At 46.1% G+C, this 123,505-nt stretch overlaps 1 protein-coding gene and 2 pseudogenes across 15 annotated transcripts; all 3 read right to left on the reverse strand.

The window, feature by feature from the left end:
• Nucleotides 1–2,823: 2,823 nt before the first annotated feature.
• On the reverse strand, nucleotides 2,824–107,388 carry EVA1C (eva-1 homolog C). Of its 15 annotated transcripts, XM_065541419.2 has the most exons (9): nucleotides 106,695–106,832; nucleotides 90,786–90,906; nucleotides 64,389–64,585; nucleotides 60,191–60,314; nucleotides 49,828–49,980; nucleotides 22,801–22,944; nucleotides 16,194–16,274; nucleotides 13,590–13,679; nucleotides 2,824–3,397 (listed from the first exon to the last, which is right to left on the reverse strand). In XM_065541419.2, the coding sequence occupies exons 3-9, from the start codon at nucleotides 64,458–64,460 to the stop codon at nucleotides 3,021–3,023; spliced, it is 1,041 nt and encodes a 346-aa protein (XP_065397491.1). In that variant the 5' UTR covers nucleotides 64,461–64,585; nucleotides 90,786–90,906; nucleotides 106,695–106,832; the 3' UTR covers nucleotides 2,824–3,020. The 15 variants fall into 15 exon arrangements, with proteins under 15 accessions (XP_065397491.1, XP_015302406.3, XP_005548881.3 ...); XM_015446920.3 differs by lacking the exon at nucleotides 90,786–90,906 and having other exon boundaries at nucleotides 60,191–60,311; nucleotides 106,695–107,388; XM_005548824.4 differs by lacking the exon at nucleotides 90,786–90,906 and having other exon boundaries at nucleotides 22,837–22,944; nucleotides 106,695–107,388.
• On the reverse strand, nucleotides 16,284–21,398 carry LOC102133253 (exosome complex component RRP40 pseudogene; annotated as a pseudogene).
• LOC102146389 (protein GVQW1-like) lies at nucleotides 60,364–64,377 on the reverse strand (annotated as a pseudogene).
• Nucleotides 107,389–123,505: the final 16,117 nt, after the last annotated feature.

Below are 123,505 nucleotides of genomic sequence, written 5' to 3' on the forward strand. Positions count from 1 at the left end.
AATCCTCGATTGCTGAAAATGTCAAATCCTAGAAAATGTAGCATTCCCATGCCTGATGTTAACTTCATTCTCCAACAGTTGTTGGCTGAAGATTCATTTGATGGATTCGGTTTTTCTGAAATAGATGATTCTGATGTCAGTTCTGTTTAGAAATAACTCCAAGAACATTTTTTATATTTTATGTTCACATTGAAAATCAGTCAGATTTGCTTCAGCCTCAAAGTGTGTTTATGTAAAATTAAATGAGTGCTGACAGTGAGTCGCACTTTTTTTTCTAAACAGGAAAAGGAAAAGGGTTAAAACACATCATTCCCAACCCCTTCAACTTCTCCCCATGGGAGAAATTCTGGTGCCTGGAAGTCCGGAGGAATTTCAGTCTCCACCCAAACCACCCCCAGCCCATCTGTGTGACACCTCTCTTGGCCAATCCCTGCTCTCCCACCTGCAGGGGGTCTGTGTAAGGGAAGCTTGCTTTGAAATTGACAGGTGCAGAGGGTGGAAGAGGGAGTGTCATTCTGACCCATCTTGATTTTCCCCTTCCTTCCACTGAGTGGACACACAGGATTTCCCACCAGCTCTGTCTGTAGTTGCTGCTTTGTGCTGGTGAAAAGCACCGCACATGAAATGTTCACAGCAGCGCTATTCACAGTGGCCAAAGGAAACAGCCAAATGTCACCAGCTGATGGGGGGGATAAACAAACCGTGGGCTAGCCATACAATGGAATATCATTCAGCCATGAAAAGGAATGAACACATGCTACGCTTGCTACAACATGGATGGACCTTGAGGACTTTATGTTAAGTGAAATGAGGCAGTCACAAGAGACTACATATTGTGTGACCCCATCTACATGAACTATCCAGAACAGGCTAATCCATATAGTGACAGAAAGCAGCTTGGTGTTTTCCAGGGGCTGGAGGGAGGGAGGAATGGGGAGTGGCTGCTTAACAGGTAGAGAGTTTTCTTTTGGGGTGACGAAACATTTTGGAACTAGATAGAGGTGGAATTTGCACAACATTGCGAATGGACTAAATGCCATTGAGAGAGTTAGTTTTACATTATGTGGGTTTCAACTCACTAAAAACGAATGCCACAGACCCTCTCCCCATTCTGGGCAGCTGAGCCTCCTCACTCCACACCCACCCTCCTCTGCATCCTGCAGATAGGCCCTTCACCCTGATGGTCTGCAGAACTGAGAGAGACATGCCTTCTCTATATCTGTCACTGTAGGAGTTCCTGCGGGAACAGATATGTTTCCTGAGCACTCAGGATGAGTCAGTCTCAGCACTTCCCAGCTGTGTGACGTGGGCCGGACGATACTTACCCTGGCAGCCTTCAGCTTCCTCATGTACGTATGTTTACAGGGTTAGTGATGATGAAGTAAGATAACGCAGAGAGAGCTCTTTGGTAGTAGGCATATGAAAATTGCAATCATTTTTATATTCTAAGCCCCGGGGATTACTAGGACAAAAAAGAAAAAAAAAAGTTTTCTTATTTGATGCCACAGCTATAAGCCTCCTGTCTACCAGGGGGAGCCGTCTGCAGGAACCAATCATTAGTTCTCCCACTGGGGTCTGTTTTCTGAACTCTTTCTTCTGCTCCTCCACACAGCCGTCCCCCAGTGGGGTTTTTGGAGAGATTTGGGAGCCCGCTCCACTTGATCCTGGCCCACAGCACTGTTAGGTACCCTGCTTGATGGCTTGATGCTGTTTTAAACTCTAAACCAGGAGTCAGCAACCTTTTTTCTATAGAAGGCAAGAAAGTAAATATTTTACGCTTTGCAAACCATACTTTACTTACAAAAACAGGTTGCAGGCCAGATCCATCCTGCTGTCTGTTTTTGTACAGCCTTTGAGTTAAGAATGGCTTTTTACATTTTTATTTATTTACTTTTATTGAAAAAATTTTTAATTCAATAGAGATAGAATCTTGCTATGTTGCCCAGGCTAGTCTTGAACTCCTGGCCTCAGGCTTTTATATTTTTTAATGGTTGGTTTGACAAAAAAAAAAAAGAAGAAGAAGAAGAAGAAGAATGTGGAACATGTGAAAATAAAATGAAATTTAAATTTCAGTGTCCAAAAAGAATGTTTTATTGGAATACAGCCAAGTTCATTCATTATGTATTATCTGTGGCTGCTTTTGAGCTGCAATGGAGAGCTGAGTAATTGTGGCAGAGAGGATTTCACCCACAATGCCTAAAATATTTATCATCTTGCTTTTTTTTTTTTGACAGAGTCTCTCACTCTGTCATCCAGGCTGGTGTGCAGTGGCATGATCTCAGCTCACTGCAACCTCTGCCTCCTGGGTTCAGATGATTCTCCTGCCTCAGTCTCCCAAGTATCTTTGATTACAGGCATGTGACATCACACCCTGCTAATTTTTAATTTTTTTGGTAGAGACAGGGTTTCACAATGTTGGCCAGGCGGGTCTCGAACTCCTGACCTCAAGTGATCCACCTGCCTTGGCCTCCCAAAGTGCTGGGATTACAGGTGTACTGTGCCTGGCCTATCATCATGCCTTTTAAGAAAAAATTTGCTAACCCTTGGTCTAAACAAGTCAGTGGTTAACATCATTCATGAGCTTCATGTTTGCTAAGTATCTGTATAGCTATTTTATGGGTATATATAGGAATCTTTTGTTTGCTCATCTGTAAAATGGGGGTAATAGTACCATCTCATGACATTGTGAGGACTGAATGACTCAGAACATGAAAAGCAGCTAGAATAGTGCCTGGCATTATAAGCGCTCAAAAAATGTAAATTCTAATTATGAATAGACTTATTAATGTATAGACACAAATTCAAATAAATACAGAAAACAAAGACTCTTCCCTCCTCATTTATTTTGGAATGTGCTGGAAACAGCTTGAAACATCCCTTTAATAGCTTCCTGGCCTCACGAGTGTTGGATGACATGACAAATTCTCCTTCATAGAAGGTACGGGTGAACCAGAACTGGAGGGGCATTTGGGATCCTTCCTTCTTCAGAAAGTGCGACCGCATTAAGATGCATGTGGTTTTCAGTAGAACTGGCCCATGTTTCTCGGGAGTGAGGTGTCCAAACCACTGTTCATCCATATTTCCTGAATGATTTGCTCCCTGCGTTCAATCCTTTCTGCGAGCTCTGCAGCTTCTATGGAACTGTAGACAGGATATGAAGTCCTACAGAACCCCGACAGTTCCCCTGGGAAATCAGACTCGGAGGAGTCCTCCTCCTCTTCTTCATCCTCGCTGTCCTCCGAGGCCTTGTCACTTCCTGGCACCAGCTGCTCCCTCCCCAGCTGCAACTTGCGGAAGTCCTTGGCACAGGACTCTCTGATGACCAGGGCGCACAATGTGAGGGCCAGGCCGATGCCGACACTGGACACGAACAGCAGGGCAGCTCTCTCCGGGTGGGCTGCAGGAAGAAGAGAACATGTCAGGAGCTGGGAGGAGCTGGCAGACTCCACCAATGCCAAGTCCCACAGAAACAGATGTCTGCCCAAGCAGGGGGCTAATGAAGAATGCCAGTCCAGCATCTTTGAGACTGTCTACACAAAAATCATCATATATCCCCACTGACATTTTTTTTAAAAAAGCTTTTGAGTCTATGGAGTCAATATATGTATGTGTAGGAGAAAAACACACAGCAGGGGGGCTCAGGAGCCAGACTCCTCTGAGTTCAAACTCAGGTCTGCCACTCACTAGCTGTGTGATTTTGGGCAAGTTTCATAACCTTTCTGTGCCTTAGTTTCCTCATCTGTAAAATGGGGCCTATAGTATCTTCTATCACAGAGTCGTTACAGTGAAATGAGTTAATTCCTATAAAGCTCTTAGAATATTTACTGACACATAGTAAATGCTGAATAAAGTGTTGCTATTAGTAGTAATAGTAGAAGTAGCTCATGAAGAATTAATTTATGTATGAAGTATATCTGTGAACCTAAGTAATAATATAATAGATGTTAGCAAAACTTAATTCTATTCTTTTTCAGATTAAAAAGTAAATATAAATATACAGTCATCCGTTGGTATCTGTGGGGGACTGGTCCCAGAACCCCACCCCCACACTCCCAGGCTACCAAAATTCACAGACGCTAGAGTCACTTATATGAAATGGCACAGAATTTGCATAAAACCTAAGCACATTCTCCCCTATTCTTTAAATCACTTCTGGATTACTTGTAATAGCTAATGCCATGGAAATGCTAGGTAAGTAGTTGTTATCATGTGTTGTTTTGGGAATAATGACAGGAAAAAAAGTCTGTACATTTTTGGTATAGATGTAACTATCTATTTTAAAAAGATATTTTCAATCTGAGGTTGGTTGAACCCACAGGTGTGGAACCCGTGGATACAGAAGGCCAACTGTAATATAAAATACAAAAACATGCTGGGTGTCGTGGCTCACATCGGTAATCCCAACACTTTGGGAGGCCAAGGTGGGTGGATCGCTTGAGCTCAAGTGTTCAAGACCAGCTTGGGCAACATGGTGAAACCCCATGTCTATTTAAAAAAATACCAAAATATAGCTCAGCATGGTGATGTGTGCTTGTAGTCCCAGTTACTAGGGAAGCTGAGGTGGGAGGATCGCTTGAGCCTGGGAGGTCAAGATTGCATCACTGTACTCCAGCCCAGGTCATAGTGTGAGACCCTGCCTCAAAAAAAAAAAAAAAAAGAAAGAAAGAAAAAAATTAAAATAAAATAATATAAATATGTATATCATTTATAAATATTAATAATATAGTATCATAATACTATATTATTGTAAGGAATATACAGATAGAAGCCTGTATATTGTAAGTAACATGCAGATAGAAGCCTCATCTCTCCTGACTTCATTTTCATCTTCCTCCCCTTTGAATTCCCCTCCTTTCCTCCCCGTCCTGCAGCCCTCCTCTCCCCCGAAATCTTTGAGCCACTGTCCTCTCCAAACCCTCTCCTTCTGTGGTGCTGTCAGGGCTTTCAAGGTGGGCCACAACTCAACTTCTCTGTCTTGGAAAACATAAACTTTGAGCCCCACTGGCAGTGATGCTGTCGACCTCAAGGAGTGCTGAGTGTGAGGAAACGGAATCCCATCCATTTATAGTCTTTTCCAGCCACCCATGGTCGGGCCAGGGACAGATCTGGACAGAAACAATTCCATCCAGCTCAAGCCTCTGAGGTACAATGGTCATCCATGGCCCCCTCCCCTCCTCTCCCAGTGGTGGTGGTGTGGGAGGGGCCGGGTACCCAGGGCAGACAGAGTAGGATGCAAGAACTGGCTCTGCCACAGCAGAGCAATCAATTCCAGCAGTTGATTCTACCAGTGACTTGAGCAGCAAGTGAAGGAAGTCCAATGGGGACATATCAGGTTCCAAGAAGGGAGCAGGTTGCCACAGCGGGTAACTATGGACTTGCTACTGTACCTCTTTTTTCATATTTTGAGGATGCCGTGTGGACTGAATTAAATTACCCATAATCCTTAGAACATGAGACATTCTCTTCATTGGTCAATACATAGCCCTACTTTATGTCTATATAATGAATTACTTTTTAATACTGTAATTAGCACCAGTGCTATGAATAAGCACCTGTATAGCAATGAGGCCTTGACCACACCTGTGTCTAACCTGTGCTTCCCCATCCCCCAGCCTCCCCCTTAAGGTGACTACCACCTGAATTCCATGCTCCTTACTCCCCTGTTTCCTTTTTTATATAGTTTTATTTTCCCTCTCTATGTATTCCTAAAATTTTATTTAAAGGGTATAATATTATAGGTAGTGTTGGAAACTTGGTGTGTTTTTAACTTAATATCATATCGCTGTATAATATTTCATTGTCTTGACTATAATGTAGTTTATTCATCCACTCTCCTGCTGGTGGGTTAGGAACTGTTTATTCACCTGCTCTCTTGCTGTTGCCAGGTTTCTGCTTTTGTGGATGATCATGAGCATTCTTGTAAATGTCCCTGGTCAACACCTGTAAGCGTTTCTCTTGGGTACTACCCTAGGAGGTAACTGATGGGCTTAGGGCATGTGAGTTTCAATTTTCAGAACTACTGCCAACATGGTGTTCAAAGTGGCTGCAGTGTGTAAGAAATCCTATCAGTCCTCATCTTCTCCAGCACTTGGCTCACATAGACTTTTACATTTTTTTCCAATCACGTGGGTATAGAATTGTAACTTATGATGGTCCCCAGATCTGTACCTATCTTCACATGCTTATTTATTTCCTCTTCTCCAAATGCTGGCTCATGTCACATACCCATTTTTTCTGAGTTGCCTGTGCTTTTCCTCTTACATATAGAAGATGTGTATATTTTCTTTTTTCTTTCTTTCTTTTATTTTTGAGATGGAGTTTTGCTCTGTCGCCCAGGCTAGAGTGTGAGTGGCATGATCTTGGATCACTGCAACCTCCGGCCCCCGCCCCAGGTTCAAGTGATTCTCCTGCCTCAGCTTCCCAAGTGGCTGAGATTGCAGGTGTGTGCCACCACACCAGCTAATTTTTGTATTTTTAGTAGAGACAGGGTTTGCTATGTTGGCCAGGCTGGTCTTGAACTCCTGACCTCAGGTGATCTGCTCAGCTTCCCAAAGTGCTGGGATTATAGGCGTGAGCCACCGTGCCCAGCCCAAGGATGTGTATATTTTCTATAGACTCTTGATGATAATCCTTTGACAGCAAATACATTGTGAATATATATATATATATATATATATATATATAGAGAGAGAGAGAGAGAGAGAGAGAGAGAAAGAAAGAAAGAGAGTCTCCCTTTGTCACCCAGGCTGGAGTGCAGTGGCACAATCATAGCCTGCTGCAGCCTTGAATTCCTGGACTCAAACAATCCTCTCACCTCAGCCTCCTTAGAAGCTTAGGCGAGAGAAGAGACCATCTGTAAGTACAGATGTACTACCATGCCAAGCTAACTTTTTATTATATTTTTTTGTAAAGGTGAGATCTGACTTTGTTGCCCAGGCTGGTCTTAAACTCCTGGCTGAAAGTGATCCTCCTGCCTTGGCCTCCCCAAGTGCTGGGATTACAGGTGTGAGCCATGGCATCTGGTGTGACTATCTCCTGGTAAGTGCCTTGTACTTTCACTTTCATTAAGATGTCTTTCGACCTTGTGACATTATCTGAAAAACAGGGATGAAACACTGTTCTGCTCCATCTTCCCTGCAGGCACTTGGTCCCCATCCTCCTCTCTTGCCCCCCTTTCCTAGTGAATGGCCAGATAGGAACTATTGCAGGTTTTATGGGGCATATGGTCTCTGTTGCAAATATAACAACTCTGCTGTTGTAGTGCAGAAACAACCACCAACCATATATAAACCATCTTTCCTGCATGGACTCTGTAATCTTTAAGAAACACACGTTGGGTCACATCACTGCCTGACTTAAAACTTATAGATGGCCTCTTCCCTCTCCTAAGCTATTAGGTTGGTGCAAAAGTAATTGCTGTTTCCACCATTAAAGGTAATGGCGGAAATTGGCTGGGCGTGGTGGCTCATGCCTGTAATTCCAGCACTTTGGGAGGCCGAGGTGGGCGGATCACTTGAGGTCAGGAGTTTGAGACCAGCCTGGCCAACATGGTGAAACTCCATCTCTGCTAAAAATACAAAAATTAAAATTAGCCAGGGGAGGTGGTGGTGTGCGCCTGTAGTCCCGCCTACTTGGGAGGCTGAGGCAGGAGAATGGCTTGAACCTGGGAGGTGGAGGTTGCAGTAGGCCAAGATCACACCACTGAACTCCAGCCTGGGTGACCGAGAGAGACTCTGTTAAAAAAAAAAAAAAAAAAGGAATGGCAGACATCACAATTACTTTTGCACCAACCTAATAAAAGTCAAGTCCTGACCACAGCCTAGGAAGCCGGCTATGACCTGGCCCTTGTCACTCTCCCCAAGTTCAACTCCCGAGACCTTCCGTTTCCTCTCTGCTCCCCACTCCGGCCTCCCATTCCTCACTTGTGTCACATCAGATGCCTGCGCACCCTGGTGTTTCTGCATGTGCTCTTCTGTTAGCCTGGAAAGTTCTTTCTTCCATCTTCATCCAGCACTACAAGATACCTCCCCCTGCCTTATCCTAGCCAGGTGCCCTGTCTTTTAGTCTTGAGTATCTTGAATGTCTTCTTCACAGCCCAACTTACAATCGTCACTCACTCAATGAGTGGGTGCCATCCTTTCTCCCCACCTAGAATGCAAGCTCCCTGAGGGCAGAGGCTGGAACCGTCTCGTTCTTTGCCAAATCCCCAGTGCCATCTCTGGCACAGAGTGGGCATTATGAAAATATTTGCTGAGTGCATAAAAGGAGGGAATCCTGGATTTAAGCACTTGGCTTGGCGCTCTGGGGATGGGGCTCCATAAAATCACTTCCCTTTTTCCCCGTCTCCTCTTCTCCCGGGAGGTAGGCGTCTGGGTTCTCCTGCCAGGATAACTTCTCTCTCATAAGACTCCAGCTGCCTCTTGGCCCAGGCATGCCTCCTGCTAAGTGAGCACTCTTTAGGGCACGTCCACATCTACTCTGCTGAGATCCAGCCACCAAAGGTGGACAACATGGGCAATGCTTGGCAAGTCCATGGGAACGAGGCTTCCTAGTCATCTGAATCAACTAGTTTGAAGTCACAAACTCTCCAGACATTGGTCAGCTGGAATCTTACTGATGAGCTGGTCCAACCCATCTTGTTGTAGCCAAGTCACTTGTGCAAACTTGGCTGGGACCCCAGGTTCAGGCCAGGGCTCTCTCTATGGCCCCAGGCTTTACACTAAGGGCATGTCAACTGTTCTCTAGAATCGCTTGGACTACTTTATACTTTTGTGGCTCCTTTCCCTATTCTGTATTCTGGAAAAACAAAGTTCTCCTTGTGATTGAACAGAATCTTCACACTGTGTTATTGCTGGCATTGTTCTAAATTTAGCCTTGGTTCATCCCTGGCTGGAGTGAATGACTTTAATTTGATCAGCTGCTGTACGCCCTTGGGAGCCTCCAAAGGAGGACCTATGGCCTTTAAGGCTCCTTTCCACCGTTAGATCCTGACTTGGGGCCAACACAAGCTCCAGCTTGTTCATGTCCAGATAAGACACCCAGAGGCCATGGCTAGGGTTCCCCCTGTCGGGGCCCTATTGCCGTTGAAGGATCAAGGCAGCAGTCAGGGCCTGAGGGCTGTCCAGAAGAAAGCACAAAGTGTACCAGGTGCTGGTCTGACAGCACTTAGGGGTGTGACAGAAACCTTCTGTCATAAAATCAGATGTTGGAGACCGTGGGAACACATCCGAATCCACATCTCCGTGACAAGGTGGTGCTGATTTCCAGTGGTCCTCCCTGGTTGGGGAATCACATAGCTCTGACTCTGGAGTGTGGTGTTGTGTTTCTCTTTCAGTATGAGCTTGTCTGAGGCCCTAGAGTTCCTCCTTATGAAACAATGATGCCTCCCAACACAGGACATCCCAGGCTGCAAGCCTGTCCCTTCTGCCCACCTTCTGCACTCCTGTGCCCCAAAAGCCCACAGCAGGGCCTGCCAGAGGCTGACAACACATCTGTCACTGTCCCAAGGGGGTAGGGACAGCAATGGAAATATTAGGCCACAAAAGGCATGCCTGCAGGCACATAGGATGTAAACACCCAAAGCCAGATGTCAATGAAACAGTAATTGGGTGGAATGGGAGAGGCCATATTCTCATGCAAGACTGTCTAAATAAATAAGTCCCCTTGGGCACAATCTGCCAGGGGACAATGGCTCACGCTGAGCCAGTTAGTAAACTGCCTCGCTAAGAACTTCCAATGCACACTTACACACACAGATACACACAAATATGCATGCACACACCTGCATGCACACCCACACCCACACACATGCAGGCACACATACAGATACACACATGTGCCCACACACATACAGATACACACACATACAGATACAGCAAACACACATGCATGCACACACACGCATGCACACACACATGCACATGCAGACAGACACACATGCATACACAGATACACATGCACACACACAGATACACATGCACACACATGCAAACACATGTGCACATGCAGATACACATATGCACACATATGCACACACAAACACACACGTGCACATGCACACACATGCACACACACAGACACATATACAGATGCACACATACCCACACACAGACACATGCATACACACATGCACACAGATACAGACATACACATGCACACACACATGCACACACACGTGGACACACATGCACACCCATGCGTGCACACACACACAGGCACCTATGCACACACATGCACATGCACACATGCACACATACACATCATTCCTCTTTCCATTTCTCTAATTTCCCATCTTTTTCTATGAGCTTCCTCAGACTCATGATCTTGATTCTAGAATGAATTCAGGGAGTAAGTCTGCATTATTGAAATGACAGTAAAATCAAACATTCCTACAAAGCTTTTTCAATGTTGAGAAAACCATCTTACAGATCATTCAAATGGCCCCAGGAGACACTGTTCACAAGGGACTCTTAGACATCCTCCTGTCCCTTCCACCAACCTCTGTGCTTCAATATCAGGGGACAAACCTCTTGATTTTGGTTTCTCATCTCCTTGTCCCCATGAACACTGGACTACACTACTGTGTCAAAGCCACTTGCAGCCTGACCTGGGAAATGTACTTTTGGATTCACTCCATTTGCCACCTATTTGGGTGGTTTGGGCTGGAAACTGCCCTACTTACACTCTTGGCTCCCCACTGCTCCTGCTTTGGGGGTGCCTAGAGACCTCAGCTCAGCCCGTGGGTCACATCCCCCCAGTGGGGCCAGGGATGTGACTGAGAGTTGTCTGGGCACCTCTCTCCAGCAGCAGTGAGGATGGAGCTCTGTGCCGTGTGACACTGGCTGGTGGCCACTGCCTGTTTAGGTCGAAATGGCCCAGCCTGATGTCCACACGCACTTCAGTGGCACACTAGCCTGCAGACCCCCGAGCACGTGCTGCATGTTTCCCACCTCTAGAGTGGCCATCCGGACAGTGACACAGACACATCAAGAAAACCCACAGGCAAGTCCAGAGGTGCCCGTTCCACTAGGACCTTGTGAGCCTCCATGATTTGAGTCACGAGCTTCTTGTGGTGATTTCATTTAGCTAACATCCAACCCAGTGCATTTAGAGACTCTTTCTCTTGGACATTATATGGAGGCGTGGTCATGGCTTGCTGAGATCCATGTCCCAAAACATCCCTCAATAAAACCAAATAACAGCTCATCAAATCCTTACATTTTTAAAAATTTGACATCTTATAAATAGCATACATTGGATGACAATAAGGCACAGGAAAAGGCTCATAAGCCCAGATCAGCAGTCATCATTCGACTGTTCTGACTGTGCACCTGTTCTGTACCAGCACCACATCCTAGATGCAGGGACACGACACGAAGTAAGATGACAAAGCACCTGCCCCTGTGGAGCTGAGCCTCTAGCAGGAGAGATAGTCACTAAAAAAATAACTCTATCCTGTGGTTTCTGGGAATGACAATCACATAAACGGATAGAAAGGGATGGAGGCAAGCTAATTTAGACAACTCAGGATCAGAGTGGGAAGGTGACTGTATCCCTCAAAATTCAGAGTAGCTGGAGTGCAAGTCTTGTATTAGCTCAGCCTGAATCCCGGCCCTGCCGCTGTCCATAGCGTCCTCAGGCAAATGGCTCAATTCCTCTGACCACCGGCTTCAAGTGCAGAACAGAGGACCAGAGTCCCATCTTTCAGTGTTGTTGCTATGGACTGAATTGTGTTCCCCCCAATTCACTCATTAGGAGTTAATTAAGGTTAAAGGAGGTCATAAGGGTGGAGTCCTAATCTGATAGGATTGGTGGTTTTATACAAAGAAGAGATGTCTCTGTCTCCCTCTCTCCTACTCTCTGCCATGTGAGGACATAGCAAGAAGGCTGCTGTCCACAAGCCAGGAAGAGAGCCCTCACCAGAAAGTGATTGGTGGATATTTTGATCATGAACTGGCCTCCAGAATGGTGAGAAAATCAATATCTGTTATTTAGGCCATCCAGTCTTGGGTACTTTGTTATGGCAGCTGGGCTGGCTAAGGCAGTTGTTGAGAGGAACCGACAAGGTAGTTGGGGTAAAGCACACAGCACGGCCGCAGGTCACTGAGCACAACGTCAGTCTTGTTCCCCTTCAATCATTATTCTCTGACTAGAGGATTTTCATGATGGCTTTTCTTTAAGAAGCTCCCCGGGGACTTTGTAAATATGGGGATATTTCTGACAATAAAAATCCTTACAGTTCTTAACATTGACAATGATCAGGAACAGCAAGACATGAAAATGAGAAGGTGGCTAGAAAAGAGAGGACCTGCAGAAGAAACCAACAACCACTCAACACATGCACAGCAGGAATCCTGATGCAGGAGGACAATAGAACAGCAGGGGACCCCAAGACTGAACTCTGCATCTCATGTATTGAGATCATTCCCTGATATGGTTTGGCTGTGTCCCCACCCAAATCTCATCTTGAATTGCAGCTCCCATAATCCCCACGTGTCATGGGAGGGACATGGTGGGAGGTAATTGAATCCTGGGGGTAGCTCTTTCCCCTGCTGTTCTCCTGATAGTGAATAAGTCTCATGAGATCTGATGGTTTTATAAAGGGGAATTCCCCTGCACAAGCTCTCTTGCCTGCCGCCATGTAAGACGTGACTTTGCTCCTCATTCGCCTTCCACCAAGATTGTGGGGCCTCCCTAGCCATGTGGAATTGTGAGTCCATTACACCTTTTTCCTTTATAAATTACCCAACCTCAGGTATGTCTCTATTAGTAGCATGAGAACAGACAAATACATTCCCTAAGGCTCTATTTTCCTCTGAGACAGGCTTACCCCAAATAGCCCCATCTTTGCAGGCCTCGAATAGAATACTGTTATGTGTTACATTAACATGTATTTTACTGAAGGTCTCTGGTTTTTGTCTCTCTGAACTTAGGCAGGCATTGCTGAAACTTGCAGATGACATTCCAAAATACGTTCTATCTTAAGATAAGCAGAGAAGGTGGTGAGGAAAAATTGTACACACCTTCCCCTCAGTGAAGATGTCCCCACAGTGTGGTAGGCCTTGGTATAAGCCTTTTGGCTCTGTTAATTCATGAGGGCTGAGTCTGACTGATCCTCATGGAGAGGATTAACAAGGGAATCCTTGGCAACCATTAGGAGTAACACTCATGACCCAGAAAGTGGCTCTGTCTTCATGGGGCATGATCTGTCTTGTTTACTAAGTGACCTTCTGGCTCATTTTTCTTCCAGCCAGGGTTGGAATTCAATAATCCTAGTTCCTTCCCAAATTTTAGAGCTGGGAAATGCATTCCTTGGGTTTCTACTTTTCAAAGGCAAAAAACATCTGTGGAGCTCAACTCCTAAATAGTATGACTTTGCCTGTTTCTGTGGTTCTCTTGCTGGCTACCTGGTTGTGACTGTGCCTGAACTCAGGCCTCTCTGTTTCTGAATCTTAGAAGCGGTGGTTGGCATGTCAAACTTGAAGTCATCGTCCTTTAGTTATCTGAGTGTTATAATTGAACGGCACATTTATTAAGAAGACTTTAGTAAATCCATCAGCATTCTAGGAAGCTTTGATTCATTGACCTACCTCTAATGTAAGCAAAGGCTGCCAGAGAGTTGCTAACAAGAATTCCATCTTTCCTCAGAACCTTTGATTCGCTTGGGTCGAAGTTTATACCTGTTTTGTGAAAAATGCAAAACCAATTAATCACAGCTGTTCATAGTTCACCTATTCTAAGAGACCCCTGCTGCTCCTACCCCAGGGACTGCCGAAATAATTAAAAGTCATGGAAATCAAATAAATAGGCCTCTGGCTAAATTATGGAAGATTAACCCAGGAAGAGCATGTATTAAATAGTAAGCAGTCCCCGAAAATATTAAAGTACAAAAAGGATTAGAAATTGTTTTAAGTGTTGGTTGCAACTTCAAGTGCTGGTTTTCCACTCCACTGTGGAAGGGAACAAATGGACTTTCCCATCCTAAAGACAGTGACATTCATCGCACCCCTCAGAGGCTTAATAACATCTCACTTTATTTTATTTATTTATTTATTTATTTTTGAGATGGAGTTTCACTCTTTTTGCCCAGGCTGGAGTGCAATGGCACTATCTCATCTCACTGCAACCTCTACCTCCTAGGTTCAAGTGATTCTCCTGCCTCAGCCGCCTGAGTAGCTGGGATTACAGGCACGTGCCACCACACCCAGCAAATTTTTGTATTTTTATTAGAGATGGGGCTTCACCATGTTGGCCAGGTTGCTCTCAAACTCTGACCTCAGGTGATCTGCCCACCTCGGCCTCCCAAAGTGCTGGGATAACAGGCATGAGCCACCACACCTGGCCAATAATATCTCACTGTAAGCATGGAGTTGCTGTCCGCTGTGTGGCCAAAGATAAAACAAGCCTCCATTACCGGGGGGAGGTTGTAATGGGCTACTCTTTTTTGGAAACAACAGCAAAATGTGGGGCAAATCTGCTTTTAGATCCTGGTTACACTGCTGTTTGGAGCTTAGCAAGCCTGTGATGGGGTAGCCTGGTGGCTTGGGGGACTCCTAGCCGTGTCAGACAGGACAGATGGCTTTGAGAAGAGATGGCACAGCACTGGCTTTCAGGCCCCCACTGCAGGAGGACCAGGCGGTTTATGGATTGGGTGGGAACCCTGTCAGAAAAATAAGTGGAGGCTGGGTGCGGTAGCTTACGCCTGTCATCCCAGCGCCTTGGGAGGATGAAGTGGGTGGATCGCTTGAGCCCAAGAGTTCGAGACCAGCCAGGGCAACATGGCAAAGCCCTGTCTTTACAAAAATAATAATAATAGTTAATTAATGAGTTAATCTTTTTAAAAAAGAAAGAGAAGTGGAGCTAAGGAACACAGAGCCTGCCAGAAAGTCAAGGTGACCAGCTAGGAGGACACAGAAGAGCATTACCAATAGTTCTCTCTGAGCTTTTGGACTGGGGTGCTTTGGTGTGTTTTTCATATCAAGCATACTTTACTTTTATACTTAGGGTGGAAAGACCTAATACATATAATAAAGGTAACACAAGACAAAACTCTCACCAAAGCCTAACATCTTAGATGCTCTGCTGGGTCTCTGCAGTTTCTATTAGGGACCCCATGGGTTTGGATTCCATTCTAGATTTGATAAGAAAATCCAAATGCTCAACCCCCTCAACCCCCCACCCCTCCACCCCGTTTATAAAAGCCAAGTGAAAGCTAAGGAGGGGCCGGGTGCAATGGTTCACACCTGTAATCCCAGCACTTTGGGAGGCCAAGGCGAGGGGAACACCTGAGGTCAGGAGTTTGAGACCAGCCTGAGTAACATGGTAAAACCCTGTCTCTACTAAAAACACAAAAATTAGCCAGGTATGGTGGTGGACACCTGTAATCCCAGCTACTTGGGAGGCTGAGGCAGGAGGGGAAGGGAAGGGGAGGGGGGGGAGGGGAAGGGGAGGGGAGGGGGGGAGGGGAAGGGAAGGGAAGGGAAGGGAAGGGAAGAAGAAAGGGAGAGAGGGAAAGAGAGAGGGAGGGAGGGAGGAAGGAAGGGAGGAAGGAAACTAAGGAGGAAGGTGGCATGTACAGAGGTACAGAGGCCCTCAGGTCCTAGCTGGCCCTGGGCAACAAGAGTGAAACTCTGAAGAAAAAGAAGGGAAGGAAGGAAGGAAGGAAGGAGGGAGGGAGGGAGGGAGGGAGGGAGGAAGGAAGGAAGGAAGGAAGGAAGGAAGGAAGGAAGGAAGGAAGGAAGGAAGGAAGGAAGGAAGGAAGGAAACTAAGGAAACTAAGGAAACTAAGGAGAAAGGTGGCGTGTACAGAGGCACAGAGGTCCTCAGATCCCAGATGGCCCTGGCTCCTACGCAGGTTCCAATGGACTCAGCTTTGCAAAAAGCTCATTGTGTAACCCAGGACACCCAAATTTATTTCTGAGCAGATGTCTTTTCAAAGTGATTTTCCTTTTAGCAAGTGAGAGGAGAATGAAGGGGAGGTTTATCCTACTTCTGATTTTTAAAAAGTCAAAACGAAATAAAATGGTGTTCACCATTTGCGACTATTGGCCAAGGCACTATCATCACCAGGACCAGAACCTGAAACACACCTCCTGACACCTTCCATTCTAACCAAGGTGTGCCCAGCTGTGGTCACCCAGGGGCTGTTTACCTTTACTTAAAGAGAAATGCTGGTAGTAAGCCATAAAAATTACCATATTCACCATCTTTCTGCTTCAAAGAAGGTTTTAGATTAGCAATGGCTGGATCAATCGCTGTGAGTATGTTCTTGGGAACTAAAAGCCGAAAAGAAATATTTTAAATACGTGCTGTATTTTTAAAATGTGGACTCTTAATATATTTTTTAATGCAATGTAGATAAGATTTTAAAATCACTTTCCAAATCACAGCAAGAATCACTCACTCTTCCTGCTAGATACACAGACATACACACAGCCCAACGGTATCCACGTGATCATCAAACGCCCCAGAAAGGTGGTTTCAGGTCCATTTTGCAATATTAAAAAAAATGGAAAATAAAAACAAGATATGATATATCCATCCAGCAGAATACACCTCCATAATAAAAAGGAATGAAGACCCGGCATGGTGGCAAGCACTTTGGGAGGTTGAGGTGGACAGATTACTTGAGGTCAGGGGTTCGAAATACAAAATTAGCAGGGCGTGGTGGCACACGCCTGTAATCCCAGCTACTTGGGAGGCTGAGGCAGGGAGAATTGCTGGAACCCGGGAGGCAGAGGTTGCAGTGAGCGAAGATCACACCACTGCATTCCAGCCTGGGTGACAGAGTGAGACTTCATCTCCGAAAAAAAAAGTGAAGTACTGATACGATACATGCTACAACATGGATGAACCTCTGAAACATGACATTCAGTTAAACAAGCCAGCCGTGCACACACACACACAACCATCCATTGCATAATTCCATTTGTATGAAATATTCAGAAAAGGCAAATCTAGAGACAGAAAGTAGATGTGTGGTTACCTGGGACGGGGGGATGGGGGGTGGGAATGGGGCAGTGATGGCAAATGGGCACAATGGAGCTTCGGGGGATTGTGAAAATGTTTTAAAACTGGAGGGTAGTGATGGTTGCACAACTCTCAATTTACTAAAAATCATTGAATTGTATTCACGTGTAATAGAATTTTAAGGAAGATAAACAACACCTCAATAGAGTGGTTAACTCTGGGCCGGGCACAGTGGCTTATGCCTGTAATCCTAGCACTCTGGGAGGCTGAGGCAGGTGGATCACTTGAGTCAGGAGTTCAAGACCAGCCTGGCCAACATGGTGAAATCCTGTCTCTACTAAAAAATACAAAAATTAGTCGGACATGCTCACTTGAACCCAGGAGGCGGAGGTTGCAGTGAGCTGAGATTGTGCCACTGCACTCCAGTCTGGGTGACAGAGCGAGACTCTGTCAAAAAAAAAAAAAAAAAAAAAAAAAAAAAGGTGGTTAACTCTGAAGATGAGCTTTCCTGGACTTAGTAAAGCAAAATGACTGTGACCAACTCAAAATCCACCATCAAACTCTCCCAGCACCTACTCTTCTGCTTTCTACCCCAAGCTCTTTGCCTCTGTGTTTCCATCACAAATCTGGAAAGAATTCGAAGACTCTGTGCTAAAGTGATTTGCTAAATATTATCAGAAAGGACTACAGAAAGATGCAGAGAGGATGGCAGCATGACCGACTCCTTTGAAGGTGGTTTAAAACTCTGCTGAACCGACCCTAAGAATAAGCCCTGGGATATCAGAATCCCCATGCAAAGCATTCGGCAGATGACAGCACCCGCTGAAACAGACGGCAGAGCAAGAATTCTGCAGGCCAAGCACACTGCCGCAGGCTGGGAGAAGAGAGTGGAAACCGAATATTCTTGCTGCAGAAAATTGCTTATTTTTGTTTGTTCCTCAGCCCAGCTGAGATCTCGGAGAAGTAGCAACAGGAAATGGAAAGAAAGCCAAAACAAACTGCGAATTCAACTGTACTGCTTTTTTAAAAAGAATAAGTGAGACATCAGCAGCAAGAAAACCTCGTTTCCTTTCTCGGAGGGCTTAACTAAATTCTGCTGGGGATGTCCCAGGATCAACAACCACAGGACATTCCTAGATTGTGAGTTTTCCACGTACAGGAGGCCCTGGCGCCTTCGTGCCCATCAGCAGCAAGCGACACTTTCCAGGGAGGCCCGGTGGAGTTGCTGGAGGTGGCTCATGATTTCCATGGCCTCGAGAAATGTCCCTTGGCTGTCCTCGGGGCACACCACTGATCCTGGGACCATGGCAGCTCAGGAGAGCTGAGCTGAGCTGCAAAATGCTTTCTGCTTTAATGAACTCGCATTCATTTCTGGGCCCTGAGAAGGATGCAGCAATAGCCTAGGAAGTGTCACCTCTCCCTGCCAGGAGTGGCACTTCTTTCTTGTGTCTGCTTCTTGGTTTGTTCTCAAACTATGGCTTCAGGAGGACCTTGGCTCTTGGCAAATGCCGGAGGCTTTACAGTTTGAGAAAGCATCAGAGTTTCGTAGAGGAGCTCAGAGAGGAAGGGCATTCTAGGATGCACTTTGCAGAATAACCAGGCGGCGAAAAGATTAAATTGGCTGTGTATGACACAGGCCACTGCAGGGAATGTGCTCCTCTACTAGGTGAAAATGGCTCCGATATCTGGAGAATCTTTTAGGACCTTTAAAATCACCGTTGTCAACACACTTGTCAGATTTTTGCATCTCCTTGTTTCAAACTGGTTCAGAATGAGGTTGGGGACTGGGGTGTGATTGATCACCGTCCCGCTCCACTTCAGATACGTTGGTGAAAACACTAGGAACTACTCTTCATGGAGCTCCTACGGTGTGCAGGACACTGTTCTCAGCAGTTTAAACCAGGGCCATCTTCCTCCTCATCAATGCCTTTCCTCTCCCACTCAGCAACCTCAGTGTCTTGGCCCCTAGTGTGCAGCTAGCGCGCATCCCCTAGTGTTCACCCTACAGGATGGTTCTCTTTGGAAGACTTAACCCACCACCCCAAGCTAAATTAGGCCCCCTCCGCTGTTACAGTCTTCTGCCCTTTTCTAAAATAGCATTTGTCACAATAATCATGATGATGTGTCTGGCTATTCGGTTAATGCTTGCCTTTCTCCCTCAACCGTTCACCCCATGAAAACAGGACTGTGTCTCTCTTTTTTTTTGAGACGGAGTTTCACCGTTGTCACCCAAGTTGGAGTACAGTGGTGAGATCTCAGCTCACTGCCAACTCCGCCTCCCAGGTTCAAGTGATTCTCCTTGCCACAGCATCCCAAGTAGCTGGGATTACAGGCATGCGCCACCATGCCCAGATAATTTTGTATTTTTAGTAGAGATGGGGTTTCTCCATGTTTTCCAGACTGGTCTCGAACTCCTGACCTCAGATGATGTGCCTGCCTTGGCCTCCCAAAGTGCTGGGATTACAGGCGTAAGCCACCATGCCCGGCCGTGTCTGTTTATTACAAAATCCCTGGCACCCAGCACAGCTCCTGACACAAAGAACAATGTGCTGAATGAGTGACAGAAGGAAGAAAAGCTTGAACTGGGACATGTGACCCCCAGGCCCTGAAAGCTCATCTTCATCTCAGCATTAGTGATAGGGTTTGGCTCCATGTCCCACGTGTTGTGGGAAGGACCTGGTGGGAGGACCCTGTGGGAGATGATTGAATCTTGGGGTGGGGGTCTTTCCTGGGCTGTTCTCTTGATAGTGAAAGGGTCTCAAGAGATCTGATGGTTTAAAACATGGGAGTTTCTCTGCACAAGCTCTCTCTCTGCCTGCCACCATCCATGTAAGATGGGACTTGTTCTTCCTTGCCTTCTGCCATGATTGTGAGGCCTCCTAGCCATGTGGAACTGTAAGTCCAATTAAACCCCTTTTTTGTAAATTGCCTAGTCTCGGGTATGTCTTTATCAGCAGTGTGAAAACGGACTAATACAATTAGCTAAGAAGAGCCTCAGCTGTAGGAACTGTTCTTGCCTCATCCTTGAAAGCACACTAGAAACTGCACCTTTAAAAAAAATGTGGGCTGGGCGCGGTGGCTCACGCCTGTAATCCCAGCACTTTGGGAGGCCGAGGCGGGCGGATAACAGGGTCAGGAGATTGAGACCACAGTGAAACCCCGTCTCTACTAAAAATACAAAAAATTAGCCGGGCGTGGTGGCGGGCGCCTGTAGTCCCAGCTACTCAGGAGGCTGAGGCAGGAGAATGGCGGGAACCCAGGAGGCGGAGCTTGCAGTGAGCAGAGATCGCGCCACTGCACTCCAGCCTGGGCGACAGAGCGAGACTCCGTCTCAAAAAAAAAAAAAAAAAAAGTTTTAGCGAATGTTATTGTACAGAATAAAAAAATACATCATGATTCTGTAATGATTTTCTCTCCCACAAGAGCATGGGTGAAAACCAGTAACTTACTTATAAAAATATTTTAATTAGACTCTAATAAGATAATATGTACCTTCATACCTTGTCTTCTGAGTATCTAAATGCGGAGAGGTTCACCCGAAAAAAGTTTTCCCCAGGAAACCCATGGTTTCTTGGCTCAACGGACCCATTAAAAAAGTCCACCTAGATCAACTTTCTGCCAATCTGGAGAAGATTTGTTTTCTTTGATCTCATGTCATGTATTCACAAGCTTCTAAAATATTTGCCAAAAATTAAAGTCTGCTGGATGATTTTTCCCCTAACCCATATTCTTCCATCCATTCCAAATACTATTTTCAGTGGATAGAGTTTTCCCACTTCCTGTTTGACTTCAGGATCTGAAGCTAACAGCTTTCTAATGAATCCCAGCCACCTTAAAAAGCAGACCCTCCTGTCCAACAAGTCATTCCATTGCCTTATCCATAGCTGTCAATACAAACCATCTCTGGTTCCATGTCTTTATTAGCAGCCACAAATTGGCCATACATGAGATCTCCAACCTGCACATTTGGTCTGTTTCTTTTAGTTGCACCTTCAAATGCCAAGTAAGACAAAGAAACTGGCTCATTCCCTCCAACATCAACTCTGAATACATCTCCAGATTTAGCTGTCACTATGCCAATCACCTGGTCTCCTTTCACTAGAATATACTCCGTTCCCAGGGCTACAGCGGCCCCAGCCCAGCGGTGTCTCAGCTTTCCCGGTCCCCAGCCAAAACTACACCTTATTTGGAGGCTAAAGTTCTGCTTCTTATTCAACACTCAGATGAACAGGTCTGAAGTTACTGGAACCTCAGAGTGACCCATGTCCAGTCTACCATCCTCCACTCTACCAGACGAGCTATCCAAGGATGTACTTAGAGTGACCAATGTCCAGTTTACCATCCTCCACTCTACCAGATGAGCTATCCAAGGATGTACTCAGAGTGACCTTTTTGGCCTCTGGGGGAACCTCAGCCAAAATGGGCCCCATGCTACTTAGAGCTGCTTAGACATGACAGTAGGAATAAAGACAGAGCAGGTAAAGCCATCCCTCCTGTGATATAAGAGTAGGTGCCATTATTTTCATAATACATTTATGTAGTCACTTCATCATATCTATTGTAGCATTGATATTGCAGAGAACAACATTTTTAGTTCAGGATATAAAAGTCTGAAGATGCAATGGAACATTATTATGCCACAAAAAGGAATAAAGTACTGAGACATGCTACAACATGTACAAACCTTGAAAACAGATGCTAAGTAAAGAAGCCAGACAAAAAGCACCACATATTGTATGATTCCATTTCTAGGAAATGTCTAGAAGAGGCAAATCCATAAAGACAGAAAGTAGATGGTGGGTTGCCTGGGGCTGGGGCAGGTATAATGGGTGGATTTGGGGGCCTGACTGCTAAGGGATACAGGGTGTCTTTTGGAGGGAGGAGAATGTTCTTAAATTGATTGTGGTGACGGTAGCACAATTCTGTGCATATACTAAAAACCACTGATTTGTATGCTTTAACAGGTTAATTGTATGGTCTGTGGATTATATCTCAAAAAAGCTGTTCCAAACGTAAAATGGCTAGGAATGTTTGGCAGGGGAAAAAGAGATTTCCAAGAGAATAGGTATCGGATTCTTCAGTTATAATGCTCTTTGCTTTCCATTTGCTTTTATGCTCATTTCAGAAAAAAAAAAAAAACAAAAACAAAAACAAAAAAACAGTCAACATATTAGGATTACAAACTGGAAATCCCAGTATCCTCAGAAAATAATAAACTGCTGATTTGCTTTTAACTGGCTTTATGAAATTAGAATCTAAACAAAGAAGGCATTTCATTTTATCATTTAAAGACATTAGGAAAACAAAGTAATGCTGTCGTGTAACAATTTTTATTGTTTTAGGGTAAGCATTTGATCTGTTGACTCAACACTGTGGGCATGTAGATAAAATAGCTGTTGGCAGTACAGCGAGTTAGTCATTTAGGGCCTAAAAGCAGAACTGGAAGGTTAAATAGGAGACACACAATGCGACTGTGAACTCACATGACATCCCAATAAATTTACCCAGATGAAAATCACTGTTCTCAGTGACATCAGTTTACCCCTATTTGGTTGTTCTTTCTCCACCCTCCCATTGGCTGCCAATCTGATTGCTAAAGGCGCTTTTACACAAATTTTGACCAAAGAAAATTCTATTGCTTATCTGACATGAATATCATAAACAAGAATAAGAAAGAAAAAAGGGCTCCTGGATATCTGGGATGAGCAAACAGCTTCAGGAGGAGCATGTTTGGCTTGTTCTGGGCACACTCCTGCCGTTCACATGATCACCACCCTCCCCCAAAAGAGGCAGGGTCTTCAGGCAGCTGGTCGGGGAGGGGGCTGTTCTTACCACATGCGTAGGTCACAGTGAGGTATTTTTTCACACCTGGCAAACAGGGGCTTCCAAAATGGTGATTGTTGACGACGATTTTGCATCTCTGCTTCCCATAGCACCTTCGGGACAGGACTTGCGAAGCTGAGTAAGACAAGCAATCTGAAAGGCAGGAGACACCCAGAACTTCACGTTGCATCCCAGACAGGGCCACCACATGGCCTACAGCATTCCGTGTAAATAGATATGCTGAGCTGGATTCAAATCAATTGGAGAGTTTCTCTGTTTATTTTCTGTCTCATGAAAGCACCCAAGATGGGCAGAGCCAGCATCATGATCCTGTCCTAGAAGTCCCAGAGCTGGGTTTAATGCTCTGCTGGCACCATCTTGAAATTCTTTTTCTTTCTTTCTTTTTTTTTTGAGACTGACTCTCATTCTGTCCCCCAGGCTGGAGTGCAGTGGCTTGATCTCAGTCACCGCAACCTCTGCCTCATGGGTTCAAGCAGTTCTGCTTCAGCCTCCCGAGTAGCTGGGACTACAGGCACACACCACTACGCCCAGCTAATTTTTGTATTTTTAGTAGAGACGGAGTTTCACCATGTTGGCCAGGCTGGTCTTGAACTCCTGACCTCAAGCATTCCGCCTGCCTTGGCCTACCAAAGTGTTGGGATTACACGCGTAAGCCACCATGCCTGGTAGAAATTCTGATATATTTTTGGACAAGGGGCTTTGCATTTTCATTTTGCACTGGTTAAAATATGAAGAGCATTGAATGAAGATTCTTCGTTCTTTTATGACCTTTACCATGCTTTGAAATATTTTATTTGTTTGTTTATTTTGAGAATCAATCTCCTGTACATGAACATAAGCTCCAGGAGAGACTATTTCTGTTTTGTTCATCATCTAATTCCCACACCTCGCCCACTGTAGAGCCAAGTAAATATCTGATGAATGAATGAATGAAATAAACGAATTGACATGAAGATTTGTTTTTCGGCACCCTGGCACAACATCATTAAAATCAGCAAATATCAATTGAACATCTATGGCAGATGAGGCACTGTGCTAAGTATCATCAGAAAAATCAGTAAAAAGAGGACCAGGCACAGTGGCTCACGCCTGTAATCCCAGCACTTTGGGAGGCGGAGGCAGGCAGATGGCCTGAGGTCAGGAATTCGAGACCAGCCTGGCCAACATGGCGAAACTCCATCGCTACTAAAAATACAAAAATTAGCCGGGCATGGTGGCGTGTGCCTGTAGTTCCAGCTACACGGGAGGCTGAGGCATGAGAATTGCTTCAACCTGGGAGGCAGAAGTTGCAGTGAGCCGAGATCGTGCCACTGCACTCTAGCCTGGGCAACAGAGCAAGCCTCCGTCTCTAAAAAATAAATAAATAAAAGCCTACGTTGCTTTCACAGGATTTGCAATAGAACTAGAGACTCAAAATGCACATGTGAGAGCTGGTGTCTGGTAGTGGAAACAGTGAATCAATGTCAGCAAGACATGGTGCAGACAAGAGGTGCTAGGTCAGAGGCGGAGAGATCGCTGTGGGTGATGAAAGAAAGAGCAGGAATTGGGTAGAGGCAGGCAAGAGAGAAAGCAAGAACACTAAGGCAGTGGGCTAGGAGCCCCTGCAGGGGCTGGCCACAGGCTGGAAGGGCGGGAGTAGGCGGGGGTGACCATGGCGAATGAGTGGGAAACGTAAACTGGAACAAGACGCTTTCAAAGGCTTAGCTAAAGAATTTGGACTTTACTCTGCAAGCAACAGGGAGCTCAAAGAAATGGCCTGACACTATTGTCTTTAGGGGACAGTGTAGAGGATTCCCTGGGAGAGAAACGGGAACCAAGGGCAAGGAGAGCAGTTTGGAAGCAATTTTAAGAATGTACATTGGGGGGAGTTACAGCCTTAAAAAGCAAGGAATGGAAGAGGAGAAAATTTTAGAGACTTTGCAAAGTTCCATTCACTTACAATATAACGGGTAACATGATGTGAGCCACTGTTCTCAGCACTTGTATAGTGAGAGACTATTTTTGTTTTGTTCATCATTTCATTCCCACACCTGGCCCACTCACTGTAGGAGCCCAGTAACTACAGATATTTATTTATCGGGCTCCTACAGTGGGCCAGGTGTGGGAACTACCCTATGAGATAGGCTGTTTGTAACACACACACACTTGTGCACACACACACTTACACACACATCGATTTTGCGGCTGAGAAAGCAGACACAGCGGGGTTCAGTAACCTCACACAGCTAGAGAAAACCGGGGCCTGCAGGTTGATCTCTGAGCCCCACTACCCCGGTCTCCATGAAAGGGTGGGTGAGGGACTCAGGGTTTCAGATCTCAAGCTGCAGGGCTGGGGAAACAGTGGTGCTATTGAGAGATGAGGGAAGTTGTTAGGAGTAGGCAGTTTGAAGGACAAGATCATAAATTCATAAAAAAAAAAAAAAAAGAAGAAGAAAAAGAAAAACTGTCCTGCATTTGAAGTGGGCCGAGATTTTGAAGAAAAGGCTCAAATCTGGAGATGCCTGTGGGGGGTTCATGCCCAGAGAGGCCAAGGGCCGGTGCTGTGAAGAAGGGCGGGTCAGGGAGAGTATGAAGGCATAGGGGCAGGGACCCCAGCCACACAAAGTCCTGTGCATGTCTGCTCACATCTTACAGATGACAAACTCCTCTACCCTCTAACAACAAAAACTGCTCTCCCCAGTTCCCAGGACCTCTCTCCAGCCTTACGCTTCTCCTTCAGTCAGGCTTCTAGAAAGGATCTCTATGCCTTCCCTGCATCTCCCCTCCCGCCCTGTCCCCTCCCTCCTCAATGTGTCTCTGTCCCATGCACACCCTGAAACTGATCCCTTTGAGGAGATCACAGCGATCTGTCACCACCCCATCCCAGAGATGAGGGCTGATCCTAATCCTTCCCCGTCTCTGGAACTTCTGGTGCCTAAATGCCCCTGTTGGGGGATTTCTCACTGACTTTGGCTCCCGGGTGCTCATCACCCTGGTGGTCTCCGATTCCTCTATCGCGGCGCCCTCTGCAGGCCTGCCCACCCAGAGTAAGCTCATTCCTGTGCCTGGCGGAAATTTCCATACGTTTTTGAACAAGGGGCTTTGCATTTTCATTTTGTACAGGGCCCTGCAAAATGCACTGGGTCTGGACTCTCTTCTCCTTTCTCCTTTCTACACACTCTATTCAGTCCCAAGTCCATCCCTGCCACTAGCAAACCACAGAGAGCCGAGGCCAGGATCGCTGCCTTCAGCGCTGGCCACTCCGGTCACTCCGCCATGTGCAATGATCGCCTTTACTCTTTCCAGCCACCTCTGGCTCCACACATCCAGTCTGCACCCATTGTTTCCTCCTACTCTCCCGCCACAGCCTCAGTTCCAGCCCTGTCAGTTTTGCTGCAATTTTAGCAACTGGACTCCCTCCCTCCATTTTCTTCCCTTCATATGGTTCTCTCTTTGCCCTCCACTGTGCCCTTTTTTTTTTTGAGACAGAGTCTCGCTCTGTCACTCAGTCTGCAATGCAGTGGTGCAATCCTGGCTCACTGCAACCTCTGCCTCCCAGGTTCAAGCAATTCTCCTGCCCCAGTCGACCAAGTAGTTACAGGTGCCCGCCACCATGCCCAGCTAATATTTGTAGTTTTAGTAGAGACGGGGTTTCACCATGTTGGCCAGGCTGGTCTTGAACTCCTGACCCCTGGTGATCCACCTGCCTCAGCCTCCCAAAATGCTGGGATTACAGGCATGAGCCACCACACCCAGGCCACTGTGCTCCTTCTAATCTCATCCCTCCCTGCCTGCTTAAGATCCCCCATCACCCATCTGACCAAGTCCGACTCCTCAGAACTGTGCACAAGGCCCCACGTGACTTGCCTTTTCTACCTTCCTAGCCCCTTCACAGTCGCTATTCTCCCACCCCAGCCTGTGTCGCAGCCTGCAGGTCTCACAGAAGCGCCAGAAAGCCAGGCTGCGACTCTTGACATCTCTTTATCTTTGCACATGCTACTCTGCCTGCTAGGAAATACTTCCTTCTCCCCTGTCTTCTCAGTTGTGCCATCTCCCCCGGGCGGCAGTCACTTGTTTCCTTCTCTCTGCCTCTCCTGTGCTGTGTATTGCTCTCACCGCATGGCTCTACTTACTTGCTCATTTGTCTCTCTCCAGACTAGACAGGGAGCTCTGGCCCCCAGCACTTACACTGGTCCTGATGCTCAGTAAATGCTCAAAAATTACAGGATGAATGAACAAAGGGAAGGTTATAACCTCCATCCCTTCTGAAGCTCCTCCTTGACTCTTGGAGCCTTCTCCTGGTGTCTTCACCACCAGGCATTGGAGCTGGCTGCTCAGGGGAAGAAAGTCTTGAAGTGGATTATCCAGGAGGAAAGGAGAAGGATTCATGAGCAGTGGGTGCATGAGTGCATGAGAGCCCACAGCTGTGAGATACAAGGAGACTAAAATGGAACCAGAAGCAAGAGAAAAAAACACCATGGTTTCACATCCATGTTCATAGCGGCATATTCACAATAGCCAAGAGGTGGAAGAGACTCAAGTGTCCTTTGATGGATGAATGGATAAATAAAATATGGTATATACATAGGATGGAGTATCATTCAGCCTTAAAAAGGACTCACTGGACTCCTTCCTTCCATTTTCTCCCCTTCAAATGGTTCTCTCCCCTTTGCCCTCCACTGTGGTCTTTCTTTTCTTTCTTTCTTTCTTTTTATTATTATTATACTTTAAGTTCTAGGGTACATGTGCATAACATGCAGGTTTGTTACATATGTATACATGTGCCATGTTGGTGTGCTGTACCCATTAACTCGTCATTTACATTAGGTATATCTCCTAATGCTGTCCCTCTCCCCTCCCCCCTCCCCACAATAGGCCCAGTAATGGGATGGCTGGGTCAAATGGTATTTCTAATTCTAGATCCTTGAGGAATCGCCACACAGTTTTCCACAATGGTTGAACTAGTTTACAGTCCCACCAATAGTGAAAAAGTGTTCCTATTTCTCCACATCCTCTCCAGCACCTGTTGTTTCCTGATTTTTTAATGATTGCCATTTTAACTGGTGTGAGATGGTATCTCATTATGGTTTTGATTTGCATTTCTCTGATGGCGAGTGATGATGAGCATTTTTTCATGTGTCTGTTGGCTGTATGAATGTCTTCTTTTGAGAAGTATCTGTTCATATCCTTTGCCCACTTTTTGATGGCACTGTGGTCTTTCTAATCTCATCACTCCCTGCCTGCTTAAGATCCCCCACCACCCATCTGACCAAGTCCAACTCCTCATAACTGACACATGCTCCAATGTGGATGAACCTTGAAGACATTATGCTAAGTGAAATAAGCCAGTCACAAAAAGACAAATACTGTGTGATTCCACTTATACGAGGGACCTAGAGTAGTGAAATCCATAGAGACAGAAAGTGGAATGGTGGGTGCCAGGAGCTAAGGGAGGGAGCAATGGGGAGTTGTTTTATGGGTTTTGAGTTGCGATTTTCAAGATGAAAAAATTCTGGAGATTGATTGCACAACAATACAAATATACTTAACACAACCAAACTATACACTTAGAAATGGTCAAGATGGAAGGCCAGGCGTGGTGGCTCATGTCTGTAATCCCAGCACTTTGGAAAGCCAAGGCAGGTGAATCGCCTGAGATTAGGAGTTCAAGACCAGCCTGGCTAATGTGGTGAAACCCCATCTCTACTAAAAAAATACAAAAATTAGCCAGGCGTGGTGGCACATGCCTGTAATCCCACCTACTCAGGAGGCTGAGGTAGAAGAATCGCTTGAACCCAGGAGGCAGAGGTTGCAGTGAGCGGAGATCGAGCCACTGCACTCCAGGCTGGGCGACAAGAGAGAAACGCTGTCTCAAAAAATAGTAATAATAATAAATAAAATAAATGGTTAAGATGGTAAATTGTATGTTATGTGTTTTTTGCCATAATTTGTAAAATGCTAAGGCTTAATTGTAAACATAAAATTCATCAATTTTCTCTCAACAAATTAGGTATAGAAGGAATGTAGCTCAACATAATAAAGGCCATATATGATAATCGTCCAGCTAATATCATACTCTACAGTGAAAAGCTGAAAGCTTTTTCTCTAAGATCAAGGGTGCCCATTCTCACCACTTCTCTTCAACATAGTATTGGAAGTCCTAGCCAGAGAGGATTTAGGCAAGAAAAAGAAATAAAAGGCATCGATATCAGAAAGAATGAAGTTAAACTGTCACTGTTTATAGATAACATGCTTTTATACATGGAAAATCTTAAAGACTCCACCAAAAGCTATTAGAACTAACAAGTTCAGCAAAGTTGCAGGATACAAAATCAATATACAAAAATCAGTAGTTTCTATATACTAACAACAAACTATTTGAAAAAGAAAGCAAGAAAACAATCCCATTTACAATAGCATAAAAAATTACAAGGCATAGGTTTAACCAAAGAGGTGAAAGATCTGCACACAGAAATCTGTACACACATTGATGAAATAAATTGAGCAAGACACAAATAAATGAAAAGATACCCCATGCTTATGGACTGGAAGAATTTATATTGTTATAGTGTTCATACTGCCCGAAGTGACCTACAGGCTCAATGCAATCCCTATAAAATTCCAATGACATTTTCCACAGAAATAGAAAACCAATCGTGAAATTCATATGGAACTGCAAAAGACCATGAATAGCCAAAGCAATCTTGAGCAAAAATAACAAAACTGGAAGCATCACACTACTTACTCACAAAATCTACTACAAAGCTGTAGTAATCAAAACAGTATGATACTGGCACAAAGACAGACACATAGACTAATGGAACAGAATAGAAAGCCTAGAAATAAACCCAACGATATACCATCAACTAACTTTTCAACAAGGGGGCCAAGAAGACACTAAGGGGAAAGGATAGTCTTTTCAATAAATGGTGTTGGGGTTTTGGAAAAATGAAATATCCACATGAAAAAGAATGAAATTGATCCCTATCTTCCACCATACACAAAAATCAACACGAAATGGATTAAAGACCAAATATAAGACCGGAAACCATAAAACTCCTAGAAGAAACCCCATGGGGAAAACTCCTTGACCTTGGTCTTGGCAATGATTTATTAGCTAGGACACCAAAAGCAAAAATAAACACGTGGGACCACATCAAGCTGAAAAGCTTCTGCACAATAAAGGAAACAACACAATGAAAAGGCAGCCTACATATTGTGAGAAAATATTCTCAAACCTTATATCTGATAAGGGGTTCATAGTCAAATATATAAGGAACTAATACAACTCAACTGCAAAAAGCAAATAACTCAGTTAAAAAGTGAGCAAAGGACCTGAATAGACATTTCTCCAAGAAAGACATAAAAATGGCCAACAGGCCTGGCGTGGTGGCTTACGCCTATAATCCCGGCACTTTGGGAGGCCGAGGCAGGCGGATCACCTGAGGTCAGGAATTCAAGACCAGCCTGGCCAACATGGTGAAACCCCGTCTCTAATAAAAACACAAATATTAGCCAGGTGTGGTGGCTTGTGCCTGTAATCCCAGCTACTAGGGAGGCTGAGGCAGGAGAATTGCTTGAACTAGGGAGGCAGAGGTTGCAGTGAGCTGAGATTGCACCACTGCACTCCAGCCTGGGCAACAGAGCGAGACTCTGTCTCAAGATAAAAAAAAAAAAAAATGGCCAACAGGTATATGGAAATGTGCCCAACATCACTAATTGTCAGGGAAATACAAATCAAAGCCACAACAAGATATCATCTCACACCTGTTAGGGTGGATTCTAATACAAAGACAAGAAATAACAAGTGTTTGAAGAGGGTGTGGAGAAAAGGAAACCCAGCTACACTATTGGTGGGAATGTACATTGGTGCAGGCATTACGGAAAAGAGCATGGAAGTCCCTAAAGAAATTAAAAATAGAGCTACTGTATGACCCAGCAATCCCTCTTCTGGGTATAGACCTAAAGGAAATAATTCTCCAGCTCCTGAAAATACCAACTGTGTGTCCTACGATTTATCTAAATTCTGATGCTAACTACCTGGAGTTAGTACAGATACCACAGGCTAAGGGCCCAGTCCCACAAGACTACCCCCCAGCCCATCATCAGATGCCAATTGCAAGCCTGGGCCTCTGACTGACCAGCTATAAATCAGTGGTTTCTGCAATGTTCTTCTTGGGTTCCAGAATTTGCAAGACTGGCTCACAGAACTCAGGAAAACAGTTTACTTACAAGATTGTTAGTTATTATCAAAGGACACAACTCGGGAGCAGCCGAATGTTAGAGATGCACACGGCAAGGTTTGGGGATGGGGCACGGAGCTCCCATGCCCTTGCTGGGGGTTCTACCCTCTTTTTTTTTTTTTTTTTTTTTTGAGATGGAGTCTCTGTCCCCCAGGCTAGAGTGCAATGGTGCGATTTTGGCTGATTGCAACCTCTGCCTCCTGGGTTTGAGCAATTCTCCTGCCTCAGCCTCCTGAGTAGCTGGGATTACAGGCGTCCACCACCATGCCCAGCTAATTTTTTATATTTTTAGTAGATATGGGGTTTCACCATGTTGGCTGGGCTGGTCTCAAACTACTGACTTCAGGTGATCCACACCCCGTTGGCCTCCCAGAGTGCTGGGATGACAGGCATGAGTCACTCTGCCTGGCCTAAAGGTTCTACCCACTGAGCATCTCCATGGAGTTCTTGAGCTGAAAGGTCTCTGAGCCCCATTGTTGAGGGCTTTTATGGAGGTCTCATGATATAGGCATGGTTGATTAAGTCATTGGCCATTGGTGATGGACCCAACAACCTCCAGCCTCTCTCTCCTGCTTGGGGAGATAGGGGATGGGTGTGAGGTTTAAGTTCCAGCCCTCTAATCACATAATCCATTCCCTTAACAACCAGTACCCCATCATTAGGGGCTTTCCAAAAGTCATTCATCAACATAAACTCAGGTGTGGTTAAAAGGAGCTAATTTTAATGACTAACAAAAGATGTTCGTTTCATCTTCATCATTCTGGAGCTATTTCAGGAGCTCAGGACAAAATCTAAATATTGTAACAAAAGATGTTCTGATTGCACTTGTAACTGAGGAAATTACAAAGGTTTTAGGATCTCTGGCTAGGAGATGAATGAAGACCAAAATATATATTTCTTACTATATTACAATACCTCAACACCATTTTTATTAGCAAAAAAAAACAAAAACTAAATAATACTAAACAGTTATTTAAAAGTATATGTGTAACATATTTGTATAAATACAAATCTCTACATAGTATTTACCACTGAAAGGGACAGGACTGGGACAGGGGAGAAAAACATAAGTAGATTCAAGTTATTTGTAGGATTCTAGTTCTGTGGAGTGTAATGCACTGTATTATTTTCCTTTTATAGCTTACATAAGTGTTACACATATTATTTTGAGTATGTCAAATATATTAAATAATTTAAAGGTAAAAATGGGCTATTAAGGCCTTTTTTCCAAGAAAGTGTTTCTTCCAGAAATTTTAGGATTAAATGAGACCAGAGATGTTGGCAGCAAGGAGTCAGGTAATAGTAATATTAGAGGAAATTTTAAAATATAGAGTTGTGGGTGTTTAGAGTCAGAAATATCTCACAGGAGTATAGAGGAAGCAGTAATACCTGGTAAAAACTTGAACACAGGGAGAGGGAGAAGTTAGTCAAGAACAACAGTAAGGGCCGGGTACAGTGGTTCATGCCTGTAATCCCAGCACTTTGGGAGGCTGAGGCGGGCGGATCACCTGAGGTCAGGAGTTCAAGAGCAGCCTGGCCAACATGCTGAAACCCTCGTCTGTACTAAAAATACAAAAATTAGCCGGGCGTGGTGGCACACACCTGTAGTCCCAGCTACTTGGGTGGCTGAGGCAGGAGAATCGCTTGAACCCAGGAAGCAGTCAGCCAAGATCATGCCACTGCACTCCAGCCTGGGCAAAAAGAGTGAAACTCCTTCTCAAAAAAAAAAAAAAAAAAAAAAGAAGAAGAAGAAGAAAAACAACAACAGTAAGATCAACAGCTCTGCATCCACTCTTTCTTCCTTTGTCTGCTCATGACGATTGGTTCAAACAATGCTGCCAGAGCCAACTTCTAAAAGTACGTCTCTGATGATGTCCTTTGACTGTTTATGCTGAAACCTTACAAGGTGGAGAAGGCCTGGATCCCTGGGTCGTTGGAAGCGAGCTGCCTAGGAGAACCACCTAAGCCTCGCTGGACTGTGAACTGACCAAGAAATAAACCTTTACTGGGTTAAGCAACTGAGTGACTGTAACAGTTACATTAATTGCCCTGACAAATGCAGAAGGCTTGGCAAGGCTATGTAACTTCACTTAGGTCTCAATGTTTGGTGGTAGTGTGTGCCCTAGAACCTCAATCCGGTTGACATTAAAGACTGTACCCTTAAATATAACATCTCCACTTAGACAAGAATGGGAAAAGGTATTGCGAGAATCAGGGGCTCAAACAATTTGGCAAGAGAGAGAAGACAAGTCTGTACTATGGTGAACAAGAAATTAAGGAATCTGGATTCTGAATCTACTTGAGGAGCCGGCCCATGAGGAGCCAGGACAGGGGGATTAGAGAGAGAAAGTTCTTAAGGAGAGAAGAGACCTATGGGCTCCATGAAAGAAGAAAAACAAAATGCAAAAAATAAAAAGGGAGTGGCTAGGCACAGTGGCTCACGCCTGTAATCCAAGCACTTTGGAAGGCCAAGGCAGGTGGATCACCTGAGGTTAGGAGTTCGAGACCAGCCTGGCCAACATGGCGAAACCTCATCTACAAAACTACAAAAAAATTAGCCAGGCATGGTGGTGCACACCTGCAATCCCAGTCACTCTGGAGAGTCACTTGAACCCGGAAGGCGGAGGCTGCAGTGAGGGGAGATCGCGCCACTGTACTCCAGCCTGTGGGACAGAGTGAGATTGTCTCAAAAAAAAAGGGAGTGATCAACATCAGGTGAGTTTCAGGTATGCAAGACCATTGCAGCATCTGAAAGACATGGCCCACTTGGAGGAAAACAAGAGGGTGGACAGTCAGGGGAGGAGAACGTCAACTACAGAGGAGGAAGCATGTGTCTAATGTGTTTGACGCTTCTAGAATAGGCCAAGGGAGAGTGTGGGTTGGGCTCTGGAAGGATTTGTAGGGGAGAACACATTACCGATGCTTGTGAAGTAAAAAAATAGCCAAACAAGGAAAGTTTCTATGGTCTGGCACAGGCCAGCCCCTCCCTGTGGGTGAGTGGGGATGTAATAGCTCTGGAAATGGCAGAGGCCGGAACTTCCTCCAGCAGCATGGCTGCTCGGCGGACAGATGGAAGCACACACAGTGGGTGGAGGTCAGTCGGGGGAGCTCACTGGGTCTTAGGGAGGCCAAAGGTGCCTGTCCAGAAGACACATTAGGGTAGAAATCACAGACTAACACATGTGCTGAGAAAAAGGGGCCAGAGAAAGAAGCAAGAGTCTCTAAGTAGGGGAGGAATTCACAGCCCAGGAAACTTAAAAGGTTGACAGAGGCCAGGGTGACACATGTGAGTTGCATGAGTTAGCACAGTGTCCACCCCAATAATTATTTTTTTTTTTTGAGATGGAGTCTGTCTTTATCACCCAGGCTGGAGTGCAGTGGCGTGATCTCAACTCACTGCAACCTCCACCTCCTGGGTTCAAGCAATTCTCCTGCCTCAGCCTCCCAAGTAGCTGGGATTACAGGCATGTGCCACTGCACCGAGTTAATTTTTGTAATTTTAGTAGAGATGGGGTTTCACTATCTTGGCCAGGCTGGTCTCAAGCCCGTGACCCTAAGGTGATCCACCCACCTTGGCCTCCCAAAGTGCTGGGATTACAGGTGTCAGCCACTGCACCTGGTCCACCCCAATAAATATTAAATGGTAGTTCCTTCTGCAAGAGCATCAACATCGAACTATGTTCCAGGAAGCCCCGGGCTTTGGAGGAGGTACCCTGGGGACTGGGCAGGTAGAGGAATGTAAGAAGTTCACGTCTCAGGGAAACTCTTCTACTCACTGGAGAACTGTGAAGGGGTCCAATTGAAAGGAATGACCTATGGCTAACCACTAAAAAATTGGAAAGTCAATGCCCTTGAGAGAAGGACAATTTAAATATATTTTTATACACACACACACACACACACACACACATATAAACAAACAGTGAGGAACATTATCATAAAAGCACTTGATCTGAATATATTCATGAAGGACATCTACGGCCATACCACCCTGAATGCACCTGATCTCATCTTACATCCATGAAGGTTCGGACCTATTTTGCTAAGGTACCATTCCACAAGCCTGATAAAAAGGACTAGGTACTGGGCACACAGTAGGCACTCAGCAATGAAGTGCTTAATGTATGAATTCATGGTCTGAAATGGACAGCCTGGCACATGACCTAATGCAAACATCCCGTATCTCTGGCTTTAGAATGGTGTTATTTTGTAGGGGTGCCTGATCTGTGAGATAGAACCTATGCTGAGAAAGGCTGCTCCAGGGGTGTTAGGAAGCAGTGAAGCTGTCATCCTTCTGTCCGGTTCCTGGATCAGCTCTTCCCAGTCACTCACTAGGGACTTGGAATCAATCCATCTTCCCCCTGCCTGCCTGGGAGTACAGTACTCCAGTCTAAAGGAGTGGCTTGCTGGAGCTACTCTGGCGGGTCCTCATGAATGAAGAGTAAACACAGCAAGTCAAGAAGTCTTTTGAGCTTTAAGAGAATGGTTTAAGTGCCTGTCTCTACCAAGTGCCAGAAACATCAAGTCTGTCTTTGTGAAGGGCAAGTTTAGCTTGACCAGTCTAGCAGGAATAGTCACGGCTGCACATCCAGGCGCCAGGCAGGCCACCCACGGCTCAAATCCAGGCTCAATAAATAGACCATTTGCAAAGGTGGGAATGGGATGAGGACGTGGCACACCCAAAGGATGGTGCAGAACCCAGGGCTAGGAATGGCAGGGAGGGCCAGGCATGGTGGCTCATCCCTGTAATCCCAACACTTTGGGAGGCTGAGGCGAGAGGATTGCTTGAACTCAGGAGTTCGAGATCAGCCTGGGCAACAAAACTGGACCTCGCGTCTACTAAAAACAAAATAAAAAGTAGCTGGGCATGATGGTGTGCACCTGTAGTCCCAGCTACTTGGGTGACTGAGACAGAAGGATCGCTTGAGTTGGAAGATCAAGGCTGCAGTGAGGTATGATCATGCCACTGCACTCCAGCCTGGGCAACAACAAGACTCTGTCTCAAAAAAAAAAAAAGGAGTAACATCAGGTCGTGACCACCTCCAAACCTGAAGGGGCCAGGGCAGTGGTTCCAGAACACAGAGGGGGAAGTTCCGTGGACAGGGCCGCTGAATGGAGCAGGGCCCTTCAGAGGAGAGTGGCAACGCTTCTGCTGTGCTGTGTTCATTGTTTGCGCCTGCATCTCCCATTGGGCTGATAGCCGCTGGGGTTCGAGACCAGCCTGGCCAACATGGTGAAACCCTGTCTCACAGAGCCCAGGGTGACCCATGTGGGTCACATGGGTTAACACAGTGTAGGACTCAATAAATAGTAAATGGTAGTTCCTTCTGCAAGAGCACCAGCATCAAATTATGTTCCAGGGAGCCCTGCGTTTCAGAGAAGGTACCCCAGGGACTGGGCAGGTAGGGGAAGGCGGGAAGCTCATGTCTCAGGGAAGCTCTTCTACTCACTGGAGAACCGTGAAGGGGTTCAGTTCTTCTGTGAAGAGGGTGAGCTCACTACTGTTTGCCCAGCACTTGGTATCTGATAAACTCACTGAGACTCAGTGTCCCTCCTGTGTAGCATGACGAATATCTTTTTTCACCGTATTTCGATGAGGTTTGTACGAGGCAACGGCAGACGGTAAGCCCACAAAAACATTAGCTGTTCTCCTCAGCTGTCTCTAAGCTTGCACGAAAACATCTGTGTTTAAGGTCCCGGAAGATCATCTGTGGCAGCTGTGGGCAGCAGAACAGAGCAGTGGCAAAGAGTGTGACCTTGCTAAGCCTCAGTTTCCTCACTCGGACAAAGAAAGTCCCGGGAGCTGACTACTGGGGTGGTATGATTGTTAAAGGCAGCGCCCTGGGCAGCGGGGACAATTCCAGCGTCCTCGCATGTGAATAAGCCTCATCATCATCGGGGCACCTAATGTCAGGTAGGAAATGGTACTTTAGGAAAAGGCCTTTGGGACTTAGTCAATTTAGAGTCTAAATTACATGCCGTCTTTGCTCCCTTCAAGTGAAAACAAGCATATATGGTACGGCGTGATATGAACTAAATATTCAGACCCCAAATCTGCATATCGGAAATAAAAAAAGATTGGAAGGAGAATCACCAAGATGATATTTTTGGCTGGTTGGAAGAAGGTGTTTTATTCTCCCTTATCGATTTTAAGGTAGGTTTCAAGCTTCTGTGACTTAACAATGCTTTGAAATGAAAGTATCGAATGATCTTTCTTTAAAAGGAAAATGAAATTTATGTCTAAATGAAGACAGTTTTTGAACAGTGAGAGTCTTAGAGGCAATTTTTTCAGAATATTTTAATAAACTCTTCTTTTTATATAACTTAATTTGCCCCAGAAGTCATGAAAAGTTTAGGAGTAAAGACATATCCTTTAACTTTTCTTCTAGTTTTTTTTTTTTTTTTTTTTTTTCTCGTGGCTGCACAGGGTTGACTGAGGATATTTTTGTTGTCTTTAAGAGCCTTGTTTTATTTGGGGTTTTGAGCTGAGCACATTTACCAGTCGGAAAAAAAAAAGGTTCTGTTTCTTCTCAACTAAACCACAATCCTTATATGTAAGTGGCCTAAAACTAGCCCCTTCTCCACTGAATTCCTCTCCCTAAGTAGAAAAAACCTAAGTCTCAAAAGAACATAGAATGGAATATATGATTTCTGTATAAGCGACCTGTGTCGGGAACAAATGGTCTGAATTGAGAAATTTATCTTAGAAGTCTGATGTTTCCAAAATAAGTAGTATTTTTTTTTTCCTGTTACAAAGTAAATATATGTTCACATTTTAGAGTACAGAGAGGCCCAAACTGAGGAAAAAAGCCCTAGTACATCCCACCATCAAGAAATAAAGCTATTAACCTTTAAAGAATATCTTCCTAGTCACTTTCCTTGTGTAAATGTTCTTCCCTCTCAATGGAATCATATAGAATTTTATTTTATATTTATTTATTTATTTATTTATTTATTTATTTTGAGGCAGCACTTGCTCTGTTGCCCAGGCCGGAGTGCAGTGGCACGATCTCAGCTCACTGCAACCTCTGCCTCCTGGGTTCAAGTGATTCTCCTGCCTCAGCCTCCTGAGTAGCTGGGATTACAGGCATCCACCACCATGACCACCTAATTTTTGTAGTTTTAGTAGAGACGGGGTTTCACCACGTTAGCCAGGCTGGTCTCGAACTCCTGACCTCGGGTGATCCACACATCTCGGCCTCCCAAAGTGCTGGGATTACAGGTGTGAGCCACCGTGTCCGGCAAAAAAAGTATTTTTGAGACAAGGTCTTGCTCTATTGCCCAGGCTAGAGTGCAGTGGCACAGACATGGCTCACTGCAGCCTTGACTCCCTGGCCTTGAGCAATCCTCCCACTTTAGCCTCCCAAGTAGCTGTGACTATGCTACCCACGGCTCTGTCACCCAGCCTGGACATGCCACCACATGCTGCTAATTTTTGTATTTTTTGTAGAGGTGGGGTTTTGCCATGTTGCTCAGGCTGGAATCACATATATACTACTTTGTATGCTATACTTTCCCATTTACTAATATATTTGTGAACATTTTAAATAAGCGATATTTTAAAGAGCTGTATTGTCTTTCATTTTATGAATGTACCAACTCAGTATCTTTTTACTTTTTTCTTTTTCTTTTTCTTTTTTTTTTAAGAGACAGGGCCTTGTTCTGTCAACCAGGCTGAAATGTAGTGGCACGGTTATTGCTCACCACAGCCTCCAACTCCTGGGCTCAACTCCTGTGTAGGAATCCAACCCTATTTACAATACGCTATTGTTGGACATTCAGATGATTTCTATTTTTTAATATTATAAGCAATGCTATGTAGAACAATCTTAGAGCTGAACATTTGCAAACGAGTATATTTCCATAGGAATTATTGGAAGTAGGTTGCTTTGTCAAAGGGTATTCCAAACATTAAGCTTTTAATACATACCGCCAAACTTATCCAGAAAAAGTGTACCAAGGCACACAGCTGCAAATATTCTGAGAGCACCCTGGGAAACTTATATTTTCTTAGTTTTAAGGATATATGCCTGACCATATTCTTTAAGGCTAACAGAAGGAAAAAAAAAAAGAGTATCTGGGACTACGGTATGTGCCACCCTGCCTGGCTAAATTTTTATTTTTATTTTTGTAGAGATAAGGGTCTCATTATGTTGCCCAGACTGGTCTTGAACTCCTGGCCTCAAGTGATCCTCCCACCTTGGCCTCCCAAAGTGCTGGGATCACAGGAAGGAACCACTGCACTGGGTTGCTTTTGTACTTTTAAGTTACTCTGGGAATGCAAGAATTTATCTTAGAGAGAGTGAAAGAACCCACAGGAAGAGGCCCAGGATAACTCAGCTCTGATTCAGGTCTGACTGTATCTTTGTTGACACTGAGCTCTGAACGGTTCGCAGGAATTTGTTGTTGTTAGTGGTTATTTCCCTCTGAGGCTGATTTTATTTGCACCTTCTGCTTCTTTTTTTTAGGGGCGGGGTGGGGCGGGGACAGAGTCTTGCTCTGTTGCCTAGGCTGGAGTACAGTGTTACAATCTCAGCTCACTGCAATCTCCGCCTCCCAGCTTCAAACGATTCTTCTGCCTCAGCCTCCTGAGTAGCTGGGACTACAGGCATGCGCCACCATGCACAGCTAATTTTTTTGTATTTTTAGTAGAGATGGGATTTCCCCATGTTGATCAAGCTGGTCTCGAACTCCTGACCTCAAGCAATTCACCCGCCTCAGCCTCCCAAAGTGCTGGGATTACAGGCGTGAGCCACAGCTCCCAGACTGCACCTCCTGTTTCTGGCAAACTGCCCTCCACCCCTAATACATGTGATAACAAGATATTCAACCATTTAAATTTTTACTTTTTGGCTATTACTTAACAGTGAAACTGAAGTTAATTGCTCCTTCCAGCCTGTGTTTATTTATATAATAAGGCTGGCTGCTTAAGTGCCGCTGTCTTGGCAGTGGGAACCTCTGGCACCTCGATCTTTGGCTGAAAAGTCCAGGCCTGCCCACACTTGGCCTCGGGGTGGCCTTAGCCCAGCCTTTGAGGCCTGTTGTGTGGTTTTTCTCATCCTCTTTTTAAGGAAATGGTAGAATCCCTGGAGCTCACCCGGAAAATGTAAACCACAGTGGGAAATTACGCACCACAGTGGACGCCCAGACAGAGGCATGTTCTGAAGCCTGGCCCAGCCTTCGGGAAAGGCTCACTCCTGTCTCAGGTAAAAATGCTGTTTTGTTGGTGTTCATTGGTCACCAGCGATGGCCACTTTAATGTCCTCCTTCAGTTTTTCTTCTACCGGATGAGGCATAAATTCTGACGGAGACCACTTGCTGTAAGACCTTCCAGAAATGACTTTGGGTCAGTCTCCTTCAAGATAAGACATCAGGCCAGGTGCGGTGGCTCATGCCTGTAATCCCTGCACTTTGGGAGGCTGAGGCAGGTGGATCACCTGAGGTCAGCAGTTCGAGACCAGCCTGGCCAACATGGTGAAACCCCGTCTCTACTAAAAATACAAAAATATTAGCTGTACTTGGTGGTGAGTGCCTGTAATCCCAACTACTTGGGAGACTGAGGCAGGAGAATTGCTTGAACCTGGGAGGGGGAGGTTGCAGTGAGCTGAGATCATGCCACTATACTCCAGTGTGGGCGACAGAGTGAGACTTGGTCTCAAAATAAATAAATAAGTAAATAACTTAATTATCTCTTTAAAGACCTTATCCCCAGATAAGGCCACCTTCTGAGGTACCGGAGGTTAGGACTTCAGTATACGAATTCAGTTAGGACATAAGTTAGCTCATAAGAGCCTTCAAGAGGGTCTCCTCTGAGGCTCACCTCTTGGAATTTATGTGCTTGTGCAGCCTCCTCCCACCATGAACCAGAGCTTGTGTGGGGGACCGATAGCCTATGGCGGAGGTGAGAGCGTACGGGGGAGGTGGGGGCGTACGGGGGAGGTGGGGGCGTACGGGGGAGGTGGGGGCGTACGGGGGAGGTGGGGGCGTACGGCGGAGGTGGGAGCGTACGGCGGAGGTGGGAGCATACAGGGGAGGTGAGGTGGGAGCGTACGGGGGAGGTGGGGGCATACGGCGGAGGTGGGAGCGTACGAGGGAGGTGGGAGCGTATGGCGGAGGTGAGAGCCTATGGCTCCACCAGTTCTTCTGCATCACTTTCTCTGGGGGAAGCCAGCTACCATGTTGTAAGGACACATAAGAAACCCATGTGGGGATAAACTGATGTCTCACACCAACAATCAGCACCAAACCACCCACCCATGAGTCAGTCCCCTTACAAGTCCAGCCCTCAGGGGACTGCAGCCCCAGCCACCATCAGGGCTACAACTTCCTGAAACCCCATGAGACCCTGAGCAAGAACTGCCAGACTACACTATCCCTGAATTCCTGCCCCACAGTAATGAATATTTTGTTTTAAGCCATCAAACTTGGAGGTATTTTACTAGAAAATGAATTCACATTTTGATACCTGAAGTGGGTTGCCAGGGTAACGAAATCCTCAAACTATGGTGGTGGCTTTGGGATCAGGCAGTGGGCATGAGTTGGGGAGACCTTGAGGGGTATGTTAGAGAAAATGTAAGGGCCTTGAAGAGAAGCCTGGTATCTGTCATCTTGATGTGCTGAAGCCAAATGCGTCTTCAGGGCAGAGCTTCCCAGCTTACCTGTGAATGCACAGACTCCTGGGATGTGTCCCCTCAGGCCGCGCCTGTCCTCAGGCCACTGATGCTGCCGTTCAGTGGCATCTCTCTTTACCCCTTTCCATATGGATGTAACTGTGTGCTTGCTGATGGGGTGGTTGGGAAGCTCTGTTCAATAGCAGGGTGGAGTGTATGGCCAACACTGACCTCCTCAGTGCCTGCCCTGATGCATTTCAGTTGGGACTGGCTTAGGGCTTCATATACAGAACACTGCAGCACTGCTCTCCCTCCTCTGCACCCAGAGCTCAGAGGCTTTCTTGAGGCAGGTGGGGGGACCCTCAAGTCCTTGGGAATGCTTGGGAATGTGTGTCCCACTGCAGTGCAGGGTATGGGAGTACCGACAGTCAGGCCTCAGGTGGCCCTGGGGGTGCCTATGGGGCAGGTTGGAGTCACACCGATAACTTGGGAGGATCACACACATGCTCCTACTTCTCAGCCCCCTTCCTCTTGAACTTCTTCTTTTTCCTCTTTTTCTTATTTTGAGATGGAGTTTCACTCTTGTTGTCCAGGCTGGAGGGCAATGGCGCAATCTCGGCTCACTGCAACCTCTGCCTCTCGGGTTCAAGTGATTCTCCTGCCTCAGCCTCCAGAGTGGCTGGGATTACAGGCATGCGCCATCACATCCGGTTAATTTTGTATTTTTAGTAGAGACATGGTTTCGCCATGTTAGCCAGGCTGGTCTCAAACTCCTGACCTCAGGTGATCCACCCGCCTCGGCCTCCCAAACTGCTGGAATTCCAGGCATGAGACACCACGCCTGGCCCCTCTTGAACTTATCCTACATATGACATACAAAGAATCAAAAAGGCAACCAGCCCTACGTAACAGACCCAAACTGCCAAAAAAAAAACAAAAAAAAAAACAAAAAAAAAACCCAAACAAAACAAAAAAACAACAAACAAATAAACAAAACCAGAGGACGGGGACAGTTACAGCAGAAAAAGCATATCAAGGGTTACTATCCCTACTCTGCCAAGAACTCATAAAATAAATCAATAAAATAAATCAAAGATCTCAACAGGAAAAAAAAAAAAGTCAAAAGCTAGAGAGACAAGGTGTGCAAGTGCAAATACAATAACCACAAAAATATGAGGAAATGGCCAAGGTCAGTCATAGTCAAAGAAAGGCAAAATAAAAACCACATCGAAGGACCATTTTATACCTCTTAAACTGGAAGCATGCAGAAAAATCATATACAAAGCTGCCAACATTGCAGGGAAACCACAGTTATACATTCCTGTTGAGATAGATAGATTAGATAGATAGATAGATAGATAGATAGATAGATAGATAGATAGATAGATAGAGAAAGATAGATTTAGATAGATAGATAGATTTAGATAGATAGAGAAAGATAGATTTAGATAGATAGATTTAGATAGATAGATAGATAGATAGATAGATAGATAGATAGATAGATAGATAGATAGATAGATAGATACATAGATACATAGATAGATGGATAGATAGAATAAGTTTTTGGAAAGAACTCTGAGAAGAACTGTAAACATACTGATGCTGTCTTTTGGTATAAAACTTCTGGGAATTTATCCCTAGGAAGTAAGCCAGAAGAAAGGGAAAACTACAAGCACACGCTCATTATACATTATTTACAATCCTTGAAAGTCAGAAAAAATGAAAAATATCCAGCCACCAGGGAACGGTTACATAAATTATTTGATGTGTCTCTTTAACAAGATATTAGGAAGTGCTCAGCATTATTGGGGTCTTTTTGGCCACACAGAAAAACACACATGATATAAGGTAAAGGAAAATAAGGCGGTCTGCAAATGAATCTGCTTAGAACTGCCATTACGTAAAACAGTTCTCAGCTCATACTCGACTTGGAGAGAAATCCAAAAATAATAATAAGAAGAACCTTTTTATCTGATTAGTAACATTTGTGACTGAATCTTTTTCTCATTTCTGTTAAATATTATTATGGTGTTTGTGCAAAACAATAAAAACGATGATGATGATGATGATATTTTAGAAAGAACTGGAAATGCTTTTTTACAGCATCTCAGCACTAAAAGCCACACTGAGCTGCTATAAAATCCAAAGTGGTCCCTGACCATGGAGAGACACTGTGGACACTGGGTTTCACCACCTGTGTTCCAAGGGGGTGTCCAGTCTAAAGCAAATGGGGTTTTGCCAGACTTCAACTTATAGGCAGGAGGAAAAATACACAAACCATCCTCTCAAATCAGATGTTCCAGGACTCACCACAAGCTCCCTTACAGAGGTCCGCAGTGAAACCAACCCCTCGCCCTCACATAATCATCCCACCAAACTCCTGCCAGCTTCTAGGGTTGAGGATAAAGACCCTTTTCCCCTTGAAAGCAGCGAGGCTGAGCTGCAGTCGTAAATGGGAGCACAGAGCAGAGATCACACACATGCCGGCAGCCTGTGGCCCAGGTGCGCCCTAGAGGCATGTTTTGTTTGGCTCTCACAGTGTTTTAAAAGTTGGAACATTTCACTTAGAAAAAAGAAAATCCAGATTTCCAGCATCCCATGAGATGGGAAGCTGTGACACCAGGCCTACGTTCCCAGTCTGTAACCAGACGATTATCCATCCTTGGGAGCCGAGTGTGAGGGGCTCTGATTCATTCCTACGCCTCAGGATTCACGCGAGCACCCACTCTATGCCTGGCACTGCTCGAGTTGCTGGCAATTCCACAGACCAGTTCCTGCAGAGCTGCTCAGCTCCTGGAGAGATGAACTACACACACATACCACGGTCTATCTCCATGCTATGGAGAAAGTCCAACGAAAGGGTCGCCGGAGAGGGACTGCAGGGACGAGGTGCCATGCTGGCCAGTGCCTGGAGAAACCTCTCTGAGATGACATCTGGGTTGATTCCTGAATCCTGAGGCAGAGCCAGCCACACAAGATATGGGGTGAGCACAGTCCAGGTCAAAGGGACAGCTTGTGCAAAGGCCCAGGGGTATGAATAAAGGTAGAGTGCTCCAGAGGTAGTGAGGGAAGAGGCGCGTGCAGCAGGACCACAGCTGAAGACTGATGTATTCCAATTACAATGGGCAGAGTGGAGGGCTTTAAGCGGAGGTGTGATGTCTTCTGGTTTAATTTAAATAAAATCCTGGCCGGGCTCAGTGGCTCACGCCTGTAATCCCAGCACTTTAGGAGGCTGAGGCAGGAGGATACTTGAGGCCACGAGTTGAAGACCAGCCTGGGCAAAATAGCAAGACTTCATCTCCACCATGCCAGGCATGGTGGCATGCTCCTGTAATCCCAGCTACTCAGGAGGTTGAGGGGAGAGAATTGCTTGAGCCCGTGAGTTGGAGGCTGCAGTGAGCTATGAGGAAGGCTTCACTGCATTCACCGCCACAGCCAAAATGCCAGAGCCCTTCTCGCCCTGTGCTCTGCAGGACAAAAAGCCTCAAAGACAGAAATCAAAGGGTCCTGAGGATGCCCTGTTCATCGGCCCTCAGCCTCACATGGAAGGCTCGGCTCTGAGCTCATCGTTCAGGTCAGTGCTAAGGGCATTTTCTCCTGGACTCAGGTAGACCATACATGAAGGCTTTAAACTGCCCTTGGTGCATCACTGCATTCCAGCCTGGGTGACAGAGCAAGACCCTGTCTCCAACAATATTTTTTGAAATAAATAAATACAATCCCTCTGGCTGCTAAGTGAAGAGGGGAGGCAGCCTCGATGTCCAGGGGAGGGATGCCCAGAGGGCGCTGGGAGCAAAGTGGACAGATTAGAGACACGCCACCATGGGACTGCCCTGGGACTGTCTGCAGATTCTCTGCGGACAGCAAATGCTCTGCCCATGGGACTGGTGAAGGGAGCGGACAGGTAGCAGGTAGGAGACGGGCGGTCAAAAGAGTATGCTTTTTCAGGTGGATGATATTAAAGCATGTTTAGACACGAGGGGTAAACTGATGATTCTCTGGGGAGAACAGGCCGAGTGCGGTTTAAAGCCTTCATGTACGGCTACAGTGGCCCGGCAATGGTCCCTTTCCCTAAGGCAGTAGCAGGGAGAAGGGAGGAGAAGGTGAAGACATTTAAGAGAGAGAAGAGCACAGCATCCGACTGAATACACACGGGTGTTGTTAGAACACACGCAGGTGTTATTGGCTCCTGGGCCAAGAAGCAAATGATTTCATAGCATTCAATTAGATGGAGAAAATGCACCAGCTCAGAGAGTCAAAGGTTTGTATTTCCGCATGCATGCGTGGTTCTGCCCTTAGCACTGACCTGAACGGTGAAGTCAGAGCTGAGCCTTCCATGTGAGGCTGAGGACCTGATGAACTGGAAACCCTCAGGACCCTTTGATTTTTGTCTTTGAGCTTCTCTGTGCTACAGAGCACAGGGCAGGAGGGGCTCTGGCATTTGGGCTCTGGCCACAAATGTAGAGAAGAGTCTGGTCCTCACCCTTGCAAGCACACCGAGGCCAATGGACGGAAGTGCTTGATGGTGAGGGAGAAGGGCGAGCAGGCTTTTATTCTGTGAGCTGAAGCTTTTTACCTTGAACAGCCAAGCAAGGGGCACAGAGCAGAGTCACAGACTTTTCTTCACAGTCCTTTCTACATCAGGAAGGGTTTCTGAGGGCGTTAACACTGCTGGCTGACCTCAGAATTCCTCCACTCTCCATGGAAACCTGTCTTTTAGGCCATGGGATCTCCTAACACTTTCTTTAATTACTTTTCCTTTTTTTTTTTTCTTTCTTTTAAGAGACAGGGTCTTTTTCTGTGGCCCAGGCTGGAGTGTGGAGGTGCGATCACAGCTCACTACAACCTCAAACTCTAGGCCTCAAGTGATCTTCCCATCTCAACCTCCAGAGTAGCTGGGATTACAGAGGCATAAAACACTATGTCTGGTATACTCTTCCCTTTTAAATCCAACTCTTGGCCAGGCACAGTGGCTCACACCTGTAATCCCAGCACTTTGGGAGGCCAAGACAGGTGGATCACTTGAGGTCAAGAGTTCAAGACCAGCCTGGTCAACATGGTAAAACCCCATCTCTACTAAAAATACAAAAATTAGCTGAGTGTAGTGGCAAGCGCCTGTAGTCCCAGCTACTTGGGAGGTTGAGGCAGGAGAATCACTTGAACCTGGGAGGTGGAGGTTACAGTAAATGGAGATCGTGCCATTGCACTCCAGCGTGGGCGACAGAGCAAGACTCTGTCTCAAAAATAAACAAATAAATTTATTAATTAAATCCAACTCTCATCCACCATTCCTAGGAATGAAAGGCAGTGACCAACTGAACACAAACCATTCAGCGTACAGATTTACCTGCTTGGTCAACTGAATTCTGCTCAAAAGAACAGCTGACACGGATGTTAACTTACTGCTGTTTCTTAAAACACATGCGGCTAAGTTAGACTAGTAAGCCTGGGAAATGAGACACTTCTCTGCAATATTAAGAAATGGAGGCCGGGCACGGTGGCTCCTGCCTGTAATCCCAGCACTTTGGGAGGCCGAGGCAGGCGGATCATGAGGTCAGGGGATTGAGACCATCCTGGCTAACACGGTGAAACCCATCTTTACTGAAAATACAAAAAAATGGCCATGCTTGGTGGTGGGCACCTGTAGTCCCAGCTACTCAGGAGGCTGAGGCAGGAGAATGGCGTGAACCCAGGAGGCGGAGCTTGCAGTGAACCAAGATTATGCCACTGCACTCCAGCCTGGGGGACAGAGCGAGACTCCATTTAAAAAAAAAAAGAAAAGAAAAAGAAATGGAGACCGGGTGCAGTGCCTCACTCCTGTAATCCCAGCACTTTGGGAGGCTGAGGTGGATGGATCACCTGAGGTCAGAAGTTCGAGACCAGCCTGACCAACATGGTGAAACCCTGTCTCTAATAAACTATAGAAATTAGCCGGGCATGGTGGCAGGCACCTGTAATCCCAGTTACTCGGGAGGCTGAGGCAGGAGAATTGCTTGAACCTGGAAGTGGAGGTTGCAGTGAGCCGAGATCACGCCACTGTGCTCCAGCCTGGGTGACAGAGGGAGACTCCATCTCAAAAAAAAAAAAAAAAAAAAAAAATGGAGTGGGCATAGGGGACACAGAGCCCGTAAAGAAGACGTAGATCCACAACGCCTTGCACAATCCCTGTTCTGGAAAGAGATTCTTGAATATTATAACCGTTAAGAATTAAAGGAAAAAAAAAAGTGATTACGCCTCTTTTTGCAGGAAGGAGTTAAAACACCAAGGGTCCCTCATCCAGCCAAGGAACTATATAATACAGGGAGCCCCTGCAGGGTGTTAGGAAGGGTAGTGACAGATTTGCCTTTAAGAAAGATACCTGGGCCCGGCGCAGTGGCTCATGCCTGTAATCCTAGCACTTTGAGAGGCCAAGGCAAGCGGATCACCTGAGGTCAGGAGTTTAAGACCAGCCTGGCCAACACGGTGCAACCCTGTCTCTACTAAAATACAAAAATTAGCCAGGTATGGTGGCGGGCGCCTGTAATCCCAGCTATTCCTGAGGCTGAGGCAGGAGAATCACTTGCACCCAAGAGACAGAGGTTGCAGTGAGCCGAGATTGCACCATTGCACTCCAGCCTGGGCAACAGAGGGAGACTCCATTTCAAAGAAAAAAGGAAGGGAGGGAGGAAGGGAGGAAGGAAAGAAGGAAGGAAGGAAGGAAGGAAGGAAGGAAGGAAGGAAGGAAGGAAGGAAGGAAGGAAGGAAGGACCGACCTGAGGCCACTGTGGGGAGAAAGGCAAGCCTGGGAGTAGGGAGATGGCTACAGTGGCTCGGCAATGGTCCCTTTCCCTAAGGCAGTGTAGCAGGGAGAAAGAAGGAGGCGGTGAAGACATTTAACAGAGAGAACTGAACACATGCAGGTGTTATCAGACAGGGAAGATGGGGTTCAAGAGCTCACAAGTCAACTTACTGGACCAGGACAGTGGGTAGTGTCATTAATGGACAATGGGGACCCACCCTCACACGTGCCTCTCTGCCCCGTTTGACTGCTGAGCCTGTCAGGACAGGAACACTCAAGCCCAGATTGAGTTAAGGGCACTGCCCACTGGCATGGCTTCCTTCCTTGGGGAGCCAGGGCCTTAATCCGCTCAGACTGCACCCTAAGTATAACCCTACTGTGATGGTTAATACTGAGTGTCAACTTGATTGGATTGGAGGATACAAAGTATTTCCTGGGTGTGTCTGTGAGGGTGTTGCCAAAAGAGATTAATGTTTGAGTCAGTGGGCTGGGAAAGGCAGACCCACCCTTAATCTGGTGGGCACCATCGAATCAGAGGCCAGCAAATAGAAAGCAGGCAGAAAAACGTGAAAAGGAGAGACTGCCTCAGCCTCCAGGTCTACATCTTTCTCCCGTGCTGGATGCTTCCTGCCCTCGAACATCGGACTCCAAGTTCTTCAGTTTTGAGGCTCAAACTGGCTCTCCCTGCTCCTCAGCCTGCAGTCAGCCTATTGTGGGACCTGTGACCGTGTAAATTAATAGTAATAAACTCCCCTTTATTTACATATATATAAAGGGGAGTGGGGTACTATTCTTTATATGTATGTAAAGGGGAGGTGGGTACTATTCTTAGTGTTTATGTCTTCAGTTCTTTTTTTTTTTTTTTTTTTTTTTTTTTGAGACAGAGTCTTGCTCTTGTTGCCCAGGTTAGAGTGTAATGGCACGATCTTGGCTCACTGCAACCTCCACCTCCCGGGTTCAAGCAATTCTCCTGCCTCAGCCTCCTGAGTAGCTGGGATTACAGGTGTACCCCACCATGCCTGGCTAATTTTTGTAGTTTTAGTAGAGACGGGATTTCACCATATTGGCCAGGCTGGTCTCGAACTCCTGACCTTGTGATCTGCCCGCCTCAGCCTCCCAAAGTGCTGGGATTATAGGCGTGAGCCACCGCGCCCGGCCAGTTCTTGTTCTTTTACTTATTTATTTTTGGCAGATTACTGTTTACAAGCATATATATATATATATACACACACACACACACACACACACTTATATATGGGAGTTTATTAAGTATCAATTACATGATCACAAGATTGTGATCGTGTTAAGTATTAACTTCCACGATCATATAGGATATATATATATATATCCTATTAGTTCTGTCCCTCGAGAGATCCCTGACTAATACACATACAAAAGCACATACCGAAAGGGGGGAGCCGCTCTGCCTCGGAGGAGCAGATGTCCTTTTCCTGGGTCCTCCTGCCGTAGGTCGCAGAGTAGATGTTGAGGAACTTGGATTCATGGCAGTGCAGTTTCAGCTCCTGGTCTTCACACACGGTTTTGTTTTTTAATTCATCTGAAGCAGAAACAAAAATTGAAGGCACCATCAGCTTCCCCCAGAAGGAATCGGTGAGCTCTGTCCAAGTCCCCCTGCTCATTTCCCTGGGGCTGCACCCTGAGAAGGGGGCGGTAGGGATGGCCCTCTGGGCTCATGCTGTCTCTGACCCTAGAAAACAAAGCCCTCTGCAGGAAGCGGGTGGGAAGTAACCTGTTGACAAGCGCAAAGACCCTGGGAATTATACTAAGGGGCAAATGGAGGAGAGGTGCCAGAGTTAAGGAGGCAGACGCATGGAGTTAGGTCCCAGGCAGGGCCTGGCTAGAAAGGAAGTTTCTCTCGCTCACCACTTAAGGTCACACGTTCCTTCACTGAAGGGAGCCTTTTCTCAAATGTTGGCTTGGGATCCACATAGTTAAAGACAGACCAGAAGTTACTTGAAAGAAGCATTAAGCTTCTCTCTCTGGAGACAGCCCAGTTAAACCTCACCTCCAGCCCCTCCACTGGCATCCCCATGTGTGTACGAATTATTTATTAGTTTAGTTTAGTTTAGTTTTTTAGAGACAGGGTTTCACTCTGTTACCCAGGCTAGAGTGCAGTGGTGCAATCATAGCTCACTGCAGCCTTGAACTCTTGGGCTCAAACCTAGGCTCAAAGGATCCTCTCCCCTCAGCTTCTCAAGTACCTGGGAATATGAGTGCACACCATGCCCGGCTTACATTTATTTGTTTAAAAGACAAGAAAAGAGACCGGGCACAGTGGCTCACACCCGTAATCCCAGCATCTTGGGAGGGAGGCTGAGGCAGGAGGATCACTTAAGCCCGGAAGTCGGAGGCCAGCCTGGGAAACATAGCAAGGCCTCGTTTCTAATTAAAAAAAAGCAAGAAAGATGATATGATACCAAATCAAATCATTTCCTTTACTAGGAAAGGGGCAAAAACAAGGCATGATGTCAGTTAAGAATCCCTCTTTAGAGAAGCGTGGAAACTCTGCCCCAAATCTGGTAAATCCAGGAACAACTGACTATCAAGCTGATGGCGCATTCTAGGTTAGGATGATCTGGACCAGGTTGTACGTTGTTCTCAAAGAATTCAGGGAAAAGTTTGTTTGTTTAATCTGCTTATCATAGTAAAATCTTTCTTTGCAATGTCATACAAAGTTGGCATTATGAATGCACTGTTGAAGAAAACGTATTTTTTTTTTTAAAGAATGTACTCCAAAACCATTTAATTAGTGAAAATGTTTAATAATGATTTGATTTTTTTAAAGCAGTAAGAGCTAACACTCCAGACACAAAAGACCGCATACGGTGTGATTCCTTTTATATGAAGAATTGAGAAGAGGCAAACCTTTAGGGGCAGAATGTAGATAAGTGGGCACCTGAGGCTGAAAGTGAGGTCACAGAGTGACAGAAAATAGACACAGGGAAGCCTTCTGAGATGGTGGGAATGTCCCATGCTGGACTGTGCTCACGGTTGCACAACTCAGTAAATTCACTGAAAATCACTGGATTGTACACTTGAAAAATGTGAATTTTATGCTATGTAAATGATATCTCAGCACCTTGAGAGGCTGAGGTGGGTGGATCACCTGAGGTCAGGAGTTCGAGACCAGCCTGGCCAACATAGCGAAACCCCGTCTCTACTAAAACTACGAATATTAGCCAGGCGTGATGTTGGGTGCCTGTAATCCCAGCTACTCAGGAGGCTGAGGCAGGAGAATCACGAACCCAGGAGGGGAAGGTTGCAGTGAGCTGAGATTGTGCCACTGCACTGCAGCCTGAGGAACAGAGCAAGCCTTCATCTCAAAAATAATAATAATTAATAATAATAGCTAATACTTGCTGAAGACTTCCTCCCAACTAGGCCCTGTTCTAACAGCTTTAAATGTATTAATAAATTGATATTCAAAGCAGTCCTTCTGTGAACAACCTCTTCAAATCCTTTGCATAGTGTGTGATGGATTTTTAAAATTTGCAGGAGTGATTCATGTATTCCGGATGCTAACTTTTGTCTCTTAGGTGTTAGAAAATCTCTCCTAGATTGTCACTTATCTTAAACTTCGCAAAATCAAAGCAAAGCAAAATATAAAGGGGACCACGGTCATTTATTTGCATATGTGGTTCTTATCCTTGCCAACATTCTGTAAAGAAAATTCTTTAAAAAATGCTAGCTCTACTCTATCACCCTTGTTCTGGAGTTTTCTACTTTGAAATGGCAACCACACAGCAGACAGGCGCATTTTTTAGCCAAACAAGCATTGGCGTTAACTGCAAACAAGAGTTAAATGGCAAGAACTGCTAGGGCTGTAATGGGCTGGCCCGGAGTGGGCGGGAAGACTGTCCAGAGGGAACCTCTTCCACCCCAGCTTCTCACTCCTCGCACATGCTCATGTTCTCCTTCCACTTTTCTTTCCTGGATTGGAAGTGCAGGCGGATTCCAGCTCCCACAGGCACCTCAAGCCCAAGTTTTCCAAATTGTGATTTGAGGTTCATTCATGAGTCTTGAAATCATTAGTGCGTTGTAACCAGCAATTTTTTAAAATAAAGAATACAGTAGTTTAGAAAACAACAAAGGGCATCACATGAAGAAAGTATAAACACTGTTTTGTAATTTAAACATTTGTTTTTCAGTTGTGTGTATATGAGTATGTGTTCCACTGGGCCAAAATGTGAAAATCTTTTCCTACCATGAGCTGCAATCACAATTTGAAAACGCCCACCTTAATCCCTACAGAAAGGCATGAGCTGTACACATTAGGGCCACAGCAGCTGGCTGGATCTTCGTATCCTGGCATCAATGATGCCAAGCTCCAAACTTAAAAAAGTGAAAGACAATAATTTTTAAATATAAATGCCACCTTTTTTCTTTCCTTCTTTCTTTCTTTCTTTCTTTCTTTCTTTCTTTCTTTCTTTCTTTCTTTCTTTCTTTCTTTCTCTCTCTCTCTTTATCTCTCTCCCTCCCTCCCTCCCTCCCTCTCTCTCTCCCTCCCTCCCTCCCTCCCTCTCTCTCTCCCTCTCCTCTCTCTCTCTCTCTCTCCCCTCTCTCTCTCTCTCTCTCTCCCCCCTCCTCCTTCTTTCTTTCTTTTTCTGACAGGGTCTCACTCTGTCACCCAGGCTGGAGTGCAGGGGACGCAATCTCATCTCACCGCAACTTCCACCTCCCAGGTTCAAGCCATTCTCCTGCCTCAGCCTCCCGAGGAGCTGGGATTACAGGCATGTGCCACCAGGCCTGGCTAATTTTTGTATTTTTAGTAGAGACAGAGTTTCACCATGTTGGCTAGGCTGGTCTTGAACTCCTGACCTCAAATGATCCACCCACCTAGACCTCCCAAAATGCTGGGATTACAGGCGTGAGCCACCGTGCCTGGACTAAACAGCATCTTTCTGTACCTTGTAAATTTCCATGACTTTCTACCAAAAGCAGAGAAGCAACAGCAAGGCCAAATTTTGGACCACAGGAAGGCAAACTTTACAAAATCTCAAGAGGACCACCAGCTCTGCTGCTGGCAAACTTTGTTGCTATCCTTTCATCCATGAGGATGCGAACATTCAAGATGAATGAAAGGCTCAGAGCAGAAGCCAGCCTACAGATGCTCACAAAATCCCCATCCTGCCCTGGTAGTTTAATAAGCAGGAAGAACCTCCACGGGAAGAAAAATGAAAATGGTGACTAAGCAAATGTCTCGAAGGCCCTTTACCCACTCACTGGAATCTTAATTCAACAGCTTAAACTTAGAGCCAAGGCAAGTTTTGTTTTCATTCTCTAAAGAAAAGACTGCTAAGTCTGACCCCAACGTCAGAAGGTTTGATTCTTTTTGGTGAGTCATATCCGCACTGGCATTTGTATGCAGTTTATGAGTAGATGCTAAATCCCACCAACAACAACATTTTGCCTGACTTCAAAGACCCAGAGTGAACGATGGCCTTTGATGCAGAAAAGAGGGCTTGGATAGAAACACCAAAAGAGCCAAAGCCCCCTTCCAACCATAAGAACTCAGAAAAATGTTAAGAATGCCTTCCGGTGGCAGAGCTGGCACAGAAAGAGGATGGGAGAAGGCAGGACAAAAACAAGCCTTATCTCCACAAATTGGAAACTTTTTAAATGGAAATCTTTTTTCTTTTTCTTTTTCTTTTTTGTTAAATCAAAATTTTTAAAAGTTAGAAGAGGTTTTTTTGTTTTGTTTTGTTTAAGGCATGTCATGAAACGCATTTATTAGCCAAATCTCTTTGATTTATTAAAGCCCATTCATTAAAGGTAGCCTCGATGCCAACAAAACCCTCCCAGAGTAACGCAACACCCACATGCAAGGCCTCCAGCGATTTCGTCCCCAGATTATGGGCAAATCATCTCCTGGAACGGAGGGGCCTGTGCGTGTCATATTACATCCTTGGGGTGACTGCTGTGTTACATTGAGTCACTTGGTTCCTTGGGAATGTGCTAATTCACTGTCACATAAGAGTGACATTTCTGGATTATAAAAAATTAAGAAACTACTAATATCATTGCTACTTTTCTTAGAAGACTAGAATTTGTTTTAGAGCTGGGTTAGAGTTCTCAACTGGTCTCAGATTAGAGAAGGTGTGGGCAGCCTTCCAGAAGTGGGTTGCCAACTCTCCTGGGAGTTTAGATGGGGAGGATGGCAGGGGCCTGGGAAGGTAGAACCACGACTCTGCTTAAATGACAACAGCGACGAAATTCCCCTTCCTCATTTTATTAAATGGGTGCAAAAGTGACTGTGATTTTTGCCCTTAAAAGCAATAGGCAAAAACCGTGATTATTTTTGCACCAACCTACTAATGAGCGGGCTATGTGGGTCATTCTGCTTCTCTTCGATACAACAGTCACAAAAGCACATCACTGCCGAGACCAGCTCAGTTGGAAAGACCCTAACCCAGTGGTGCTGGAGGAATTAGAGACACACACACAGAAATATAGAGGTGTGGAGTGGGAAATCAGGGGTCTCACAGCCTCCAGAGCTGAGAGCCTGGAACAGAGATTTACCCACATATTTACTGACAGCAAGCCAGTGACAAGCACTGTTTCTATAGATTATAGATTAACTAAAAGTATTCCTTATGAGAAATAAAGGGATGGGCCGAAATAGAGGGATGGGCTCTGGCTAGATATCTGCCGCAGGAGCAAGTCCTTAAGGCACAGATCGCTCATGCTATTGTTTGTGGTTAAGAACTCCTTTAAGCGGTTTTTCGCCCTGGGTGGGCCAGGTGTTCCTTGCCCTCATTCCGGTAAACCCACAACCTTCCATCATGGGTGTCATGGCCATCACAAACAAGTCACATGTTTGTGATGCAGAGATTTTGTGCTGCAGAGATTTTGTTTATGGCCTGTTTGGGGGCCAGTTCATGGCCAGATTTTGGGGGACCTGTTCCCAACACATCACCAGCCACCTTTCAAAGGTGGGCAGAGGAAGGATCTGCCGTGGTGAGAGTATTTTATTACTGACATTGTATACAATTGCCAGTGCATAGTGATGTTGAAATGTAGACAGACAGTCACTTTTATTTATTGTTATTCTTTCTTTAGTAAATAGATCTCACCCTGTCATCTAGATTGGAGTGCAGTGGTGAGATCATAGTTCATTGTAACCTCAGATTCCTGGGCTCAAGCAATCCTTTCGCTGCAGCCTCCCAAAGAGCTAGGACTGCAGGTGTCTGCCACTATGCCCTGCTAATTTTCTTTTCTTTTCTTTTTTTTTTTTTTAAGAGAGATAGGGGTCTCACTATGTTACCCAGGCTAGTCTCTGACTACTGGCCTCAAACAATTCTCCTGCCTTGGCTTCCCAAAATGCCGGAATGACAGGCATGACTAAATCATTTAGTCATTCATGTCTTTAGCAGAGTGACTTGAATCAGCTTTATTGAAATAATAGCTACCAACTGCTGAGCTCAACTCCATGGTCCTGTGCTAAGCATGTTACATACAACACTGTGTTTTCACAGTCTTATAACAGCCCTCTGCAGAAGAGACATAATCCCATGTTACAACCGAGTCCTAGAAAGTGTCCCTACACTGCCCAACACACAGCAGATACACAGCAGAAAGGAATATGAACCCAGAACTACCTAAATCCAAGCCTCGCTGAAACCTACATTTCCTGAAAGGCTGCAATTTGGGAGGTGAGGTTTTGAGGAAGGAAGCATAATGCACATTAAGGAAAAGAAGTTTCCAGTGAGGCTTGCTGGTAAAATAGCTTTCCGTAAAGACAAACAAATAAACCCAATCAGTGGCATTTGCCAGTTTCCCTGGTGTAAATATTCCCACCGTGGCAGATTCCACAGAACACAGGCAGAGCTGGTAACACATGCATAACTGGCTTGCATGATAAGCACTGGCTCCACACACCACAGGGTACAGCCGTGCAGCCTTTGGACATTCACAGTGTCCTGCCCCGACTAGAACTGGGAAGTGAGAAGAGCCTCAGGAGGTGTGAGAGATGCAGAAAAAGAGGCAGGAAGGTGTGCAGACAATCTCACTTCCACCTCCTAAATGGCAGTGCTCAGGTTGCCGGTGTCCAGGTTACACAGGGGTTCTGCCTCTCATCTGCTCTCTATGGGGCAGCCAGTGGGGCCTTATGACTTCATCTTAGCACCCTCCCTGCTTAAATGCTGCCCTACAGATAGAGCCCCAACTCCTTCCTTGGCTCTGAGGGCTCAGGATCCCTACTCCAGCTCCCCAGCTGGTGCTCTCTCCTGCTATCTTGCTTCTGTGCTCCTACCCCGTGACTGGCTGCGCCAATGCACCTGCAACCCCCAGCCACAGGCTTCTGTATGGCGCACTCTTTCTGTGCCCTGCATCCCTGCAGTTCTCAGCTCCGTCACCACTTGGTCCAAAAAGACTCCACTGAACCCCCAGTTGAGGTCAATTCCTCCTATGAGGCTGGGCACGGTGGTTCACGCCTGTGATCCCAGCACTTTGGGAGGCCAAGGGGGACAGATCACTTGAGGTCAGGAGTTCAAGACCAGCCTGGCCAACATGGAGAAACCAGGTCTCTACTAAAAATACAAAAATTAGCCAGGTGTGGTGGTGCATGCCTGTAATCCCAGTTACTCAGGAGGCTGAGGCAGGAGAATTGCTTGAACCCGTGAGGCAGAGGTTGCAGTGAGCCAAGATCAAGCCACTATACTCCAGCCTGGGTGATGGAGTGAGACCCTATCTCAAGAAAAAAAAAAAAAAATTCTTCGGCAAGCTGCTTGCATAGTACCAAGTGCCTCTCCATGAAGCCCTGACCCTACCTGGAATCTTGCACATATTTGTGTGAAACTCACAGTGAATATCAGGCCTCACAGGACTGGACAATCTGGTTACCAAGGATGTGCTCACCTGTGTCTCCCCAGTGCTGAGCACAGGACCTGGCCCCTGCTGGGTGAACATTTGCTCTGTGAATACATATTAAGCACCTACTGCTCTGGGGTGACAATGCTGAACCACACAGAGTTCCTGCTTTCATGATGCTCACAATCTGATGCAGTGTGTGTGCAAATCATACACAGGCCACAAATAAGGTAAATCCAAATGATGATGCTGCTGTGAAGAAAATAACATAGGATGCTGTGATAGTAGAGGGGTTTTTTTTTTTTGGTTGTTGTTGCTGTTTTTTGGACAGAGAAGGTCTCTCTTGAAAGGTGCTGTTTGGGGTGGAGATTACATAAGGAGAAGGAACCAGCTGTGTGAAGATCTTAGGAATGGTTGCTGGGTGAAGGAAGGTTGCGAAATACCCTGGAGGGGGTGTGGACACCATCCACGATAGAACCGCCATTCAGGGAATGTCTGCAGGATGTGGGTTCTCTTCATCCTCCACTCCTGTGCACGGTGGGGGCTTCATAAGTGTTTGCTGAAATGATATGAGTAAACCAGAGGAAGCCTCACACCACAGTCGCGGGGCTGGGGCTCTGCACTGACTTAACTGAGGCTCGGGCAATTTTACAAAGGTCATTTGACGTCTCTTAGAGGCTGGCTTTTCTCAACTTATGAAACATTTCAAACATATAGAAAATGTGAAAGAATATCACAACCAACAGCCATATTCCCACCACCTCAGTTCTCCAACTGTTAACATCTTGAACAAGAGCTTTTTTTTTTTTTTTTCCTGAGACAGAGTCTCGCTCTGTCGCCCAGGCGGGAGTACAATGGTGCCATCTCAGCTCACTGCAACCTCTGCCTCCCGGGTTCAAGCGATTCTCCTGCCTCAGCCTCTCGAGTAGCTGGGATTACAGGCGTCCGCCACTATGCCCAGCTAATTTCATAGTTTTAGTAGAGACGGGGTTTCTCCATGTTGGTCAGGCTGGTCTCAAGCACCCGACCTCAGGTGATCTGCCTGCCTTGGCCTCCCAAAGTGCTGGGATTACAGGCGTGAGCCACCGCCCCCAGCCAAGAGCCACTTTTTAAAGGGCAATCTTTTACACCATGGAAGGAGGGAAGTGGAGAACAGAAAAAAAAAGAAGGCGAAGCTAATGGCAGTCAAGGGGTGTCTTCAAGGCCATGACACAGTCATCTGTGAGGTTCAGCGGTGGGAGGGAAGTGAGGAAGAACACTGAGATCTTGGTGTGATTTCCTGAGTCTGTTGACTGAGGCAGGAGGTGATCCCAATGTCTGGTGCTGGAGGGAGGGTAGAGAGGGGTCACGAAGGGAGTTCCGGCGGTTCTGAATGGCTGGGCCTGCTTGTAGGTATTTGCGATTGTCTGTACATGTGAGCGTGTGTGAGCATGTATGATAGTGTGAGTGAGTGTGACAGCTTGTGTGCGTTTGAGTGTGTATAATGGGGTATAAGGTTGTGCTAGTGTGTGCCTGTGGGTGATGATGTCTATTATGAGAGGCGTGTGTGACGAGTACCTATTATATGCTGTGAGAGCATGAGTGCCTTTGCATGTGCTGTGTTAGAAAAGCACAGGGCAGTTTCGACGTATGTGGGCCCTGGCAGGGAAGGAGTTTGACAGAAGCCTGCATATCTGCTGAAGGGTTCGGGGGGTTTGTTCCCAGTTGTGTACCTGAGACTACAGTACGAGTGTGGCCTGACCTCTCCCCACATAAGTCTGGCACCTAGGCCACCAGGATATCGGGGAACTCTGGGCTCCAGGATGGGAGCTAACAGACAACAAAATGCAAAAAGTGAAAACAGTTGTGTTGGGTGGCAGGGAGGAGGCTTAAAAATGCTTAACTTGACCAGACGCGGTGGCTCATGCCTGTAATCCCAGCACTTTGGGAGGCCAAGACGGGTGGATCACCTGAGGTCAGGAGTTCAAGACCAGCCTGACCAGCATGGCGAAACCCTCTCTCTACTAAAAATACAAAATCAGCCAGGCACGGTGGCACATGCCTGTAGTCCCGGCTACTCGGGAAGCTGAGGCAGGAGAATTGCTTGAACCTGGGAGGCGAAGGTTGTGGTGAGCCGAGATTGCCCACTGCACTCCAGCCTGGGCAACAAGAGTGAAACTCTGTCTCAAAAAAAAAAAAAAAAAAAAAAAAAGCTTAACTTCTCATTGTTTGGTTAAACATACTGCTATCGTTTCTTTGCAACAAGGTGTGCAGGAACCTCTAATGCCACAGTGACCTATGATTTATCTCAGGCAGGTTCTTGGCGCCTGGAAGTGTGACCCACCCATGGAAGAGGGATTATTTTTGGCCATCACAAAGCTGATGCGTGTTAGAAATGGCAAAAGTCAATGGAGAAAAGAACAAGAACCAGAATAAAAGAGAGTGCTCCAGCCATGCCCCTTGTCACTCTCCTGGGGAACAAGGAGCCCCTGCCGTGGGTGAGGGCGGGAGGAGCCAGATCAAAGCTCTGAAGCAGTGGGTGCAGGTGGCAAGTGGGCCACTGAGCCTCAAGGAAAAACAGGTAGCCCCTCAATCTCAGCACAAGACACCTCTGAAAAGCAGAACCAGCTCCTCACTTTGAGGAACAGCAACAGCAGTCTCTCACCACCCCTGGGAGCTGTAGCATCAGTACAACTGAGTTTTACAGATTGGATTCTTAAAATTCAGGCATTTGTAAGAAAATGAAGGCATGTGCAGACTCACGCACACAAAATCCCTCTCTTTCGCTCTCTCTCTCTGTCTTTCTCTCTCTCTAAAAAACTGGGTAGGATGGAGCCCAATGTTTCTATTAATGAGTTTCAAAGTTGGACAAATGCCAACGGGCAGAGAATTTTGACCAGGAGTGTGAAGGAAGCGAGAACCACACCCCAAACACACTGTCCCCCTCCGAAGTTACTTACTAGGTTGGCATTTAAAGGAGACCAGGAGGTATTTACTGCTTCCTGGACAAAGGTCAGGTCCAAAAACACGGCTATTGACCAGGAGGTGGCAGGCCCGCTGGTTCTGGCATTCGTCCAGCACCTTCTAGAAGGAGAGGGTAGAAAAGGGACAGGCTTGAAAACTGCTCACAGTGACTGCCAGACCCGAACCTGGGCTGCTCTGGGCTCTGCAAAGGGAAGGACGCCTCCCCACCTGGCCAAGCTGTGTCTAAGGCCGAAGAGCATACACGTGGGTGAGTGGATTGGCTCCCTGTCTCCCTGCTCTTTCTCCTGAAAAGAAACCTGATCCAATAGTGCCAGGCTCCTGGGAAAACTAACCTCTGATTCACCACCACGGGTGCGGCTGCTGATACTTTCAGCAAAGGCACTGACTACTGAGGCTCTAGGAGGTGCAAGCGAGGTCAGAGTACTTTCCAGTATTGGGGTGCAGGGGACTTCAAGGTCCCCTTCGAGTGGGGTCCCCTAGCTTTAAGCTGAAAGAGCTGTGACCATCAGCAATCACAGTCCTGGCCCTTCATCCTTAAACGGCCCTACACAGGCCACAGGAGAGCTGTGCACTGGGGAGCCCTTGAGGACCCAAACCCTTTCCAGCTTACGAACTGTCCCCAGGCCAAAAAATAAAAATTACAAAGCTGATTCCCACCCTCATCAAACTCAAGAGGATGGGACCCACGTCTCCCTCGGGGAGCAGTTTTCTTAGTGGAGTACTCAGACTTTCTGTTGAGCATTGGGAGTAAAGGCTTTCCTTCAAATCTCAGTCTCTCTCTGTCTCCTGATTTTTTCCAGGCAGCGCCTTCGTGTTTAAGACATCTGTTCTGTGGAAGCTCACAGGACGCCCTCCTCCAGGTCCTGATAAGGCTCAGCATTTTGCTGCTGTTCTCTAGGTCCTCATTCCCAAATGGAACAAGTCCTGCCTGTGATAAACACAGAGGTCCTGAACTTGGGTCTGGTTAAAACAAAAACAAAAAGGACACCAAGCACAGTTAAAAAAAAAAAAAAAATTCCCAAGAATCTGCTTATTACTTTAGGTCTGAATTTAGTGCAAACACATGAGCCTCTCTGAGTCACCATGTTCTCATGGTAGCTTATGGAGTATCTCTGCGAAGCATGCTGGCCCTGCCAGCTATACCCCGTTCTCTCAGGGGCCCAGCAGATGTGTCTCAATCAGAAAAAAACACCCCAGAAACCCCTCAGACCCCAGAGGGTGCAGCTTTCAGATGACTGCATGTGGCATGGCCAAACGTCATTGTGAAACGACTCAGCCCACAGACGTCACTGGAGGGCTCCGCGGTTACAACCGCAGAGCAGACCCCAGGGCAGGGCTATTTCCAAACTATGTCATGAGCTGGAAAATGCAGAAAGGGGGACTTCCCGTTGACAGTCAAAGGATGGATCAGCTGTGGTCTCCCGTGTGGACGTCTCCCCACATTAAGCAACCTCCCTCTGAGGAAGCACCTTGCCTGGGCTCCGAGTGCAGCTTAAAAGACACAAAAGAAGGCTGGGTGCAGTGGTTCATGCCTGTAATCCCAGCATTTTGGGAGGCCGAGGCAGGCAGATCACCTGAGGTCAGGAGTTCAAGACCAGCCTGACTAACATAGTGAAACCCTTTCTCTACAAAAAAATTAAAAAATTAGCTGGGCGTGGTGGTGGGCGCCTGTGATCGTAGCTACTCAGGAGGCTGAGGCAGGAGAATTGCTTGAACCTGGGAGGTGGAGGTTGCGGTGAGCCAAGATTGCCCCATTGCATTCCAGCCTGGGCAATAAGAGCGAAATTCTGTCTCAAATAAACAAAAAAGACACAAAAGTAGAGGACTTCTTGACCTCTGGTTGAAAGAGTAGTGCATGGGGATGTTTCTGGCAAACAAACCCTCCCAACAACATCAGAACTGTGTTCACAGATGCTAACCTGTCGGCCTGGTTATAGAACATCCTCTTCCCTCAGGGGTATCTGGCAGAGGCAGGTACCCGTGGAATGGTGGGGGTGGTGCCCATGCTCTAGTGTGTGCCAGGAGTTCATACTTTTACAGAGTAGCCGCTTTAGAAAAAATGTTGGTACTGGCCAATTTCATGCACCCAGGAGGGCAGCAGGTAGCCTGGGATCCAAGGATGGATGGCCAGGACAGGTGACTGAGAAATGGGGGTGAGTCAAGAGAGGTGTAGCTCCTGGGGTGACGCCCAACGGAGAGAATTAGGGGTAGGGTGGGTGCTATGGCTGGAATGTTTATCCCCCCCAAAACTCACATCGAAATGTAATTGCCACTGTAACAGTATTAACAGGTGGAGTCTTTAAGGGGTGATTAGACCATCAGGCCTCCATCCTCATGAATGGATTAATACTGTTTTTTTTTTGTTGTTGTTTTTTCAGGAGTAGGTTGTTAGAGTGGCACTAGGCACTAGGCTTGTTATAAATGGCAAGTTTGGCCCCCCTCCTCTTGCCCCTTCCATTCTTCTGCCACATGAGTACCAGCGTTCCCCAACCCCCTAGAGGATGTAGTGTTCAAGGAGCCATCCTGGAATTAGAGACACCAAACCTGTGGCGCCTTGCTCTTCGACTTCCTGACCTTCAGAACAGTGAGAAATCAATGTCAGTTCCTTACAAATTACCCAGGCTCAGGTACGCTGTTATAGCAGCACAAAAAGGACTAAGACAGTGGAGCACACAGGGAAAGCAACTTTTTGTCTCCTGAAGAAACATTGTTTCTCCTCAAGGTATAGAAACCATGTCATGGGCAGTCATTCAAACACATTCATTTTGGCTACTCAACTGGTGTGTTTCACCAATCACCTGAATACCCAGATACTACTATGCTTGGAGTGGAAGCAAGGGATGGTGTGAGAAATAGAAAACTTCTTATATCATCACATTAGTTTTGCATCTCCTATTTGGGCCTTAAGGAGAACTACACAGCATTAAAACTACTCCTATTTCTCCTTAGTTCTCCTAGCAAATTTATCTTTATCCATATTTCCTATGGTTGACAAAATCAAACAGACTTCCAACTTGCCAGCTGCTTTAAACTCCCTGCTTTAAATGTATTCATATGGAACTTGGAGGCATTAAAAAAAATCCAAGGCCGAGTAATCCTGGTCAACTAGTTGTATATGTTAGGGGCCAGAGATGGTAAAGTAGAAGCTGCTTAGATGATTGAAAGCCATGCACAGTCTAAAACCATCACTGAAATATTAGTTTGACCTTCTCCTATACCAAATATTTCCCTAAATATGCCAACCACAAAAAGAATGACTTAAGCCACATCTCTCCCAATTCCTGGTACTATCTGGTAGAAGGAAGGAGTCAGTAAAGGCTGCCTAAAATAGCTCCAAGCAAGAATGACATGATTATCTATAACTGGAGAAGCAAACCATTAAAAAACACAAGGCGGTTACTGATGTTTCCTTCCTTGAGTACATTTTCTTTTTTCTTTTCTTTTTTATTTTTTTTGAGATGGAGTCCCACTCTGTTGCCCAGGCTAGAGTGCAGTGGCACGATCTCAGCTCACTGTAACCTCCGCCTCCTGGGTTCAAGCGATTCTTCTGCCTCAGCCTCCCAAGTAGCTGGGACTACAGGTGCGTGCCATCATGCTCAGCTGATTTTTGTTTATTATTAGTAGAGATGGGGTTTCGCCATATTGGCCAGGCTGGTCTTGAACTCCTGGTGATCCGCCCACCTCACCTCCCAAGGTGCTGGGATTACAGGCATGAGCCACCGCGCCCGGCCCTTTGAGTACATTTTCTAAGAAGTTGGTCATGACTTCAGATGTCTGCCTCAAAGAGATACTTGTGGTTTCTATTAAAGAACCCACCTTCCCTTTCTACAGGAGTATTTATGGGAGATGTAGGCCTGGAGGTTGGAATCCATCCTGGTTGTACTTTGCTATACTGAAGTAAGGAGTAAACCTACAAATAAATTCATACTGAAGTGCACAAAGGGGGCTCTACAATAGGTAGGAATTCTATTTAGTTTTGTTGGGTAACAAATCCTTTGAGAAGCAAATAATGGCTCACCTACAAAACTGGTGATCTGTATAAATTGGGATTTTTCATGGATCAGTTTTGCTTGGATTGAACTATATAATCACAAATATATTTACACCCAGAGAGAGAGAGAAAGAGTGTGTGTTGAAACTGTATCATCTTAACATGTCTACAAAAGGCAATACCTGGAAGGTGGTGGGTGCCACACAGGTTAAGCTGTCTTCCCTCTGGGAGGCGGGCTTCTGGGAACTACACATTTGGTAATCTTGCCCATAAAATGCCGATTGGACACTTATCGTAGAATGCCGAGGGCACTGTAGATTCAAATAGTCCCCATCACAGGCATAGGTGGTGTGGTTTTGCAGGAGTTTGGTTAGGTAACCTGGAAAATATTCAGTCGGGTTACAAGAGGCCCAGGAACCCACCACTCCTCCATGGGTTTGGGGACAGGAGGAGGTTGGTTCCCCTGGGGAAGGGCTGTTCAGTCAACAACATGTGGGGTGGGGCCTCCCTAGCAGCTCTGGTGCAAAAGTCACCAAACCAGGCCCAGAGGTGGGGCACAGGAGCAAATGTCAGCTTTCATGTTGATACAGAAGTGGGGCAGGGGAGTGCTGGGTAGAGAAGGATGGGGTCCCTGGTGAGGGCTCCACCCTTGGGTTTGTGCCCATGGACCTTAGTGAGAACAGGCATTCCTGTTTCCATGTCCAAATGTTGCATTTTCCAAGACTACTCTGGCCTGCCATGACCCCCATCCTGTGCCCATAAAAAACCCAAGACCCTAGTGGGCACAGACACAAGTGGCTGGACGTCAAGAGGAGCAGAAGAGCACACCGACAGATACCAGCAGATGCCGGCAGGCTTTTGACAGTGGGGCAACATGGAATTCAGTCAGGGGCAGTTGGAGGGAGAGTCTAGCTGCTGGAGTGGCCCAACTCTAGGCGAAGACCACCTTCCCACTCCATCCCCCTTCTGGCTCCCCATCCATCTGAGAGCCACCTCCTCCACTCAATAAAACCTCGCACTCATTCTCTAAGTCCACGTGTGATCTGATTTTTCAAGTACACTAAGGCAAGAATCCAGGATACAGAAAGCCCTCTGTCTTTGTAATAAGGCAGAGGGTCTAATTGAGCTGATTAACACAAGCTGCCTGCAGATCGCATAACTGAAGGAGACTGCTGTAACACATGCCTACTGGGGCTTCGGGAGCTGTAAAGACTCAATGCTACATGCTGCTGTGGGGTCGGAGCCCAAAAATGCTCCCCACGACCTATCCGTCTGCATGTTCCATCTAGGGGTTTGAGCAGCAGGGTACTGAAGAAGCAAGCCATGTCCCTGTCACATGCCCTGCAAGGGGGATAAGGGAACTCCTCCTGTTTCAATGTCTGGGTCAGAAACCTTGGTCTGGGATGGCCTACTGAATGGTTTGGAGGGCTCTTTCCCCTTCAGGAAGCACTAAGGTATTGACCAGGAGCCAAAGAGTCCTGAAGCACCTTTATAAACCAGGAAGAAAATCGGGGTGAGTGTACCCTGGACGTGTGGATACCCGTCCTGAGGAAGGCTTACATTTGCTTATCTCCCACTAGTGAGGCCATGCCTTATTGGGATGAGAGGATGCAGTTTCATTTCAAGAAATCACTCTTAGCTCTGTCTTGGTGCTAGAGAGGAATGACAGGCAGGGTACCCTGTGCAGCAAAGGGGCCTGCTCCAAGGGCACGGTGTGGGGAAGTGATGGTGGGGCTCTGCTGTGGGTTGAATAGTGTCACCTCAAATTCACATTCGTCAGGAACCTCAGAATGTGACATTTGGAAATGGGGTTGCAGATGTAATGAATTAAGTTGGCGATATACTGGAGTAAGGTGGGCCCTTAACACCATATGACTGGTGTCCTTATAAGAAGAAAAGAAGAGACACAGAGGAAAGACAGCCACGTGCAGCTGGAATGATGCATCTGAAGTCAAGGAATGCCGAGCGCTGCCGGCCACCACCCAAAGCTGGAAAAGGCCAGGAAGGAGCCTTCCCTAGAACCTTCAAAGGCAGCACAGCCCTGCCAACACCTGGATTCAGACTCTGGCCTCCAGAACTGTGAGAGGACGAATTTCTGTTGTTTTCAGCCACTCAAGCTTAGGAAATGGGTTGCAGCAGACACTGGAAATAAGACAGGCAGCCAGGCAGCCTCCTTGGAATTCCCAGGCAGCCTGCAGGAACCACACTGGGCCCTGGGCTCTGAGAAGCTCTAAGGCCCAGCAGGCGCAGGGGCCTAAACTATTTCTCGGCAAGGAGGAAGGAAGGTTCATCCAGAATGTAGATCCCCTTCCTCCTTCTTACACCTCACGAGGTCACGGCGAGGCGGCTGGGAGGAGAGCCAGGGACTTTTCACTGAGGTGTGTGGGAGAGAGCTTGGCAGCCCTTGGCCTCTGAAGGGAGGAGGTGGCGTGGAGGAGGGCAGCTTCGGAACTTCCCAATTCCTGCTCGATGACCTGTGTGTAAAGTATTCCTGTTTAGGTTTCAAAATCCTCTCAGAAATATAATTCTCGGAAAATCCAGGCGCCCAATCCAGCTCCCTGGGCTTCCCTGAAATCTGAAGTCAAAGGGGCTGAGCCAGCCTGCCCTGGGGTCCTCACACCCACCAGTCCAGAGTGCTCTCTAGAGGAAGGCTACAGACACTTTCTGGCACGCTCATCCAGACGTTAGCTGTCTTGTTGAAACTCCTTTTTTCACCCTTGAAAACCACTGGAAGAGTGGCCAAGAAACCAGCCATCCTGAGTAAGTTCACTTACAGGAGCAAAATCTAACATGAGTGGCAAAACGGACACTGGCACCAGGAGTGTGGGTCAGAGTCATGCCCCTTGGAACCACATCATCACTTGCACAGTGTACCCCCCAGGCACCAAGAGACCAGGCCGAGACCCCTCAGTGGCCCTGGGCCTCTGGTCAGTGTCTTCTTGCCTGGCACACAGGCAGGCTCTCATAAAACAATGAGTACTGAAAGTTCCAGCCTTCTTGGTGGGTTCTCAACACCCTGTCATGAGCCACACCCTGCCCCAGGGAACTTAGGGTCACCCTGATGCTACCCCTAGGCCAGTGCCCCTTCTGAAGTGCCCCAGGCTGGCACCCCCATACTTAGATCTCTTCAGCCTCCTCATGAAAACCTTCTTGTCCATCACCCCAGCATCCCTCAGACTATGCTAAATAAGCAGCTGACCACATGTCAAATCAATTTTCAGAGTGTGCCTTTGGTTTAATATTCACGGCTTATCCAAAAGACCGTGTCACTATCGCTAGATGAAAAAAAATGACAAAGCTCCGGAGAAGCAGAGCCACAAGATGGACGATACCTGGGTCCCAGGTTCATGAAAAGAGGAGCTGCCTGCTCCACAGACTATCACATGAGTGGGAATGAAACTTTTGCTGCGTTTAGACCATTACCTTTCTTCACTCTGTCACATCGTCTATCCCCGCTAAATAGAACTTGACCTCTGCCAGACCATTTACATCAAGACCTGTATGTGCAGTGCAGTGGCCTGAGCCTTCAATCCATGCCCCACCTATCCAACCGGCCTTATCATATTCTTATTCTGAGAGTGGTATTCTGGGGGCAGAAGCTCAGTGCATAGAACTGACTAATGCAAGATCCTTCAGGCGCTTTGCACTTTGAAGTCTATCAGTCCTAGCACAATCCAAGTACAAAGAAGACACTTCAGCAGTGCGGCCTGCCCTACACTCAGTTCAATTCCTTCTTCAAAAACCTAGACCTGGCCAGGCGCGGTGGCTCACACCTGTAATCCCAACACTTTGGGAGGCCGAGGCAGGCAGATCACCTGAGGTCAGGAGTTCGATACCAGCCAGGTCAACATGGTGAAATTCCGTCCCTACAAAAAAGGCAAAAAATTAGCCGGGTGTGGTGGCACACCCCTGTAATCCCAGCTACTCTGGAGGCTGAGGTAGAGGAATTGCTTGAACCCTGGAGGTGGAGGCTGCAGTGAGCCGAGATCGTGCCACTGCACTCCAGCCACGGAGACAGAGCAAAACCCCATCTCAAAAAATAAATAAATAAATAAAAATTAAAAAAAGAAACCTAGGCCCACATTCAGACAATGGAATGTTACTTAGCACTAAAATGAAATGAGCTATCAAACCACAAAAAGACATGGAGAAACCTTAAATGCATATTTCTAAGTGAAAGAAACCAATCCGAAAAGGCTGTGTACTGTATGATTCCAACTATATGACATTCTGGGAAAAGCAAAACTATGGAGACAGCGAAAATATCCATGGTTGCCAGAGGTCAGGAAAAAGGAGGAATGAATTGGTGGAACACAGAGGATTTTTAGGGCAGTGAAACTACTCTGTGCGATACTACAATGGTGGACCCATGTCATTGTCCATAAGTCCAGACCCATGCAACGTACACCAAGAGTGAGCGCTAATGTAAACTATGGACTCTGGGTGATAGTGTGTGTCAGTGTAGGTTTATTGATTATGACAAATGTCCCACTCAGGTTTGATACTGCTAGTGGGGGAAGCTGTGCATGTGTGTGTGTGGTGAGGGGGAGTAGAGGTTGATGAAAACTCTGCACTTTCTGCTCCATTTTTTTTTCTTTTCTTTTCTTTTCTTTTTTTTTCTGTTGTTGTTGTCTTACTCTGTCACCCAAGCAATCCCAGCCTCCCAAAGTGCTGGGATTACAGGTGTGAGCCACCACGCCCAGCCTCTGCTCCATTTTTCTATGAACCTAGAACTTCTCTAAAAAATTAAGTTTATTTAGGGTGAGGCACAGTGGCTCATGCCTGTAATCCCAGCACTTTGGGAGGCCCAGGCGGCGGATCACAAGGTCAGGAGATCGAGACCATCCTGGCTAACACAGTGAAACCCTGTCTCTACTAAAAATACAAAAAAAATTGGCCAGGCATGGTGGCGGGCGCCTGTAGTCCCAGCTACTCGGGAGGCTGAGGCAGGAGAATGGCGTGAACCCAGGAAGCGGAGCTTGCAGTGAGCTGAGATCGCGCCACTGCACTCCAGCCTGGGCAACAACAACAAAACTCCGTCACAAAAAAAAAATAAATAAATAAAAGGAAAAAGAAAAGTGAGTGGAAGTTAAGAAAGTCAAAGATGGCTCATGTGGTAGGCAGAATAACGGTCCCCAAAGATGTCCACAGGGATTAATCCCCAGGGCCCGTGATTACGTTACCAGACATTCATGATAAAAGGGACTTGGCAGATGTGATTAAGTTCAGGATTTTGAGTTGGGGAGATTATCCTAGATTATCTGGAAGGGGTTTATATAATCACAAGAGTTCTTAAAAGGAGGAAGGTGGCTGGGTGCAGTGGCTCACACCTGTAATCCCAGCACTTTGGGAGGCCGACGTGGGTGGATCATCTGAGGTCAGGAGTTCGAGACCAGCCTGGCCAACATGGTGAAACCTCGTCTCTACTAAAAATATGAAAATAAACTGGGTGTGGTGGTGCATGCCTGTGATCCCTCCCTACTTGGGAGGCTGAGGCAGGAGAATCTCTTGAACTCGGGAGGTGGAGGTTGCAGTGAGCTGAGATAGCGCCATTGCACTCCAGCCTAGGCAACAAGAGAGAAACTCCATCTCAAAGAAAAAAAGGAGGAAGGCAAGAGAGTTAGAGTCAGAGAAAGGAGTTGTGACAATGGAAGCAGTAGTTGGAATGATGCAGCCATGAGCCCAAGAATGTAGGCAGTCTTTAGAACCGGGAAAAGGCAAGGAAATAGATTTTGCCCTGAAACCTCCAAAAGGAATGCAGCCATGCAGAAATCTTCATTGCAAACATCTGACTGCCAGAACGGTAAGAGAATAAATGTGTGCTGTTTTAAGTCACTGAGTTTGTGGCAACTTGTTACAGAAGCAATAGGAATACTAATGCAGTTTGTATAGATGACTGTTGCAACAGTGTGGTGAAGATGAGAGAAATAGAGCTGTAACTGTAAGAACTGATGTTCAGGGAGAGATTTTTAAATAATTGTGATTGAGTTACAGTTGAAAGAGGCTTGTGCATATATGTATGTGTATAGATAAATACATATGCAGATGACCCTTAGACCATATGTATTAGATTTCTTTCTCTACCCCCGCTGCCCCGAGACGGAGTCTCCCTTTGTCGCCCAGGCTGGAGTGCAGTGGCGCGATCTCGGTTCACTGCAACCTCCACCTCCTGGATTCAAGCAATTTTCCTGCCTCAGCCTCCAGAGTAGCTGGGATTACAGGTTCCCGCCACCATGCCCAGCTAATTTTTGTTTTTGGCCAGGCTGGTGTGGAACTCCTGACCTCAAGTGATCCACCCACCTCAGCCTCCCAAAGTGCTGGGATTACAGGCATGAGCCACTGCGCCCAGCTCATATGTATTAGATTTCTTACTGTGGGTTATGGTCTGACAAGTTTGAAGGGGGTTATTGTCAAAGACTGCTCAAAATGATGAACCGTGGGCTCCAAGCTAAATATAAGAAAGGAAATGAGCACAGAAGAGGGGAGGGGCCCAAGGGACCAGAGATCCTGCTGAGGACCAGCAAGATCAGAGTGAGGGAATCACACAGCAGGCTGGAAAGGCAGGAGGCTGTGCCCACGAGTTGTTTGAGGAGTGATTTCAAGGTGGATTTGCAGGTTATGGAAATGTCCAGGGGTGGCCACAGAAGGAGGTAGAAGAGGTTGATGGAGAGGGTTGCTGGAAACAAGGATGCCAGGACTGAGAGTGAAGATGCCCTGTGGACCAGGCGTCTCCCAGGATGAAGGTAGGAAGTGGGGTGGAGCAGGAGCCAGCTGCCGAGGTCGTCCTTAAACAAAAGGCAGATGACAGATGAGCTGCTCCTAATCTAACGCCCTTTCCGGCATGCTCCTTTCCCAGTCGGCAAGCTCATCATTTCAGTGTGCTGGGCAGAGTCATGCCACTGAGCTTTCCACACCTTGGTTTCTTGGCTGGTTCAAGAGAGATCCTTTTTAAAGAACAACTACTAATGCAGCTGTTTATTAACGATTCCCTCCGGGTAAAATTAGCCATCGTGTTGGATCAGTCAAAACTGCTTTATTTCTTAATAGTTTCAGCCAGAGCTTTTATAATCTAACTCTATTTGTGGGCAAGTATTAACTATCCTGAAAGATGGCAGATGGGCACACTCTGTTAAGAAATCAGTCCTGGAATCCAGTAGAGCCTGGAGATGCTCTGTTGATCCTTGTTAAACTGGTGAGGAGAGGAAATGGGAGGATGTAGACTCTTTTTCTTTTTTTTTTTTTTTTTCGAGACGGAGTCTCACTGTGTCACCCAGGTTGGAGTGCAGTGGCACAATCTCGGCTCACTGCAATCTCCACCTCCCAGGTTCAAGCGATTCTCCTGCCTCAGCCTCCCAAGTAGCTGGGACTACAGGCACGTGCCACTATGCCTGGCTAATTTTTTTTTTTTTTTTTTTTTTTTGGTAGAGATGGGGGTTTCACCATGTTGGCCAGGCTGGTCTCGAACTCCTGACCTCAAGTGATCTGCCCGCCTTGGCCTCCTAAAGTGCTAGGATTACAGGCGTGAGCCACCGCACCCAGCCGGATGTAGACTTTTTTTTTTGTCAGCTTCACATCGTTCAGGGATCTTGGTACAGCTCATGTGCAACTCCAAGATACTCTTCCCTGATGAATCCTCCCACTGTGTATCAGCAGAAACTCTTACGGCTACTGCCATGGCTAAAACCTTCCTCAAAGGATTATCTGGAAAGGCCTGGGTTGAGCAAATCTTAGAACAGCTTAAACCAAAGTTCTAAGGTTTTCATTTTTTGAATCAGATCAAGAGTTCATGACATGAACCCCTGAGAGTGGTGGGAGCTCTCTTCTGTCTTCTGAAAGACACAGGGAAGTCCTTCTTTGGAGCGTCATCTTTATCACATTTACAATGAAAGTCCATTAATATTCAAATAATCCACTGACTATAGAAAGACCGGTGTGATAGGAAAATAAATCTTGGGGCCCCATACTTACTAAGCCAAAGGGAAAAGTCAAGCTGGGAACTGGGTCACACAAACCTGCCTCCTACTTCATTCCTAACTAAGACGGCTACAAAGATAAAAAGCTACATACATCCCTTACCTTTTACCCACAAGGAGATTCCTTACAGGCCCCAAGATCTTTGCTTGAAAACAGTTCTGTTGAATTTCACCCTGGCAATGTAAATTGATAGCTTATCCACAGATGCGGGACCGGACAGAACTCAAAGTCATCCTTCTATTTGCCTGAGACAAATGCATATCTGGTTGCTTCCCCTGCCCTATTGTTTACGTTATCTCATGTAAAATTGCAGATTCACTTACCCAGATGAAGTGACAGCATGAATGACTATTTCCTCTACTCACCCTCATATGAAAATTGGATATTCCCCCAATATCCATCCTTTCCCCTTTAAATATTGAAGCCCTCAAAATTATCTTTGGAGAAAGGCATAGACCTGTCTCCCGGGTGGGTGTCCTTAACTTTGGCAGATAAACCCCCTAAAATGATTACAACTTGCCTCAGTCATTTTCATTGATTTATACTGGAATGATGTAAGTGATTTTCAAAGAATCATGGTACGTGTCCCAAAGTGTTCTACAGGAGTGTGATATTGTGAAATATATATTTGATCTTTCATGTGTTTCCTTCCATACAACTCCTAAAACCCTTAGAATCTCCAAAGTGATGTGTTTTTGTATGCTAATAAGTTGACTGATGGCTGGCAGCCCCTAGCTAGCTTCAGGATGGGGGCTGGTCCCTGGAAAGACCAAGGCAAGATTAGAGAGTTGGGACTTTGAGCCCACCCCCCAATTTCCAGGGAGAGGACAGGAACTGAAGGTTATGTTGGTCACTCATGGCCAGTGATTTAATCAATTGTGCCTATGTGATGATGCTTCTATAAAAATCCAAAAGAACTGGGTTTGGAGAGTTTCTGGATGGCAGAACACGTACAGGTTTCTGGGGAGCAGGGCACCCAGGCTGGGCATAGAAGCTCCTCACTCCTTCCCTCATCCCTTTCCCTATGTGTCTCGTCATCTGTATCCTTTGTAACAGCCTTTACAGTAAACTGATAAACATAAGTAAACTTCCCTAAAGTTTTTCTGTGAACCACTCCATATTGATGGAACCCAAGGAGGGGGTCATGGGAACCTCAGCTTGAAGCTGGTTGTTCAGAAGTTCTGGAGGCTCAGACTGTGACTACTGGGAAGAGGGGCAATAGTCTTGGGGACTGAGCCCTCAATCTGTGGGATATGATGCTATCTCCAGGTAGATGGTGTCAGAATTGAATTGGAGTATACCCAGCTGGTATTTGCTGCAGAATTGATTGTTTGTTTGTTGGTGGGGAGGAATCGCCAAACATTTGGTCACAAAAATATTCTGTGTTGATTGTTGTTGAGTGAAAGAATAGAGAAAGTACTTTGAGTTTTAGTGTGTGTGTGTCTGTGTGTGTGTGTTTTTTCACACAATTGATGTCAGAAGTGGGATCTGCTGGCCATGGCCCTGGCTCATAGAAACATGTGCTTTGGGAAGAGAAAAAATAAGAGGAAGGAGGATAAGGGATCTTTGATTCCTGGATGGTCGCATGGTCACCCATGGTACAAAGTCACAGCTGTACTGCACTCAGTTACTAAAGGTGAAAGTTACCACTGGAATTTGGAGATAGATCCAACTCTTGGGAAGTTGGTTCGCTGGATGTGCAAGGAAATGCAAACTAATAATAAAGAAGTGAAATATGCAATCTGTTGGTTATTGTTATGTGTAATAGCTAAAATAAAAATAAAAGAGAGTGCTAGGTCCAGCCTCAATGCTACACCAAGCTTAGATGTCAGTGAGTCTGAGCTTTGGCCACTAGTTTTGGAGCCATTCCTAACAACAGAAAATGCCTCTGAGACGTGTGGTTACCAAGAAGGTGGTCAATGTGGGGGAAGGGCAAAATCAAGAAACTACTGAAACCAAGGGGTAGAGTGTGAAGGAACTGTTTTATTTTGTGGTTCAGTATCATCAACTCCCTGAGGGACCTTTACTAAAATGGACTGTGAGAGTAACTAATTTAGGGGCAGCATCTTTGGTTTTACATGCTACAGAGGGGAAGCACATGTTTAGGTTGATGCAGGATCCACAGCTCACTATGGAACAACCTCAGATGGCTATATACGATCTGGACATACAGCAGGTTATTCCTGAGGCAACAGCCAGCCTAGTAGACTGGATAAAAGTCACCATAAAGTTTGTTTACACTGAGAAGGGGGACTGTCCAACTCCACCTATAAATGCCAAGTGGAGTGCCCAGGATGAAGCAGCTAATATGCTTTGTATGCAAGCCACGTGGGACTGGCTTTATGACAACTGGGATATCCACCCACTAAATATGCCTGTTACCCAGGTCATGGGAAATGCTGTGATTAAGGGGGCCCCATTTGCATGGACACCTCATGCAATCTCACTGCTGCAAAATCAAGCTATGGTCGGAGAAGCCTTATTGAATTTGCTATCTCAGCTTCCCCTCGTGGGCCTTATAGATGCTAATAAAAACATTAGGGCAATTAATAAAAGAATGCGGAAAAGCAGAGGACAGAGTCAAAGGACTCATCCCAGGAAGGTGGATGTATTTAAGCAGTTATTAAGAAGTAAAGAGATTAAAGAAAACATTAATAAAGCTAAAACGAAGAGGAAAAAGGGAAGCGCCATGGGACTCATCCCATCAGGCTGAAAATCTTCAGTGGTGCTTAGGAAATGAGAAGAATAGAATGGAAATTGATGAGGTGAAAACAAAGGTCTTAATATAACACTATTGAAGGTTGAGTGGACCAAAAAGAGCCCTTGCTGGCTACTAGCATTAAGGAGTTCCAAATGGGTTTGCTGTATTCACCCTAGTTTGGAGAAACTTTAAAAGTCATTAAGCAGAGATTACAATGAGAAAGCTGACCAGCAATTGCCTGGGCCAATGTTGAGGCAGGTTCATCAAGATAAAGATGGACAAAAGGGCCAAGGTTCCTTGGCTCAACCCTCTGCTGGCGACTGAAAGACTTTTGCACTGGCTGGTGGAAAAGAAAAGCTCCTGGGTCTAGAACTTAAAAATGTAAGGGTTGGTAGAATTATGCAAGTTGGTGTATTTGAACATGCTTCATATGAAATGGTTACATCTCTTTTACCTGATTATATTAGGGAATGGACTTTGTATCTGACTTGCCCTTCAAGCCATATTAATGGGACGTGAGATGGGAGCCAGTAAGATTGCCCCAGCCCACACAGTACAGAGTGGAAGCTGCTGAGCTGGGAGGGACATGTTCTCCATTCGATAACCCCTCTACAAAGCCTCTAATGCGGCATATGGCAAAAGCCTTTCACCGTCTCCCAGCGACGACTCCCAGCCCATAAAATGACCTGGACACCTGAAATACCCAATGCTGTCTCAGGTAATGTCATAGAAACACTCTCATGAGGCCAGGTGCGGTGGCTCACACCTGTAATCCCAGCATTTTAGGAGGCCGAGGCGGGCAGATCACTGAGATCAGGAGTTGGAGACCAGCCTGGCCAACGTGGTGAAACTCCATCTCTACTAAAAATACAGAAAATTAGCAGGGCATGATGGTGGATGCCTGTAATCCCAGCTACTCGGGAGGCTGAGGCAGGAGAATCGCTTGAACCCAGGAGGCAGAGGTTGCACTGAGCCGAGATGACACCACTGCACTCCAGCCTGGGTGACAGAGTAAGACTCTGTCTCAGAAAAACAAAAACAAAAACAAAAAAAACAAGACCCAAGATTGCCAGGTGTGGTGGCTGGCACACACAGACCTCTTGAGCCCAGGAACTTGAAGTTGCAGTGAGCTAAGATCACACCACTGCACTCCAGCCTGGATGACAGAGCAAGACTCCATCTCTAAAATGAGTAAATTAATAAAAATCCCAAGACTATGGCTCAGCCTGGGATTAGGGTGTGTGGCTGTGACAGCCACCTCTTGGAATTGGTGGCTTCATGTTTTGCTGTGAGGATTAAATGATATAATGGGCATAAGCATCTTTTTTTTTTCTTTACCATAAACCACTACACATCTCTAAGATATTACAATTATAGTGTAAGGGTTGTGTTTGTTTGTTTGGTTTTTGAGACGGAGTTTCATTCTTCTTGCCCATGCTGGAGTGCAATTGTGCAATCTTGGCTCACTACAACTTCCACCTCCTGGGTTCAAGAGATTCTTCTGCCTCAGCTTCACAAGTAGCTGGGAGTTACAGTGCTTGCCACAATGCCTGGCTAATATTTTTTGTATTTTTAGTAGAGACTGGGTTTCACCGTGTTGGTCAGGCTGATCTCCAACTCCTGACCTCAGGTGATCCACCTGCCTAGGCCTCCCAAAGTGCTGGGATTGCAGGCATGAGCCACTGTACCCTGCCATGTACTGTAAATCTTGAAGAACACTAATTAACATAGAGCTTCCATTGGTACAATGCTGAACAACCCAGCTCTAATCAAATTACATTCGCAGCCAGCCCTCTCAGCTCTGAGCACCTTGATGTAAGGTAGACAGCTCAGAGACCAGTACATAGCCCCGTGACTGCCCTCAGTCCAGACACGTCCCTGCTGAGCCTGGAGGAAAAGGGAACCCTCCCTCCCCACCCTTCCTCCCTCCCATCCCTCCCTTCTTCCCTCCCTCCCTCCCTTCCTTCCCTCCTTCCTTCCTAATAATTAAGATCTAAAAAGTTACTAGTATTTAGAAGAGGCCAAACAAGCTGTACATTCTTCTTCTCTTTCTTTTCTGAAGCCAGAGGCTTCCAATGAAGTCTGAGTTTCCTGAGGGCTGACGTTGCCTGAGTCACTCTGAGCGCAGGATGTAAGAACCTCAGTCACTGGCCCCACATTGGTGTGCTAAAGACCCCTAATCTCCAGGGGCCAATTTCACAATCTTACTTCTGGGAAGAGAAAGGAATTCAATTGCTACGTCCTTGCCTTCCCTTTTTTTTTTTTTTTTTTTTTTAATAGCGTGCCACCCTCCACGTGATAATGCTTTAGATGAAAGACCACACCCTTGTATTCCCAAATACTGAAAGGTGTTTTTACCTGTTTGAAAGTCCTTTTCTAGAAAAAGATGTTCTTTTCTTTTGTGTTTGTGAATGCATTTAGAGAACTGGCAACGGCATGGGGTTGGGGGGTGGGGAGCCATGAGTCAGGGGTCCTGAGGGTACAGGAAAGAGCCCATGAACAAGGGCTCAGGACTGGGCACTACACACCCAGGGGCATCAAGATCAAAAGGTGAAGTTAGGTCTGAGTTTAAGTCCTTCCTCTAGTCCCAGGTGTGAGAATAGGAAGGTGAACCTGGAGGTTCATTGTGAAGAGAACTAGAGCCACCAGCCTGTTTTTTAGATATTTGGAGGGTTCCCAAGTTAGGGATGACCAAGGATAGCTGTGACCACTCTTAAGTGATGAGCTCAGATCCTAGTCCTGAAACAAACCACAGAGGAGAGAAGGTGAACTGAGAGTCCAGACAAGGCAGAGACAATATGTTTTCTTCCTGAGCACACGGGAGTAGTATATTTCCCAGCCCGCCCTGCCCCAATCTCTCCTTGCAGTACAGTGGGCCAGTGGAAAATTCTGGGCAATGGAAAGAGGGCAGAAATGATGCTTGCCACTTGAAGATCTGGCCCTTGAGACCCCTTGTGACCTCCACTCCCTCTCTCTCCCGTTTGCTGTCACAAGTGGACGACAGAGGGGACAAGGACAGACTCTGAGGCCCCAGAAGACGGGGAGGCACAGGATGGAAGAAACCTCATTCTGGGCTACACCTGGACTTTGAATTCTTGTAGTTAACATTGGTTTCTGATAGTCACCCAATTATCTCCCATCTTGTCACTTTTTCTCACTTCTTTTCCCTTTCTGTACACCAACCCTCTGATTCATCAAGCCCCATAGTTTTCCCCCATATATTCACACTATTTTAAGTGGATTTTCCTATGTAGTTGCCCATATGTATATTTATATGTATGGATTTCAGATTTTTGTGGCTGTCTCGGCATTTGTCTACACATGTCAATCCATTGCATGGATTTCCGACTCCAAACAAAAATCTAAAGTCCCATGCCACTGGGGCCCCTTCTGCTTCATCCAACCTCGTCCAACCTTATCTCTTGCCATTCTCCTGCTTGACTTCAGCCACAGTGCCTTCTTGTTTCTCAAAAACGCTAAGCGTACTCTGACCTCGGGACCTTTGCTTTGACTGTCTCTCAGCCCGAAGCAGTCTTCCTCCAAACATCTGCTTTCTCCCTTCCTCCCTTCATTCAGCCTCTTGTACCAATGTGGCCTCATCAGTCAGACCTTTCTGGGTTGCTCTGCAAGAAAGCACACCTCCTGCCCCACACCCCTGGCTCTGCTGTATTTTGCTGCCTAGAGACCTGTTGCCTGTTTCTCCCCTCTGCGATGTAAGCAAGGACTTTGCTTTATTTATTGCTATATCCTGAATAGCTAGAAAGAGTTTGTCATATAGTAGAATGGCAGAATGTCATCATATAGGAAAATGAAGAGTTCTTTTTCTTTTTTCTTTTTCTTTTTTTTGTTTTTTGAGAGGGAGTTTCACTCTTGTTGCCCAGGCTGGAATGCAATGGCATGATCTTGGCTCGCTGCAACCTCTACCTCCTGGGCTCAAGCGATTCTCCTGCCTCAGCCTCCTGAGTAGCTGAGATTACAGGCATGTGCCACCACACCTGGCTAATTTTTTGTATTTTTAACAGAGACAGGGTTTCTCCATGTTGGTCAGGCTGATCTCAAACTTCCGACCTCAGGTGACCTGCCCACCTCGGCCTCCGAAAGTGCTGGGATTACAGGTGTGAACCACTGCGCCTGGCCCAATGAACAGCTCTTGAATGAATAACACAGTGAAGACGACTACCAGAGCAAGAGCAGATCAAAAGTGAATAATTGAGTAGTAGGTTCTAATTAATCCTCATCAGCAACCAACATAACCCAGGGCTTATAGATTTCTCTATGTAATATGCTACACGCACATCTACAGAAAGAGAGAGGGAGAAGCACATCAGTCAACCAATTTTAAAAAGTTACTCTAAATGTGCTGTGTTGGTCTTGAATTACAATCTTTAGATTACACTACTATTTTATTTCAAACAGGACTGGTAGAAACTTCTTCATGCCTTTTCAACCAAAAGCCTTCAATCCTATAAAAATGAATACCTTGTTCTTTGACCAAGTACCAACCTTAGAAAGTTATGCAGTGAACACCATCTGAATTAGATTAATTTAAAAGTAACTGGATCAATCCCCCTTTACCCCAAGCATCTAAACGGAACAATTTTCTTTTCTTTTCTTTGGGACGCAGCGTAATCCCCAAACTGCAGAGCCACTTGGCGATGAAGCCAGGATCGCAGTGCATTTGATAACTTAATGCAACTTTTTACTAGCACTTAAAACTCAGATATGAAATCTACACTTGATCTTTTCTGCTTGGAATTGGCCAGATTAGTGGTTCTGCCCCCACGTACAACAAAAGGCTTTCAGAATCACTCAGGGTCGCTAACCAATCGGAAGGACCAACAGAGCTCGACAAACAGACAGGAGGGTGGAAGGACACTGCTTCACACCCCACCCACTTAGCCTTTCAACTCTGCCCACTTTGAGGATGTGTAGGATGATCAAGGTAGGCATGATATACCTGCCTTAACTTCAAGGTAGAAATTAAGACTTGAGGGCACTTATTTGGTGCCTTATTCAGTTAATTGGAAGATTATATGGTAATTTCACTGCTCATAATAATTAAACCTTTTTTTTTTCCCACTTTAGGGATGATAATGACATTTGGAGAGTAGTACTATAAACCTCAAAAATCTATTTTGAAGATGATCGGATTTAGGAGAAGGACAGGTTTGCTGTATACTTGACCGAACTGCTTTGTTCCCTCAAAGCAGCAAAAAAGCCAGAACCTGGAAGTTTCTAAAACTTGAAGCAGATGTAAATGGCAGATCCAAAAAGCCATGCCTAGAGAACAGGTCGGGCGACCGGCTGTATCTATTCCAGCCCCCCATTGGCTCGGTGGAGGATTTCGGACAAGTCTCTCAGTTTCCCCTTCTTTGGTTTCACCTTAGAATGAGGGGAAGTCACAGCATTTCCTCCTTTGCATTTCACAGAAACACAGGAGGCTGGATTGACAGTCAGCAAATGTAAAGAAATACGGGCGCCCACACGGTAATTATGCTGGCCTGGCCTCAAGCTTCATATTCATCCTTAATTGATTCCCTGGCACACTCGCCAGTGACCTGGCTCAGCTTCACCGAATGGCCCCAAGGGCCCATACTTTCTTAATTCTCCTGTGAACCCTTTATTCACTCCCCCTCATCCTTCCTTTGCTGACTGTGGTCGCTTCTGACTGCCCCAATCTTTTTTTTTTTTTTTTTGAGATGGAGTCTCACTCTGTTGCCCAGGCTGGAGTGCTGTGGCAAGATCTCGTCTCACTGTAACCTCCGCCTCCCCAGTTCAAGTGATTCTCCTGCCTTGGCCTCCCGAGTGGCTGGGATTACAGGTGTGTGCCACCACACCTGGCTAATTTTTTTTGTATTTTTAGTAGAGACGGAGTTTTACCATGTTGGCCAGGCTGGTCTCTAACTCCCAACCTCAAGTGATCCGCCCGCCTTGGCCTCCCAAAGTGCTGGGATTACAGGCATGAGCCACCAAGCCTGGCCTCAATCTTATGCTTACTATTCTTAATCTGTTGCCTCATTTTATAGCCACAGCTCAAGTAACAGCTGAGGGATGACATTCGTCTGTCTTTGAGCCTGTAAGACTTCTATTTTCTTCCCCACCCTCCAGGAATCCTTTTTTCTAGCTCTTGGTTGCTGGCCATCTCCTGGATGGTTAAGTTGAAAATCTGACCTCCAGTTCATTGGTGCATCTACAAGCAATCTTCATTACCTGCAGATTCTGTAGCTGCAAATTCACCTACTTGATAATGTTTATTTATAACCCCTGAATCAATACCAGCGGGGCCTTCCTGGATGTGCGCTAGGTGGTGAAGAGGTTCAATGGCTGATAAGCACAGTCCCAGCAGAGCTCCATCGAGGAACCTCTGCCTTTTGGTTTCACCTCTTATACCACAAATGAACGCCCTTTTCATGGTCTTTTTTTTTTTTTTTTTTGAGACAGAGTCTCACTCTGTCACCCAAGCTGGAGTGCAGTGGTGTGATTGCAACCTCCACCTCTCAGGTTCAAGTGATTCTCCTGCCTCAGCCTCCCGAGTAGCTGGGACTACAGGCATGTGCCACCACAGCCAGCTAATTTTGGTTTTTTAGTAGAAATGGAGTTTCGCCATATTGGCCAGGCTGGTCTCAAACTCCTGACCTCAGCTGATCCACCTGCCTTGGCCACCCAAAGTGCTAGGATTACAGGTGTGAGCCACCTCGCCCAGCCAGGGTTCTCTTAAAGGTAATGGAAAGAGGAGAATTGGAATGGCAGAGAGAGAGAGAGAGAGAACTAGGACCCTGCATGAATGAATCAAGTTGAGTTGGAGAGAAACTGTATTTATAGGGAAGTTAAGGCTCTGAGTTTGGAGGCCAAGCAGGGTGAGGGTGAGCAGAGCCATGGGAAGGAAAGCAGGGCTTCAAAAAACAGCTGCTCCTTCTTGATAGACGCAGAGAGGAAACAGGAAAGACCGGAGACCATGCGGTGTTATTTGTAGCACTTGAATAGCTTGGCTCTTAGAGTTGCAAGGCCTCCAGCTAGTGATCCACAGATGCCATTAGAGGGCAAAAGCGCTCGCTGCTCCCTCATTCGTCACCAAGAAGACCTGGTGTGGCCCTGGCCTTAAGGACAAGTTAGTCAATTGCTTATTGTACATCACGAAATGAATGCTGGGAGAGAGGAAATGCAGGGTGTGTAGGGAGAGGGCAAAAATGGTTACATTCGATCCCAGAGATGAGGAAGGCTTTCGGGTGGGAGGTGACGCCAGGAGGTAACCAGGTAGAAATGACCCTCGAGTAGCAGGGACAGGTGTGCAAAGGCTCACAGGGAGCTTCTCCAGGATCAGCAGGGCGGGCTCGATTGTAGGGTGTTAGGCTGTCACAGAGGCTGGGGAAATAAGCAGTGCCTTGCTAAGAATTCTGAATTTTAACCTGAAGAGACATGGGAGCTACTGCAGGCTGGTAAGCAGGGGGGTGATGCTGGTTGGATTACAATGCAGAGAAACCTTTGGTTGGCCTGCATCCGATGGGCTGGAGAGACCCTTGAAGAAATCAGGGTACAGGCAGTCCTCCGGGGGAGAAATGAGGAAGGTGCCAACTGAGACCACAGCAGTGGGGAAGGGTGTGAGAGGGAGGGAAATTGAGATGAATTTAAGGGTGTTTGGCCTGTGCAGTCACACAGGGCCCATGCTGAGAGGGCCCCCGAGCTTGGCTTAATACTCTGATGTTACTGTCTTAAAATTCCTCCTCATTTTATGTTTGAATCTATGTTTTGTTTTAAGAAAGAGTCTCGCTCTGTCACCCAGGCTGGAGTGCAGTGGCGCCATCTTGGCTCACTGCGACCTCCACCTCCCAGGCTCAAGTGATTCTCCTGCCTCAGCCTCCCAAGTAGCTGGGACTACAGCCACCCGCCACCACACCTGGCTAATTTTTGTATTTTTGGTAGAGAGTGAGTTTCCCCATATTGGCCAGGCTGGTCTTGAACTCTTGACCTCAAGTGATCTACCCGCCTCGGCCTACCAAAGTGCTGGGATTACAGGCGTGAGCCACTGCACCCTGTCTGAATCTATGTTTTATCAGTGAAATCCAACGGGGAAATAGAACATGTGCGTGGGCAGACGAGACACCAACAATATGAGTTACCACTGTCCCTTGCCACCGCACTCCCCATGGCGTGTCTGCCGTGCAGTAAGCATGGAATCTTGGTGGGTCTGCAGTGCATGGGAGCCTAGCAAGGCTCCAAGTGAGCATAAGGAAAGCCTACTATGTCCACAACAGAGTCTGCAAGAGATGCTGACAGCACCAAGAGGTCACACTTTCTCTTATAGAATCAGAATTGAAAACCAAGTCAAAGGCATTCTAAGAAACATGAACAAACAAGGAACCCTCTCCCAGCCTTTTCCACTCATCTGATTCCTTGTAGTAGCCAACCACTTCCACTGGAAATGATGACATAGGAGACGCAAAGATAGCAGAGTCATAGTTATTCTTCCTTTCAATTCTTCCTTACACATCAGTAAGCCAAAGGTAGAGAGTGGCAGTAGATAGCATAGGTGTGAAAAAGTGAAATAAAAACAGCTGAGTGGCGGGTGCGGTGGCTCATGTCTGTAATCCCAGCATTTTGGGAGGCTGAGGCAGGTGGATCACAAGGTCAGGAGTTCGAGAACAGCCTGGCCAACATGGCGAAACCCTGTCTCTATTAAAAATACAAAAATTAGGCGGGCGTGGTGGCGGGCTCCTGTAATCCCAGCTGCTCAGGAGGCTAAAGCAGGAGAATGGCTTGAACCCGGGAGGCAGAGGTGCAGTCAGCTGAGATCTCACCACTGCACTTCAGCCTGGGCAAGAGAGCAAGACTCCGTCTCGGGGAAAAAACAAAAACAAACAAACAAACAAACAAACAAAAAACCAGCTGAATTAGTTTCCTGCAACGTCTCACTGTTTCTGTGAGGCAAAAAAACCCCACGTGCAAAATACAAATTATGTCATTTCTGTGATTCCACATTTGAGCCAAATGTTCCTATTTCAATCTGGCATTACATAATGTAAAGAGGAACAGTATAATCCACCCTAGTAATTTAAAATGTTAATTTTCCTTTACTTAGAAGGACATTAACTAACAAATGAAAGCATCATGATAAACTGAGACACAGAGACTGCAGAAGAAAGAAAATGCTTTATATGTTAGTCCTGCAGCAGTGCTTTTCTTCTGATTTTTGAATAAGGGAGCCCATGTTTTCATCTTGCACTGGGCCTTGCAAATTCTGCAGCTGATCCTGACTATAAAGACAGGGATTTAGCCATAAAATCAGCAGGGGTTGGTCGGTCGTGGGGACTTGGGGTGTGGGAAGAGAGAGGATTTAGGCATGGCTGCAGGGTTTTAAGCTGGTGGTACCGTTGACTGGGATATCTATGAAATCCAGCATCGAAGGACAGGCTTTGTGAATCTGTTGTGGATGGGCTAAGCCTGCAGTGGCCATGGTGCATCCTGCCTGGGAGGAGGGCAAGCAGCAATTCGTCAGCACAGGTGGTGGCTGAGGCTCATGAGGGGCTACTGAGGCAGGAACTGTGGGCAGGGATGCTGGGGAAGGCAGACATTTAGGAGACGGGACAACAGCTGGGTATGGTGGCTCACACCTGTAATCCCAGCTATTCAGGAGGCTGAGACAGGAGGACAGCTCGGGGCCAGGAGTTCAAGATCAGCCTGCACAACACAGCAAGACCCCATTTCCCCCCACCAAAAAAAAATTAATAAAAAGTAAAAATGCAAAAAAAGAGATGGGACAACAAAGAAGGCCTCATAAAGGAGACGGAGAGGAAGGGGACAGGAGGAAAGAGGAGAGCTTTGTTGACAGCCAAAGCAGGCATAAGAGGTTTCCTAGGGTGGGGGTTTATTATCTCAAGTGACCATAAGCAAATTACTGAACCTCTCTGTGCTGTACATGTCATGGATAAAATGAAGATAAAATGAAGACAATAACAACAGCACTTATGGGCGGGGCGGTTGTGGTGAAGATTAAATGAAGAGTTTATATGGGAAGGGCTCCGAATGCTGCTGTATTAAATGCCTCGGGCTGCTATAACAAAGTACCCCAAGCTGGGTAGCTTAGAACTACAGAAATGCATCGCCTCACACCTGCAGGCCAGAAGGCTGACAGGAAGGCATTCTCAGGGCCATGCTCCCTCTGAAGATGCTAGGGAAGGATCTCCCTCCCAGCTTCCGCCAGCTCCTTAGCTCGTGGCAGCCCAAGTCCAATCTTCATGTGGCCTTCTCCCTGTGTGCATCTGTGTCCAAAATTTCCCATATATATATATATATATATATAATTATATTTATTTATTTACTTATTTAAGATGGAGTCTCGCTCTGTCGCCCAGGCTGGAGTGCAGTGGTGTGATCTCAGCTCACTGCAAGCTCCACCTCCCAGGTTCACACCATTCTCCTGCCTCAGCCCCCCGAGTAGCTGGGATTACAGGTGCCCGCCACCATGCCCAGCTAATTTTTTTGTATTTTTAGTAGAGACAGTTTTTACCATGTTGGCCAGGCTGGTCTTGAACTCCTGACCTCAAGTGATCCACCCGCCTTGGCCTCCCAAACTGCTAAGATTACAGGCATGAGCCACCACACCCAGCTATTTTATTATTTTTTAATAGAGATGGGGGTCTTGCTATGTTGGCCAGATTGGTCTTGAACCTTTGCCTCAAGTGATCCTGCCGCCTCAGCCTCCCAAAGTGCTGGGATTACAGACATGAACCACTGCATCTGGCCAATGTTCCCTTTCCATAAAGACACCCATTATACTGGATAAAGCCTGCTCTATCAACCTCATTTTAACTTGAGTACCTCTGTAATGAGTATCTCCAAATATAATCACATTTTGAGGTACTGGGGGGTCAGGACTCCAAGAAGTCTTTTGTGGGAAGGGGGATGCAACTCAACCCACAGCAATGCCCTGCTCTGTGAAATGTTCACTTTTATGAGTATGACGACCTCCACGAGTTGTTTTCTTCAAAGGCATGAGGAAGAGACCAGCCAGGGACAACCTGAGGGTGGGGAACCTAATTTTGTTGTGGCCACAATCTCCACAACAACCCGATGTTTCTCCCGCAGCACTTAGCAGCCCAGGTGAAGGTAAATATAAGAAGGAGGGGAACAAAGACAAGGGAGTGACACATCTTGATAAAGCGCCAAAGACAACCACAGGCAGAAACACTGACTGCAGCGAGGCAGACGGGGAACATGCTCATTGTTCTGCCTGCCTCACTTTTGTTCAGGGGCCACCAGGCGGCCTGAGGTCCCAGGTGGACAGAAATCACCACCACCCCCTCTTGGCCCCAACCAACATACGCACAGGAGGCAAACCAAGTTTTGATCATTTATTAAAACAAATAAGAGGTTTAATCTGTGGGTAAAAAGGCCTCGTTTGCCAGCAACTCAGGGGATGCCTTCAAGCTGACAGGCGCTAGTGTGCTTTGAAGTGGGAAGCATCACATGGGTTCTGGAGATAAGCAATAGGTAAACAACCGGAGTTACCAGAAGTGTCAAGCCAGGTATCACCTTAACAGAAATTATTCCTGGAGCTAATGCGGAAGTCATCGATCCCAAGAGAAAAGACAGGGCTGGGCATGGTGGCTCATGCCTGTAATCTCAACACTTTGGGAGGCTGAGGCGGGAGGATCACTTGAAGCCAAGAGTTCAAGATCAGCCTGGGAAACAAAGTGAGACCTTGTCTCTACAAAAAACTAAAACAAATAAAATAAATTAGCTGGGTGCAGTGGTGCACACCTGTAGTCCTGGCTACTCAGGAGGCTAAGGCAGGAGGATCGCTTGAGCCCAGGAGGTCAAGGCTGCAGTGGCCGATGATCATATCACTGCGCTCCAGCCTGGGCAACAGAGCAAGACCCTGTCTCCAAAAATAAGAGAAGAGAAGACAGATGAAGCACCTGCAAAGTGGGCCAAAACTTAGAAAAAGGGAATTGCTCTGTTTCAGATGAAGGGTTGCGAAACAAAATTTTCAAGAGCAGCAATGAAAGACCTGCCTGCCACGGTGTAGCCCTCAGCAAAACCGTAAGTGGGCAGCTCTGACTCTCCTGTGCCCCTCTCTCTAACCCCAAACCCCTTCTAGACAGAATGCTCTCCTTCCTCTTCATCCTAACACCAGGAGCAACTTTGGTGGTGCCTTCCCCTGACCTGTACCCTGGTCAAAGCTCCAGGTTCCAGAGCCTTCCTTTCTTTCTTCTCTTCTGCTTTAAAGCTTGCTCATCCTGAGTTCAAGACCCTTACAGCTTTGTTAGATAAATGGCTACGTAAGATGATCGGTTAATCAGAGCAAGTATGGCTGACGATGGCTTCTGCAATATAATGCAATGAACCTGCGCCCACCTTCACTGAACGATCAACATTCACTTTGGTGTAATGGGGTAAACCATCAACATGTCCCTCCTGATGCGATGCACAGAGAAGAACACGACACCATTGCTGTGACAGTCCCACCCCAAATGCATAAGAATACGCCACCAAGAAACATCAGCCAAATCCAAACTAAGGGACATTCTATCAAATAACTGTCTTGTGTTCTTCAAGAATGCCAATACCATGAAAGAGAAAAAAAAACTGAGGAGCTGTTCCAGGCTAAAAGGGACCTACAGAGACACAACTAAAATAATAAATGATCTGGGATTATCTTTTGCTCCAATGTACATTATTGGGTTAACTGGTGAAATCTGAATGAGGTCCATACATTAGAAAACCGTATTGTAGCAGGGTTAGTTTCCTGATTTGGATCATTGCCTTGGTTATATAAGAGAAAGTCCTTGTTATTAAGGAGTACACAGGAATATTTAGGGGTAAAGGACAACTAATCTGCCACTTAGAAAATAATAAAGCAAATGGGGTAAAATGGTAGCACTGGGGAATCCCAGTGAAGGGTATAAAGGATGTCTTTGTACTATTCTTGCAACACTTCTGTGTCTGAAAAACTAATAATAAATATTACATATTTAATAACTAAAGAAATGGAAAAGTGTGCAATGTTTCCGCAGGTGTCAACCTTGGCGATGTATTAGGATCACCTCAGAAGCTCTGTGTAAATATCAGTGCCCAGGCCCCAACCCAGAGATTCATATTCAGTTAGCTGGGAGTGAGACTCCAGATATCAGCACGTGTGAAATACACCCCAAGGTCATTCTAGTGTGAATCCAGAATAATAAGCAGCCAGCTTAGCCCTTAGTGTTGCTGGGTGACAGGAGATTTCTAGGCTGGGGAGTTTCTGAGGCCCCCACGTCTGCTTGCTTTGAGATCTGATCTTGGGGGCAGCATGGTGACTCAAAACAGGAGCACAGTTGTGGGTTCATGCTTGGTCCTTCCACTAATAAGATGGGAGACATTGGGTCAGATCCCTTGCCTGTGCCAAACCTGGGTTTTCTCAGCTGTGGAAGGAGGTTAACCGGGAAGCGCCTCAGAGGTTAATGTGCATTCAAGGAAGAAGACGCCCAGCTCAGTAACTGATATGGTCTGGCTGTGTCCCCACCCAAATCTCCAAGTGTAGTTCCCATAATCACCACATGCTGTGGGAGGGACCCGGTGGGAGGTAACTGAATCATGGGGGTGGGTCTTTCCCCTGCTGTTCTCATGACATTGAATAAACCTCACAAGATCTAATTTTTTTTTTTTGAGACCGAGTCTCACTGTTGCCCAGGCTGGAGTGCAGTGGCGTGATCTCAGCTCACTGCAACCTCCGCCTCCTGGGTTTAAGCAATTTTCATGCCTCAGCCTCCCGAATATCTGGGACTACAGGCATGAGCCACCACGCCTGGCTAATTTTTGTATTTTTAGTAGAGATGGGGTATCACCATGTTGGCCAGGCTGGTCTCAAACTCCCGATCTCAGGTGATCCACCCACCTTGGCTTCCCAAAGTGCTGCAATTAGAGGAATGAGCCACTGTGCCCTGCCTGATCTGGTTTTATAAAGGGGAGCTCCCCTGCACAAGCTTTCTTGCCTGCTGCCATGTAAGATGTGACTTTGCTCCTCCTCCACTGCCATAATCATGAGGCCTCCCCAGTCATGTGGATCTATGAGTCCATTAAACTTCTTTTTCTTTATAAGTTACCTAGTCTCAGGTATGACTTTATTAGCAGAGTGAGAATGGACTAATATAGTAACCCTTACATCCCTGCAACCCAAAATGGAGTTGCCATAGGACGGCAGTCTGAAAGCTTTGTGACATCCAGCTGGCAGAAAGGAATTTGGATGAGTAGGGTTGGCCAACTTCTGGTATTGCTGGTGGGTCCTGTCATTGTGTGGGTGACTCCTTGCACCCCTGGCCCTTCACAGGACTAAATTCTGGGAGGGTCCTTGGGAAAGGGGCTAGAGAAGGCGAGAGGACAGCAACCTTCTTCCAGGCAGCAGGAAGGCAAGCTGGAGAGGCCAAGCTCCCAAGTAAACTGAGGCACTTCCCCTGGCCCCTTTGTGAGGCACGCTTGACCTGGGTTTTATGGAAAGAAAGTGCCCTCACCAAAGGGTGCTAAAGAAGGCCTGAGGCTCCACACCTGATCCCAGGTGCCCCCCTCTGCCCTGCCCTAGACTTACCCAAAGCTGTACTGCCCAGAGTCGTGGCCTCAGGCCATACATGGCTACTTGGCACTTGAGATGTGGCCATCTCAATTGCGATATGCTGTTAGTGTAAAATATACACTAGATTTCCAAGCCTTCATAAGCAAAAAAAAAAAAAACCATAAAATATTAAGAATTTTTAAGTATTCATTAATGTTGAAATAATACTATTTTGAATATGTTGGTTAAATAAAGTTTACTAGGAGAATTCATTTCACCCCTTTTACTTTTTCTAATATGGCGACTAAATTATTTAATATTACATATGTGGATTACCTTATATTTCTATTGGACAGCTCTGTTCTAACATCTGCACATTGTCCTTTTGTGGCTTATTTCCCTGATACTTTTATTAAAATTAAATTGAGGGGCCAGGTGCAGTGGCTCACGCCTGTAATCTCAGCATTTTGGAAGGCCGAGGCGGGTGGATCACCTGAGGTCAGGAGTTCGAGACCAGCCTGGCCAACATGGTGAAACCCTGTCTCTACTAAAAATACAAAAATTAGCTGGGTGTAGGGGTGCGTGCCTATAATCGCAGCTACTCAGGAGGCTGAGGCAGGAGAATCCCTTGAACCGGGGTGGCAGAAGTTGCAGTGAGCCGAGATCACGCCACTGCACTCCAGCCTGTGGGACAAGAGCGAACATCCATCTCAAAATTAATTAATTAATTAATTAAAAAATAAATTGAGGGCCAGGCACCGTGGCTCATGCCTATAATCCCAGCACTTTGGGAGGCCGAGGCAGGAGGATTACCTGAGATCAGGAGTTTGAGACCAGCCTAGCCAACATGGTGAAACCCTGTCCCTACTAAAAATACAAAAATTAGCCAGGCTTGATGGTGGGTGCCTGAAATCCCAGCTACTCGGGAAGCTGAGGCAGGGGAATCACTTGAACCCGGGAGGTGACGTTGCAGTCAGCCGAGATTGTACCACGGCGCTCCAGCCCGGGCGACAGAGCGAGACCCCGTCTCAAAAAATAAATAAATAAACAAAAATAAATTGAGTAAGGACTGAGCATGCAAAATAGAATCAGCCTTGGACCCTGAATGCCCTGCAGTGAGAATTCCTCTGTGGTTCTCAGGCTTCTGTAATTCCAGCAAATACACTCTTCCCTCAGGTCCACTAAAAGGCATATATTGTGAGATAATGCTCATTTCTCACAGCTTGCTTGAATAATAATAAGGATCATTATAGTAATTTATGACTTAATAGTCAACACTGCCATTTTAACTCAGTCTGTGAGACTGAATCATAAAAGTGACATTCTTTAAAGTAAAGCTCTCGATTAATATACCAGACTGCATAAACTCTAATAACTTACCTTTCCACGGAAAGAGAATATGTGGGTAATGAAGACAAATGGTGGAGAGTAGACACTCATCAAAGACCCTCTGGCAGTAATGAGTTGCATTCCAGAAGATTCCAGAAGGTTCTGTGGAAGCCTGCAGTTTGGGATTGGTTCTCAGGTGTCTGCTTTCTACGGATGAAGGCTCCTAGTTCATGTCTTAGCTACACCCACAGGAGCAACAGACTAAGGCATTCCTCCCACACAATAACAGACCCAGGCAGTGCAGAGCCATGTGGGTCTTATCTCTTCTGTTGTCCACAGTCTAGTTTTATCTTAGACCCAGCCTCGTGCAATCCATGTTGTGTATTGGCACTCCACTTAAGTTTCCTGTTGGTAAAAAGCCCCTTTCATTCGGTGATTCCTTGGGGCTTTAGGGGAACTTTCTGGAAACCAGGAAGAAGGAAATAAAGGTTGTTTTGCTGAGGATGGGTGACACTGGGCACGGGACCCAAATGAGTGGTTTGAGCAGAAAGTTGCCTCCACGCTGGACTAATGCTTGGCAACATTATGAGAAAATTTCTGAGCCCAGAAGTTTATCATCTATTCACAGTTCAGAGGGATCCAGGGGTCAGATATGATCCTTCAGTTCTTTTTTTTAAAAAATGTAGTACATAATCTTTATCAACAAGAGAAGACAGGGACATGGAGGACAAATTGTACACTCTACATAAAGTATACATGTGATGAGAAAAGTCACTGTCCACTGTTTAAGGTCCAGGGAAGAAAACAATTAGGAAAAGAGCAACTTCAAAAACAAGTGTTTCCTGCTTTTTTTTTTTTTTTTTTTTTTTTTTTTTTTTTTAAATAGAGATGGAGTCCTGCTATGTTGCCCAGGCTTGTCTCAATCTCCTGCCTTCAAGCCATCCTCCCACCTTGGCCTCCCACAGTGCTGAGATTATAGGTATGAGCCACTGTGCCTGGCCTCAGCCTGTTTTGTTTTGTTTTTTTTTTTTTTTCCTGAGATGGAGCCTCGCTCTGTCTCCAGGCTGGAGTGCAGTGGTGTGATATCAGCTCACTGTAACCTCTGCCTCCCAGGCTCAAGCGATTCTCCTGCCTCAGCCTCCCGAGTAGCTGGGACTACAGGCATGTGCCACCACGCCCAGCTAATTTTTGTATCTTTAGTAGAGATGAGGTTTTACCATGTTGGCCAGGATGGTCTCAATCTCTTGACCTTGTGATCTGCCCTCCTTAGCCTCCCAAAGTGCTGGGATTACAAACATGAGCCACCACGCCCAGCCTCTGCCCATTTTTTACACCGTCTATACCCAGCAGTAAATACTCCATTCAAGAGGCATTTAAGAAGATCAATAATGTCTTTAGGCCTGAATTTCTAAACTGTATAGAAACAAAGAATAGTAAAGTCTTGCAAGAAGATGCTCTGAAAAAAAAATTTATTATATACATTGTCAAATGTTTTTACTTTTATTGCAGGAAGCCATATTCATTTAAGAGCCACAGTAATCTCTGCTTAAGAACATGGTGCCTTTTTATTAAAAGGGTGTCAAGGGAAAAGATGCTTCAGTTTTTTAATCTGAGCTGATTCTGAAAACTGAAGTTCTATGGCACCAAAGTGAGCAGGAATGAGAAAATGCCCTCCCGTTGGACAGCATTCGTACATCACCCACTTGAAAATTAAATCTGAAACAGAGTTCTGACAGGCCTGCTATTTTCTTCAGTGCCAAGAGCCACACAATAGACCTTTTTTTGGGACAAAGCTCTTAAAATGCTTGGAAATTCAGATGGACTGAGTCACAAAACTGTACAAATACTGCACACCCATTCCTGCTGGTGCCCCTGCTCGCTCTCTTGGAAACAATACTATATTTTCTCTGTGTTTGGCAGAAGGAAAAAAATATTTTAAGTAGAGTTGTGACTTGTCTGAAGGGGTGATGGAGGGAGGCACGCTCAGAAAGTGGAAGCTGCTCCGCAGTCTTGAGGCCTCTGGGCAGGGATGGTAGTTACCACTTCAGAGGAGTCCAATGACTCCTCCTCCTCGATGTGGGCCATAAAACGGTGCTCAGCCCCATGACCACATAAACTCCAGAGTATCCTGATAACTGTATAACAGCAGCACAGACGGCTGAATGCACTGTTCACAAAGTAACGCCGAAGCTGGCTGGCTGTGAGTGCATGGAGACTGGTGGGGTGGCCGGGGATGGAGAGAGAGAGGTAGGGGGAATAAGAGCAGGAACACAGGGAAGGAGGAAAGTCAGGGAGGCAGTGGGAGATGCCAAAAAAAAAAAAAATCTCTGCATTATCTTCATGACTTTCTCTCTTCCTTTTTCATGTTCAAATCAAATTATCCACCCCCATCATGCAACTGTTTCACTGAGATTTTGAAATAATTGAGATGTGTTGCAAACACATCCTTGCACGTCAAGTGAGCGAGTGATTTCAAGTTTGAACACCTCTCGAGAGCGATATTTCACTTTGACGTTAATGATGGCCAAGAGTCTAGCTGGAGATGAAGGCAAAAGGGCCAAACACATAGACAAGGTCCTTGGAGGAAAGGAAGGGGGAAAACTTCTGACTAAAACCCCACTGGGCTAGAGAGTGTGGAGAAGCATAGCAGCCTGTGGATTTTCATTTCTTTGGCTTTATGGAACTGAAGACCTCCTTCAGGCTACAGAAGACAAGCTAGATGTGGAGAAGAGAGTGTTTTAGAGCTGTCTAGGGACTCCAGACTCAACTCTGATTAAAAAAAACAAAAGTTTTCACTTTTTTCATGTTCTAAAAGTGTCGATAATAAAACAAGGACAAGTCTGCTGGTCTAGCCCAGGGTTCCTCAACCTTGGCACGAGGACTGCATGGTTCTTTGCTGTGGGGGCGCAGTCCTGGGCATTGTAAGATGTTTAGCGGTGTCCCTGGCTTCCACCCACTAAAAGGCTGTGACAAAGAAAATTGCCTCCAGATATTGCCAGATATTCCCGAGGGACAAAATCACTCTTGGATTGAGAATCACTGATCTCAACTAAACATTCGGAAAAGCAAAATTTTCACCGGATAAAGAGAGCCATCCCCTGGAAAGACCATATAGCACTTTTGGCAAATGTTGACAAACCCAAAGAACCTGCCTTGACTTGAATAGCCAGGGAGAAACACAGAAGTCTGAGACAAGAAAAGACCTTTTGCCTCAAAGCCTTAGTTTATGGTTTTTGAGAGCTAGAACACTAATAAAAAATAATCCTGGGCCAGGCACACTGGCTCCTATCTGCAATCTCAGCACTTTGAGAGGCTGAGACAGGAGAATCGCTTGAGGCTAGGAGTTTGAGACCAGCCTGGGCAACATAGCAAGACCCTGTCTCTACAAAATGCTGTTTTTGAGATGGAGTCTCACTCTGTCTCCCAGGCTGGAGTGCAGTGGCGTGATCTCGGCTCACTATAACCTTCGCCTCCCGGGTTCAAGTGATTCTCCTACCTCAGCCTCCCAAGTAGCTGGGATTTACAGGCACATGCCACCACACCCAGTTAATTTTTGTATTTTTTTTTTTTTTCAGTCGAGACGGGATTTTGCCATGTTGGCCAGGTCGGTCTCGAACTCCTGACTTCAGATGTCCCACAGTGCTGCGATTACAGTTGTGAGCCACTGCACCCACCCTACAAAATACTTTTAAAAATTAGCGGGGTGTGTAGTCCCAGCTACCTGGGAGGCTGAGGCAGGAGGATCTGTTGAGCCCAGGAGGTTGAGGCTGCAGTGAGTCACAATCATGCCAGTGCACTCCAGCCTGGGTAACAGAATGAGTCTCTGTCAGAAATCATTATCGATCATCATCATCATCATCCTGGGGCATTCTAACTTAAAAGAAGAAAAAATAGGGAAAGCAGGTGAGAGGCACTTGTGCACTTGAAAGCAGAACAAACAAGACCACAAGATCTGCTCTGTGTGGTTCTCCACAGCCTGCTGTGACCAGCACCACAGAGTGGGACCGCAGCACTGGAGTTCTCAAGACCTCTTTTCATTCTGAATCTTTGTGTCCAGGGTGGCCTGTCCACAAAGCATTTTGCATCGTTAGCTTTGGAACGAGTGTCCTGGCATTCAGGTCTCAGCGAATAGAATGAAGTGTTTAAAATGACTATCCCTTAATTTTACAAGGAAATTGACAAAGGGAAGCATGTAAGCCTGAACTTGGGTTCAGTGTACATTCTTTTTTAATGAAAAAGAGACTATAAAATTGTATGCATTTCTTCAAGTATATCCCTCCAAAGCTGTACAAATTGGCCTTCTAGATAAGATCATACATTCCCATTTCCACCTGTCGTCTCCTGTTGAGCAGGCAGGGAGGGAAAAGGACCTGGTGACCTGGGTCTCTCTTGTTCCTCGGTACAGTACGATGATTTATGATTTCTAAGCCTGAGAATTTCGGAAGCCACTGAACATGAAAAGAGTGAAAAATCTTCTAAGTCAAGAGAAAGAAAGGAGATGACGTGGTAGCACAGTATGCTCTTCTCAGCCTCTGAAACACTACTCTGAAAGCTGTCACGAGTATGCATCGCATGGGCCTTTGCAGACAAAAAGGGTTATTTTATCCAGATTATTCCCCCACATTGCAGGGGAAAAGGGACTCATTTGTAATCATCAAAGGAATGCTGACAGACTTGAAATGGGATTACACTCTATTATACTCATCCGAATTAAAGATTTGTGTTGGAGATCATTCTTGGGTTTCCTCCTCTCTGCTCCTCCAGCCCCAAATGAGGCGATTTGTATTCACAGGGCATCAGAGGCAGACATGAAATCAGACTGTTCGCAAACATACGTTTCAGACTCCGTGGCCCGAGTTTTGAATTTTAATGTTGCCTGGTTTTCTGCGTGTGGAAAACTTGGTGCTCAGATGGAAATGAACCCAAAGCATCACTTCATCCCAGTATCGTTTCATTCTCTAACTTATTAGTGCAGGAGAAATTCATTTCCAGAGGCTTGAGTGAGCAAACGATACAGGTGTCGGAGAGAACATAAGGGGAGAAATTCATGTAAGGAAATGTAAAATCTACGCATAGACAGAGTCATCTAGTAGGTCTGTGAACATACTTCCAAACACTCAGTTCCAAACTCTGTGGTTTGCTTACTATTTTTTGGAGAATGTGACATGCCAAATCTATGGCTCATCCCTCAAACTTCTCTGTAATGTGTGTGTCCACGAACCCACTAAAAAGCAAGCTTCCCCAGGAAAGGAATGATTTTTTGGAGTAGGCTGTATCATATCTAGCACAGCATCCGGGACCTGAGAGGCTTTAGACTGTTTCCCATTCTTCCCTACAGAACTTCCAGTGTGTGGTCACCACGAAACTGAGGCTCACCTGTGGAGGAGCCTTAAGTATCTCAGGGTGGAAGTTATAGTCCTTGGAAGAGCTCAAGTGGGTCAAGAAAGTCTCTCATGACTTTTGCCATCAAAAGAGTGAAATATATTAGAGAACATCCCTCTCAACACAAAAAGATGATACTCCCTCGGCAGAAGACAGAGCAAGGAATGTGGATAAAGGGCATTTGAAGTTGTACCATTTCTTTGCCCACCATTTTTTTTTTTTTTTTTTTTTTTTGAGACAGAATCTCACTCTGTTGCCCAGGCTGGAGTGCAGTGGCACTATCTTGGCTCACTGCAACCTCCGCCTCCCATGTTCAAGCGATTCTCCTGCCTCAGACTCATGAGTAGCTGGGATTACAGGCACACACCACCACGCCCAGCTAATTTTTGTATTTTTAGTACAGACATGGGTTTCACCAAATTGGCCAGGCTGGTCTCGAACTCCTGACCTCAAGTGATCTGCCTCGGCCTCCCAAAGTGCTGGGATGACAGGTGTGAGCCACTGTGCCTGACCCCTTTAGTAGCTGTTTTAGTAAAGATTCAATAGTGGTAAATTTGTCTTTATTTCACACACTCTTGAAAAGTAGTTTAGCTGGGTATATAATTCAGGGCTGATGGTTGTTTTTTGTTTGTTTGTTTCTCAGAACCTGAAAAATATTATTTCACTATCTTATGGCTCCCACTGTTTTTGTTGCAAAGTCTTTATAGATAACATTTTCTTTACTATCTGATTGCTTTTAAGACCGTCACTTTGTCTTTAGTATTTTACAGTTTCAGTATGACACATTCAGGTATAAATTTATTTTATTTATTTTCCGTGGAATGCTTAAATCTGAATCTTTCATTAATTCTTAAAAATTAATCCTAGGACAGGGCCAGGTGCGGTGGCTCACGTCTGTAATCCCAGCACTTTGGGAGGCCGAGGTGGGTGGATCATGAGGTCAGCAGTTCAAGACTGGTCTGACCAACATGGTGAAACCCCATCTCTACTAAAAATACAAAAAAATTAGCTGGGCATGGTGGCGGGTGCCTGTAATCCCAGCGACTTGGGAGGCTGAGGCAGGAGAATTGTTTGAAAACTGGAAGGTGGAGGTTGCAGTGAGCTGAGATTGCACCACTGCACTCTAGCCTGGGCAATAAGAGCAAAACTCCATCTCAAAAAAAAAAAAAAATTAATCCTAGCACATCATCACTTTGAGTGTCGCCTCTCTCTCCTTTTCCCTACTTTCTTTTTCTGGAATACTGATCAAATGTATATTCAACCATCATTCCGTCCTCCATGTCTTATGACTTTTCTTCCATGTTTTCCATATGTTTACCTGTTTTGTTTCATTCTGGATAATTTCTCCAGCTTTTTTTTTTTTTTTCACCTCACTGTTTCTCTCTTCAGCTATATCTAATCTGCTCTTCAACCTACCCATCAGGCTTTTCATGTCAATGAATATATTTTTCATGTGAGTAAATACATTTGATTCTTTTATAAATACACCTGTTTTTTTCTTGATAGCCTTTTGTTCCTTTCTCATGTTTTAGATTCCTTCTTAAATTTCTTTTTAGATTCCCTCTTTTTTTTTTTTTTTTTTGAGGTAGGGTCTTGCTCTGTTGCCCAGGCTGGAGTGCAGGGGCACAATCTCAGCTCACTGCAACCTCTGCCTCCTGGGTTCAAGCGATTCTCATGTCTCAGCCTCCCAAGTAGCTGGGATTACAGGCACCCACCACCACGCCCAGCTAATTTTTGTATTTTTAGTAGAGACAGGGCTTCGCCATGTTGGCCAGGCTGGTCTTGAACTCCTGACCTCAGGTGACCCACCTACCTTGGCCTCCCAAAGTGCTGGGATTACAGGCATGAGCCACCATGACCAGCCCTAGATTCTCTCTTTTATTACTTAAGAACTATGTCATCGCTGCTGACTACTTCTCATATAATGTAATTTTGAATTGTGTGATCATAATCAGCAACATTTCATCTATAGGAATCTATAGATGGGCCTATATTGATGATGTTCCCATGCAGGCAGTATCTATGTGTTTGCTTTTACCAGGTATCATGGGCCAACTTTATTAGTGTCTCAGTTTGGGTTTCTCAGTAAAGGTAATATGAATTCAAAACCTAGACTCCCCAAAAGGCAGAATTTTGGTTACACTGTCTCAAGAGACATTATTTTTTTCTCCAATCCTGAACCAAGGCTATGACAAGTTTCTTTGTCATCTTTCTTTACAAGAAGGCTGATTTGTTTCACATCCACCTTTTAATGAAGGTTTAGGCTTTCAAGGTCCTGGCTTTATATAGAGGTCTTTATTCTAATCCCTCACTTTACAGTGGTCTCATGCCTTATCACCTGCGCTCAGGCACCTGTTAAATCTGCATTGTCAAGACCATCAGCAACTCCAACGTAGTCATAGGGTTTGCACCAGCTATCATCCCTAGTTCTCTATTCTCTCTTCATTTTTGTTTCCTGGATATTTCTTATATTTAACCACTCACTTATGCATGAAAAGATGTTTCTTATATTTTATTCAGCGTTTCTAGGTGTTCTGTTGGGGAAATAGTTTCAGAACACCAATTTCCAGAAACAAATTACAGACTCAATTCTATAATCAGTTCTTTGGGGCTAGATGGTATTATCTTTAAACAGGACAAGGAATGGATATTACTTATATAAGTCCTGGGAATGATTTGGCTCTGGTAAATGAAGAGATAAACATGACAGAAGTGCCTCTGCTTTAAACTACATGTAATTTATTTTGTTTTCTTCCCTTAGTATTAGAAAGGCTACCTGGATTCAAATCCCCAAAAGTGACGCTCTTTGCCTCAGTTTCTTGAACTTTTTATACAAGCATCTCCTTTATAGCTACAATTGGGAGGACTGAATGACTTAACATGAAGTTCTTTGAACAGTGTCTGGCATAGAGTGTTTTATGTGCTTAATACATTATTATTAGGGCCAGGCGCAGTGGCTCACTCCTGTAATCCCAGCACTTTGGGATGCCGGGGCGGGTGGCTCTCTTGAGTCCAGGAGTTCGAGACCAGCCTGGGCAACATAGTGAGACCCTGTCTCTACCCAAAAAATGCCAAAAAAATTAGCTAGGCCTGGTGGCATGTGACTATAGTCCCAACTACTAGGGGGTGCTGAGGTGGGAGGATGGCTTGAGCCCCAGAGGTTGAGGCTGCAGTGAGCCGTGATTGCACTACTGTATACCAGCCTGGGTGACAGAGCGAGACCCTATCTCAAAAGTAAAAAATAAGTTTTTTCTTTTTTCTTGAGACAGGGTCTCACTCTGTCGCCCAGACTAGAGTGCAGTGGCGTGATCTTGGCTCACTGCAACCTCCACCTCCCAGGCTCACACAATTCTCCTACCTCAGCCTCCCGAGTAGCTGGGATTACAGGTGCCCACCACCATGCCCGGCTAAATTTTGTATTTTAAGTAGAGACAGGGTTTCACCGTATAGGCCAGGCTGTAAAAATTTTTTAAAACCCTAAAAGTATTTTTAACTCACCAACTTTTTTACTCGTGCTGAGGGTAACCAAGAAGTTATTGGCTCTGCTGAACCGGTGGTGCACACATGGGAGTCAACTAAAGGGGTGGCAGAACGAGGTACCCCAAGGGGCAAGGGGAAACTCGGAAGACACCAGAATCACTTGGTCAGCTGCCTTTCCAATCCGAGATTCTCTTTCCAGTACTAAAATCTTCGTGACTCTAGGATTTAGGATTTATGTTATTATGAGAAACCATTTCCTTACAGAAGGATGCAAATATACCAGCCTCATTAAAATAGTGACAAAGTATCATAAGACTTCAGATTCCCCCTCCCCAGCCCCCACCCTTGCTCCCACCTTCTTGGTCCATTGCTCAGCTTCAGTGACAGTATGGAATTTTTTTTTTTTTTTTTACAGGATCTTGCTCTGTTGCCCAAGCTGAAGTGCAGTGGCATAATCTCGGCTCACTGCAAACTTCACCTCCTGGGTTCAAGCGATTCTCCTGCCTCAGTCTCCTGGGTAGCTGGGACTACAGGAGCACGCCACTACGCCCAGCTAACTTTTGTATTTTTAGTAGAGATGGGGTTTCACCATTTTGGCCAGGCTGGTCTCGAACTCCTGAACTCAAATGATCCACCCGCCTCGGCCTCCCAAAGTGTTGGGATTACAGGCATGAGCCACAGTGCCCGGCCATCAGTATGGATATTTAAAACCTGATAGGTACTGGGTTCAAATCCTGTGTCTAAATTTTATTAGCAGTTGTGGAACTGGGGATAGAAGTAGGCAAGTCAGGCAATAGGGGTGGGTAACAAGGGAGCAATTGTTCTCTCACTGTATACTACCCTCAGAGTGGTGCCTCACTGAGAATTTTAAAGATATTAAGCCAACAGGTGGGCTGTGAAGATCAGTGACCTCCAAATTTTTTAACTCATGAACTCATCTATGTAACCCAACCTTCCCATGTACCCCCACACCTAAAATAAAAGTTTTTAAAAATAATTATTATTACTGGCAGAAAAACATTATAAAAAACATCATGAACAGAAACATTTTGATAACACATCTCCAATATATGCACACTTATTTATAAATCACATGTTCTGTCAATTTATATGTTAATTATAAGCAAAACTTAACTCTTTTTTTTTGTTAAGATGGAAAAGCCAATAGGCAAGAACAGAAGTTCTGACATTTTTCTCCTATCCCACTGGACCACTTTGTGAGTGCACCCACTTGGGAAGGACGGTGATGAAATGATGCTGATGGAAGGGTAGGAAAAGGTCAGTCTATTCAGAAGCACCTCAACTGGCAGCGATCACCCCATGAACGATCAAGAAAGGTTAGGCAAAATTGTGGCACCTTTTTTTCTGGTCTTGCTCCTCCCTACCCCAACACCCTTGCAGGCGAAGACCCCAGCCTGGCCCCATCCCCGTGCTCTGGCCAGCCCTGGTGCTGGAGCCTGCCTCAGTGCTGCTCCCTAGCTGGGCGGTCTTGGGCACGTTTGTTACCCTCTCTGAGGCTGAGTTCCCATCTGCAAATGAGACTGGGCCTGACCTCATAGAGTTGCTATGAGGATGAATCAGATAAAAACTGAGCTCAACTAACTTTTACCCTCTTCCTTTCTGTTTCTTCTCTGAAACTGCTGCTAGGCTCCCCTTTCCCATAAAGCACCTGGGAGACCAAAGCCATCAATAACAGGGACCACTTGTGGGCCGAGACTCTTCTCTGCCATAAAAAGAGCCGGCAGAAAACTTTTCAGATGTAGTCACTTTCCATGGAAACAGATGAGCAGATTCAGACACTGGCTATTCATCTCTCTTCTTCTGTGGCCTCTAGACAACTCCTTTGAATACTTGGTTTGTTTTGCTTTAGTTACGAGCTGGCTTTTCACTCCATACATTTTTTAAAGTAAAGATAAATCTTGAATAAAAAGGATGATGTGACTGAGGCATAATACAAGGCAGAGGGAAGGGTGTGTGCATGCGTGTGTTTGCATGGCTGTGCATGCACAGGTGTCTGTATTGGGAGGTGCTGATATGCTGGGGAAATACAGTCCTGGTCTCCCTGGTGATGAGCCCTAGGGTAGGGGGTGAAGGGGACACCCAGCCACACTGTGTACCCTTGGATGAACTGATGCATGGGCAGGAGGTCACCCTCCCCTCTGAACTCCAAAAGTGTGGTCCTCAACTGTAGCCACATATTAGAATTGCCCGGGGAGCTTTCAAAAAGAGATCAGTGACTGGCTCTCCCAGGGCCAATTACATCAGATGTCTTGGGGTGCAGCCTGTCTATATATTTTTTTTAGTCTCCCCAGGAGATGTTATTGTGCTGCCAGGGCTGAGACCCAGTGTTTATCTGAAAGCAAATAACAAGGTTCGACCTCTCCAAAATGAACAACTGTGTCCATCAATACTGAGTTCCCACCTTGAGGCCCCAGGTTCAATTGAATTACCATATTTCTATACCCTGGAATTCCTGGCCAATGAAATAAAGAGCTACCAGTCAGGTTTATTTATTGGGCTGCAAATGACCTAAGTTTTGGCTGAACTGCATCCCACTAAAATTCATATGTTGGAGTCCTAATCCCTAACACTTCAGACTATGATAGTATTTAGAGATAGGGCCTTTAAATGGGTGACTAGCTTAAAATGAGATCATTTGAAGGAGTCTAGTCCAATATGACTGATGTCCTTGTAAGAAGAGATGGTTAGGACACAGACACATATGGAGGGAAGACCGTGTGAAGATACAGCAGGGAGATGCCATTTACAAGCCAAGGAGATAGGCCTCAGAAGAAACCAACTCTGCCAAGACCTTGATCTTGAACTTCTAGCCTCCAGAACTGTGATAAAATAAATGTTCCTTGTGTGAGCCACGCAGTCTGTAGTATATTGTTATGCCAGCCCTAGCAAACTAATACAATCTGGTACCAAGTACCACTTAATGCTCACTTGGGCTACCAATGGCAGGGACTGGAACACTGGCCCAGGCCAGGTGGGTGGTGCACACCTGTAATCCCAGCTACTCAGGAGGCTAAGGCAGGAGGAGATCGGTTAAGGCCAGCAGTTTGAGGCTACAGTGCACTACAACTGCACCTGTGAATAGCCACTGCACTCTGGCCTGGGCAGCAGAGCATGACTCTATTTTTAAAAAAACAACACTTCTATTATAGAGTGACCTTTCTTTGAGGTCTGGGGACATTTGGGTACAAGGAAGGCCTTAAAGGCTGCCCCACTCTCCTTGTTTCCCATCCCCTGTCCCTCCTACTTCTCACATTCACCACTATGTGCCCTAGGGCAAAATCAAATGTGGAAACACATGGTTATGTCTACTTTGTCCAAGGCCAGGAGTTCTTGAGGAATTCAAGTGAGACCTAGAACAACTTTCTACCCTTTCCTTCCCTTCCTTCCTCCCCACCTCTACCTATAAGCCCGTCAATCACTTTGAACTTCTTGGAGAAAAAAAAAAAAAATGAAAGAAAAGAAGAGGCTGGGTGCGGTGGCTCACGCCTATAATCCCAGCACATTGGGAGGCCAAGGTGGGTGCATCACCTGAGGTCAGGAGTTCGAGACCAGCCTGGCCAAAATGGTGAAACCCTGTCTCTACTAAAAATACAAAAATGAGCTGGGTGTGGTGGTGGGTGCCCGTAATCCCAACTACTTGGGAGGCTGAGGCAAGAGAATTGCTTGAACCTGGGAGACAGAGGTTGCAGTGAGTGAGCCAAGATTGCACCACTGCACTCCAGCCTGGGCAACAGAGTGAGACTGCGTCTCAGAAAGAAAAAAAAAGAAAAAGAAAAGGAGACAAAGGAAAGAAGTAGGGAAGAAAGAGAAGACCCAGCTTGCCTTCAGCAGAGAAACAACACAAATTAAAAGCAGACACACACACACAAAACAGTAAGTACTGAAGGACCATCACAAACTAAATACAAGAGACACACTGAAACACCACTCTTTACGACAAAAATGTAGAGGATCCCTTGCTCTTTATGGCTGCTACTCAAGAGGGTACCCCTCCCTCCTCTCAGCACTCATCCTCAAGCTCCAGCTCCCTGTCTTGTTCTCTGAACAAAGACGATGGGCATAGCATTATACTTCTGGGGTTTGTTTTGTTTTTCAAGTCAATGATGAATTTAGACGTCTCAAGCCAAATCCTCAATTTGAGAATGCAGTCAAATGAACAGAACTCTATCCCAAAGAGGAAAGTGGACGAAAGCCAAGCACATTTGAGTATGAGATTAAGGATCAGAGGCACTAATTTTGCATGAACTTCTCTTGCCTTCGCTGGGATTCATTTTTAATGCAATGATGATAGCCTTCCAGTGGCCGCTGGCGACATCTCAAAATCTTTGGGGATGAGAGAGGAGGCGGTGTTTGGGGAGCCTGTTTACCAGCAGGCTTGGAGGTGATTAGAACGTCACGAGCATGGATGGGGAGAAGGAGGGGGCCACGATGCTGCCTCTGGTTTATTAAGAGTGAGATCGATGCTGGAATCCCCGAGGGCAAAAAAAATCAATGACCCAGGAAAACTACACCAGCTGACAGCCCCAGGAAAAGGCTCAAGGAAGAGCCGCAAAGAAGAGAAAGGCTTAAGGAACTTTCCAAAACTCTGCACTGTTAATCTCCTTGCGGGAGAGGGGGGCCTATATTGTACAGACAATGGCTGGGACCCCTGACATTCTGGCACTTTCTTTCACATGGATACACCATCCTCCCTCCTTCACAGGGCAGAGGGGTCCCAAGTTTCCTCTATCCTCTGCTAGTTTTTGATGTTCCCCTTATTTAGAAAAACAGGCAAGTATCTGCATTGTCAAACACTGCTCTCTAGCCCTGTTTATTGTGATCAGGCTCTGCGGGGGAGAGTCCACTGTCTCTTTCCAGGCCTCAGCTTTGGTTTCTATGCACTCCTTCAAGTTCATAAAAAGGAACAGGACCGACTGTCCCAAGAACACAAGCAGCAAGCCTTGAGGCCACAGGGGGTTCGCGTCAGCTGAAACACTGAACCGGACAATAAGATGGTCATCTTTGGAGCTTAGGAATTTGCAGAGGGAGGGCGGCTAAAACCCAAGTCAAATGAGCCAACTTGGAAGATGATCTTTCTTTCTCCGTGAGATTTTTCTAATATTTCTCCGACCTCACATGATATGGAATTAAGGTTTAAACTTAAGAGCCTCAGTGGTTTGGGAGGACATTATATTTCTTTTCTTCTCCCCAAAAGGCTTCTGACATGTTCTCCCTAATCTTCAGATCTCTAGAGAGCATCACTGATGAGAGGAAAAATGGGGACTGGCTGTGGGTAGCAATATCACCACCTACTGCTGGCTCAGGGAGTTTGAAACCCTGGAATTCAGGTTCGCATGGAAAGCAGAAGGAAATGCCTTTTATCGTTTATACTATTTAGAATAACATGTATCAAATCATTCATTTTACTAAGGATATAGCCTCCCTGTTTGATAGGTCAACTCTACTGTATATAACAGTTGCTAGAGACAGACAATTCCAAACTTGGGTGGTAATCTATAGACTGTTACAAGTATTGTAACTGCTTCCCTAAAGCAACAGAACTCTTAGTGTCTATAATCTGTGAAAACAATCTAATGATTGCACTGCAATTTGCCTAAAGCAATATTTGTTCAGTTGCAATGATGTCACACACACAAAAAGGCTTGTCAGTTTTCAATTATTTCCCTAAAATTCAGAGCTAGATGATGGCTGAACTCAGAACTGCTTTCCATAGCTCAAATAAGCTAATACAGAGCTTTTCTAGCAGCCAAGAAAGTTCTAGTACAAAAAAAAAAAAAAAAAAAATAGTTAATAGCACTTGAAAAGCCTGATGCATTTCCCCAGAATGCTTACCACAGAGTTCTGATCCTGGGATACTTGATTGTAAGGGCCATGGGTGGCTTGCCAAATAGGCATATCTTGGCTTCCTTTGCTAGGTAGGAATACTGCCTTGATATTACATATTCAAAGCAAAGAGCCTCTGACCTAAGGGCTCTCCACTAACAATGCCATTCTCTGTAAGTAAACTAGAATCCCAATTCAGGTTCTGGTTTGCTCTTGTTCAATTTGCTATGTACTAGCCTACTGCACAAACAGGACTGAGGAAGGACTCCCTTTACCACCATTATGTTGCAAAAGACTCTGCACTGCAGGACCCGATAGGGACTGACTGTGCAAAGTCTGAACTTGGGAGAGGTTCCCTGGAGAAGGAGGAGTGTGGCGCTCAGAGTTGCTCCCTAAGCTGGCTGAAGGCCTCCAGCCTTGCCAGAGGGAGATCCAGGTCTGTTTCGTCTGCAAGGACTTGTGTTACGGTAAGCAACTGCAGTGCTAACATAAGCATGTGCTCCTAAGTCTATCGTCAACCTAGAAATCCCTTTCACTTTTCACTTTTCACTTTTCACTTTGGGGAGTCACACCTGTAAGCTCAGAACTAGCTGAGATCCGCTGCGAGAACCTGGATCACGATTCCCAAAAAGAAAAGCCTCCTAGTTGATTTGAGAGTAGGAAGTCATTATTTTCTGTGAAGGAAACTGGAATTGGAGAGGGAGGACCCTGGTATACTTTGGCAGAGGCTCCTCTCTGTTATTTAAGTATCTCCTCATCTCTCACTGCTTTCCACCAGACCTCCAGTCCCCGCGGGCTTCCCTTCCTACCTGCCAATGTGGACTCGAGGTCAGGTGTCCCCTGGGCTAGTCTCCTTACATGGGCAAATGGGCTACGCGGGTGGCAAACCCGGTGCAACGCCTCCGACCACAACACGTGTATTTTACAGCGCTGGGAGCAGCACAGGGCTCCAGAGAACCAGCGTGGGTCAGGACCGGGTCCCTAATGCTAGGAAATTGACGAGGTCAACAGCAGGGCGAGAAACTCTAAATACATTACACACCCTTCCTTCTTGGGAGTGGCAGTCCCCTGTCGCCACTTCACTCACAGCCACCTATATGCCAAGGGCTCACACCAGACAAGACAAGTGTCTGTGAGCACGCCTCAACTTTAATCCTGCCTGGCCGTGTCCGCTGGTGCGGCTGCCCCCATTCGAGGGCTCACCTGGGTGCTCCGCGGTGCCGGGGGACGCACAGCCAGGGAGGGCACTCTTACCAGAGAAGTCGCTGAGCGCTGAGATCTCTTTGGAGCAGACGAGGACAGTGCAGTAGAAGAGGCGCAGGAGCTGCCCCGGTGGCTCTACCTGCCGGCGGAGGCCGGGATGCTGCGCGGGCTGGGGCGCCGGCGGCTGGCGTGCAGGTCCCGGCAGGAGCATGGTGCTCGGCGCGGCGGGGCGGGGGCGCAGGCCCGGGACGCGAGGGGGGTCGCAGGGCTAAGGACGGCGTCACATGGCGGGGCGAATCGATGGCCAGCGACTCCGCGGCCCCCCGCCACCTCCCCGCCCAGGCTGCCAGAGCCTCCTCCCCTGAGCGGGCCAGTCCAGGCGCCCCAGCAAAGGGGAGGGGGCGGAGAACTGGGGCGGGGCGAGGATCCCCGAAAAGGATCCGCGTAGTTTCCAAGAGAGGAAATCTCCGCTGCCGCGGTGCAGGAGGAAGCGAGGAGGGCGGTAGGGAAAGCGCAGTCTTGGCGCCCCGGGCGGCTGCCCAGGCCGGTCCCTGGCGCGCTGCCCGCCGCGGAGGGCGCCCCCAGTAGCGCGTCCCCGGCCGCGCACCTTGAGCGCCTTCCACACCCGGGAGACAGCCGAGCACCCGTGGCCCTGCCCGCGCTGGCCGGGTGCCAGCCTCGCCCTGGCGGCAGAAGGAGCGCGGACGGTGCCCGTGACGCACTTTGGAGCCAGCGCCGCGCGTGCAGCTGGGGCGCCCCCGGGGCGGGGCCGATCGGGGGCCGCGGGAAGGTGGGGTTCTGGAGGCGTGGGATCGCACCGCTGCCATCCCCGCCACCCGCCGCGCGCCACGTGCTGTCACCCGGCACATACAGTTATCGCCATTTCACAGTAGAGGAGACTGAGCCCCGGCACCGTGCCCAAGCTCTCGCAGCCAGGACGGCGACGAGCTGGAGGTCTCAAAACCGGTCAGATGGCTCCGGAGCCGGGATCTTTAGCTCCAGCTCGGCTTCCTTTGGGTACTGGTTGTCCGCAGCGCTGGGGGATCTGACACCGGACCGGCGCAAACAGCCGCCTAGCGCTAATAATTGGGCTTTGTTTTAAAGTGGGCCACAGCATCTTTCTGAACCTCTAGACTGTGCGCGGGGTGACCCACGTTTGGACGCCCAGCCAGTGGCCGAGGAGTGGCCTGCGTGGCCCAAACTCAAGGGTATCGAGGACAAGTGCACGAGGGGCTCCGTGGCTGCTTGCCGGGTGCGGGTACCTGGGGCCCAGCGACCCAAACCTAAGGACCGCGCGGGGCCGGCGGGAGGGAGGAGGGCGGGCGCTAAGCACACAGTGTTCCCGAACCCCGCGGGAGGGCCTGCCAAGTTCTCAGCGGGCGTGACGCGGAAACGTAGATAATGAGGCCCAGGGCGGGGCCGGACGCACTGTCCGGCGGGCTTCAGAGCTGCGAACGCCCCAGAGTGTGCCGGGAGGCATGGTGAAAGAAAATGCGGCTGAGGGTCCCCGTGGGACCCACTCAGAGATGGGCCGTAAAGATTCCAGAAGGGTGGATGGCGTTAGATACCACCCAGTACTCCAGCAGGGGCTGGGTCACCGAATTGGGATCTCGGCCCCTTCTTCCAGTCTGGGGAAAGGTGTGTTAAATGCTAAACATCAGTGTTTACCAAGTGAGGCCCAGTCTGTCTGGCATAATGACTTTAAAAATCTACATTAAAATATTAAATAAAAACTCAACCTCCCCAATAACCTCTGAACATATAAATATTAGTGTGCGCTCTCTAGGTTAGGGAAACTGAGGCTGGGAGTGTGGGTAAGGATGCCCAGCACTTTGGAGCCACAATGTAAGTAATGTTTGTCCAAAACTCGAGTCCCTCCTGTACTTTCCATTCTGTCTGCTCATTCAGCCAGTTTAGATATGAATTGGTACCAGCGTATGCCGGGTTCTGAGCTAGTGACTGACAGTGTTGGCACAGGGAGGCAGCCATGCTCCGGAGTCTTGGGAGTGGGCAGCACTGCCCTGTGGGTCTGCACTGGCCTCCAAATGTCTAAGTGGGCACTGTTACTAACTGTGACAGCATCCCCAGGCTTTCTTGTCTGGTAAAGCAGAGACTCAAACATACTTGCACACCAATATTCACTGCAGCATTATTTATGATGGCCAAAAGATGGAAACGACTCCAGTGGATGAATGCATACAGTTATTATTACAGCGGGGAAGACAGACATTGGACAATAATGCCCCTCGAACAGACAGTCACGAAAGACAGGAACCATGGGAGCAGAAGCGAGTAAGGAAGGAGCTGAGCCGGAGGGAGGAAGGGAGATGTTCAGGAGCATTTTAAAGCAAGATGAATGAGAAAGATAGAGGATGAACTGGCCAGGCAAAAACTAGCAAACTCTGGGTGCTGCGGGAGGATGAATATTTTAGAAAAAGGGACCAGCATGTTGAAATCCAAAAGGAGCATGGCTCTCTTGAAGGATGGAGAAAAATCTAGACAGCTGGAGCAGAGCAAAGGGAAGAGCCAGAGGATTTGGAGGTCGGCAGGCCAGAGTTCAGGGCCCTGGAGACTTTGGTGAGCATTTACATCTTTTATCTTAAGCCAGCAAAGAATTGTAAGTACAAAAGTGATGTGATTGGATGTGTGTTGGTAAAAAGTCGTTCTCAGCTGCTGAGTGCAGATGGACTGGAGGAGTCAAAAGCAGGCCCTGGAAGTACATATGCCAAATAACTGAAAGCAGAGACTCAAACAGATACTTATGCACCAATATTCCTTGCGGCATCATTTAGAAGAGCCAACAGATGGAACAACCTCAGTGGATGAATGGATAAACAAAATATGGAATGTGGCCGCACGCAGTGGCTCACGCCTGTAATCCCAGCACTTTGGGAGGCCGAGGCGGGTGGATCACTTGAGGTGAGGAGTTTGAGACCAGCCTGGCCAACATGGTGAAACCCCATCTCTAAAATAATACAAAAATTAGCCAGGTGCTGTCGTCTGCGTCCGCAGTGTTAGCTACCTGTGAGGCTGAGGCAGGAGAATCGCTTGAACCCAGGAGGCAGAGGTTGCAGTGAGCTGAGATGTTGCCACTGCATTCCGGCCTGGGTGACAGAGCGAGACCTTGTCTCAAAAAATAATTAAAATTTAAATGTAAAAAAAATGGAATGTTAGTCAACCATAAAGGGGAATGAAGTTCTGATACATGCTAAAACATGATGAACCTTGAAGACGTCATGCTAAGTGACATAAACGGGACACAAAAGGACAAATATCCTATGATTTCACTTAAATGAAATATCTAGAATAGACAAATTCATAGAGGAAGAAAGTAGAATTGAGGTTACCAGGAGCTGGTGGGGGAGAGGAATGGAGAGTTTTTGCTTAATGGGTACTGAGTTTTTGTTTGGAATGGTGAAAAAATTCTAGAAATAATGATGATGGCTCTACAACATTTTGAATGCAATTAATGCCACCGAATTATACCCTTAAAATGGTTAAAATGGCAATTTTATTTTATATATATTTAGCATGACTTTAAAAAATTAATGTCATTTATCAGAAATCTTTGAGTGGCACACTTTAAATGGGTGAATAGAATGGTATGTGAATTATATCTCAATAAAGCTGTTTTAAAAACTCAAACAACAACAACAACAAAAGTGGGTCTGTGCTGACTGGGCATGGTGGCTCACATCTGTAATCCCAGCACTTTGGGAGGCCGAGGTGGGTGGATCACCTGAGGTCAAGAGTTCAAGACCAGCCTGGCCCACATGGTGAAATCCCATCTCTACTAAAAATACAAAATTAGCTGGGCGTGGCGACTCGTGCTTGTAGTCCCAGTTACCCCGGAGGCTGAGGCAGGAGTTTTGCTTGAACCCGGGAGGCGGAGGCTGCAGTGAGCCGAGGTTGCACTACTGCACTCCAGCCTGGGCCAGACAGAGCGAGACTCCGTCTCAAAAAAGAAAAGTGGGTCTGGGGAGATGGCCGTGGCGAGGGAGGGAGTGCAGTCAGGGGTACATGGCTGTGCTTGGGCTGATGTGCTTGCTGTACACCCAGAGAGAAGAGGAGAAGTGGCCGCAATGGAAAGATGTTTAGGAGGCAGATGAATAGCACAATGTGGCTGGGCGGTCATGGGCTATGAGAACAGTCTGAAGGACATCTCCCTGGCTTCCCTCTGCTTTGTCCCTTAGCCCCTCTCTGTTAAATCAGAAGATTTTGGTCCTAATCTAATCTCTTTAAGAATTTCGGAATCTTGCAAGAAAATGGAATTGCTCAGTTATCTTTCTCTCTGGATCACACTTTTCTAAGAGCCTTGTAGGTCAAATACCTAAACTCTGAGGCCCTATAACAACTCATAGGACGGAAAAATGGGAAAAGGAATATATGTTTCAAAGAGGGATGAACCTTGTAAAATCAATCTGGGGTCTGGAGAGAAATAATCTTTTTCACCGAGGCATGCTTTCTACTATGATAGAATTTGAATAATAAAAACAGTCATAGCCACTTGGTAATTCCACACAGTTATGGGAGCTGGAATTAAAGTGAATGATGAATGGTGTGCCAAATAATAAAGTGTTTCCAAAATATTAATACTCACAACAACCCTTTGAGATAGGTACTAACCAGGCTAACTACGTCATCTACTGGCACAGTGCAAAATGAAAATGTGGGGCCCCTTGTTCAAAAAATATTAAAAATTCCAGGATGATAATAGCGTAGCATTAAACCAAGCATGGTTTAATGCTTTGAACACAGGGCCCTGAGTGATTGCTCAGGTCATATGAAGCTGGCCCAGGTACAACGGGAATCTTCATTTCTCAGATAGGGAGACTGAGGGCACAAAGTCACACTGACCATCCCAACCAAGACTTGAAGCCCTCTTACACTGCAGAGGCACAGCAATTAGGTGGAGGTAAAATAAAGGGTTTTTTCTAAGCAATGGCACCATTGGGCAAGCTTGTTCCTTCTTGTACTAGTTTGAAAAGTGCCTCTGTAGTCCCAGCATTCAGTCCATGTGTGCAAGAGTCAACCTTTATAGGACATTGTAAATTACAGGTCTTACTTCCTGCCTCTTTGTCTTCTTTTAAAGCAATTCCTGCACCTTCTTTTCAGCTCCACGTTACATCTCTGTTTTCCTTCTTCCTTGAGATCCTAGCTACTTGTCTCCCACCCTCTGCCATATCCAAGCCTATTTATTTTTTCTTTAGGTGGAGTCTTGCTCCGTTGCCCCGGCTGGAGTGCAGTGGCATGATCTTGGCTCACTGCAATCTCTGCCTCCCGAGTTCAAGTGATTCTCCTGCCTTAACCATCCAAGTAGCTGGGATCACAGGTGTGCACCACCATGCCCAGCTAATTGTGTGTGTGTGTGTGTGTGTGGTGTGTATTTTTAGTAGAGACAGGGCTTCACTATGTTGATCAGGCTGGTCTTGAACTCCTGACCTCAGGTGATCCACCCGCCTCGGCCTCCCAGAGTGCTGGGATTACAGGCCCGAGCCGCCAGGCTCAGCCTCCAAGCCTATTATGAGAGATGTTTATGTGCTTTGCACTCAGACTGCAACCCTGAGCCATGTCCTCTCACCTGGGCCATCGAGGTAAGGTTTTTGGCTGCCAACAAATGGGCTGTGGTCGTTTTGAGAAGACATAAGCTACCATTTGGAAACCTCAAAGAAACCAAACTTTCAGCTCAGGAGAGAGAGGCCGAATGTCGTCTGGAGCTTAAAAGGCTTTTTTTTTAGAAAGCAACAAATGGTGGTTTGTTTCTAGAGCTGGCATCACAGAGCTGCATCAATAGCAAGGAGCCTGCTTGGTGAGGACTGCAAAAGCCACAATGCACTAGAAAAGTTGTGTAGGAAGGTGTGGCCCCAAAGCTAGCAGAAGGAGGTTTTGTTTTGTTTTGTTTTGTTTTTTGAGATGGAGTCTCTCTGTGTCACCCAGGCTGGAGAACAGTGGTGCGATCTCGGCTCACTGCAACCTCCGCCTCCTGGGTTCAAGTGATTCTTCTGCCTCAGCCTCCTGAGTAGCTGGGATTACAGGCACGCACCACCAAGCCCGGCTAATTTTTATATTTTTAGTAGAGATAGGGTTTCACCATGTTGGTCAGGCGGGTCTCGAACTCCTGACCTCGTGATCTGCCTGCCTCAGCCTCCCAAAGTGCTGGGATTACAGGTATGAGCCACTGTGCCCAGCCAGACGGAGGTCTTTAAGGGTATGTGCACAGCAGTCAACTGATGTATGTACTGACGGCCCATCCAAGGTCAAAGGCATCTCATCCAATAGTGTCAATTTATATTCAAATAGCCACTCAGGAGACCTCAGGTCAAGTCCCAGCTCTGCCACTGAGACAGAGGAACCCACAGAGGCACTTGACCCGCCTGCCTCTCACTTTTTCACATCTGCAAAATGAAAAGATTGAATGCTAAAATCCATTTTAGCTCTAAAAACCCATAACCTATTTAAAATAGATGTAGGATTTCAAAAAATCAGGCTAAGTCTAAACTGATTTTATTTCATTCCTGAATGTTTTCTTAAATATATATTTTCACTTACCTTTTGCATATGCTAACAGTTTATTCGTGCATCATTGTCTTTGTAAGAGAAGAATGCAGCACATGTAAACTCTTGGAGGTTTTCGAAGCATTGTGAATGACTGAATTCAAATTCATGGGAAATTTTCAAGGCCGAGTGCAGTGGCTCAGGCCTGTAATCCCAGCACTTTTAGGCCAAGGCAGGAGGATCACTTGAGGTCAGGAGTTCGAGACCAGCCTGGCTGACATTGGGAAACCCCATCTCTACAAAAAAAAAAAAAAAAAAAAATTAGCCAGGCGTAGTTGCATGTGCCTGTCGTCCCAGCTACTTGGGAAGTTGAGGAAGGAGAATTGCTTGAACCTGGGAGGTGGAGATTGCAGTGAGCCGAGATTGTGCCATCACACTCCAGCCTGCGTGACAGAGCAAGACTCTGTCTCCAAAAGAAAAAAAAAAAGGAACTTTTAGTGTGGGCATTACCAGGTGTTCTAAATGGTACACTCAGTTTCTGGAGGACACCATGGCTTCCATCCTGGAGGAAGCAGGTGCCTTTTCCCCCATTGAGGGAGGCAGGAAGGTGCTGATTTCAACAGAAGCCCTGAGGTGCCAGTGACCTGCTGCCTTCAGCAAATGCTACAGGGAGCCAGGCCAGCCTGGGCTCTACCTGGGAACAAAGGGCAGAAACCCGTACTCCCTCTCTCCACCCTCCTTACTGCTCTTCCCTTCCATTTGAAGACAGGCACTCTTCCAACCCAGTGCTCTGCCATCATTAAGGAAAGTGTGCTAAAGGAAGGAAACTCCCTAGAATGTTGGAAAGCAGTAGCTCTGGTTCTGCTAAACCAAGCTTGCCTGGTCATGCTTTAGGGCAGTTGTTATTGGTGTGGGCTCTGTGGTCAGAGCTCAAAGATGCAAATCCAGCTCTGCCCTGACTGGTACTTGTGTTGTGGGTTGTGGTGGAGTTTAGAGCTTAAAGAGCCAGTCAGGGCCAGGTGCGGTGGCTCACACCTGTAATCCCAGCACTTTGGGAGGTCGAGGCGGGTGGAGTTTGAGACCAGCCTGGCTAACATGGTGAAACCCCGTCTCTAATAAGAACACAAAAATCAGCTGGGCATGGTGGTGTGCGCCTGTAGTCCCAGCTACCCGGGAGGCTGAGGCAGGAGAATTGCTTGAACCCACGAGGCGGAAGTTGCAGTGAGCTGAGACGAGACAGTCAGAGTAGAAGCTTCATACACGGGTAGCCATGACAATAAATGTAATCATTTTATGGACTTTGCATATTATTTTTTATTGGGTAAAAGATAGTGTTTGGTTTTAATTTATTTTTAAAATTTTGTTTTTTGTTTTTTTGTTTTTGAGACAGTCTCACTCACTCTGTCGCCCAGACTCGAGTACAGTGGCACAGTCACAGCTCACTGCTGTCTCAACCTTCCGGGCTCAAGCGATCCTCCTGCCTCAGCCTCCTGAGTGGCTGGGACCACAGGCGTACACCACTACGCCTGGCTAAAGTTTTTAAAAAAATTTTAGTAGAGATGAGTTCTCACTATGTCAAACTCCTGAGGCCTCCCAAAGTGCTGGGATTATAGGTGTGAGCCACCATGTTTGGTTTTAATTTGAACTCTTAGGTGCAAACAGCTTCCAGCTTGTTCCTCTGAGTGACAGCAGCCCTGGTCTTCTAGTGCAGGGGTCTCCAACCCTGGGTCACAGACCACACTGGTGAGAGAAGTAAGAGAAGCTTCATGTGTATTTACAGCCGCTCCCCATGGCTCACATTACTGCCTGGTCTCTGCCTCCCGTCAGATCCGTGGCAGCATTAGATTCTCACAGGAGTGTGAACCCTATTGTGAACTGCACATGCGAGGGATCTAGGTTGCACGCTCCTTACAAGAATCTGACGACTGACGATCTGTCATTGTCTCCCATCACCCCCAGATGGAACTGTCTAGTTGCAGGAAAACAAGCTCAGGGCTCTCACTGATTCTACATTATAGTGAGTTGTGTAATTATTTCATTACATGTTACAATGTAATAATAACAGAAATAAAGTGCACAATAAATGTAATGCTCTCGAATCATCCCCAAACTATCCCCCCAACCCCCATCTTTGGAAAAATTGTCTTACACAAAACTGGTCCCCATGTCGGGCATAGTGGCTCATGCCTGTAATCCCAGCACTTTGGGAGGCTGAGGCACATGAATCACCAGAGACCAGGACATTGTGAAAACTAAAAATACAAATTAGCTGTGTGAGGTGCAGGCACCTGTAGTCCTGGATATGTGGGCTAATGAAGGAGAATAGCTTGGACCCAGGAGGCAGAGGTTACAGTGAGCCAAGATCACGCCACTGCACTCCAGCCTAGATGACAGAACAAAACTCCATCTCCGAAATAAGAAAGAAAGAAGGAAAGAAGGAAGGTAGGAAAGAAGGAAGGAAGGAAGGAAGGAAGGAAGGAAGGAAGGAAGGAAGGAAGGGAGGACGGAAGGAAGGAAGAAGAAAAAGAAAGAAGGAAAGGAAAGGAAGGGAAGCAAGGGAAGGGAAGGGAAGGGAAGGGAAGGGACGGGAAGGGACGGGACGGGACGGGACGGGAAGGGACGGGAAGGGAAGGAAAGGGAGAAAAAAGAAGGTGGTCCCTGGTGCCAAAAAGGGTGGGGACCACTGCTCTAGTGGGACACTGGAATGGGCTTTTCCACCAGAAATTTGTTTTCTTCTTCCTGTGGACTGGCTGGGACACTCTTCTCAACCCTGGTTTCTGAATACCCCCTTCCCTCCCCACCTCTGGCCCACTCTGTTGGCCTCCTTAGGCCAGGCTCACTCCCTCATCCTCTTCCTCTGCTCAGCAGCATCCCTGTCCTTGAGTTCTCTGTGACAAACCTGAGTTTTGGGGGCCTGGCTTTCCTCTGAAAATGCCAGCCAAATCTGATTTGAGCTCTTTAAGTCCTCAAGGACCTGATATTACACACACACCCCCCCATGTGTGGAGTATATATGTTCTAAAAAATCATTTTTCTTTTAAAAAATATTTTATTGTTGTAAAATATACATATATGTATATATACATATATAGTATATACATACATGTACACATACACATACACACATATGTACATATATACATGCATGTATATTTTGCACATATACATATATGTGTGTTTTACATACATATATACATATGTGTATATGTGTATATGCATACACATACATATGCATACACATATATACATATATGCATACACACATATGTATATGTGTATATACATAAAAAAATATGTATATACATAAAACACATATGTAAAATAAATATGTATATATAATATATAAAAATATGTGTATATATAAATATACATATATGTATAAATATTTTTATTGTAAAATATACATAACATAAAATTTACCATTTTAACTTTTTTTTTTTTTGAGACGGAGTTTCACTCTGTCGCCTAGGCTGGAGTGCAGTGGCATGATCTGGGTTCACTGCAGGCTCCACCTCCCGGGTTCAAGCGATTCTCCTGCCTCAGCCTCCTGAGTAGCTGGGATTACAGGTGCTGCCACCACACCTCTGTTTTTAGTAGAGACCGGGTTTCACCATGTTGGCCAGGCTGATCATGAACTTCTGACCTCAAGAAATCCGCCTGCCTCGGCCTCCCAAAATGCTGGGATTACAGGTGTGAGCCACTGCGCCTGGCCCATTTTAACCATTTCTAAGTGTACAGTTCAGTGGTATTAAGTACATTCACATTCTTGTGCAGCCATCACCACCCCGTATCCACAGAACTCTTTTTATTTTGCTAAACTGAAACTCTGTACCCGTTAAACACCAACTCCCCATCCCCACCTCTCCCCAGCCCCGGCAGCCACCATTCTACTTCTGTCTTTATGGATTTGACTTCTCTGGGTACCTCCCATCAGTGGAATCATACAGGATTAATTGGCTTATTTCACTTAGCATAATGACCTCGGGGTGCATCCCGGTTGTAGCACGTGTCAGAATATCCTTCCTTCCTGAGGTTGAGTGGTATCTTGTTGTATGTAGGTACCACATTAGCTCTTCTAGTGACTTTGTCTCTCTTGGAAGGAAGAAGAGAGGGGTAGTCACGGATATGCCCAGTCTGTTTCCCTTTGATCGGCAGCAGTTTAAAAAAACAAGGAAAACAAAAACCTCAGCAAAAGTCTCAGAAGGGTGGGGGAGAGGTGGGGGAGGCTGAGGACTGTTGCACACACAGGTGGCTGGGGAAGGAGAAGGCTGGAGCTTCAGGCGGTTGTGGGTCCTGCACACCCAACCCCAGAATGCGACTAGGAGCTGTCAATGGCGCCCTCTGTAGGTGGGAATCTTAATTTATGTTTTAGCAGTGATGATCGTGGTCGGTGAATTTGAAAAACACATTTTTATTATGGCAAAATATACGTAACATGAAATTTACCATAGTAGCCATCTTACCTGTAAAGTTCAGTAACATTAAGTACGTTCACATTGTTGTGCAGCCATCATCAACTTCCATCTCCAGACCGCTTCATCTTCCAAAATTGAATCTCTGCACCCATTTAAACACTAACTCTTCATTCCCTTTTCTCCTAGCCCCTGGCAACCACTATTTCACTTTTTAAAATTTTTAAATTTTTCTTGAGACGGAGTTTCACTCTTGTTGCCCAGGCTGGAGTGTAGTGGCGAGATCTCGGCTCACCGCAAGCTCCACCTCCCAGGTTTAAGCGATTTTCCTGCCTCAGCCTCCCGAGTGGCTGGAATTACAGTCATGCGCCACTGTGCCCGATTAATTTTGCATTTTTAGTAGAGACGGGGTTTTTCCATGTTGGTCAGGCTGGTCTCAAACTCCCGACCTCAGGTGATCCGCCTGCCTCAGCCTCCCAAAGTGCTGGGATTACAGACGTGAGCCATTGTGCCCGGCCTTCGCTTCTCTGTGAATTTAACTACCGTAGGTACCTCATATAAGTGGAATTATACAGTATTTGTCCTTTTGTGCCTAGCTGATTTCACTTAGTGTAATGTTTTCAAGACTGTGAGAATTTTATCCCTTTTTAAGACTGAAAAATACTCCGTGGTACGTATACCACAGTTTGTGTATCCATTCATCCATTGATGGACACAGATGGCTTCCACCTTTGGCTACTGTGAATAATGCTGCTATGAACATGGGTGTACAGAAAATTTACAAGTTTGAAGTACGCATTCTCAAGGGAAAGCTTAGGGCTACCAAAAAGAAAACGAATCAAAACCCACAAAGGGAATTTAGAATTAATAAAAGTGAGCTCTGATCAAAGGTATAGTCCAGAGGTTCTCAATCTTTCTCAGTTAATGGCACCTTTAGTGGCTCAATAATTTTTCAAGTGCCCCAGGACAAAACCCAAACCTAAACCCAAACCTAAACTGTTAGGTTTATTAAATAGCTATGTCCAAACAACATAAGTTTTTGTGTTCTAATAATAAAGAAGCAGTTTACATATATACATAAATACATACAGATGGAAATAAAAATGTTTTCCTTTATTCTTTCTTTTTTCTTTTTGAAACAGAGTCTCCTTCTGTCTCCCAGGCTAGAGTGCAATGGTGTGATCCCTGTAACCTCTGCCTCCCGGATTCAAGTGATTCTCCTGCCTCAGCCTCCCAAGTAGCTGAGGATCACACCATTGCACTGTAGCCTGGGAGTGCAGGGATCACACCATTGCACTCTAGCCTGGGAGACAGAGGGAGACTACAGGTACTTGCCACCACTCCCAGCTAACTTTTGTATTTTTAATGGAGATGGGGTTTCACCATGTTGGCCAGGCTGACTCTCCTGATCATAGATGATCTGCCCACCTTGGCCTCCCAAAGTGCTGGGTGGGATTAGAGGTGTGAGCCACCATGCCCAGCCCTCCTTTATTCTTAAATAAGCACCAATACTTTTGAATGGGGTGTGTGCCGGTTGGACATGTCACTATTTCTTCAACCTTGAAATCAGATTGGATACCACACTCTCATTTTTACCTTAATAAAGCTGTTTCAAAATTAAAAATAAAAAGTTCCTATCTATAGGTCTTTGTTTTAACTACACTTTTCTTTCCTTCCTTCCTTCTTTCTCTTTCTTTCTTTCTTTCTTTCCTTTCTCTCTCTTTTCCTTTCTTTCTTTCTTTCTTTTTCTTTCTTTCCTTCCTTCCTTCCTTCCTTCCTTCCTTCCTTCCTTCCTTCCTTCCTTCCTTCCTCTCTCTCTCTCTCTCTCTCTCTCTTTCTTTCTTTCTTTCTTTCTTTCTTTCTTTCTTAGACAGGGTCTTGTTCGGTTGCCCAGGCTGGAGTGCAGTGACATGATCTTGGCTCACTACAACCTCCACCTCCTGGGTTAAAGCGATTCCCCTGTCTCAGCCTCCCCAGTAGTTGGGGTTACAGGCATATGCCACCACGCCCAGCTACTTTTTGTACTTTTAGTTGAGACAGGGTTTTGTCATGTTGGCCAGGCTGGTCTCGAACTCCTGACCTCAAGTGATCTATCCACCTCGGCCTCCCAAAGTGCTGGGATTACAGGTGTGAGCCACCATGCCCAGCCTTGACTACACTTTTTATTTTGAAATGATTCTAGATTTGCAGAACATTTGAAAAAATTCCATATACTCTCAGCCAGTTTCATCTAATGTTTTGCATTTCTGACAGTTGTAGGGTGCATTTGCCAACTAAGCAAGCAGCATTGGGACGTTACTATTAACTAAATGCCTGACTTTATTTTATTTGCGCTGTACTAATTTTTCCCCTTGTGGCCTTTTTCTGCTTCAGGGTCCAGTCCAGGGTACCAAAGTGCATTTTATCGTTGCATCTCCCATCACATCTGGTCTGTGGTCGTGTTTCAGTTCTTCATTGCTTTTCATGACCTCGACAGTTTTAAAGGGTACTGCTCATGTACTTTTTAGACTGTCCCTCAATTTGGGTTTGTTTGATGTTTTCCACACAACTGGACTGGGATTATGGGTTTCAGGAAGGATATACAGAGGCAAAGCATCTTCATCACACATCACATCAGGGGTACATAAGAGTAACTTGATTTATGTACATCTAACAGCATATACATGACATTAACTTTGATCCCTTGGATAAGGTAGTGTTTGCCTTGCTTCTCTATTATAGAGTTATCATTTTTCCCTTTTCGTATTCCAGTCTTTAGAAGTAAGTCACTAAACCTACACTGGGGAAGTGGGGAGGAGTATTTGAATTAAGGTCCACCTCTTGAAGTGGGACGTATCTACATATATTATTTGGATTACTTTTGTAAGGAAGATTTATCTCTTTTCCCCCATTTATTTACTTAGCAACCAATTTATTTTTATTTTATTATTATTTCTTTTAGAGATGGGGTCTTGCTAAACTGTTGCCCAGGCTGGACCCATACTCCTGGGTTCCAGTGATCCTCTTGCCTCAGCCTCCCAAGGTGCTAGGATTACAGGCATGAGCCACCATGCCTGGTGATCATCATTTTTTATATCAGTATGGACTTACATATGTTTACTTTTTACCCTAGGTTATGATCCAATGCTATATTATTCATTTTGTCACCAAAAGTGTTCCAGTGGGAGTTCTTTCAAGTTGGTTCCTATGACTCTTTGACATCGCTCCATTCTTTCTAAATGGTGCTTTGTTTTCTATCACATATTTATTTATTTTTGTTTTATATTTATTTTATTTTTTGAGACAGGGTCTCCCTCTGTTGCCTTGGCTGGAGTGCAGTGGGGCAATCCAGCTCACTGCAGCCTCAGTGTTCTGTGCTCAAGCAATCCTCACACCTTGGCATCCTGATTAGCTGGGACTGCAGAATGCACCACCATACCCAGCTACTTAAATTTTTTTTTTTCTTTTTTTTTGGAGAGACAAGGTCCCACTATGTTGCTCCTGAGTTCAAGTGATCCTCCCACCTCAGTCTCCCAAAGCGCTGGGATTACAGGCATGAGCCACCATACCCAGCTTCTCCTACATATATAAATTAGCTATTGCTAATGTAGAGGTAATGCTACCAATTTTGGTAACTGATTTTATGTCTGACAACCTTGCTAAACTCTTACTTAGTTTGCATTTCTGTTGACTTTTCCAATTAGATGACAGTTTCACTTCTTCTTTGTCTTGCCTTATTTCACTAGCCATGACCTCTCGTAATAGATAGTAGCATGGTGGACATCCCTGTTTTTCCTATTGTTCCCAGTTATAATTCAAGGGCATGTAAAGTTTTCCCATTGTTCATGATGGTTGCTGCAGGGTTTTGGTGTATAATCTTTACCAAATTAAGGAAAGTCCTTCTATTCCTAGTTTTATGTGAATTTTTAAAATCATAAATAGGTATTTTTTCAAATGTCTTTTTCCATCTATTGAAATCATAATGGATTTTTCTCCTTTAATCCATTATTGTGGTGAGTTATATAAGCAAGGTATTATTTCCTTGTATTTCTTGTGTTTTTTTTTCAAGTGCAGCTTTGTATTGTTAGCTAATATTCTATTTACACACATTTATATCCATACTTGAAATAAGTTCATCATTTTCATACTTTGTATTATCCTTAGCTTGTTCTGTATTTAAGGTTATCTGAGGCTCGTAAAAGATGTTGGGATACTTTATTTTTTATTTTGTGGAACAAACTGCACAAGGTGAGAATTATCTGTTTCTGAAAAGATTGTTAGAACTTAACTGAAAAATCATCTTCACGTTGGGAAAGTGCTATGGTTTGAATGTTTGTGTCCCCCTCAAATTCACTATGTTGAAACCCCATCCCCAATGCGATATTATTTGGTGGTGGGGGGCTTTTTGTGAGGTAATTAGCTCATGAGGGGGGAGCCCTCAGATGGAATTAGTGTCTTTATGAAATAGGCCCAATCAAGAAAGGTCAGGAGACACAGAGTGAGGTATGAACAGGAAAAGTCCACATGAAGTGACTATCTGAGCCACTTGAGCTCTGGGCAAAGAGTTTCAAAGACAGAGAACAAGTACAAAAGCCCTCAGCTTTTTTCCTCGGCTTACAATGTCCTAGGAGCAGTACCACATAGTCTGCAACAAACCAGAATGCTCCTGGAGGCAAATAATGCAAAGCTTTGATATGGAAAGCCAAGTCACTATCCAGAGGTTGGTGAGCCTCATAACCGAACAAAGGGTTAACCCAGCATCAACGATTCATGACATTAACTTAGTCTAAAGCATCAAAATGCACTTCTGAGCCACACTTGCCATCACACACATCTCTGGCTAAGGCTGTAAATGGGCACTGCCTACTTCTGTTTCTTTGCTTTCAATTTGGGACTAAGATACACTGGGTGAGTCCTGGCTCCACCAGTTACTAGCTGGATAATCCTGGGAAGTTCCTCATGCTCTTTAATTGTTTGTAAAGCAAACCAGCGCAGAGAGATGGTAATTTGACCAAGGTCACACAGGCAGAAACCGAACTCAGGGCTTTTGACTGTTTCTGAACTCTCTGATAACTCTTTGGTTGGGACCACCATGGCAGAAAACAAAGTTGGTGGTTAGCGATTAACCAAAGAGGACCAGTGTGGATAATCAGTCAGAATTAAGTCTGTATTCACTAATGAGTGCTGCCTTTTACAGATGACTTTTTGAGCATATCCCCCTCTCAATACTGCTGCATTAGCTCATATCTGCTGGGGGTGACACCCTATCTCTGACCTGCCTACAACAGACATCTCCACAAGCACAATAACCTTGTCAGGACAGAGGCTCAGTGTCAACACACGTGCTTTTTCTACTAGAAACTCTACAACCCCAACAGGCCACAAAACGCCACATCCTCAGATGTTCAAAACATATCTGCTTACAGAATATGAAACACTATTTTCTTAGACTAGAGGACAACCTGATGGAGAATTTCAGTAATCACCAAGTTACTTATCTAATCCGCTGGTTCATGATTTATTTGGACACATACCCAAGTATTGATGAAGTCGTATTAAAATATGTACCAGCCTGTTTTTACTTATTTTTACTTTCATTTTATTTCAGAGCATTTAATGCGGTTCACAAGTCAATAACATCTTCCAAAAACACACTGTATTGTTTTCCTCGTTAAAGCAGTTTTTCATACATTGCATCATTTTCTGTTCATAACAGTCCCAAGGACTGGATAGGGTTGGCTTTGCTGTCTCCATTTTAATGGCAGGAACTTAGATGTGGAGGCCTTATGCTGTCCAGGAAGAGGTTTTACAGACGTTACTTCGTTTGGTCTTCTCCTCCCACCCTGTACGGCACAAACAGCCCATCAGTTTGGGGAAGTCTGGGGTGGAGGACAGTCTGGAGTGACATCCTACCAGACCAGTCGATCTGGTTCGGGCTGTGACATAAGCTAGGGGTCGAAGTCAGGGGCACCCGCA

The sequence above is a fragment of the Macaca fascicularis genome, chromosome 3 (genome assembly GCF_037993035.2).
Source record: "Macaca fascicularis isolate 582-1 chromosome 3, T2T-MFA8v1.1".
NCBI lineage: Eukaryota > Metazoa > Chordata > Mammalia > Primates > Cercopithecidae > Macaca > Macaca fascicularis.

Bases quoted from the DNA above. Each gene is read 5' to 3' on its own strand.
- EVA1C (XM_005548823.4), bottom strand. From the start codon at position 106,854: ATGCTCCTGCCGGGACCTGCACGCCAGCCGCCGGCGCCCCAGCCCGCG. The intron at 60,315-64,388 runs GTATTGCCTTTT...CTCTCCTTCTAG, and splicing joins TGGCACCCACCACCTTCCAG to AAGGTGCTGGACGAATGCCA. The intron at 22,945-49,827 runs GTATGTGCTTTT...CCTGCCTTTCAG, and splicing joins AGAGCGGCTCCCCCCTTTCG to ATTGCTTGTCTTACTCAGCT.